This window comes from Budorcas taxicolor, chromosome 1, assembly GCF_023091745.1.
Source record: "Budorcas taxicolor isolate Tak-1 chromosome 1, Takin1.1, whole genome shotgun sequence".
NCBI lineage: Eukaryota > Metazoa > Chordata > Mammalia > Artiodactyla > Bovidae > Budorcas > Budorcas taxicolor.
The window spans coordinates 117,113,263-117,257,441 of NC_068910.1; the positions used below are offsets into that span (position 1 = coordinate 117,113,263).

General features: G+C 39.9%; 1 protein-coding gene across 1 annotated transcript; it reads left to right on the forward strand.

Annotated features, from left to right (window-relative positions):
* The first annotated feature begins 13,048 nt into the window (after positions 1-13,048).
* On the forward strand, positions 13,049-100,709 carry BBX (BBX high mobility group box domain containing). The gene is made up of 15 exons (XM_052646240.1): positions 13,049-13,210; positions 18,823-19,065; positions 27,706-27,904; positions 31,570-31,637; positions 45,264-45,344; positions 48,373-48,447; positions 55,800-55,880; positions 69,746-70,754; positions 71,427-71,565; positions 75,051-75,199; positions 83,468-83,557; positions 84,900-84,959; positions 93,419-93,616; positions 95,634-95,820; positions 100,383-100,709. Exons 1-15 carry the CDS (start codon positions 13,049-13,051, stop codon positions 100,468-100,470), a joined length of 2,829 nt encoding a protein of 942 aa, XP_052502200.1. The 3' UTR covers positions 100,471-100,709.
* The last annotated feature ends 43,470 nt before the right edge of the window (positions 100,710-144,179 follow it).

Genomic DNA, 144,179 nt, shown 5'->3' on the forward strand with positions numbered 1-144,179 from the left:
CTTTAGTTCTTGTTCACTTTCTGCCATAAGGGTGGTGTCATCTGCATATCTGAGGTTATTGATATTTCTCTCAGCAATCTTGATTCCAGCTTGTGCTTCTGCCAACCCAGCGTTTCTCATGATGTACTCTGCATAGAAGTTGAATAAGCAGGGTGACAAAATACAGCCTTGACATACTCCTTTTCCTATTTGGATCCAGTCTGTTGTTCTATGTTCAGTTCTGACTGTTGTTTCCTGACCTACATACCAGTTTCTCAAGAGGCAGGCCAGGTGGTCTGGTATTCCCATCTCTTTCAGAATTTTCCACAGTTTATTGTGATCCACACAGTCAAAGGCTTTGGCATAGTCAATAAAGCAGCAATAGATGTGTTTCTGGAACTCTTTGTGGGTGATAATCCATTTGCATACTGTGCATTGAAAGAAAAATGGAAGAAAGAATGGATTTCGGGTCCTAAAGTGTCTAGCTATTTATATTCTCTCTTTGGTAGTTTTCCAGAGAGGGGGAATAAACAGACAAATGGTATAGAAATAGAAACTTATGTTGTTAATTCTGTGAACTGAAGAACTTTTTAAAACAAATACCATGGATTTAATACATTTCATGAATAAAGGAAAAGAGCATTCAGTACTTGGCACTGAAGTTAAAGCAATCAGACCGAGCACTCAAAAGGAGTGTAACACCTAATAAGAATATAGATGGAATGTTTAATGTTTTGAATAGGGCACTATTATGGCTCTGAAGCTGCAAGTAAGCACTTTGGTATCATGTGTATTAAGTCAGAAAATATTTAAAGAAAAAAAAAATCTCACCAAGTGTGAAGCGGGTATAAAACAAATGGTTTTTCTGCTTAACTCTAGTTAAACAGAGACTATAAATGTATCATAACTCCCTGTGTATTCTAATTAATTTCCTTGGCAAATGCACAATCTGATACAAAATCATTTAGTTAATGCATTTTCAAGCACTTTTTATTAATTGCATAATATAGTCAAGGCAGTATTCCAAGCATTTGGGAATATAAAGATAAGCAACATCCTTCTTACAGTATGTAATCTGGAAAATGACAAATTAACTCAGTTCTAGTGTGCCAAAATGTAAAGCAGGTGGGCGTTGCAGAAGCTAGGATAAGCTGCTTCAGTAAACACTACAACTACTAAAATAAGAGCGATTTCTTTCTTTTTAATGTTACGGGAAAATAGTTTTGTTTTGTAACCATTAAGATGGAGAAGTTTTGCTTTATTAAGTGAACTAAATTTAAATGTAACTTAAAATTATTTGCCATCAATCACTTAAGAGTAAAGAATAGTAGCTTAGGAAAAAGAGATTTCCATCTAGAGGTATCGTAGATTGTTGATTGTTAACAGGAACCATTGTTTCTGGTTTTGTTTTTTAAGTTGTAAGTAGAGATCAGGGTGGTGAAAGACATCCAGACTAATAAAAAGGTCTGTTTAGAATTTTTTAAGTCAATATAAATGAAAAAAATTTTTTTTAACTTTGGTTATTGTGAAAGTCGCTCAGTCGTGTCGACTCTTTGAGACCCCATGGACTATACGGTCCATGCAATTCTCCATGCCAGAATACTGAAGTGGGTAGCCTTTCCCTTCTCCAGGGGATCTTCCCAACCCAGGGATGGAACCCAGGTCTCCTGCATTATAGGTGGATTCTTTACCATCTGAGCCACAAGGGAAGCCCAAAAATACTGGAGTGAGTAGACTATCCCTTCTCCTGCATTGCAGGCAGATTCTTTACCAACTGAGCTATCAGGGAAGTCCTGGTAAAGTTTTAATACAAATATTTTTAAATGTTTGTAAAAATATGCATGATCATTCTTACTATTTAAAGGGCTGTATTTAAACTGGTGCATGTAAGATTAGTGTTCAGTGATGGGTACAAGAGAAAAGAAAATAGTAATTATTTCTCTTATGAGGTCAAAATTGTTCATTGAGTCATTTTAACATTTGCTGCCTAGAAGCTAGTATTTCCAAACAAGTAAAATTGTCAGCATTTCTGGTTTGGGAGTTTGAGAATGCTGTTTGAACTTGGTGTAAGGAATCTCTTGAGATGGAGGGTCACAAGGCAGGAAGGAAGAGCCAGGGATGGTGGGGAAGGAGCAGAAAAGAAGCAGGGGCAGATGAGAAGCAATAAAGGTGACAGGAAGAGGCTTCAGGGAGCAAACCTGAGACTCTTCACTGAACGAGCGGGCTCGAGTTTATACCATAACTGTCAAAGCCAAGAGGGATGTAACAAGGGACATACACCGTTTCACTGGGGGATATTGAGTGTAGGGTGTTGTGGGGACACCTAAGAAGCACCTCTCTCTCAGACTAGTAAGGGCCAGTGGGAGCTGATGTGAGATCCAGGCTCCGGCCTGAAGCAGGCCTACTAGCCTCATGGCAGGGAGCAGTTGTGCAGATACTAAGAGGTGAGTTCCAGGTGATAGCATGTTGCTCAGTGTAGGTAGAACTTTAAGAGTGAGAATGGAGCAAAGAAACGTGAGCCTTAAAACTAAGTAGGGACGAAGTCAAGAAGGAATCTTATGTGCTGTTTGAAGGCAGAGGTCTGGACATCTTCCTGAGTACATAGAGGGACTGCTGAAGAGATTTCATATGCAGAAGGGCATGAGCACGTATTTGTAGTTTGGAGAATTGAGGTCAGTGCAGCCATAGAGAGGAAGCCAGCATGGGGAGTGGAGAGGAGCAGACATATATTAGGCTGTAGAAGGGACAGAACATGGTGAGAGGTTAGGTATCGGTGCTAGAAGCCAGTTGCAGTGATTGGAAGTAGTCAGGAAGTAGAAAAGATGTGCATATTTTCCAGATGTTTCTGTGAAAGGAAGGAATGTCCAGTTTTTGTGCACCATGTGGGCTCTGGCAAGTCCCCCATGGATATGGTGGAGACAATATGTTTTCTCTGAGAGTCTAGAAATTAAAGATGCAAGCGTGAATCATAGTGAGGTGGAGAAGGATCCCAGAGCCTGTGGCACAGTTGGAATGAGCCGTGAGCGCTTTCTAGGAAATTAATCCTGGATTTTAGAACCGAGAAGATTAGGAAACAAGTCAGTAAGTGAAGTGCAAGGTGGAGCCTGTGAACAACGTTAGTACCAAGCAGGCCAGTTCTTCTTGGCTGCTAGTTCCGTGGCTTGGGGTTAGGCAGTCTCCTGGCCTGTTGGCTGGAGGGCAGTTTGTACCAAAATAGAGGACTAGCTAAAGGAGGAGGATTCAGAGAGGGCTTTAGACTTGAAATTGTGTCCAGGCCAAAAGAGCAGGTTTTTACTGGGAGCAACTGGTGAGAGTTCATCAGTACTTCATCAAACTGAACATCTAATGGTCCAGGGGAGCAGGAAAGATGAGAAGCACAGGCTGGGAGGGAGAGAAGGGGCCGGCCTTGAAATTCTGTCTTTAAGAAAAAGCAGAAGAAAAGAAGTTTTGAAATTGGTAGGCAGGGCAGAACTTTGGGAGGGTCCACATATGTAGACCTTCCTGTTAACCAGGAGGCAAAGGCATTTCTTAGAATGGCTAGGATTTCACTGGGAAGGACCATATGGAGAAGCTTGGGCTCTGAGGACAGAAGCCCTAGGCTTGAATCCTGGCTCTGCCACATGCTGGCAGAATGGCCTTGCACATATTGTTTAAGCTTTGTCATTCCCAGTCGCTCCCTATATAAAACGTGACCGTTATAGTTCCTTTCTCCAAGAGGTGTATGGAATGTTACAGAAATTAATTCATATAAAGTGTTTAGCAGTTGTTTAGTTGCTCAGTCATGTCCAACTCCTTGCAGCCCCATGGACTGCAGCATGCCAGGCTTCCCTGTCCCTCACTAACTCCTAGAGCTTGCTCAAACTCCTGTCTATTGAGTCAGTGATGCCAGCCAACCATCTCATCCTCTGTCGTCCCCTTCTCCTCCTGCCTTCAACCTTTTTCAACATCAGGGTCTTTTCTAAGGAGTCAATTCTTCGCATCAGGTAGCCAGAGTATTGGAGTTTCAGCTTCAGCATCAGTCCTTCCAATGAATACTTAGGACTGATTTCCTTTAGGATTGACTGGTTAGATCTCCTTGCAGTCCAAGGGACTCTCAAGAGTCTTCTCCAACACTGTAGTTCAAAAACATCAATTCTTCGGCACTCAGCTTTCTTTATGGTCCAACTCTTACATCCATACATGACCACTGGAGAAACCAGTGCTTTGACTATGTGGACCTTTTTCAGCAAAGTGCTCTCTCTGCTTTTCAATACACTATCTAGGTTTGTCATAGCTTTCCTTCCAAGGAGCAGGCATCTTTAAATTTCATGGCTGTAGTCACCATCCAGTTATTTTGGAGCCCAAGAAAATGAAAGTCTGTCACTATTTCCACTTTTTCCCCTTCTATTTGCCATAAAGTGGTGGGACTGGATGCCATGATCTTAGTTTCTGAAGGCTGAGTTTTAAGCCAGTTTTTTCACTCTCCTCTTTCTCTGTTATCAAGAAGGTCTTTAGTTCCTCTTTACTTTATGCCATTAGAGTGGTATCATCTACGTATCTGAAGTTGTTGATATTTCTCCCAGCAATCTTGATTCCAACTTGTGGTTCATCCAGCCCGGCATTTCGCATGATGTTCTGGCGCATAGGAAGCAATATATATATATATTTATAAGCATTTTATATATATGTAAGGGTTTTATGCATATATATATATAACTATTACTATTCTCATTATCAATGAAGTTTGAGAAGGAACCAATAATTTATTAATATATGGGCACCGTGGGATTGGATAAGACTAAGACAAGTAAAGATTATGAATGAGCACTGAGGATCAACCTGAGGCTGGAAACTTTTTATAGTAGTGTCAGACACTGGGAATAGCCAGCAATCTGGGGATGGACTGGGAAAGAAAAATGGTTGGATGAGTTCAGAATTGAGGTTAATTGGCAGACCAGGTGGAGAAAGCAATGGCACCCCACTCCAGTACTCTTGCCTGGAAAATCCCATGGACAGAGGAGCCTGGTAGGCTGCAGTCCATGGGGTCGCCAAGAGTCAGACACGACTAAGTGACTTCACTTTCACTTCTCACTTTCATGCATTGGAGAAGGAAATGGCAACCCACTCCGGTGTTCTTGCCTGGAGAATCCCAGGGACGGGGGAGCCTAGTGGGCTGCTATCTATGGGGTCGCACAGAGTCGGACACAACTGAAGCAACTTAGCAGCAGCAGCAGACCAGGTATGAAGGGAAAAGAGTGCTAGTGAGGGGAAGGTACTATGATATTCTGTTTTGAGAGCATAATGACATCATTGACCAGAGAATGGAATAAAGCTACGAAAAAATGTCTTTAGTCTAGTACCGACAGCTGTCTGGAAGTGACTTCTCCTTCTCAAGTTTTCTGTTTCTCTTCTCTCTTCCCACTCCTCCTGAGCAACCCTATGTGTTCTTATTTTTCCTTCTCTGCATGTTTTCCTTTCAAGCCTTCTGTCTCTTATGCCTCCTAGCAAAACAGTGCAAAGAAAAAGCATAATGTGAAAGCAGAAAGCTGTTGTTTCTGCGTTGACTTCCTCAGGTACTCCCTGTCTAGCACAGGGACGTTTGCTCTGACAGATCCTGAAAAAAGGCATCTGGCATGTTCTTTACCCTCCAGGGTCTCTGGGAGGAATTCATATGGCATCATTATACATGTATTATACGGGAAAATGATAGTTGTTGTACAGTCAAGTTTCAAAAAATATGGCACAGACATTAAATGTGGGTGGTCAAAAATGGTGCTCAGGAAGGAGATAGGAGCTGGGGCAAATAACAATAGCTCCTTAGAAATGAGAGTTCAGAGGGACTTACATAGGAAGTGAGAATGGGTGTGTGGGGTACAGTGTGCAGGCCTGGGAGAGCTGAGGAAGCACAGGGCAGGTGTGGGAGACAGGACGACACCTGCCTGCCAGCAGAACGGAGGCGGCAGAGATGGTGACGAGATGAGAGGTTAAGGCTGGGCACCTAACTGCCACAGTGTGTAGCTCAGCATGTGATCAATAAATATACGTTTAGCTGTGTGGAGAATAAATGAGGAAGAGGCTCCCATCGGCTTTGTTTTGTACATCAGATTCTTGTCAGTGTGATAATTATGCCCTGACCAGGTAATAATAAATGGATTTAAAAAATAACAACAACACCCATGTTCACTTAGAAACTAAAAGGGGCAAATGTGTTATGCTAGACCTGTTGAAGACTAGGAATTTGGGATTTTATGGTGAAGAATGTAAATGCCACCCTAAAATTACAGGAAAGCAGAGAGTTGGGCTTTGGCAGGGAGGGCAGTGTGATGGGGAACACGTTCAAGCCTGTTACAGAATTCTCTGTGCAAATCGCTTTTCTTCCCTCAGCCACTTCTTTTGGTGCCTTATCTCTTGCAGGGTAGCTGTTGTCTCTGTCTGTAGCCTAGAGCAGCATGCATTTTGAGAACCATGTTAAGCTCTCCTCAGGCTAAATGTCATGAAGTGTTAAGTATTAAAGATCTTAGAACACATATTCCTTGATGAAGGGAGGGGTCAGGGACCAGGACTGCCAGTGTAGCTAAGCCATAATGTGAATAGTTGGTGTCTTATTAGTATTCATGAAGAACATATAGATAACATCTTGACAGAGTTAAAGTTTCAACTGGAAGAACTACTGCTTTTCAATAAGGAGTGCATTGAAAGACACTCTTGGCATGAATAGAGTGACTGAATTGCTTCTACAATGAGAGTATTACTGTACTGAATGAGTTAGTTTTCATTTAATCTGTCTACAGTTTAGAATTGCCATTAGAATTACAATAAATAATGATTAGCACTTGTAGAACTTTAATCTTCAAAGAGTTTTAAAGTTAGTCTAATGTAACTGTCACTTATAGTTATCAGAGATGTATGCTTGCTCTTCTGCTCTGAACCTTGAAAGTATGTACCTTCCAACCCCCAGAGTGCCCCTTAGGTAGTTCCATGGCTCTTAAGCTGTTTGTCCTGTAGAAAATGCCCAGTGAGTCAACAGATGCAAGGCTTTATGTTGGAGCTTTGTCCTAGGTAAGTGTTTGGGCTCTTGAGTTAGGCTTCCTGGTTCTCGGGCCAGCTCCTCTGCTGCCAACTGTGTGACCCTAGACAAATGGCTTAACCCTCAGCTTCTTCAACTGGGTTGCATAGTGGTTAGTACTTGCCTGAACGGTTCTTACAAAGACTAAATGAGATAATAAATATCAAGTATGAAGCAAATAGTATTAATAAATATTAGTTGTATATTAGTATTATTTTAAAAATTATCCTTAGGAACACTTCATTTTGGGAAATTGTTTTATGTGGTTAAGTGTCAGGTGAGGAAATTACAAGCCATAAATACCCTTTTCAGAAACTGTTATATACCAGCCTCAGTTTGAGGCCCAGAGACAAAAATGCAAGAAACCAAGACACCTTCCTATTAGAAATTCACAACCTACTGGGGAGAGGGTGGAGATAGATAAAGCTAACTGAAATACCATGGTAAGAGCTGGACTGAAAAGGTCAAGTATGATCAAAGCTCAAGAGCAAAGAGCAATGAATTTTTTTTTAATTAATTAATTAATTTATTTATTTTTAACTTTTTATTTTTACTTTATAATACTGTATTGGTTTTGCCATACATTGACATGAATCCACCACGGGTGTACATGCGATCCCAAACATGAACCCCCCTCCCACCTCCCTCCCCACAACATCCCTCTGAGTCATCCCCGTGCACCAGCCCCAAGCAAGCTGTATCCTGCATCGGACATAGACTGGTGATTCGATGAGAGCAATGAATTTTGACTTTAAGGTTTTCACAGAAAGCTTTAGAAGAGAAGTGAATGTGACCTGGGCCTTGATAGAAGCACAAGTCAAAAAATGGAAGAATTTTAGGACGTGAGCAAGGCTTCCAGGTTGGGGTGTCTGCCAGTGTCTGTGTTTAGCTGGATCCCTGAAAGAATGGCAGCAAGGAGCATTTTGAAAGCAGCAACACTCTCGCAAGAGTTGTTTAAGCAGGTCACCCTAACTCATGTGGAAGCTCTAGAGCTACTGCTTTATCACTATTTCTTGGGGCTGATTTTCTTCGCTGTAGGCCCGAGACGGCTCTGAAGCTTAGCAGTCTCAGGTAGACCCAGGAGAGTGTTTACTTATGAATAGAATGTGTGGCTGTCCAACAATGAGATTTCATAGGCCTCCCTCACCTTCCCCTATCTCATTTGGTCTGAATTTCCAGTAATATGATTTGAATGGAGTTTTATTGGACATTCAGGAAACAGTTTAAACTCTAAAATACCCCTGTGACACAGTTACATTTACACAGTGTATTAAAAGCCAGAATTTACTGATTACCCAAGTAGAGAGGCAAGAAGATAGAATAGAGGATCTTACAGAATTTATGACTGTGCGAAGGGTCCATTTCTGACTGTATATCACTCATACAAAAGAACAGAAACTTTGCATCTTTCTTTTTCAGTTTCTGAGGCTGGAGATGAAAGAACATGGACCACTGTTGAATGGGAGTCCTCTATGTTCTCCCTCCAACAGCATCTTAGGCTGCGTTAAAGCGAGCCCTTGCTGTCTGTTGAACCCATACTCCCTCTAAGAAGCCCGTGGGTGTCAGGACGGTTTACTACCATGGAGTGGGAACTGTCTTGGTGCCAGGCTGTGTGCTGGGTGTTACATGAAAAGTGTTCTCACAGTAGAGCTGTTAACATAGGGTTAATGTGAAGAGAGACCAGCAAGATAAACAGCTTTACACTGAGCAGTTAGTGGTATAGGCAGGATTCTGAATGAGGCCTTTAGGCATCAGTGTCCATGGTTTTCTTTTATTAAATGTGGTATTCACTCTATACTGTTTCTTTTATGATATTTCTTCCTTAAATTTATCATGAAGTTTGATCTCAGTGAAGGTCTTCATGAATGGGCTTGCTGCATTTGAAAAACATAGTTAAATGAAGTTTTTCCTAATGTATCACCAAGTTGATTTACATTTGGTTTAGTCTTATTAGTATCTAGGGCAACTCTTCCTGGCAAAGAAAAGGGTACACATGGGTTGGTGTATTTTTATAAGATAAATAAATATCATTCAGTACAGGCCACTTTTGAATGCTGGGGTTATGTAACTATACAGTCACCTACCTGTATCCATGGCTCTCTGATCAGTAGATTCAACCAGCAATTGATCATGTAGTAATATAGTCTGTTTTTACTGAAAAAGTTTCATGTATAAGTGGACGCTCACAGTTCAAACCTGAGTTGTTCAAAAGCCTACTGTAATTTGGATAGGGACCTTCAGCCTCCACCATTTGATCTCAGCAACCTAATTTTATGATATTAATTCTTTCAAGTACAGAGTCCACTGATAGTAAAAATAACCTGACTTCAGTTATTCTAGAATTGCCATGTAGAAAGGAAAAAGAACCCCTTTTGAATAAAGTCCCCCAGTTGCTTAATTCATTACCTGTAGATTGCTAGCTTAATTTGCTCTTTTACCAGAACAAGAAACCAAACTGTATAATGTGTGGGGTTTTTAGTGGCAAAATAGTTACGAACGTAGGTCTCTGTTACTGTCAAAAAGTAACAATTTTCCCTCCTCCTGTCTGTTGAAATAAGTACTATGCTTAAATCTCAAAATTATATGCCTTCTTTGCCCTTATTTTTTCTCAGAAGTTTTTCTTCACCTTTTCTTTCATTCTTCTCTTTCTCATTACTTCTGAATGATAATCAGGAGCACCTCCACCCCTACCCTCCATGGACGCTTGCCTTCTTTCAACAGTTTGAAAATAGATCCATGGTGATTTAAAAAGTAATCAGATAACTATAAGTTATTGAAGTGTCTAGTTTATAGTTGGGGTATTGCATGGTCGTTAGATCAGACACACTTTTCTTGACTATTTTGTCCCAAGTTTTCTGTCTTCAGTTCGCTTATTTTATTCATGCTAAAAATATTTATTTTCCTCCTGTTTTGTTCTAGACTCTGTGCTAGTTGTCACTCTTTTTTTCCCCACAGCCCAGGTAGTCGATGGTTCTCCCAACAGAACATTGCCACCTAGGCCTGCATTCACTGTTATATGTAGTTGTCAGACCTTTTTTTCACTCAAGAAAGAATATCTGAATTCACAGGAATGAAAGAGAAGGTGTTAATTTTGAAGCCATTCTAGTGTATAAATAGTGAATTATCACCATAATTTAGCATGGAGTTTCATATAGTTGCTTACAGCACCCCTCACAACTAACCGATCTTGATGTTCTGATAAGCCAGATGCTTCTGGGTGTATAAAGTTAACTAGTCTTGGATCATCAAGGAGAAGGCTTAGTGATGGAGGTAGGATGTACCCACATAATTGTAATTCAGGAGAAAACGTGATTGGTATCATTAGCAGTATAGGATCTTTCTGTTGTTTTCATGGGGGTGGAGAGATTTGGGGAGTATCAGAGAGGAGACACGGTATCATAGTGGCCTGGCAGCTTTGTGGAAAGAAGCGGAGCAGTGTGGTAGGAGGAGGTTAATGTGGTTGTTTTGAACCCCAAAGCCACGTATACCATCCATTCATTTGATTCTTGACATTTTGTATTCTGTTTGAAATTGAAATTACACATAAATATATACAAAGGCACATACTCTAAAACACATTCATGCATAATTAAATAGCATAATCAAAATCATTGAATCTAAATGATATATTTTTCTCTAGGCACTGGCAATCACTTTGACCTCTCCAGTTGATAACAGCTTGCCTGACTTAAAATTTCCTGCTGATTTCTTTTACTTATTTAAAAAATGTGTTATATCATAAAATATTGGGTATTAAAACCCAGTATGGGTTTAATTACCACTCAAGCATCTCATCCTGAAGTGATCAGTAAGCCACAAAAATAACTATTTCCTCTTCTCTCCATACAGCGTTGATATTTTTGGAAATTGGGTTGCCTATGCCAAGTTTTTTTTGTAGATAGACTGGGAATTGTTAACTGGTCTATCAATTCAAAGAAATTGTTGTTCCTTTATTAAAAACATACCAGATAACTAATTCCATTTAGAGTTCTCAATCACTTCTACTCTTGAGGCAGCCACATGAATCATGTAATTGCTTCAAATGCTCAACAGAAGTTTCTTGCTAAGGAAACCACAGGAACGTATTCTTCTCCCCTCCTCACCCTCCCGCTTATTTTTTATTTTATTTTTTTTTACTAGACACAGCTTTTAATAATAAGATTTTATCAGAATGAAGATTAAAAAATTATTAAAATGAAGATTTTATTAAGAAGTAATCTTAATGCCTATCAATCATGAAATAATTGAGAAAATTTCAATACATTCTTATTTTGAAATATTATATGGTTATTAAAAATGAGGATGATCAAACTGATTAACTTAAAGCATGAAATTTTCAGCTTAGACATTTTAAGTGGCTGTGTTTACTGATATATTTGTATATAGGAGAAGGTACAGAATGATATTATCCATTAAGATATTAGAATTGGTCAAAGGATGGGAAAACAGAGGGGAAGATTATTAACAGAAGACGGTCCAGAAATGGACTTTTATATACATGGATTGGGGGAAAGCAGGAGGATTTAATAAATGGTTTGAAATAGTTGGTTAGGTATTTTGGGGAGAAAAAAATAAGCTCAATCCCCACCTCATTCCTTTGTCAGAATGAATTCCAGATTGATTAGTTATTTACATTTTTTAAAATAATGAAGTCTTGTAAGTTCTAGAAGGAAACATTAGTGAATATTTTTTGATTTTGAAGTGAAGACCTAAATGTGACCCTCAAACCCAAAAACAAGGAAGGAAGATAAAAAATTGCCTATATCATATTGTTTTGAAGACTTGAGAACTAGATGAATCTTGAAACTGTATGTTCATGGATCCTAATGTTAGCAACTTAGCATTAAAAGTTTATTGATAACACTCTGCAAGCATTTGGATCAATGCAAATTTAAACTGACCAGAAAGGCCACCACTGTGTGATTTTTGGCAACTGCATTTGTGTTTGTAGTCATCAGCATGAACTGATGATATTAACTGTATTATGTGAATTTTCACATGAGTATGTATAAAGAGTAATTTATTTATCAATGTTACTTCAAATGAATGAATGAGAAATATTAAATAATTATGGGAAAGCATGTAAGAAACTGGTTGTGTGTGGTTTAACTTTGGGCTGGGCATAATGGACAAGGTACATCTTTTTTTTTTTTTTGGCTATTTTCACCTTTACAATATGAATATGTAGTTGTTTCATTGAGAAAAAAAATTTTTTTAAGTCATTGAAAAATATTTTAGAATTTAGGTTTCTGAAAGATTTTGTCAGATTCATAGTTATTTCAGACAATCATCTATTGGGGAAAAAAGTCTAGAGAGTGAAACTTATTGCAGATTTGCAGTGTGTATGTAATAGGGAGATGCACCGATATTGGTGACTTGTATCACAGGTGGGTGCTCATCCCACTGAGTGACTTCATACATGGACGGGATCCTTGGAGGCTGCATGCAGTTAGTTTTTGAAAAATGTATGTTATCTTATGAAATAGTTTTATTTTAAATCTAAAACATTTCATTCTTACAAAGCATTCATTTTACTTAATTCTTCCAAGATTTATCATAGTATAGAATGTGAAATTCATATAAATTATTAATGAAAAAATAGGAGCTATCAGAGAATGTAGAGAGACCTACATCTGGGAGGATCTCTGCTCTCCTGGGAGGCATCTTTCACATTACTCTAGTGGAAGACTTTGAGAAACACTATCCTGGGTAAATATGAACAGGTGACAATAACTTCTCATTATCTTAACACTTTATTTGGGTTTTGAGTTCTGAAATTATAAAGTGGAAGGAAGAAGATTTCAGAAAAGGCAGGTTTTATTAGCAATTTAGCCCACTAAAATGAATGTTTGATTATGTTAACTTAGAGTTCTTACTGAATCCAGTAAATGGCTGAGCTGGTAGATATTTTAATCATTAAAACTATAATCCAGTTAAAGTTAAGGAAGCTAAATAAACTAGTTTTAATCAAATTTACTTTGATATCTCTTTCTCTTTTTCTTTTCACTACCACAGGTCACAGTAATGAAAGGCAGTAATAGAAATAAAGATCATTCAGCAGAAGGAGAAGGGACCGGAAAACGACCAAAGCGCAAGTGTCTTCAGTGGCATCCATTGCTAGCAAAGAAACTCCTTGACTTTTCAGAAGAGGAAGAAGAGGAAGACGAAGAGGAGGATATTGATAAGGTAATTTCTCTGTTTATTGTAGAAGTTTTAAGTTTGAACTTTCATTCAGGAACTGCAATGAACACGTGCAGTACAGTGAATGTGTTTCTAGGAGTCTGTATAACTTGAATTCTATTTAACTACTTTATCTACAGTTTCATCCCAAATGTTGATGACTCTTGAAGTGTCTGTACTTCCTAATAATTTAGACTGAAGCAGATCCTTCTTAATTAGTATTTCTCTCAATTAGCTAGTGATTTTAGGCAATAGTCAAATGAAGTGAGTTCATAAAATTTGATATGTTTACCTTGCACCCACCTGTTGCTCCTCTGGCCTCTCTTTCCTCCTTCCCAGCCCAGCCGTGCCACTATAGGCAGGTTCAGAGCTGTTCAGGCCCTCATCCTTGAGGCCCTCAGAGCATCTGGGTGCAGCCACCCCCCCAGTCCCCCTCCTCTCGTCTCACACTGGAGCAGCCAGCTCTTGCTTAGAAAGTTACACAATGATGCAGGTGACTAGAAAGCCACACATTCCTGCAGATCTTGGCATGACTGTTCCTCAGCTTTTACCTCCCCAGAGATGTCCCTCACACCCAAGTCTTCCCCATCTGAGGAATTTGTCCCCTTGAACTTCTTTCTGTTTGCCATGTGTACTTATTTATGTCTGTCTTCCCAGACTAGAGTATAACCTCGGTAGAGCAGGGGTCTTCCCCTTCCTGTCGTCTTCTCCTTCCTTAAAGCCCAGAATGGTGACTGGTGCAGTGTAGATTTTGAACAGCTCAGTGGGCTTCCCTGGTGGTTCAGATGGTTAAGAATCTGCCTGCATGAAGGAGACCTGGGTTTGATCCCTGGGTTGGGAAGATCCCCTGGGGGAGGGCTTGGCAACCTACTCCAGTTTTCTTGCCTGGAGAATCCCCATGGACAGAGGAGCCTAGTGGGCTACAGTCCATGGGGTTGCAAAGATTTGGACATGATTGAGTGACCTTCACTTTTACCTTTCATGGTCAATGGAAGAATAAATGAGTACATATTTTGTGTCACTACAAATATTATAAAAATTCTTCAGTATCCACTCAGTCTTTTGTCCTAGGGTAAAACTTAGGTCAACTCCCTTTTTCACTCTGTTCATCAGGAATTATAAACATTTTTCCTGTTATGCAGACATCTTCTCTGGATACTGTTTATGGTCTCCTCTATGCTGTACTTTTCTTCTCTTTCACAGAGAAAATAGAGGCCGCCAAAAATGACTCCTTCAGCTTTCTCTACTCAGCTCACTCTTATCTCAGTCCTTATCCATCCTTTCCTTTCCTTTTTCAGAGAAATGGTGTCACTCTTCCTATTTGAGGAAATTGCCAAGTTTATGCTCATGTGGCTCAGAGGTTAAAGCATCTGCCTGCAATGCGGGAAACCTGGGTTCGATCCCTGGGTTGGGAAGATCCCCTGGAGAAGGCAATGGCACCCCACTCCAGTATTCTTGCCTGAAGAATCCCATGGACGGAGGAGCCTGGTGGGCTACAGTCCACGGGGTCGCTAAGAGTGGGACACCACTGAGCAACTTCTCACTTTTCATGCTCGTGCCTAAATTGATCTTTCTCACACATTTGCACCTATTGATGACTTGGTTCTTGAAGCTGTTTCCTATGTCCACGACAGCACTCACTGTTATTTCTGTTCCTACCTTCCCAACTCTACCTTTCTGGTTTCTTCCATTGTTATCCATCCATTATTTTACCCTCAAATATTGATGTTCTCTGAGCCTCTTAATTTCTGTCTCCATGCTGGAGCTTTCCCCTAAATTCTGGACTTGTATTTCTGACTATTTACTTGACATATCCACTTTAAATATGTCAGAATCTCAGACTGAATGTGTTCAAAATGAAGCTTTCTCTATTCTTCTCCAAACCCCGTCCTCCGGCGTCTTTCTTTCCTTTCTCAGTAAATGGCAACTCCAGCTGTCAGATTGGTCAGACCTGACACCTGGTTTGTTTTCTTTTGCTCAAGTCTCTGGTCTGTCCATCAGTAGGTTTTCAACTGTGCTTTCGAAAGTATTCACGAGTTGAGCCTTGTTTAGCAGCATCACTGCTACCACCAGCGCTGGTGCAGATTACTATATTCTGCCCCTCGCTCCCTTGCTCTTGCCCTTCTGCAGTCTGTTCTCAATAAAGCAGCCAGAGAGATCCTTCCAGGGTGACAGGGTGATTGTGCTACTTTTCAGCTTCATGAGGATGGGGATTCTGTATGGTCACTGCTCTGCCGGCATCACCTGGAACAGTGGCTGCTCCGTATCACATGCCCAGTAAACAGTTAGTTAGTAAAAGAATGAAGTCAGTGAGTCCTCTTCTCTTTTTAGTCTACAGTCAAGAGATCTCACCCACACTGTTGGTCTTACTTCTTTTTGTTGGTACATTAGTTCATCATCCCAACGCAGCCTTCTCTGCCAAGAGCCTCCTCACATTCTGTCTACCCAGTACTAATCTTCCTGCTCCCTACTGGATATAACTTCCCTTCATTTGAGAAAAAGTGTTCTCAGTTGTGTGTGAAGGAATCTGGCTGCCAAAGTTGGAAACATTCTTCCTTTTTCAACCTTTACATTCAGTTAAGACACCAGTCACTCTTGTTTCTTCCTCATTAGTGAGGGTTGTCTCTGTTCCCAATTCTCGATTGTCATGAATACTGCCTTGATTCAGCCCTGTCCTGGTTCTTGTGTGGACTGCTGGCATAAACTTTTAATTCATTCCTCTAGTCTTGTTTGCTGCTAGTTTTGCTACTGTGATTCATGCTCTACACTAATGATGGGAGTTATCCTGAAATACAGATCTGACAGTGCCTTTCCCCTGCTAAAACCACTCATGGCTCTCCATTGCTCCTAGTAGTGGTCTCCAGATTCTGGTCTGGTGCTAGTGTTGGCTTGTTGCAGAGTGTTACTTGGCCTCTGGGGAAAGGAAAAAAAAAAGGTCCAGATAATTTTTCATTTTGATTTAATTTATATACCATGCACTTGTTTGTTTACTTACTTTTCAGTTAGTTAATTTAATGAAATAATTATATCAGAAGTAAAAAAAAAAAAGTTTTTAGTGTTCATACTTGATAGAACAAAAAGTTCCAGTCTGTGTTGGTCCCCTTCAGGGGGTTTTTTTGAGTCATACAGTCTGAAACCACTCATTTACAGGATTAAATGCACTTATTTTTCTTTTGCATTTTTAAAAAAATGACAAAGCACATTATTCATGAAACGCCCCATACCTTCTTCTACAACAACTCTAGTTCTCCATTCTAATCTTTTGTATACTGGTTCTATTGAACTGCGTATGAGTGTCTGAATAAACCATTGAGCCTTAATCTTTGTTAGTTCCCCACAACCTCCCATCGACTAGCTTATATACTCTGATTTGTCTTTCAAAATTTAGCCCAGACGAAGCTTTTCTAGGGAGACTTTCTGTTGTTCTACCAATCCACTAGTGTTTCATTATCACACTGGTTTCTTGTTGCAGTCATCATCCTGCTTTCTAATTTATTTGCTTTTATGTCTTTCTCCTCTCCCCAGACAGTGAGCTCCTGGGGCCAGGATCTTGTCTTATTTATCTCTTTTTCCAACTCTTGTCTTGAGTTCTATAATTTAGTCACTGGATCAAAGTTATTTTTTCTGAAGGGAAAATAAAATTACTTCCTCAACCTACATAATACATATTTTTATGCCTCATTTTTCTGTAACTTCTTAGTCAGTTTCAGAATGATAGATAAATATTCCTTGAAAACGCAAGTCATTGTTAATGATTATACCCGTAACAAGGAAGATAAATCTGTAGCCTTCACTCCTGGTAATAATCCCTAATGTATTTCTAGATCAGGTAGCTCTGACTTTGAGATTGTTCTGTACTACTTGTGTCTGAAGACAATTGATGGCTAATTAAATGCATATACAATGCTTAATTTAAATTTAAAAGAGTTTTAAAAAACATTTAGTTGGATTAAATTAGTGAGTTGTCTTAGAGTGTCTGTAACAGTTGCCCAATAAACATGATGTAAAAGAAGCTGATTGCCTTATTATAGTAATGGTCTCCAAGTGTGATCCTTAGACCAGCAGCATCAGCATAACTGCACAACTTGTTAGAAATACAAATCCTCAAAGCCTACTCCAGACATACAGAATACGAAACTATGGCAATGGGACTTAACAATCTGTGTTTTAACAAGACCTCCAGGGATTCCTGTGCCCACTTACATTTGAGAACTACTGCCCTATTGTATCGGAGATGGCAGTGGCACCCCACTCTAGTACCCTTGCCTGGAAAATCCCATGGACGGAGGAACCTGATGGACTGCAGTCCATGGGATCGCTAAGAGTCGGACACGACTGAGCGACTTCAGTTTCACTTTTCACTTTCATGCATTGGAGAAGGAAATGGCAACCCACTCCAGTGTTCTTGCCTAGAGAATCCCAGGGACAGGGGAGCCTGGTGGGCTGCCGTCTGTGGGGTTGCACAGAGTCGGACACAGCTAAGTGACTTAGCAGCAGCAGCAGCAGCCCTGTTGTATGTATAATGCAGTCTAACAGCGTCTTTGATCCTTCTTGATTTTAGCTATGAAACAGCATTAAAGGAATGGTTTTAGTAAGCACTCTGGACTTCTGTTCTTGGTTGCAGTGTTTCCAAGAAATACGGTGGAATCATATTTTAGCCTTAGAAGATACTTAACAGTGCTATTATAGTCTAAGATTGTGTGGTCAGAGATGTGCTTTAAGAAATTAAACCTGCAGCCATGCATAGGAAGTATTATCATAAGGGATTAAAAGCAGGAAGGTGAAGCCATAGGTCAGAGTGCTACTAGGACAGCGGCAATGAGGATTACACAAATGGACAGGATCAGAGCTTTGCGGAAGTCCTTGAAGATCTTGAATGAGACGCTTAGGAAACTGGAGGATTCAAAAGCAGTTTTGAAAGTTTAAGCCCTGTCACCATAGAATTTCAGTAGACAAGAATGTGTGATTATCTATAGACTTGAAAATTTACTTTTGTAGTTCTTCCTTCAAATAATGTCAAATGTCTGTTTTGATTTTTATGGTAGGAGGCTTCACTTTGATGTACACAGAAACATTAGTCTGTATTAGATTTTTTTTCATTTTCACATTATTAGTTGTACAAAAGCACTTTCCAAAAAGGAGGAAGACAGAACCAATATTCATGTATCTTTATGAGGATATTGTTAGCTTTGAGACCCATATACTATGGAATGGGTTTAATTCTTTATATGGATTTAATCATTTATCCAGCAGTTAGTTAGGTACTAATATTGTACAAGACAGTAAACTAGGCACTGTGTATGAGGGAAATAAGAGAGGTTTTGTGCTCACTGTTAGTGAGAGGAAAAAATGCAGGCAATTATAACAACAATGTAATAATATATGCTGTAATAGAAACATGCACAGGTTGCTATAGAAACTCAGCAAAAGAAAACATTTTAAGTTGGTTACCAGCCACAAATAGTGGTTGATAATTTTTAAAAACCCTTCCTCCCCTCATTTGTAAATTGTTTAAATAGAACTAAGGAAAAATACAATTTAAAAACCGACACTAATTGTTAAAAAGAGAGTTATCCAGGATGTGTTAAACATTTTGGCTTTTGTTTTGTTGCTAATAGGTTCAACTTCTTGGGGCCGATGGCCTAGAGCAAGATGCTGGTGAAACTGAAGATGATGAATCACCAGAACAGCGAGCCCGGAGACCAATGAATGCATTTCTCTTATTTTGCAAACGTCATCGCTCTCTTGTACGTCAGGAACACCCCAGGCTTGATAACCGAGGTGCTACCAAGATACTAGCTGATTGGTGGGCTGTTCTCGATCCAAAGGAAAAGCAGAAATACACAGACATGGCCAAGGAGGTGGGTTACAGTGACGAGGCTTTGTGGTAACTGTGAACAACCAATCCTGCATCCCCCAGTTAGTAGAGTCCACGCTAAAGGTCTAGCAGCAGCACGAAGGTGAATCCCGAATCAAGTGTTAAATGAAGACATACAAGCTTTGTTCCTATTCCTGAGTTCCAAGTCCACCTTGCCAATACTGGTGAGGTGCCAAAAGAAACCTATGGCCAAGAAGTGTTTTCTCACTGTATGTATTGCACTGATGGACACAAGGGATGGATTTTTATGAACGGTGATTTATTTATTATGAATGATTTTTGTTTTTAGTTTTTCTAGGAACCCAGCTTCTGCTGTCAGAGAATGCCCATGGTGAAGATGACAGTCTTGATCTAGTTCTAAAGCTAAAAAGCTTTGTAACCAGATCTGAGTTAATTTCTGGGTCTCAGTTTTTTTGTGGGTTTTTTTTTTCCTTTTTTTAAAAACGATGTTGTGAGAAAGAGAAAGTTGGAACAAAATTTGCATCCCTTCCAGCACTAATTTTTTTAAACATTTTGTAATATACACAGTTATCAAAAGATATGCTTTGATTTGTTTCTGTAGGTAGTAAGTACAGCATGAGTATTCAAAGCCAGTAGAGGAACGAATGGCAGTGGACCAGGATGTACTATGATGTGTGCATGCATGTAAACACCGTGTAAGCAGTAGCTGGTGAGAAGTATTTCTAAACAGGAATGCTTTCCAGAGAAGTGGCATGTATGTTCCAAAATGTGACTTAATTTATTCAAAAATTGCTTACTGATCTGTTTCTAAAGTAATCTTAAATTAGTGTGAGTTCATTGTACATTTAAAATGTATTGTGTAATGGATTTAGCAAGTAAGGGGAAAGGAAAGCAATATCATTGTGGTTAAACTTGAAAAGAATAATTCTAACTATATTTCTTTAGAGTTACAGCTTGCAAATAATATTGATTCATGAAAAACCCCAGCCACCCAAACATTTGGTTAAGTTCTATGAAAAGATGGACCAGCAGGTGACAAATACAGAGTTGCAAGTGAGAAATTTTATTAGACATCTCAGTATGTAGAAAAATAATTCTTTCAATTGCTGTGGTTGTATTGAGTTGCTTAACAGGCTAACATGGAACAAAAATTTCTTACTCAGTGTTCAGGGAAACTTGAATCCAGAATAAATGATTAGCATAGTTATTGTGTAATTAATGATCACATAAGGTTTCAGGAATTAACTGTATTGTTAAAGACAGAATTTTAACTGTGTAAAGCATCTAGCAAATTTAAAGTCAATTCCACTAATCTACATGATTTTAAATGCTCCTGGAGATTTTCATAACAGTAAAAGTTGATTTTCATAACCGATTCTCATAACAGTAATTAACAGTAAAAGGTTCCCATTAAGTAGCTTTAGATCCTTTCATAATCATGCTTCTGTGATAAAACAATTAATCTGAAACCTCATAGGGAGTTGCATAAGCTTCCTATAATTAAACTCTTGAGTTTATTTTTGGATTACTGTTTTTGGGTAACATGCAGCCTGTCCAATAATTGTTTACTTTCTCAAATACTGCTAATTGATAAAACCCAACAGGTGGCCACTTTTAAGAGGAAGGAAGTCTTATTTTCATACAGGAATTCCTTTACTAGTCACTTAATTAACTTCACAATATTTGCCATTGTGGTGAGTAATGAAATCTAAATTTCATAAGGTGCGCCCCCCCCACCCCGCCCCTCAACAAGCTACTCCAATGGAGACGTAACTGGCTCTTCCACCCCACAACTTGTCTTGTTTATAGTTGCCCTTATGAAATGTTGTCTCACTTCTAGTGCCATGCGTGGAAGGTTCAGCTACTTTCAAAATCCTTATACAATTGGTTTCTAGTTGTAAGTGATACTTGTTTCTACCTACTTACCAAATGGTTTTGAAATTACAAAAGAGTGCAGGCAATTGTGCTGGTGTTTTTTTTGTGTGAATATTACAGCCTTAGTTGAAATGTCACTTTTTTTTACTTGTTAAAACTTTCTCTGACTCATTCTTTGCTGTTTGATTATTTTCTATTAGTGTATCTGGTGAGGGGAAGTACCTGTTTGGGAATTTTTCAGTTTTTTTAAATTGTTTCCCAGGGCTGGTTTGTATTGGAAAAAAAAAAAAAAAACAGTTGAATGAGGGTTTCATGTTTTCTGAGGGTTTTAAACTGTCCTAAGGATATAACCTGGATTCCTTTCTTAAATTCAGCAGCATGCCTTATGGTGCAATGTTGTGGGCATTCATAGCCTCTAGCTTCTGCAGCTGCCTGTTAGTAGACTCAAACCATATTATTGTTCCTTTTGACATCTTTATGTATACATTTGTACAAATGTACAAATATATGTCTGCATTTTTTACTAGGACATTTCTGGAAACTTCTACTTGTCACTTAAACTAATAATCATAATTAATTAATGGACAGTCAGTATAGAGGATCACACATGTTATTCAGATAGAGTCAGTGCCAAAGGGAGGGGAGGATCTGGGAAGTTAAGACAATTTTGAATGACTTTTATCATACCCCCTTTGGTCTTTGTAGCCTAGGCATGGGACAGAACACATGCATTTATTGACTAGTTAGCTCATTTCAGAGTGGATGTCTCATGCTTCCCTGGTGGCTCAGAGGTAAAGAATCTACCTGCCAGTGCAAGAGATCCTTTGGTCGGGATCCCTGGGTTCGATCCCTGGGCTGGGAAGATCACCCAGAGAAGGAAATGGCAACCCACTCCACTATTCTTGCCTGGGAAATCCCATGGACAGAGGAGCCTGGCAGGCTACAGTCCATGGGGTTGCAAAGAGTTAGACACAACTAAACAACAGCAATGAGTGTTCCTATTCTTCAGAGCAGGGACTTAAGGCTCTTTGGAGTTAGTACCTTGACCAGTCATACAGTTATGGACCCTGGGATAGTCTTTCCTATTTGCTTCTAGCATCCTTGTAGTATATGTTGCTCACTTTAGATGACTTTGAGACGAGAGATTTGAGTAAGAAGTGAAAAATGGTAACTATAAAATATCATGGTCTCATGGGAAGAGTCTGCTTGTGCTGGGATTGGGGGTATTTCAGAAAAGGCTTTATGAAGTTGTTAGTAGAATTTGGTATGTCCCTTGGCACAGGATTCAGAAGAAAGGCAAGGATACGAGCAGACAGGGAAAAATAAGAACAACTTCAGGAACGAGAAAGTTTTACCTGAAGCCTGAGCTGTTAGTAGGTGAGTAATAGGAAATGATGATATAAAGGTGAACATCTTGAGAAATTGGCCTGAAAAGTTGGAAGCTTGGTTGTACGTTAATAAAAGAGCAGTGGAATCAAATGCAGTAAAATACAGTTTAAAAGTAAACTGTAATAGCCTCTTGTAAATGTTGGGGTCTCTTGTGGTCTGGAGTCTAGGAAAAATTATCACTGTAAATCTCCATGGGGTTTCGTGACCAGTTCTTCCTCGATATTTCTTCAAGAGAAAATTAATGTATTCATGCCCTTTCTTTGGTTTCATCAGAAATGGATTCTTCTCCATAGAAGGTTTGATGTCATTTTCTTGTGTATTATTATTCTGTACACCTTTTGTTAACAGTCATGTGTCATGCTCGACAGAATTTGTCTTTGTACTAGCTTGATGTGGCATCCTGCATGCTTCTGAGCTAGAGCAGCACCTCATTGATCCCCACATTCTTGAGAAACAAGTGTTACATTTGTTATTTCCATACAAGAATTATTTTATAATCTGTAATTTGGTGAGAGTTTTGTGAACAGTTGAGTTATAGTCAACATTTTCATCTGTTTATTAAATGATTCTTAACCCTTCTGTTCTTTGGAACTCCCGCTTTGGTTTTCCAAGAATCTTTCTTTTGAGTGATGCCATAGCTGTCAATTGACATTTCTTTCTTCTATCAGACACTTTCTGTTACCTCTAATGAAGTCACTTACTCTGTGTGGGTTTTTCTGAGTATGACTTAACTGGGGCCCCAGCACTTTAAGGAGAGGTGGGTAGTAAAACCAAAGATTTGGGCTTCATGGTTCTCAAATTTCTTGTTTCTGCGGCCTTTCCCATTCCTGTGTTCTGGATGTCAGGACTTTCTTATTATTAAAAAAAATACTTGTGTTTATTTTTTGAAATAATACCAATTTTTGAATATTGCTGTATTCTCTCCACGGTTCTGACTCATTTAATCCTAAAAATAATCCCACGAAGTAGATACTATTTTCTGAAAGCTAAAGATGAGGACACTGCAGCCCAGAGGAGTTAAGTGACTTATCCAAGGCAACAAATTACTAGCAGTAGAGTTTGGGTAGCCTTCTCCCTTCTCAGACCTTCTGAGTTTCCACATTTGTAATTGGCAATGAAGATACCTGTCCTCACAGGGTTGAGGTTAAGATACAAGTAAGGCATTGTGTGCACAGGCATGAAGTTTAAAATGCTATGAAATATTAGCTGTTCCTGATAAGCTTATGTTTGTATTTCATACTTCCTTACCTAATAATTTTTTTACTGTTTTTATTAGAACCTATTAACACACTGAAGTGCTACTAAAATATACAATTAATCTTTGAAACCTAAGAATCAGCAAAACTAAAAGTATCATTTGCCTAGCTTGGCAGATTACTGTCTAATGTGATTAATGATTCCTAACAAAATAGATGTTCCACTAAGTGAGCTAACTACTTGATTTCAGAAATATCAGTCCATTTGCTAATTGTTAGTTGTTTTTCTAATTTGCTGATTGTTTTTCTGGGATTCTCTTGCTTTTTCTATGATCCAATGGATGTTGGCAGTTTGATCTCTGGTTCCTCTGCCTTTTCTAAATCCAACTTGTACATGAATTATCTGTTAATGCATTTCCAGAAATGCAGATAATGTTTGCTTACCCAGACCTCTACCATCCTTTTATAAAGTGCCAAAATTAAATCTTAAAAGAAATTCTGAAATTTTTATTTTTAATTAGTGCTAACTGATTAAATAGACTTTCTCCTCCTTAACCCAAATTGGGGAGGGAAATTGTCCTTTAAAAAAATTTATATGTGGAAATGAACTACTGTCTCCACGGTAATCCTTACAGGGAATTTAGGCAACCGTATCTGTAGCCAACTCAGTTTTTCCTTCATGACTTTTCTGCAAGAGAACCAAATAACTCCCTGGTCACTTATTCAAGTCACTTTTTGAAATATATGGTTTTTACTGGAGTGGCTTTATCATGAAAGTTTCATAGGTTAGTGTATACTTTAAAATACTTCTGTTCTGTCAGATACATAAATTTAATTCATCATCCTGTCATATAAAAGTCTGATTCCTTTTCTTCCTGTTAAAATGTCTAGTAAGAATAATTCAGACCTGTATGAAAAGGTTTAACATTTTATGAGGAAAGGTTCCTAGACCTAAGGAAGTACTAATTAGTGCCACTTCTCAAATAGCTTCCTCTCGTCTTCCACCCTGCATAATGTGATTTCTGCCTGCCAATGTGAGGAGGTGCAGTTGTCTCCAGATTCAGTAGCCATCTCAAAATTTATTATGCTGAAGATTCACTTAGCCCCTGCAAAGTTACAGAATTTAAATTGTATTATGCCTTTTTTAAAAAAACAAGGTAATTACTGAATAATCCCTTATAATTGTGGTAGATTTTCTTTTTATCATGGTGATATTTCACATATTTGCGCCAGTATCAGCTCTATTGTTTTACATTGAGTTTAAGAATATAAAAGATTAATATTGTGGTTTATTTACATAGTATTGATCCTCATAGTGAATTCTCAGTTTCTGTTTTCCATAAAACCCCACATACTCCAGGCCTGTCTTCTGCCATTTGTCCTACACATAGGTAGCTTCAGGAGTTGTTCAGTTGCTAAGTCGTGTCTGACTCTTTGCGACCCCATAAACTACAGCACAGCAGGCCTCCTTGTCCTTCACTATCTCCAGGAGTTTGCTCAAATTCATGTCCATTGAGTCTGCGATGCCATCCAACCATGTCACCCTCAGTCTTTCCCAGCATTAAGAAATTTTCCAGTGAGTTGGCTCTTCTCATCAGGTGGCCGAAGTACTGGAGCTTCAGCTTCACTATCAGTCCTTCCTATGAATATTCAGGGTTAATTTCCTTTAGGATTGACTGGTTTGATCTCCTTGCAGCCCAAGGTACTCTCAAGAGTCTTCTCTAACACCACAATTCAAATGCATCAATTCGTTGGCACTCAGCCTTCTTTATGGTCCACTTCTCACAGACCCACTGAAAAACAGTTATCGTGCTGGAGCCAGGGGAAGGTGTGTGGACCGTGTATTAAAAGAAGTAACATGTTTGAGTGACTAATTGTGGATTGAAATCAATTTGAAAACAGACTAATTCATGCGCTTTTCAGGCCCTGTGTTTAACCAGTGTCTGTCATCTAGTCAGTCCTTATAAAGTATTGGAGATGGAGGTGACTGAGTGGGTAGAATAAATGCAAGAGAAAGAGACGTTTATGGTCAGTGATTGTCACTGCTTTACGTTGTCTTCAGCACAGCTGCATATCATAAGTTATTTTAATCTAGCCCTTATTAATACCAACAGTGCTTTTAAGAATAGTCAATGCTGGTAATAATTCATTCAAAGAATGACAGTATTATTGTTTTCATCATACATGCAGATTTTCATCAAAGCAAATTGCTAAGTGATTCTTAGAAAAGGATGTAGTATTTACTGGAAAAGAACTGTATTATCTAGCAGATTGACAACATAGGAAGGGAAGAAAGTGACACCTAGAAACAGGAAATCTGAAATCTAGTCACATCCATCCATCTAGGATCTTTCACAGTTGGGACTTTTTCTAAAAAAAAAAAAAAAAAAAAACACCGAAAGTATCAAAAACTTTCTTCTAAATGTCTTGTGACAGATATGTTACTTTGATAGTCCTTTGTTACTTTATAGAGTGGTGGCTTTTATTCAAATAACTGTTCATCCTAATGTTGAAGCTCATGTGCCTTTTGCTGGGACAAAATGATGATGCATGGTGCCTGCTGCTTTGATTTTCATCTCACCCTTTCATTTGTTACTTTCCACCTCCAGACAGCAAGCAAAACTGTTTGTCTGCCTCATCTTAACAAACATGTAAATCGCCCTCATGCACGTGAATGTGCTTGTAATAGAATACCTCTTACTTTACATTGATACCCCCAAATTTACTCTGCTATGTGATGATAAGTTCTAGTTTGGGTCTGGCCTTAGTATCCCGTTATAATTATTTTTGTAAGAAGAGTAGAACTTATCTTACTGTGTCTTCCTTCTGCATGTACCTATATATCAGTATGCAGATGTACAGCTTTTAGTTTAACAGCAAAAAGATTATTCAGAAAATTTAAGGGTAATTCTGGGGGGTAATACTAAACCATTGACTACTAAGTTTACATTATATTGTCTACAGTACAATTCTCATTTATATGATTTAAAGTGAAGTGATGTTTATTAGTTTGGTCAGATATACCGTTTTTACACTAAGGGTAAAGGAACTTCTTTTTTAAATGGGTTAGTTTAAAAAGCTGTTCCAGTCTTATACTAAATTAATTTTACACACAGTATTCATTTTGAAAAGCAAGCTTTATAGGATTGAACAAATCATATTAATTAAATAAGATATCTAGCAGTAATAACAAAATCATTGAAGAATACATCAATATATTTTATCAAATGACATAATTTTGGTAATAGAACATGAATAGCATACATATATTTTATTTAATTTTATTGTCGGGAAGGAGAATGGCAGAGTTGGGAAAGAGGGAGAAAACCATAGAAAAATAAAGGAGAAAAGAAGATATTGATACCGAAGGCTTAAAACCTCCATGTTGTAATGGATTAATTATGACCTCACAGATCTCTGTATGTTCACTTTAGTGATCACATGTGTTCATTGCAAACCCCTAGGATGTGATCCTGTGCAGTTACACTTTGTAGTTTTGAGGAGGAACTGAGGCTGAGAAAGGTTGTACAACTTGCTTAATGTCCAGCACTGACTAACAGCAGAGGTGGGTTTTGAACCCAGATAATCAGACTCTGTATCCAGGGCTGTTTCTTCTACATGCCCCTGCAAATAACTGAAAAGTTCATCAGTTTGCCCTGCCCTGTCCTCTTGCCATTCTTGATCTTGGTTCGTTTTTCGTACAACTGATTACATTGCTCTAAAAGACTTGCCTGTATTCGCCTGTGCAGTAAACAATGTTTTAGTTTTTAACTTACCAACTTAAGCAGTGAGCAGAATGTAGTTCCTGACCCTGGTATCGGCTCACATTTGGACTGTGCATCTGATACCTACTTTGAGATGGATACACGTGACAAATAACATGACAGACAATGCCCTTTCTCCACCAAGATCAGGCGGAGATCTGAATTTGGATACTGGAAAGAAAAAAGAATAATGAGAGTTGAAAGATACAAAATGTGTTGCCTCTGAACCCTCATCCCACAAATGAACTTTCTAGTAGATAAATTCATGTCCTAGCTCTAAAGCCCCGTACCGAGGCTGTCGTTCTTCTACAAGGGAAGACACAGCAGTGTTGTTTTTTTTTTTTATTCAGTACCTTAATAGAGGAATAAGGTGAAGGCTGTTAGAACCTTTTCAATCTATGTGTTAATTAAAATATGTTGTCTATTCTTTACTTATAGTATAAAGATGCGTTTATGAAAGCAAATCCTGGCTACAAATGGTGTCCTACCACAAACAAGCCTGTGAAATCCCCAGCACCCACCACTGTCAATCCGCGAAAGAAACTATGGGCCTTCCCATCTGACTCTTCAAGAGACTTGCCAAGCCCCAAGAAAGCAAAGACTGAAGAAATGCCTCAGCTTAACTTTGGAATGGCCGGTGAGTTTAAACACTAATTTCCCCTGTTCTTTAAGACTGGGGCAGTTCATGTAGGCAGTATTTTTAACAGATAATAGGGAGAGAAAAGCAAAATTTATGACCAGAAGGAAGTAATGGCAAATATGTTCCTTAGCTTAAAGCTTTGGAGTATGACATGCTTTAGAATGTATATAGAATTAAAGAAAGGAGGGTTAGACCAAGTGGTGGAGCCATTGTAAATATCTGTGGATTCCTGACATTGATATGGAAAAGCAGACAACAATGTGGAGACTGTCAGGAGCTCAGGGACTTTGTAATGTAACAAAACAGCTTGCACGCTCGTGCCCACTATTAAGTTGTTCCCCTTAAGCACCTTCTCTGGAGAAGGGAATGGCAATCCACTCCAGTTTTCTTGCCTGGAGAATCCCATGGACAGAGTATCCTGGCGGGCTACAGTTCATGGGGTCGCAGAGAGTCGGACGCGACTGAGCAACTAACAGACACTGTAAGCACCTTAGTTGTGTTGCATACCTAACAAGCCTCAATTATGTAGATCATTTGAGGATACGAAACATCGAGGGCAGGAGGATGAACAACTCCATCACAAATCTAGGATGGATCTGACAGCTGGTTTTTAGAGGGAATTGCCATCCCAATCCTTTTACTGGCCCAGCAAATGGAACATTCCAGATGGTCCCATTTGTTCTGAGCCTTTAATATTCTTTGGGTGGTAAGGAATGTTACAGCATTTATTACCACGAAATAAAGTATTTATATTCACCCTGCAAATGGGTCTGTCTTCCTACCTATTATAATACCATAATCAAGAGAAGTTTCCAGGATGAATTAGGGAGACTGGGCAGAATGGAAGCACTGAAACTGGTGTGGAGCTAGAGGGTTCCCGTGTCATTAGTACAAACAAATTTTCTTCAAAATGGGAGCTCTGAACAGTTTGCAAAATAGAAAGCTTGGGAATGGAAGTTGAGCAGTATTGTGACGACACTTCACTAGTAGCCAGAAGGCCTAGTGAGATTTAACAGTTTAGTGTGTGACTTGTGGCATCTAACAAGGTGGTGGTGTCACGTGTAAATCTAAGAAATGCCATCTGACGCGACGATGGCCATTCTGGGGGAAAACAGTCTTCAGGTGATCGTTATGTAAATATCTGTGGTATAATTCTAGGTAAGCTTACAAAGTGATGCTTTGCATAACTCAGAGGAATCAGAATAGAGATCTTTGTTTCAGCTGTTACTTTGTACAATTTAAGCTTCAACCTGCTTGCTGCATCTAGAATCCCCAGATTGTGTCATTAGGAGTTTTTATAAAATACTTAATCATCTGAACTTATCATTAGAACCAAATCAGAATATATCTTTGACTGGCTTTTAAATTAATTCCTTTGATTAGCATGTATCTTCCATTGCTTTTTCTACCACTTCTAAGTCTAGATCAGTCTTTCTAGGTTGTGGTTTTTTGTTTTGTTTTTTGTTTTTTGCATACAGTGGCTATTCACAAACCAGAAATACTGCAGAAAGCTATAAAACATGTCTGTCTATAGCATTATTTCTGTTACTTTATTAGTCTACTTGTTATACCTACAAATTCAAATTGGGACCTAGGTTTCAACCAAGATATTTACAGCTCAGCTTTTTAAAAACAGCATTCTTTTTAAAAAATGCAGAAAAGAAGGAAAAGAACTTTCTCACATTTATCTCATTATATAAGGGCCTGTGATGGGTGTTGGGAATCCATGATCACAGCCCTTGTTAAGCTATATATAGCTGATAACATTGGTCTGGTGTTCCTTTTTAGCAAAACGATAGCAAACTAATTTGCTGTTAATTAAAACATGGTTCTTAGCTGTTTAAATCTAGAGGAAGAAGCTGTAGGGCTTTTAGAGGCCAGTTTAAGCTTACATGGAATTTCATTTTATTTTGTTTTCCCTGTAGTCCTTGTCACATGACATTGTGCATTTTTTAGTAACCCCAAAGCAGTCAAGTGTGTGATATCTAAGAAGGAAAAGCTGTGCAGAATTTAACTTAGTGCAGGTCCTCTGAGTGAATGGAATGCATGCTATTTATATAAGTATAGTTTTGGTATATCCAAATAACATTATATAAGTATAAATTAACGTAAAGGATGATGGTAATTTCTTGTCTGTGTTTTAGTGTCTATACAGCAAAGTCATATTCATGTATAACGTAAATAGATTATCATGGACATATGTTCATATTTTACTAAAAAATTTGAACTAACACATTTTTATCTTTATTAGAAAGCAATTATTCAATCCTTCTTATCTCTAGAATGACAGTTCCAAAAGTATTTGGCTGCTCCGAGAACTAAAGTTCGCTTTTACTTTCCACCCAGTTCATTTCTCTTAATTTTTATTTGCCAATAGATTTAAGTGTCAGTTTTAGCAGCCACAGTAGTTCATAAACTTAACATTTAATTAAGAATTGAATCTGAACAAGAAAGAGCCTTGTTTTAGCAGATCAGCCTGTGTTCCTACATGTCTTCCTACAAGGCTGTCTTCCAACATGGAGCTATTTTGTGACCACCTGATCATTTGGTGACATATTTTACCTCTACTAAGCTCTTTCTTTCTTTTTTTTAAAAAGCTCCCGCAGATTCTTTTCTTTTTTTTAAAGTTGGACCATTTGTAAGATGTGGTCAGAGTTGCTTCATGAGTTCTTGAGACAGATTTGTATTCAAAGATGGATTTAAGGACATATCTTTAAACAAAATAAAAAACGAAAGAGAAAAGAAGCACCTGAATGTCTTCAGGCAACACTATGTCTGATCCTCATTTTTAATTGTAGAGAGATTACTAAAATAAAAAATGTGTTTATTGAGGACCAGGAAGCACTAGGTTAAGCATTGACTTAGGCGTTTTCACATATTATTGAAGTTCTGAAATGTAACTCATTTCAGACAACCTTAAAGGATATAGGTTTCTTATTATCTGTATTTTCTTTGTTTAGATATAATCCTGGGTCATAGATCTACCAGTTTCTCTTTCTACTTCTGTTGATTATTGAAGGAATGAAAACACAGACCTTCAGTAGTATCAAAAGGGTTCATTTTAAATGCTAAAAGATATTTTGAGGAAGGGCCTAACCTTACCCCTAAGATTTAAGATGTCAGAAATACTTCACTGTTGAACTTAGATTTGTTTTTAAAAGTTTTAAATAAAGAATATTTGAACAAAGCCCACTAAATTTTTGGTGGCCCATTTGTAAAATGTCTTTCTGTTCTCAAGTTCCTCCAATCACCTGGTTCTTTTTATCAAGCCCTGATTTCATGTGGGAGAAATAATATGAGAATAACAATCTCAAATTTCTTAGAAAACAAGCATAAGCACTCTATTGTTTTTTTAATCCAAACTCCCTATGCAGTAAGGAAAGAAGCATTGCACTAGGAGATAATTCATGTTCTGAATAGCTGTGGTACTGAGTAAAGTATTTTGTTGGACTGGTGGACAACAGTGGTATTTTTAAAGCTCACAGAAGTATGAATACTAAGCATGTATATGCCAGGTTACTGCTTCATAAAGTTCAAAAGTTTTCTATGACAAGTTATGTGTGGTTCTGTTGGATTTCTGATTGTTAGTCTTCGTGAATATTTTGGATTATATGTTCTCCGTGGTTGTGAATTGATAATTTACTTACCTTTGGCTTATTTAGATCCTACTCAAATGGGAGGCCTGAGCATGCTGCTTCTAGCTGGAGAACATGCTCTTGGGACACCAGAGGTAAGCAGTCCCTATCCCTCTCTGTTCCACTTCTGCTAGAAGCTGATAACACAGAGACTTGTGTTCTGCTCACAGTGTTTATTCTGCAGTTTCACTGTTAACAGCTCATGAACAAACTATGCTTTTAATTTTCATTAAGGTTTCTATGTGCATGGTATTATGCCTTGAAAGTAACAGACTGGGTTACATGAACCCAAAAGGACACAAACGGAGATTGGGTGCAGATTTTGAGATTCTCTGAGCACAGGTGTAAGACTTAGGACATACAGATAATTAGCATTTGCCATGGCTTTGTAATGGAGTCCAGAGGGTGGATCCTATGAGTCATTCATTCTGTTCATAACAGTGTCTGCTTTTGTGATGTTCTCATTTAGACTTGTTAGTGAAAAGGTGAGAGTTAAAAAAAACAAGCATGAGACTGTTGGTCTCTCTGGTACCTGAATAAATCCAAACTCCTGCTTTTGAAAATCAGAAAACGTGGCATTTTAGGATTGCTTGTTCTTTAAAATGGAAAATGAAAAAGGACTCAGACCCTCCTAATGACCCTGGTCTTGTTTTATTCCCTTGTATAGTTGTTGGGCTGGGTTTGCTAAATAACTCTTAGATATAGTCTTGACAGGCAGGTAGTAGTCAATAGCCATGCAGAGTTTGCATTTATGGAATTTCTCTATTTTCCAAACCCGTTTAGCAGAGGACAGATGCATTGACCTGCTGCTGTTCACATTATTTTATACACTGAAGTCCCTGAGATGGAAATTTTTCAATCCCCAACCAGCATTACTACTTAGGACCCAAAATAGCAATTTTATTGCATATACATATATATATATATGTATGTATGTACATACATATACATATATGGGCCTCCCTGATGCCTCAGATGGTAAAGAATCTGCCTGCAACGCTTGAGACCAGGGTTCGATCCCTGGGTCGGGAAAAATCCCTTGGAGAAGGAAATGCCAACCCTCTCCAGTATTCTTGCCTGGAGAATCCCATGGACAGGGGAGCCTGGCAGCCTACAGTCCATGGGATCACAGAGAGTCGGACACGACTGAGCAACCTACACACACATACACATATGTATTTCTTCCTTCCTTTCTTAAGTTGTATGCATGCCTTATGAATTACAGTTAAAGCATATTCAAATAGTTGTTTTAGAAGATACCACACATTTACATCACAAAACTCTTTTATTATTTATAGTTTATGTTTGGGATCCATAGTAGTTGACCAGATATTCAATTTGATTTAACTTTTTAGTTCTGTTCAATTTAGAATCACAATAAATGTGTAAATTTGGTGGACCGGTACTTATTTACATTGTACTTAGCTGAAAAAAGAAACTTTGTACTTTTGCATACTCATCATTCAGCATGTTTGTATTTCCTCACATGACAGCCTTCTCTGGCATCATTTGACTTTATGACACATTAAAAGTAATCAGATTAACTCCGACTAGAGCATAGAGTATCCCAAGCATGTTCCCAAAGGTGAATGTTGGAATAATAATGTGCATTTGAACTTTCAGCACAGTCTGACTCATGATTTCCAAGAATGCACTGTATTGTGAAAGTCAGTATCATCTTTTCTAATAGATTAGATAATAATGAAATTTTCTTCCAAACATCTATTAGCATTCCTTCTAATTTTCAGGAACAAATGTAAACAAATAAACATGTATAGAACTTACAGATAGATGAAAATCCTCATCAGAGAAAGGAATACTTTTTTTTCTTTGAATTAAAATTTGTCTTTTGGGCTCTCTTTAGTGAATCGCTCTTCTCCCCACTTATAAGGACAGCAGAGTTTGACACAAGCAATTTAAATCATGCAGTGGTCAGCCTTCCATTTCTGATGAAGGGGAATCATTTTGAAAATCTCAAGCTAAAGAAACAAGAGAAAATTACATGGCCAAAAGCAGTGAACCATACAGAAGAAGGAATTTCATACTAGGGAAGTTGCCAGCACTTAGGTTTTTAAGGACCATTTCTAAGAATACAGCTCTTTCTTCATAATTCCTGCTTCTCATCTCAGATATATTTAGGCATTATTGAAAATAGTCTTGAGCTATTGAAACAATAAAGGGGCAAAGTTTGTATAACATAATGCTGTCTCTAAATATAATTAGTTTGAGAGTTCATTTCATAGCTGTCAGTAGATTTCATTTAATACCTGATTTCTATGCGAAGTCGTATTCCAAATATGTAGACATTGTCATAGAACTTTAGGGGCTTATGTACATTGGCAGATGAAAAATACAATGAATACATACTTATATTTTTAAAAGAAAATTATAAAGATAATGAGATAAGAAAAGAAGTACAGAAATTTGATACTTCTTAGATTTGGAACAATTACCATGAAGTCTGTTTAAACTGTTGGGTAGGACCAGTCAAATAAAGTGACATTTTACAAAAATTCTTCCACAGAGGAGGTCTAATTGTAATGAATTTTTTAAATGCCATGAGAAAATTCTTATTCTGAAATGGTTTACTGAAAAGGAGATTTTCCTTTATTCATCAGCCTGAAACCTAATCACATAGAAAAAGTCCTCAAAAGCCTATTTTTTTAATATGAAAAATTTAATATAGGTAATAGTTTTATTTTTTAAAACAATTCTATCAACAGAAGGTAGAGAGGCTGACTGTTACAGGAACAATAAAATTCTAGGTTAAAAAGTTTCTTTGGTTTATACATTTCGTAGATCTACATATAATGTACTCTTAGGGTTTTTAGAGAGAAATTATAGGTTCTTGATATAGCAATGAGCAAATAATAACAAGCAGGATGTCTGAGTTTTTGCTTTCTCCTTAGTCTTCTGATTAACTCTAAATCTGCCACAGTATTTTTGGCATTATTAGGGCAGCATTTTTATATGCTACTATTTGTGTCTCTGATGAATAAAATGGGATAAAAATTGCATTTACAGTTTGACTCTTTTTCACATAAATGGTTAGTCCTGTATTTTCTTTATACCCAGAATACACTGAAATATATTTCATATTTGAGATAAACTTTAAAAAGCAGTGTTTGTTGTTAAAGAGTATATGAATTAAAGAAGCAAAATAAATGTATAGGCATCCCTCATTTTACTGTGCTTTGCAGATACTGCAATTTTTACAAATTGAGGGCTTTTGGCAACCCTGCGTCCAGCAGGTCAGTTGGCACCATTTTTCCAACCGTATTAGTCGCTTTGTATCTCTTTGTCACATTTTGTCAATTCTTGCAGAATTTCAAACTTATCGTTGTTATTATATTTGTTATGGCAATCTATGATCAGTGACCTTTAATGTTACTATTGTAATTTGAGCTGGGGGTCGGGGGGTGCTACAAATCATATCCATATAAAGCAATGAATGTAATTGATAAATGTTGTATGTATTCTGACTGCTCCACCCGGGTGACAGCATGTCTGTTTATAACATAGTTAACTGAATATTTCAAACCCACTGTTGAGACCTACTACTCAGAAATGAAGATTCCATTTATAATACCACTGCTCATTGACGATGCACCTGGCCATCCAAGAGCTCTGACGTAGGTGCCCAGCAAGACTAATGTTTTCATACTATTCCACACATCTTTTCTGCAGCCCATGGATTAAGGGGTCATTTTGACTTTTAAGTCTTCTTATTTAAGAAATGCATTTTGTAAGGCTGTAGCTGCCCTAGATGGTGATTCCTCTGATGGATCTGGGCAAAGTCATTTACTGCCATAGATGGTGATTCCTCTGATGGATCTGGGCAAAGTCATTTAGTTGAAAACCTTCTGGAAAAGATCCACCATTCTCGATGCCACTAAGAATCTTTGCATTTCACAGGAAGAAATCAAAATATCAACATTAAGAAAATTCCCTGGCAGTTCAGTGGTTGGGACCCAAGGCTATCCTGCAAGCCATGCAGCATGACCAGAAAGAAAAAAATAATAATCAGGATTAATAGGAGATGGGGAAAAGTTGATTCCAACCCTCCTGGCTGACTTTGAGGGCTTTCAGACTTCAGTGGAGGAAGGAACTGCAGATGTGCTAGAAATAGCAAGAGAACTAGGATTAGGAACTAAGGATATAACTTGAATTGCTTCAGTCTCATGATAAAACTTGAATGGATGAGGAGTTGCTTCTAATGGAGCAAAGGAAGTGGCTTCTTGAGGTGGGATCTCCTCTTGGTGAAAATGCTATGAAGATTGTTGAAATGCCAAGAAAGGATTTACAGTGTAACATAAATTGAGTTGATAAAGCAGTGGCAGGGTTTGAAAGGATTGGCTGCAGTTTGGAAAGAACTTCTACTTTGGGTAAAATGCTATCAAAGAACATTGCAGGCTGCAGAGAAGTCATTCGTGAAAGGTAGAGTCCATCAACATGACAAACTTTATTGCTGTCTTATGTTAAGAAATTGCCACAGCCGCTCCGACCTTCAGCAGCCACCACACTGATCAGTCAGCCATCAATGTCAACACAAGCCCCTCCATCAAAAAAAAAAAAAAAAAAATTACAACCCACTGAAGGCTCATGATAGTTAGCATTTTTGAGCAATAAGACATTTAAATTAAGGTGTGTATATTTTTTAGGTATAAAGTTATTGTACACTTGCATAGGTGTGTGCACTAAGTCACTTCAGTCGTGTCCAACTGTGTGCAACCCTATGAACTGTAGCCCCCAGGCTCCTCTGTCCATGGGCTTCTCCAGGCAAGAATACTGGAGTGGGTTGCCATTCTCTCCTCCAGGGGATCTTCCCGACCCAGGGATTGAACCCGTGACTTTTACCTCTCCTACATTGGTAGCTGGGTTCTTTACTACTAGTGCCACCTGGGAAGCCCTTGTACACTTAATAGACTATTTATAGTATAAACGTAACTTTTATGTACTCTGGAAAACCAAAACTTTGCGTGACTAGCTTTATTGCAGTATTCACTTTTGATGGTAGTGGTCTGCAACTGTACCTGTGATATCTCTTAAGGTGTGTCTGTATACAAGACAGCCATTGGGGAGTGACCACCTACCCCCACCCCCGCACCACCACCACACACACACACTCAGAATGGCATGTTAAGCTTGTCTCTGTTGAGACCCAGTGAAATGTAAGCATAGAAGTCTTGTTAGGAAATAACCCCATAACAGTGAAGGAAATGGAGTGTTTCCAGAGAATATGAGATTTTAGTAAACTTACGTAAATCGAAAAGCAAATAAAGCATTTTAATTGAGAAAATATGACATATGCTTAAAATACACTAACCAGGGAACATCAGAGAGCTGGTCTGTTGAACAGTGTCCAGCAGCTTAAGTGAACATATCTTCTCTTTTTTACTTTTAAGGAACAAGAAAGAAAAAGTAGAAGAATTAAAAGTAATATTATTAAAAATTTAAGCAAAGTAATAATGTTCACAAACTCTGGGAAGAGCTAAGGAGAAGGAAGTTATTACATTGAGTTAAGCCTTTATGTTTCATATCAGTGAGTTATATTCTGAAGATGGAAATGCAATAAATAAAATATAAGTATTATGATCTAGAATTTCTGGAAGTAATCTCCAGGACTGAAAATCTGTTGTTTTATATTTTTAACTTAAAAAAAAATAAAAATAAAAATATAAAGCTAAATTAAAATTTAAAAATAAAGGCAGGAAGAAATACATTTCAGAGATGAAAGGGGAGATTATTCAACACATAATGTATAGAACAGCTTGGAATAATATTGGAAAGGTCAGTATTAGACCTAGGTGAGCACAGAAGTCATCTTGCCTGAAACGGAAGAGATGATTTGAGGAATAATAGAAAATAAGAAAAATTAGGCAGAGTAATCATAACTGATAAAAAGGTTTGATGGTATCAATATCTATTTAGTTGAATAAATGAAGACAAACCTTCAGATATTTGGAAAGTGTATTGGACCTGAATTTGTGATTTTCAGATGCCTAGTTCTTTTGTTGGCGTGAAGAAATATGACAGTAAAGTTAAGATCAAGTCACATTTTTATTTTCTTTCCATCCTGTAAAATGGAGCTAATAATACTCACTTGCCTCTAACTCCGAAGACTTCTATGAAGATTAATTTAAAAAAAGACGTTTTTACCTCTCCTGAAAAGCATTCTAGTATTGGTACGTAGTATTATTACCATAATTTATTCTAGGCATTTCGTACTTGAAATGTCAGGCTATTACTCCTGCAGGCTATAGTATACTTTACCAGCAGCATACTCAACATTGAGCAAATAACCTGCTCAAGATTGTGTGGCTATGAAATGACAGAACTAGGATTTGAACCCAGAGGGACTAACTTCAGTCTTCCAGTAGCCCACTTGTGATTCAGTCCCTGTCCACCTCACCTCAACCCCGGCCCCTTCTCTTAGCAGTGTTCTGAGCTGCACCTTTATGCACAGGCATTTCATGAGTACTTTCTGGGGACACAGGCATTTCATGAGTACTTTCTGGGGACCAAGCCCTATACTAAGCACTTACACTGGTTATCTCATTTCATCTTTCCATGAGCCTTAAGAGGTTGGTTTATTATTTCCCATTTCATAAATGAGGAAACTAGGCTAGAGAGGTTAAACAAATTCTCTAACATCATAGAGCAAGAAAGTCATTATACTAGATTTAAACTTGTGTATGTTCCGTTAAGTAATGAGACGGGTAAAATGAGATAAGAAAAGGTGGTAATACCAGTATTTGTTAAATTAATGAATATGTCCATGTTTTAAACACTGTGAGTTTTAAATTTAAAACAAATACAGATTTTGGTAAAATTGAAGAATTTCCCCTTTCTTATAATTTCTCATATCAGTGAAGTGGGACAGCTATTTTTACTACCTGTTGGTAACATTGAGCTACTGTGGCTTCTGCCTGTCTTAGGCTGCTATATTTGACCACTTCAGGACGCTAAAATCCACTGAATTCCAACCCCACCCCCAACTCTTGCCCTCTTCACAACTTTTATCCCCCACCAAATCTTTTAATATATGGGCTTCCCTGGTGGCTCAGACGGTAGAAGCATCTGCCTACAATGAGGGAGACCCAGGTTCGATCCCTGGGTCGGGAAGATCCCCTGGAGAAGGAAATGGCAACCCACTCTAGTACTCTTGCCTGGAAAATCCCATGGACGGAGGAGCCTGGTAGGCTACAGTCCATGGGATGCAAAGAGTCAGACATGACTGAGCGACTTCATTTTCACTTTTCAAAGCTTTTAATTCCCTTCTCACAGTTTTATAGCTTTTAAACATAGTGAGGAAATACTACATTTATATTTAAATTCACATTAAATGGGCTCTTTGAACTTTCTCAGTTCTGGGTAGAGACCCTTCCTTTTTATAATATGCCACTGCTCACTGCCCATCCAGCCTAGCATCTGCCATCTCTTAACTGTGGGGCTCAAAGCCAGAGAATGAAGTGCTTCTGCCCAACCTGATTGACAGGCACCTGTCCTCCGTGAGTCCCCGGGCCGCATTGCTCCAGAGGCTGACGAGCTCAGAGGAGCCCCTCAGTTTCCCAGAGGTGGTGGAAAGGGGGGATGGGCAGCAAGTGAGTGGGGAAAGAGGAGAATGAACAGTGGGTGAAGGAGAAGGGTGGGCCTGTGCTGCTGCGTCATTGTCAACAGTGTGTTTACATGCACAACTGCATTCTGTCCTCACTGGGTCCTGTGAAGAAGTCAGTAGCATTGGTACCTGTTTTGTCAAACGGGGAAACTGAGGCGGGAAGGTGCTCTGGTTTTTCTCAGTGTCTGTAGCACTGCATACAAGTGGCCTGGAGTCTGACTTGAACTTCATCCTGTACTCTCTGCCACATGGCTTAGAATGACAGGGAACTTGACTCTGGTGGCCCTGGTGCCCTAAGAAAAACCCGGCACTTATCCTTCCTCTCAGCCCAGGATGTCTTGACTTGATTTGCATTCCAGTTTCAAGGAATTCTCAATTCTACTTGGTACTATTTGGTGTGATCCCCAGGGTGGCCTGGTTCTCTTTCAGCTGCACCCCAGCCCTGGCATCTGTCAGTCAAGTGCGCTTCTTTAATCCTCAGGTACTCCTTAACCTCATTTAGGTTTAATTAAGAGTGGCTCCATTTTAGTCCTTAAGTAGATTTTGAAGGACTTACTTGGATATAATATACTTACATTGAGTTCACCTGTGTTTGAAAGCTCAAGTCCATTTAACATCTCATATTAAATGCAAATTAAGTGATCACCCAGATGCAGGTATGGAAGGATCCTTGGTAAAAACTGCCAACTGTGGGAAAGCCTGGGCCAGGTTGAGCGAGGGTTGAGCCAGGTTGAGTCAGTGCATGGGCCTCAGAGTCACCCAGATCTTTACACTTGAACTCTGAAAGGGACTCCTCTGCTCACAACCCCTCTCCTCCCGAAGAAGACAAACTTACCTTAGAAACACTGGCACTTACTGGCCCCTCTCCCTCAGCCTTAATACCCTTCCCGGTAGTTACTGAGGCCTGGCAAATGCCATCTCTGATTGAACTGGGGCCCCGCATCTTAGCTGGTTTAATTCCTTAACCTTCTAATTAGTCTCCCGCCTCCAGTCACTCCCCAGCCAGAGTCATCCTGCACTTCACTGAAAGCACTGACTGCACATCTCTCATCATGCCGCTCCTCTGACTATAGACCTTGGCTGACTCCCCATTGCCTTCAGCCTAATCATCAGACTTATTTAAGTAGCGTTCAGTTCATCTCCCACCACATTCCCAGACATCTCAGTCTTCAGCCACACTGGGAGTGTCACTGATGCTCACATACACAGGGCATGTCACCCATACTTTGCCCTCTGCTGTTACCACATCATTTCCGCAATTCTGATGTTCCTTCTAGGGCTATCTCAGATGCTACTTATCTTACTTCTTCCATCCACCCCCAGATAGAATGAAGGCTGCTTCTCTGTCCTCCCATAGACCTTATAATATTCCACCAGCAGGCACATCTGCTCTTAATGTGTAGCTGTCTCCTGCACTTGAACCACAAGCACCTTAAGGGCCAGACTCATCCCCTTAGGGTTATTTTATTCCCTGACGTGTAAGGCACACAGGTGGGATGTAGGGTTCTTAAAAGAGAGCAGCAATCTTTGTTCTGACACATATTAGGTGTTTATTGAATATTTGTTGAAGGAATGAGTAATCAATCAATAAATGTTTGAATTAGCAAGGGCAGGGATGTGGAGCTCAGATACGACCAGTGCACTTCATAGCTTTGCTTGACTGTGTGTTCATCACAGTCCAGCTCTGTGACTGGTTTTGTGCCTTGAAAAGCAGGAATGGGCTTAATAAAACCTCGCTTTCCAGACCACTTACAGTGCATCTAACTGGCTTGATTTTGTTTTATATAAAGGGACCGGGTCATGTTTCTATGTCTCTCATTATTACAATGTACATTTTACCTGTGCGAAAAATACTACCTCGTCATAATTCTTATACTAATCATTCCCCTTCCTTGGTTATTGAGAATTAGAGCTAATTTAAATGGAAGATTGGATTTAAGGGAAGTTGAACACCTATGTGGCTAACAAAACTGCATTTAAAAGCCCTTTAGCAGTTTTCTTTATTGGGCATATAGCAACACCTAGTGGCTTTATGGATTATTTCAGAAACTATTTCTAGAAACAGCTACTTGAGTTTTTTTCTCTCTTTACTGAATGTCTGCTCATTTGGGATTTTTCTTCCTTCTTAATTAATGGACAGATACCTTTAATCTCTATATTTTGTTACATTTAGCCATATCCCACTTAAAAAGTAATTAAGAATACTGTAAATACAAACAGCAAAGTGATACCCCTAGGTCTAGGCCCCTCTAATAACATTTCTTAAATAGGAGCCTTTTGTCGGAAATAACCTCTTCCTTCTGTGTGAGTATAATGCCAGATTTCTTTATCAAACATTCACATTGTGCACAGATACATACATTTGCACTGGATGCCTCATTTATCAGACGTGCAGGAATGAATTCTCCCTCAGTACATTTTCCATGTCGTTGAGCCGTTTTTACATTTTGAGTTTTTAGGTGGACGTAGGTCTAGCATGTATCACACACATTCATTTCTGGCTTTTAAAAATAAATAATACATTTTATAATTATCCTTATCTTGACAACTTAGAATCATAGTTATAAATATTAATATACTACACTCAGGAGAAACTTTAGGACCACTTGATCTACTTTGTTTTTTTTGTTTTTAATTTTTGTGATAGCCCACTTTTCTAAGTAACTGATATTTTAAAAATTGTAATGCAATTTTGGAAGGTTACTTTCCATTTACAGTTATTTCAAAATATTGGCTATATTCCCTATATTATACAGTACACCCTTAGGTATATCATAAACCCAGTATTTTGGTTAAGTAAACTAAGTCAATTATACTTCAATAAAATTTAAAACATACTGTGTCTACAGTTTTTCTGTCTTTTCCTTCTGTGTCTTGTTGCTGGCGGCATTGTTTCTTTTTCAACACTCTTCCTTTTTCTTATCCCAACTCTTGGTCCCTTCTGATTTGCTCCTTCTATTCTTCTGTGAACTAGAAAGTCCGGTAACCACATAGGTTAGTAGTAAGCCAGTTCTTCTGGCTCCTAACTTTGTGCTGTTTCCATTATACTACATGGAAGGTAAAGGCTGAATCTACAGTGCTGTAAAGTAAGAGTAACTAGATTTTAAAAGAAGATGTTATCCACTGCAGTAAAATGCATAGCCTCAGTGGCTGTTACAGCTGTTCTAACCATTGAACAGTCTTTGTTGTGTGATTCCTGGCCAGGTCATTCAGATTCTTCATATTTATAAACATGGAGAATCAAGTCAGCCAACAGATATTCCCTGTGCATTTACTGTGCATCTAGTCAAGTCAGCCAACAGATATTCCCTGTGCATTTACTGTGCATCTAGTCCATGGGGAGCACAAACTTGCTCACATAAACTTCTCTGGTTGCGTAGTACAACTGACATGTGTAGGGCTATAGGGGTTTCCTTCATTTAGATGGTAAAGAATCCAACTGCAATGCAGGAGCCCCAGTTTATCCCTGGGTCAGGAAGATCCTCTGAAGAAGATAATGGCTACCCATTCCAGTATTCTTCCCTGGAGAATTCCATCGACAGGAGCCTGAGGTCACAAAGAGTCAGACAAAACTGAGTGGAAAAAAAAAAACAGGGTTATAAACATCTTTATAATTACTCACATTTGAATTCTTCATATAAGCAGAAAGTTTTACTTAAGACCATCTATCATAATGATTTGCAGGGGGTCTTAATTTAACTTTAAACTTTTATGGCTGGATGTATAGGCATGGCCAAATTATCTACAATGGCACTTCAAAGAAAGTTGACTTTTCTTCTTACAGTTAATGTAAACGCTAATTGAGCCATGGGGAAACTAATCCCATAAATGATAACTGTCTTATGCATCATGGGATCAGAAATAAAAATGTGTGTGTATTGTGTAGACTTTATATAGGGTAGCTCCCATATATGATAATATACTTAATTCTAAATATTTCTATAGATTTGTCATGTGTGCCACCTACATATCAGGTCACCTTATTTTCATTTAGTCCTGTGCTCAATTTTTTAAAATTAATTTACTTTTTTGGTCATGCAACTTGTGGGATCATAGTTTCCTGGCCAGGGATTGAAAGCAGGCCACAACAGTGAAAGTGCCAAATCCTTAACCATTGGACTGCCTGGGAATTCCCAGGAAAATCAAAATAAAATAAAATTTTGATTATTTACCAAGGTATCTAGGGGCTAAACACATAGGATTCCTTATAAACCAGAACAGTATTGATTTTTTCATTGTTCAGAAACTATATGGAGTTTTATTTAAGTATTCCTTCCAAGAAAGGAATTTTTTGTGGCTAGTAATGTCAGGATTTGCTGGCCTTTTTAAAGTACATTTTGTGTCTCCTTGGATCAAATATTTAAAAAGCAAATAAAAACTACTGGACTTCTTGGCACACTGGTTGTCAAATAGTTAAGGGCAGCAAGGGAATCAGGCTTTGGCAGCCAAACCACAGGTGGCAAATTAATTAAAGCTTCTGCACCTTTTCTATGGAGCTTATCACTGGAAGAAGGTGGCCATTACTCTTTCAAATCCAAAGGTGACAATTAAAATTTTAAATACTCGCTTCTGTCCAGTGGTCTGTGACGTTGTTAGAAAACACATCTTCAGTGTGAAACTGTGGTTTTAGGAATATAACTTGGGTCACTGCCAGCTCTTCCCATAGATTCAACCATCTAATCACATGCAGTTATTAAAATTACATAGGGAAAGGTTTAATAACACAAGAAAATCAATGTACTGTTAAAAGCAAACATTTTGTAACTAGTACAACATCCCATTTCTGTTGAAAATATTATCTCTACACACAGCCTCAAGAATATACATGGAATTCTAACAGTGCTTATCTTTGGGAGATAACATTGTAGACGTAGAGTTTTCTTCTGTATTTTTTCTCTTCAGATTTTAAACAGTGATCTTGGATTATTTTGTTTTCAGAAACAGGTTTCTAAAAAGTATTTTTAACTTTCATTTTTCCCCTAGAGTAAAAGATAACTTGTTCCCTAAGATTCTCTAACTTTGCTATTCAGGGAAGAAAAGAGAGGGGACACACTGATATTGTATTTAAAAGACATGTTATCAATTTTAATTTAGTTAATTCAACAAGTACTTGAGTATCTACAGTGCACCCAGGCAATGTTGAGGATTCTGCGTTAAACAAAAGCCCTGGGAGGAGCTGGAGCATAAACACGTTCTTGTGGTGGTCAGCGATCGTTGATTGTTGGGGAGTAGAGGTGTTGTTTACCTCTCTCACCCTATGTCTTTTTATCTGTAAAAGGGGGCAGATCAGAGGGATGCTGAAATTCTTCCCCTCTAACGTGCTATGACTCCTATGACTTTTGAATTACAGGCTACCAAGGTGATTATTTCACCCAAATGTAGTCAATTTTAACATTCAATAAAAAAGGAAATATGTATCCTGAGAATAGTACTTGATTAACAGCAAGAATTTTTTTTTTTAAAGTCAGTAGTGTTTCTGTAACTATTGTTAATAATGAAAATCACAAGTAAAGATTTTAGAGTGTTAAATGTTTACCCAATATAGTAAATAATATACAAGTATATATTATAAAAGAAATTTCTCTTAGGAAAATAATACTAACTTTTCTAAGATTGAGACTTGTATATAAATTCAGGAAAACCCTGAAACACAAAAATTTGACCTTAGGTTTATTTTCCCAAAAGGTTTATAATGATCAAAACTCATTTTTGTGTTTTCATATAGTCAAGTGGTATGAAATATTGGGAAAATGCAGAATGTGGAAAAAGTCGATATTCGTTAGTTTTGGTTGTACAAAGCCAAGAGATCAAACGAGTGTCATTGTAGAAATTTCACTTTGGTTAATCATCATGAAATGCATTGCCTTGTCTATCTCCTACTATTTATGGCATTATATTTAGCAAATGAATGATTATATAAAACTTTATAAAACCATGTATAAGACTTTGCAGAATATAACTGTCTTTTTTTCACAGTACTGCCTTAAATTTGGGAATGAAAACCATTCCTTCCTTAAATAGGGATGTTTTAGGTGACATTTGTCCTCTGTTGTCATTCAGGAGCTATCTGTGTGATGCCTCATACCACCTTTTTTTGTTTCAGATCTCCTCTGGCACCTGCAGGCCTGATGTTTCAGAATCCTCTGAATTGCGTCAGAAGTCACCATTATTTCAGTTTGCTGAGGTAATATACATGTTGCAATCTATACTTAATGAAATGGTAAAGTGAGCTTCAATTTTGGCTGATGACAGTAACTTAAAGCAATGAAGAACTCTTCGTTCTTAGATCAGATAATCATAAATGGGAAAATAAATTTTGAAACTCTAGAGTCTCTTAATTAAGGAATAAAGGTATTTCTAGAAACGTGTTATTAACTCATACTAAGTGTTGTTTCCCTTAAACCTCATCACTAATTTTTATTCAGGGCTAGGGAAGTTAGGAATATAATTGAATTATTGTTAGAACTTATTTATCAGGTGTTAATTTGACAGGTATTGAGTCAGAAGATAGAATTGTCTCATGGTTATTGGCTGTGCATTCCTTTTTATTTATTTTCCATACACTTTGCTCTTAATTGAAACTTCAGCATACAGTTGGCAGTTTTCAAAGTCTTATGTCTTAATGTTAGACCTGTTTGGCTCAGTATGTCTCTAACATACAGATGATGTAGAAAGCACATTATCCTTGATATCAAGTCTAAAGGTTAAGACTGCTTCCCCAAATGTCTGCTTTTACCCTGGAACTCAATATGGAGCCATCATTGATTAATTTTTTCTGAGCGTTAAACCACATGGCCCTCCCTTGATCATTTGAATTGTCTTTCGCTAGACCTTCTCTCAAACTGTCATCCCTCCTAATGTTTGCCCCTGGTGGTACAGTTTTGTACAAGGAGGAAGTATGTTTAGTTTCAGACTTTTTTCCTCCTCTAGTGTCCTTTCCTGGTGGTTCTCAACATGTCATCGACAGAATTACTTTTCACGCTGGCATATTAGGTCATTCCTTTTATGACATTGTTGGTAATATGCCTAAATGTCCTGCTGATATCACCAGAATATTATGTTATATATTTGCTCACATAATGCTCCTTACCTATCACTTTCCTGTCTGCGCTCTGTGAGGTGTGCCATGAATTCTAATTGTCTTGTATATTGTTTCCTCAAGAATTTAATATAGTAGAGTGTTCCGTCTGCACTCCCTTTTAAACATAGTTTTATACACATTAAATAATGTTAGTGCCGGCTTTGAAAGCAGAGATTCTTAACTAGTGATCCCTGAGCCCCTGAAGATCTAGTGAAATCTCTCAGATTTCATATGAAATTTTTGGTATTTTGACACATGTGCACTTTTTTTGGTTAGTATAGCAAACTAAAGAGTCCAAAGATACCCTTGACCCTAGCCTGCCATCTTCAGGAGCTCGCTATTCATGTCAGAATCTCCTCTACTCAATATTAATTTGTAGAAACCTCCTTTTATTTAAAAACTTGTGAAGTGCTTTTCAGAAATCTAGATGGTTTATACCACTGGTTCTGTTTGGTTTACTCTCTGATTTAAACTTTGAAGGGCATATATTTCCCCTTACACAAACTATTTGTTTTCTTTAACTTTTATGGAGGGTTGGTAGAAGTGAGAAGTCATGTCTGAAATAAGACATGACTTTTATAAGTTTAAATAATAGACTGTAGGTCTGTAATTCCCAGGACATCTTTATGGATTCATATCTGCAATCTGTCACAGTTCTCACATGGAGGTCTTCTGAAATGATAGGTTTCATGATTTGACCAAGAAGAGTTCTACAAATTTATCGTCAAGTGTCTTCAGAGTACTTGGTTTTATCTTAGCCATTTATGACCATTTGTATATATCTAGTTTGTTAAATAGGATATGGGAGATCTTTTTTACTGAGATTTATTCTAAAAATGCTTGTTTGATTAAAAAATACAGTGAAATGAAAATTTTCCTAGTGCCTTCAGCTGTAAATAGAGTCAATAATTCAATCAGTTCTCTCTTCTAATTATTCCTTATCTCTAAAAGTGGCTTCAATGTTGTATCACGAACTGGCTCCATTCTCTTTCTAACCAACTTAATTTGATTAAAATGAAGACATGATTCCTATGAATTCTTATGAAGAGTTATGGTCCAGGTGCATGTATTGCTTAGTAAGTTGCCTTTGATGGAGTCAGTGGGCACAGTTAATTGAAGAAACTTTTGGGGGACTGGGAATGGGCTGAATTTATAGTGCCTATACTTTCTGCTTTTGTGACTCGTTTTCACCCAATTTTGTAGCTAGATAGAAGGTTTGTTCACTTTGAAACCAAATTAATAACTGGCTTGGCTTCAAAACATCCTTGAGAAGTATTTCCTTTAGAAATACTTGGCCCTCAGAGGAAACCTTTAATGAAGTTTGAATAAGCACTAGTAGGTAGGAGCGAAAGTTCTCCTAGTTGAATCAAGGATGGTGTAACAGAATCCCCTACCTACTGTCAGAGATCTGAGGGTTGTGTGTGGGTGGGTGCAGGGGGCGGTGGTGGGTGGGAGGATGCATGGTGTTATAAAGGAAAAAAACACTATTCATATTCAGTAAACAGTTTATTGAATTCTGGTTCCATACCAGGCAGTGTTTTCTGTGACTTATTTTCTTCTCACCATAATCCTACAAAATGGGGATTATCATCACCATCAACTTACAATTGGGTAAAATAAGTCTCAAGAGATTAGTTGAGCTGCCCAAGGTCTTGTAGCTGGTGAGTAGCAGAGCTAAGATTCAATCCCAGATACTCTGACCCGCATGGTTTGTGTCCCCAACACAGTCTCAGAGCTGCCTCTAAGCAGAGAACAGCTTAAAGGGAGTGCTGTAAGTAAGAGAGAGATTTTACTTGCAGCTTCCAACATTTAATATTATATTTTTTAAAAATCACTGAAATAAGTCTATCAGTATAGGTCTCCTCAACTGCTGTTTGGTACACATCTGATACCCGTTCAAGAGACATGGCAAATGAGCCAAACTCAGTCTTTTTTCTTCTTGCCACATCTGTTTTTAGAAACATGGCCTTTGTCTTCATTTATCATTGATACTGTTTTTCTAAAAGGGATTGAGGGTGATGACTCATGTCTTAGTCTTTATCAGTGTCTACAGGGGAAATATATGGCAGATCTGTTAGTCTGTTATGGAAAAAATGTCCTTGTGCTTTAAAAATTACATGTTCCCTTTCAGATATCTTCAAGTACATCCCACCCTGATGCTCCTTCAAAACAGTGTCAAGCATCAGCCTTGTTTCAGTTTGCAGAGGTATGGCTTTTTTTAATATATATTTTGGGTTCAGAAAATTTACTGAGTGCAGAAAGTATTGGAATAGAATTTTGTCACCTATAGAGACCTTCAGGCATGCCTCTTGCCATTACTAACAGAATATACATGGCAGACTGTTTATTGCTTTCTGCTGCTTTTCTGTAATCATAGATCATCTCCAGATTTTATAAACGTTGACTAAAGAGTTCATCCAGAATAACAGTTTTTCATTTATTTCATTTTGCCTTGTTTTTAACTTGCTTTAAAAGCTTAGGAAAATTGTCACCATGAAGGTCATAGTATTCCAATTTATATATTAAATTTTCCAGTAGCAAAATTAGATGCTGTTGTTGATGAATGCGTCTCACAGTGAATGCCGGGTGAATACGACCTGTTAGATTATACTGTGATGTAGCTTCAGCCAGTATTTATATTAGCGTTTAATCCCAGGCTTAGGTCAGGTCAGCTCTTGCAGGATCTCAGATTTCTCTGGATTGTCAGCCAGAGAGAAAGAGCACACCCTGGAGAGCATTTTCTTGGTTGGTATGATGAGAAGGCAATCTGATATTCTTTATTTTGCCACAAAAGCCCTGGCCTCAATCATATGCTCGTTTCTAATAAGCACTATATGACAAATAATAAAATATATCCCTTTTGCAAAAGTAAGATACCATCTCCTTTAGGTTTTTCCCCATTTTCCTTTTTATTAATTTCAACCAAAAATGCATATCATAAACTAAGCAATTTTTTATAGGGTTGAGAGAAAATGACAAGCAAGACTGTTCTGTTTAATATTGATGTATTGAATCACTTTTTATTCATTTGCATAAAGAGTGCTTCATAAATGAAATGTAAAATGATATCCTTTTGGCAGGAGAAAACCCAGCATCTTACTTTGAAAATGAGAAAAAATTACTTTTAGCTCTAACAGTGTTTTTTTAAATGCTGCTTCTTCTTGGGACACTTGCGTCAACCAGCACAACTAGATCCTACCAGTTGGCTTGCTTATCTGTAAGACTTCCCTGTCATAGTGCTGCTATAGTTGTTGAGGGCTATTCTATAAAAGTGGTAACCAGAATATCATATAATGGTATCATTTCACTAAGAACAATTTGCTTGATGAATCTGAATAAATTAAGATTTTATCATAATTTTTCATTATGATAAACAGGCTGGTATTTTCACTGTCGGGGGAATAGTTTCGTTTTATATTTCCTTGCTCTCCTCTAGTCGTTGATATCCATTTACTTGATACTAATAATTTTTTCAAAGATAAAAAAGAATTTTGACATGACTATAAATGTTTTTAGTGTTGGTACCTGATTGGCTCCATCAAACTTTTTAGAAACAGTTCCTTCCAAACACAATTTATTTGGCATATATTTAAATTCTGTACTCATGAATATAAGTTAGGTTGAGGCTTGTCTTTGACACATCTGATATTTACGTATGCATTATTTACCAAGAGTTTTCAATTTAATTAAAAATGTTTGTATAGCATATCTCAGCTGATGCATTTCTAACAGGTCTTGTCACTCAGAGTGTGGTTCTTATTTTTAAGTGATAGCACCATCAGATTTATTAGGTGTCCTGAATCCCTGGGCCACTCTAGGAAGCGACGTGAAGGTGAAGCAGCCACTGTCTTGTGACTTTGGAGAACGAGATCCCATGCTTCTTTTGAATTAATTTGTTCTGTACACTCACTCCTCAAAAAGAAAGTTTTTTTGTTTTTGTTTTTCCTAGTAAAGAACCTCTCTTTCCTTAGGAATTGTGCAGGAAGACATTTCCAGATATCAGTTCTCTATACTCAGTGGCATTTGTCTTCTGAGGATTTCTGACCATGCATGTATAAGATTTGAGGAAGCTTTAAAAAAGATTAATTTCAAAACTTCTTAGGACTTGTTTCAAGGCCTTAACAGAGGAAGGCATGCACGATGGAAAACCAAAATAAAATGTTCTGCTTTGGAATCAAATACAGTTCCCATCTAAACTCTGTGTATTATTTTTCCTGGTTTTATTTTGTATAGATTGATAATTAAGAGCCCTTATAATTCCTAAGCAGATTAAATTATTATGTACTTAGCTGTTTAATTGTAAATGCTATATATGATTATATAAGAGAAGTATACTAAAATACAGGGTTTTCTAAGGATATATATAACCTCCAGTCACTTTCCTCAGCTGACCCAAGAGAACTCTTAAGTTTCAATCTCTCTCATGTTATGATCTGACCATATTGTCAGCCGAGTATTGCACTGGTTTATTCAAATCTAAACTATACTAACTAGATGGACTGATTAAATTATCTACTAAGATCTGCTATGAGTGTATTTATTAGGGTAGAAATAGAATAGCCTATAATTACTGTGATCGTATCCCTAAAACTTCTATAATTATTTCATGAAACACCCGTCACCTTTGAGAAAACAAAAAGGCTTTTGAAATTCTTGGTCTAATTAGTCTTTACTAGAGGCTCTCCAACTTTGAAACACATCAGAGTTCTCTCAAAGACTTGTTCAAACACAGATTGCTGAACTCTACCCCCAAAGTTTCTATTTAATAAGTCTTCAGTGGGACTGACAATTTGCATTTTCAACAGGTTTCCTCTTAGGGAACTGCAGTTTGAGATCACTGCTCTATAGGTGGTAATTTTTACCACAAGTTATTAAATCAGCATTGTTAAGGCACTTCTGGTATCTCTGGGAACTTACAGGGAAAGGATTAAGTGAGGAGGAAATGGGCAGATAATAAAAATTTGCCCAATGGGCCACATTATAACCCTCATCCCTTTTCTGAGAGATTCTTGGTCCTATTACATACACTTAGAGAAAAATGTTTATATCATTTAGGCAACAGTTTTCTGTTGAAGAATGTTTTGCTTTGTAAATGCCCTTAAGATCAGGCTTGCAAAATTCTTAGAGACCCTTAGTGTTAATTTCATTTACAAGTCTTCATAACTCCAGGAAGAGGTTGGTCATTTATTGTGTAATACAATTATCCTAGAAACACACTTTTTAAAAAACAGTTAACCCAGGGCATTTCTTTAAATGAATATATTTTTTCTTGTATGTCAAGTCTTGGGTCTCTGTCTCACAAGCTGAGAAGGATATCTTTTCCTTCTGAACCAAATCTGATGATTTTAAAACCCATTAAAGTAACCTGCATGGAACCATGAAACTAAATAAAGAACATTTTGCTTGTAGGTTCTTTATAAATGTGTACATTTTAAGGGAGAAAAATATATCTGCTTTACAAGATGTAGAAAGAAATACAGAGTATAGAACCTGTTTTCCTCACATTTCAGCCTGTCTCCCCTTCCATATTGATGGGTGTAATTCGTCAAGATTCCACTTGGCCCATCTGAAGAGCCATCACTGTTTCCAGACTCTGATCCATTAAGTTGGTCAAAATGAGTTTCCTCTCTGCATTTTTTATTGTTTATGTGTAGATTGACACATCTGTCACTGTTTAGATCTCATTTACTGAAGACTAATGACCAAACGTAATGCCAGAAGGGAGTTGTTGTCATCCATTATTTAACAATTCTGAAAGCCATGACCAGTCCACATATTCTCTTCTCTGCTGAGTGGCTGATTCTTACACCTGGAGTATGCCTTTATGTTGAAAAATTGCATGTTTACTTTGAAGACAGGGAGCTAATCTGGACAATTTAAACAGATACATTTGAACACTAAGACTTCCCTTAGAAGATTTTTCATTTGCTAATGTAAATACAATCATAATCTCTCCAAGGTATTGTCACTCTTGGATAAAAGCAATTGGTGCAATTTTAAAGTATTCATTTTTATGATGGCGTGCCCAATATGTTACAGAATGTTATACTTGACACAGATTCCATATGCTCACACTGGAGCTCATCGGTGTGAAAGTTTTCCATGTTTTATTGGAAGAATTAGTATTTCTTTTAAGATAAGGAAGACCAATTACATCATATTGTTCGTTCGTTCTTTGATTCATTTATTCACTCAACAATTGTTGGTCATTTCCTCCCAGACTACGTTTTAAAGTATTCATTTTTATGATGGCGTGCCCAATATGTTACAGAATGTTATACTTGACACAGATTCCATATGCTCACACTGGAGCTCATCGGTGTGAAAGTTTTCCATGTTTTATTGGAAGAATTAATATTTCTTTTGATAAGGAAGACCAATTACGTCATATTGTTTTGTTCGTTCTTTGATTCATTTATTCACTCAACAATTGTTGGTCATTTCCTCCCAGACTACAGTGTTTATGATACCTGTTATAACTCCAGAAGGCTTCTGCCTAATTTGCTTTTGATCTTTGCCACCTCTTTCCTTGATGTGCTCCCCTACCTCAGGCAGCTATAAAAATAGCAGTTTAACGAGGGTGATCATTTTTCTTGCAGTTTTGCTGTACGTCACATACTTTTAATACCCACCCTGTTAATAGACAGAGGAGAGACTACAGTGGAATAAACAGATTAGCAAGCCCCATCCAATGTGAGGAAAATAAAAAAACATAGCCCCAAACTTACCATGCAGTATGGCCCACTACTGCCCCCTACCCAGGAGGGCGACATAACATGCACTTCCCTCCACTGGCAGACCTGTCACTGAAAGACATGTTTTAGCTATATTATTCTTACTTGAAAGGATGTAGATGTCCCTTAAATAGGAAAAAAAAGAATACAAGGAAATGAACAATGGTATAAAAAGTCAGCATTACATAAGCTATGTTTATATTAGAAGCAGATGAGATTACCGAGAGAAAAAGTATAAAGCAAAAGACAGAGGGCCCTAAGACAGAACCCTGAGGGAGAACATTTAAGGGCTCACTATAGAAAGGGAGAACCAAGAAAGAACAGCAAGGAGAGACCTTAGAGATAGTCTGCAGTATTGGAAATCCAGAGAAGACTCTCAAGACAAAGGTCAGCCATGCCCAGTGCTGCAGACAGTAACATAAGTTCCAACCCCTTCCCCCAGTTAAGAAGCCAAAAGGCATTTTTATAGAAAGTATATCTTACTGTTGAGTCATTCCATGAAATTTTTATTGTTAGGTGATTCTAGAAACGTTGGGTCGCTAAAATACATTGATACGCCCCCTACCAGCATGATCCTTTGGAAATCAGGCTTACAGCAACATTGAGCATTTAAAATACTGCCCTGTACCTACAGATAGGTAAAAATACTTTCAGATAATGAGGAAAAATAGTGCTTACTAAACATTAAGCAGTGGTTTCTTTTGCAAGGCAAGGAACCATTCTCCAGCCTCGATGAAGAACACTGCATGTTAACTCAGCTGACAAGTAATGGATCTGTGTGGTCAGAAGTTCTTCACTGAGCCTCTGGGTGTGCCATGCAGTCATTTGGCACAGGCTTTGTGGTAGTGAACCTACACAGCCACATAGGCTTTGTGGTATTGAACACACACACACAGACACACACACACACAGACACACACACACACACACACACACAGAGCGTCAGGGAGTCTAAACCTACAGCAATAAACGCGACAGCAGGGGGAGCCAGTGGAAGAGCTAGAAAACTGTCAAGCTGTGTGTTGCAGCGTCACCGAGCTTGTTGTGCTCTTGAGGGTATTATATGATTATGTGACAAATTTAATATTCTACAGATTATTAAATTTAATAATTAACCTCTGAGGTTGCAATTTTTCACTTTATTCTAGTTTCAATCTGTAGCTAATTTGGGGGGATTGTATTAAGAGTTTATTAGTGTTAATAATGATAAATCCTTATAACTAATAATTGTACTGTTGATTGAGGGCATAATATGGGCTGAGCACTGGGCCAGACTCTTTACTAACATAACATGTCATCTTCACAAAAGGAATACGGGGCAGATAGTGTTTCTGTTTTGAAGGTGAAGATGTGGTCTTAATTATTTCCTTCAGTCCACACAACAAAAAGTAATGAAGGCTTGTTTGTCTGACACAAAAGCCATGTCCTTTCTATTAATACAGTGTGGGTTCACGTGACTGGTCAAGTTACTCCCAAGTTAGTAATTGTATTAAATGTGTTTGTTTTCTTAGTCTAATGATAAGGTTAGTAATTGAATTCACCTTGTCTAGAAAAAGTAGAAGTGACATATATCAGAGAAAATTCAGCCAGAGGAAAATCTTTAGAAAGCTTCAGCCCCTAAGTTGATCTAAAGAAAAAGGAAGTGAGTGGGATGAATAGGGAAGGACTATCAAAAATGATAGCACCCAGGAGGAGAAATCCCCTAAAACTTAAACTAGCCCTTTCTAAATGATCCAGGTGGCTTATTAGATATTTGCCTCAACAAAAGCCTCTTATTCAGCAGGGAGAATTTTCTAGGGAGAATTTTCTCTAGCAGTAATGAAGCCCCCAGTCTCTCCTGGGGGGACAGCTCCATGATATTCCCTGTTGGGCCTGGGGTCACCTGTAAGGATATCATCACAAGGCAGGTTTGCCCCCTAAACTGAACTGAGAAATACCTGTCTTAAACTGAGAAAGAATTCCCAATCATGAGGAATATTAACAGCATAGACCATTGTTAGCTGCTGTAATGATGACAGAACTTCTCTAGGAGAAGACTTCTTTGTAAAGATCCTTAACAATATATGTCCTTCTCAACTCTTGACTGAGTTAAGCTTGAAATTAGAAATTAAGTCTTCCTATAAAAATGAGATAGGACAGTGCTGTTCGTTGTTGCAACTGTGCCCAGTTGCAGTTTTACAAAATTTGAAGAAGAGCATGCAGTCACCATGTAATGGTGTGTGTATGTTGATGTGCTTACTGAGATTTGTGGTCTTCGCAGTTCATCTTTGTACTTTAGAGCATACTCTTAAGTGCTACTGCTAGTATTTCATATAAGACTTCGCTTCACCAGGTCTTGTCATATTGCCTAACACATTTCTCTTCAATTCTCAGAAAAATATTTGTTGACTGCCTTGTTGCTATCTTTTCACAGGGATCCCAAATGTATTTCAACAAAAAATTAGCTAATTGCTTTTTGTTAAATGTGAAATGACACTAAATCTCTTTTCTATATGACCAGTTGCTGAGTTGGTGTTTATATGAAAGTAGAAATGTATAACTTGTTTTAAGGTTATAGAGTTAAATTTAAAGCCTGGAATACTCATACTTCTTATCGTCCAACAGCCATCCAAGTCACACCTGGTGTTTTTGTTGCTATTTTTGAGCTTATTTACTAACATTGGTTTCAAAATTACAATCCCAAACCTAACACATTTAAGTTATTTGACACTTGAAAGCAATGATATTCTTATAAACTAAGGGAAATTCCTGAATGGGTGTGAATGGAGAGCAAAAATTCTGATATCACAATTAATATTCTTTATATGAATTGTTTTTCATATAGATTTCTTCAAACACTTCACACTTGGGTGGTGCTGAACCTGTAAAACGCTGTGGAAAGTCTGCACTCTTTCAACTGGCTGAGGCAAGTTTCTAAGAATACATTGCGATAAATCTGCAGTGGTTGAAGTCACAAAAAAGTTAATCATAACAATGTTGCCTAAACTGGACTATCTCACCTGTGACCATAATGTGTGTTGTATATAATTTCAACAATGAGGGGGGTTCATCTTTAATTTAAGGAAAGTGGACTTTTGCTACTAAAAGTCATCAAGCATTGAAAAAGGTTATCCAGGGAAACAGCAAAATCCTTTCACAGACAGTATTTTAAAATAAGGTCAGTTTTTGTCTCTCTCGGATTGATAAAGTAAGTCCATCCTAAACCCAGAAAAATGGTCTAGGTAATTTTCCTCTTCTCTGATTCTCTTATATTAATAACATCTATAAATCTCTGGAAAGCACTACTTTTAAATCAGGTAGTTGATGTTTTAATTTGGGGGGCTTTTTTAGTGAAGAACTCAAATGACATGTTCTAAAGTCTGGTTTTATAGCTTCTCTCAGTTGTGCATTTGATGTGACATGGATATAAAATGCTACTATTCCTTTGGTTGAGTAAAAAAGATGTTTTTGTAAAGCCTGTGAAGGACAGAACTCTCACTTGTTGGGGACAGGGGGGGAGGAAAGACGCCGGAAGTGATTGTTACTGGGGTGGGCAAGAGGGGGACTTCCTTTGCCAAATTGTGACCACTCTGCCTTAAAGGGAACGTGTAGGACAAATGTCTTTAGCACCAGACACTGTTGTAGTGGTTTTCTCTTTCAGTGAAACAAATTAGGAGGTACAAAATGGGTAACCAAATATCTCTCATTAAACTTTCTCTCTTTTTTTTCTGTCTTCCTTCCAGTCCATTTCTTTCTTCTGAGTGTGTGTGTGTGTTTGTGATAAATTATTTTGAGTTTATTGAACTTAATGGGACAGCCTGTCATTTTCTAAATTTTATGGTAGCTTGTGTCATTAAAATTTAGGAATTTTAACTATCTAAGTCCAGCCAGATCCAAATTAGAAGCATAAACAGTAAAGTATGTAAACAGTGGGGCAAACTAACCCAGTTGTATCTGACATGAAGCTGACATGCTTCTTGTATAAGACAAATTCAGACTCAAAATAGAGGGCTAGGAATAACTAGAAAACTTAGGGAGACCACAGGGAGTAGTTTTTAAAAGAACTGGGTAAGTCAGTAGCAAGGTACTATTTCTGATAGAACTAAAGTGGTGAAGATCTGGCAATGAGTGTGCCTTTAGAGTTGTAACCATGTCTTCGTAAGCAGGGAGACGATGAGGTCATAAATTTGTCAAGTATCTAAGACTATATAGTTTGTCAAAATAATTTATATGAAATAATTATTTTTCTTAAATTATATGAGTGTATAGCCATTTTGGCTCCTCCTGTGGGGGAGGATTGTGTTTATATATATATACACAAACTTATACATACGATCTTTTAAATATTAAACAACACTAATCTGTCCTTGGTGGCTGAGATAGTAAAGAATCTGCCTGCAATGCCGGAGACTTGGGTTCCATCCCTGGGTTGGGAAGATTCCATGAAGAAAGGAATGACTTCCCATTCCCTAGAGAATTCCATGGACAGAGGAGCCTGGTGGGCTACAGTCCATGGGGTCACAAAGAGTCAGACACAACTGAATAACTAACACGTTCAACTTACAATCTATAAAACAAACTAACTTTCAATGTAAATATATATTTATTAGATAGTTTTGTATTGGAAATGTATGGGCCTTAGAGGTGCTTTGCTGTGGGGGGTGCTAGAGCAATGAAAATTTGTCTTCTCATTTTCTTTCTTTGGCACAACAGTCATTAAAAAAAAAAAGGATTCCCCATTAAATCAGAGCTCATTAAAAAGAACACTCTTCTAATTTGTAGGGATGCATCCCAAATATGAAACAGATGCTATGGTCTAACAGATGTTTCAGTGCTGGTGTCGTAATTTAAAGGGGTAAAATGACTGCAGTAAGCCTATTGCAATTATATAGCAAATCAGCTTATACTCAGACTTAGTTTCATATAAGATCTGAGTAAAAATATATGCTTTTGATAAAACAGGGTCGGTAAAAAATTATTTACTGAGAAAATCTCACATTATTATTTGCACCACATGAATATGATGCCATAATGCTAATAGAGTGTGTTTTAAAATAACATCCTAAAGCCTTCCCAGTTTGTAATTAAACATAAATATGTGCACAATGGATTAATCAGCATCTTCAAATAATCACCAGTGGAAATATGCTTCCTCAGTTATTTTTTTTCTCCCTTGTGTAGTTGATGTTCATCTTTTCTTGAAAAGAATATAATATTTAATTATTTCAGGTACCTCTTTAGATAAGCATGACAGGGTATTGAAAAGAATTTTTCCTGTGGCCCAAATTGTTGCTGTTGTCAGAAATCCTAAAGAATAGCTTTAAATTCACACATTCCAAAGGGAAAGCCACCAACAAGCCACCTTCAGTTTGGGCCAGATCTTCTCGAAGGATTTATAAAGAGACAGCCTAACCCAGCTGCCATCCGATCGACCACCCCAGGGGTTTTCCTTCTTGTCCCCACCCTAACCCCAGGGGTGGGGTGTCACAGGCTGGGCAGTCACTGGAGTATCATGGCTTTTCTCCTTGTCCTGTGGAGGAAAGCAGAGTACTTCCTCTTCTTCACCCCTGGCCTCTGTCAAACACAGTGAAGACAGCTTTGAGAGAAACCCCGTTACAGACTGCGTGAAGAAGTGTCTTCTCATGGTTTGGCAAGAAGCAAGCAATGTCTTGGATGTTGATTTATTGCTGCTGCCTTCTGCTCTCTGACCAAGCAAAAAGAGAACCAGAGGAAATCAACAGCAGGCAGAGACTTAGAACAGCTTGCTGCGCTCTCTCTCCTGGCACTGCAAGGATGCATTTGTTTTCCAGGGACAAATGAACAAGTAGAAGGTAGTTCGACTTGATCAGGCAAGAGGCCATGCGCCAGTCATGGGGAGAGGGCTGGCCTGGGACTGTCTGATCATTCATTTGACAGTCTGAGGAACTCCCGCTGCAGGAGTGTTGTTCAGCTAGTTTGCACCAGAACAGCTGTCCCAGTACTAAAATACCAAAACACCTCCTATTGTTGGTAAAAAGACTGGGATCCTAGCAACTAGAGGGCACAGCAGGGGGCCTGCAACACCCTGTTCTAGCCCTGACACCACGTCCCTTCTGGTTGCTTAGCACTCCTGCCTGTTAAATATTTTGTATATCATCTTTGTCCTTGACATCCCTACCAAGGTCATTCAGTCTTACATGGAGTTAGTAGGAACAAAAACGTAACCAAGGGTAGTTGTTTTTACCTCCACCATTCCTTCTTCTGTCCTTTCAACCAGTGGCTTTATGTCTTGTGAAGGAAGGGCCAGGAACCAACCCAAGATCTAACCACTTAACCCTTCCCAGCTTCATTCCTGCAGCTGGGCATGGGGGGAGTGGTTGAGGAGCCCTCCCAAAGACAGGCTGTTTCTTACAAGAAAACTCTTCTCTTGGAGAAAAGCAAGAAATATGGTAGGCATATATTTGTTGCTGTGCTTACACCCACTTTAACAGGCAAAAAGAAAACTGGAAGAGGCTGGCAGCAGACAGAGAGGGACTTAGATTGGCCTGCTTCTCATTGTGAGGACCCCTCCCCACTTCCCAGCACCTAAGCTGGGAGATCCTCCAGCAGAAGGCTCTGCTTCAGGCATTTGATTGACATTTTAAATTGGGTGGATTTTTAATAGCTGAAAGAGACCTGAAAATTCTGGGATCTATTCCAGTTATTTTTCAGGAATCTACTCCAGCTAGGAAGGGAGATTTGGCACTGTGCTGCTAAGGTCAGGGAATTGTGAAAAATGCAGTCTTTTATGTTTGAACCTCCATGAGGTTCATACTGTTCAGTTAATCAGTTAATTGGTGCAGGTACTATAATGTATTGTGTTTCCTTTCCTTTTGAAATTAATTAGGTCAGGTCACATAAAGAGCAGCAGAGCATCCTCCTAGAGATCATTGTGTGTAATAGTTGCTCTAGTTGGAGACTCACAGAGACGTCTTTATCTGTACATTTTCGCAAAGAAAATGCTACACTTAAAGATATCTGTTACTAAAATTGCTCAGTACAGCAAGTGGATTAGTTTTTTCATTTATTCTAGCAAACAGTTGTTTCTGAGAGCCTATTCCATGCTGTTAACAGTGAGGCAGCTGACGCTACCTGCATATGGATGTACAATGAGATAACCTGTGAGCTTTCTTTTGACATCAGTGGTATTGGAAGACCTTAACTCCAGATCCAGTTTTGGTGTTTGGAATGCTTAGTTAAGGGGCTGGAGCATAAGCCTAAAAGTATTACTATTTTACTTCTAATTTTTTTATCTGCAAGTAATTTTTATTATCTATCATAAGATGATAATGACCAATGTCTGTTATCTACAGTGTGTTAGGTACTCTTTTATGTACTTTATATTAAGTCATTGAATTCTCACACCTGTCCTTTGAGGTCAGTATTATCATCATTCCTCTTTTACGCAGTTAAGAAAAAGACAGAAGTTTTGTGATTCACCTAAGGTCACATGGACAGGAAGTGTTAGAGCATGGCTAGAAATCTAGGCAGTCTCTCCACAGCCTGGGATCTTCAACACTATGCTATTCTGTCACTTGTTTTAGATAAATATAAAAGACTGTGCAAGTTAGTTGTTACAGGAGTTTGCACGTTATAGAGGGCTCTATGGAAGACAGCTTACTCCTACACATGTGTATGGCTGAATAAGATGACAGATTGTTCAAGACTGCTGTCAAAAACATGGAGCTGATATTTCCTTTTTAAAAAGTGATTCTACTTTTGCAACTGTCGAGATACATCTTACACCCTTAAATAAGTGCCTGTTTGCGAATATACTTTGGGAGATACTGTGAGGACTATAGGAAATTATAGTATACACCTCCTGTCCTCTAGGAACCTGTTCTCCAGTTGTAAGGAGATAAAATATAAAAAGTTAAGGGATAAGAAATAAATTAATGGTGCAAGTGGTTTCACAGGAAATCATGCAATGAGATGAGGAAGCTCAATTGGAGTGATACCCAAAGTGAATGTGTAAAATCAGTAAACGGAGCAGTGAATTCAGCTGGAGTGCTCTGGGGACTCAGCACTGAGGAGGAAGCGAAGATAGATGGTTCTTTGAAGGAGTTCTTGGGGAACAGAGGTTGAAACTAGCAGCCTTTGGGCCACACCCAGCTTTAAGAGATACTCTGTTTGGCCCACAATTTGTTGACCTGTGTTATATCTTACATTCGAATTAGTGGCTAATACTTTAAAATTATAGATTTCAAGTAAATGCGTACGGAGGGCCTGGAGACACTGGACCAGCATCTGCATGAGAACCGGTGGTCAGAGCGGATAAGTGGCTGCCCCCTTAGAGAGCTGTTTGTGGTACAAATGTCACTGTCCTCTCCTTTCCCTACTGAGTCCAGACTCTGAGTCCAGTAGTCATGGCCAGTATCCATTTGCACTTGTTCATTCCTTCCCGCCCCTGGCCTTTTCTACCTAACCAGCCATACACACTGGAGATAGTGATTTATGCATAATTAAACGGAGAGATGGGGGAGATACAGTGAAGAGACAAAGGCAGGCAGACATGAAATAGGTAGATGACAACAAGTAAATCAGCCGAGCATGAGTGCAGGGCTGTGCTGGGAGATTTATGCAAGGTGAACGTAGAGTGTCGCTGCAAGTCAGAATTGGGAGGGTGTTTAGTGTGAAGCAGACATACTTGTACTTGAAAATAATGAAGGGTGATTGAAGATTTGGAGCAGGGGAGTGCAGTGGTGAGAGCAGCCCTTGAAGAGATTCGCTTGCTGGCTGTGGGGGTGGCAGGGTACAGGGGATCCAGCTGGATTTAACAACTGAGTCTATGTCAGAGGGAAGGGAAGGGAGTCAGCAACCACTCCAGCCCTGAACTTGAGTGTGCAGGAGAAGGGCTTCCAGAAGTTTGCCTTGAGTGATCCTGGAGCCTGACTTTGAGAAAGCTGGATGTTTGTTAACCTGGGGGGGAGCCCCCAAAGTAGAAAAGCATGCTGAGGGAGAAGAGATAACTGAGGACATCCAGTACTCAAAGAGTCCACATGAGGGGCTGGCCAGCTAGGTAGATGGCCGAGTTTAGAAAGCAGAGACCCATGTTCCTCTGAGCACAGGAGGAAAGGTGAAAATCAGTCGCCGCAGGATTGCTGGATCCATCTGCGTTGTGCGTTTCTTCTCTATCACAATTTGTGAAGCAAATCATCTGTTACGGTGCAGCTGAAGAAAGAGAATGCTGGACCTCTCCAGATACACTCTTCATCGATGTAATAGGCAAGATTTTGGGTATGGTGGGTCCCAGGGAATTGCAAAAGTTTTCATTAACCCTACTTATTAAAAAAAAGGAGATGTTTTCAGAGGCCTCAACACCCTAGTTTTTCTTACATTCTAACTTACAAAAACCACATATAATGAAAATCAAATGGATGGGTAACAATGAATTTATTACAGTAACTATAAAAATTAAATCTTATGGAAAATTATAGCTCACTGTAAGAAAAGCTGAATTATGTTAAAATTACAGAAATTATATAATGATAAAAGTAGGAAGTCTCATCCCTCCTGTTAGCACTCCGGCCCACCACCGGCATTATAGGTGGTATCTAATCAAGATGTGACTGCTTCTGTGTTCTGCTGTGTCTTCGTTCTCCCTTCATCCTGCTGTAGCCCCCTGAAGCCCAGAACCTCAACATGTAGTTCCCGGCTTCACCTACACACTTATCACAAAACTGAAGTCTGTGTATAATTACTGTGTATTTGAAGGGGCCTTTTATTTGAAAGTGGTGCGTTTCTTTCCTTTTTGTGCAGAGTTGCAAGCCATTTTTAGAAAACCCTTATGCTAAAACTTTTCATTTTATTTCTAATTACACCAGTTTACTTTCGTAGGGACTGAAATATAGCGACACACCTAATGACTTCCTTTAATACCATTGAAGGAGACTTCAGTAGATGGCCTCTTGAAACAAAGGCCATCCCGACCCCATCTAATGTCTTTAAAAATGGTATAGTTCCTGAAGAAATAGCAAATAAACATTTAAACCACCATTCCACCTGGCCCAGTTGTTACAGCAAAGCAAATAGTAAGCTATTTAAGATGCACAGATTTTAGTGTTGAGAGACACTTAGACCACTGTTGTGTGACCAGTTATCTTTTATAATAAAGAAAATTGAATTTTCTTAGCAGTGATGCTATTCTTTATTCTGTGAAACCATCAGCCAGTATATTTTTATGGCAAAAACATCCTGGTTCTATGTAATTATGGGAGAGGTGCACATCTTGGAAGAACACTGCTGAATGTCATCCTGGGGTTATGTCTACACTGTTTTGGCAAATAATAAGCCAGTACAAAATCACTGTAAACATACCTTGGCTGCAAAACATTTGTTTTGTACTAAAAAGCGGAAATTTTGAAATTGAAACTTCTTCATTGGTGTCAGTGGGTCTGTTTTCACACTGCCTTGCTTTTAATTGAGCTGGCTCCTTGATTACAGACAATGAAAGACAAAATATAATTAAGACTGAAATAATATGGTATATTTTGGAACTACATACGCATTTCTTTGTACTAGTTCAGGGAATCTTCTTCTATGGTATTACTTCTTATCTAGTGCACATGATTAATTATGTTTCACCGGTTATTTCACTCAGTCTTTTAAAGCAGGACACATTAATAAGTGAATCTATCTTAACATTTGTCGAAAGGAATACATTTTGAAACGTCCTTGATTTGAGGAGATAAATGTTTGTCGTAGCACAGATTTATTATGTCTTTAAAGCAACTCCCCAATAACAAACCCTGAGCCTAAGGTGTGGTCTTACATGAACTGAAAATGACATCCTCTCTGAACTCAGGAATTAGAAAAAAAAACCTCCATTTTATCTTTATAAAGATTTCAATATCTTTATTTTTTTCTCTGCAATCATTTTGAAGAGAATAGTTTTTTATGTGTCTGTCCAGCATGTACATTCAAAGGATCTGGGTTTCACCATGATGATTTTTGTTTGTTCGGGGGAGTGAGTTACATTTCTTCTAGCACATCACTATCAGGCCACTCTGACTACACGAAACAGTAATAAATCTCAGTGTGTTTCCAGTTGTCAGAGGTAAAATTAAAATATTGGTGAGTGATTTTCACGGGTGCTCCTGGGAACCATAACTAAGGACAGTTTGATCGTGGTCTGGGCCAAGCCACAGCATGGTCATAATTAGCATTGTTTTTTATAGACTCGTAACTCTTTCCTGGTATTAATCAGAATGCATTTTAGATTCATCATTTACCTCGGAACTAATGAACCATTCAATCCAACACAATTATCTTTTGAATGCCTTCATTTTGAAAGCTACTAGAATATTCTTGGAGAATACAAAGGTGAACAGGATATATTTTGTGCCCCCCACTCTGAGTTACAGTTATTAAAAATAGAATAATACCTGAGGGAATAGACAGTAGATATCAAATATTTATGCTCAGCATTTGATTTAAAACATTAACATTTTAAGTTCTTTGAGTACAGCTGTGGGAGTGCCATCCAGCAGGTGTCCTGCAGATGATTTTCCATTCTCACTTTTAAAGAAGGTTATTGTTCTATTTAAAATAATAATAGAATAATAAATTGTCATTTACTAAGGCATGTTCTGTTTCAAGTCCTGATTAACAACCAACCCTCTACTAAAGGCAGATGAGGTAATTAATAACAGACATTAATCCTGTGCAGTTTTATTCACTTGAGTTCACATTGATTTATGTTCTTCTGTGTCCACTATGTGCACATCCTCGCATACGTGTATATAATGTCATTGGTTTGCACTTTCCTGAGTCCCACTGAAGTGTTACATATACACCCAAAAGTAGATGTCACTAAATGATGCTTGTACCCAGGGAACTGAGCTTGATTATATCTTCAGTAAGAGATGCTTCTTGAAAGATAATTGATTTACGATCTCCCTGAATCTAATGTTGTTGGGTATGGTTTTCCCTATGGTATAGAGTCGTTCAACCCTAGAATGAATAATTGGAGCAGTTGGTCTGCCAGGGCCATGATGTGCTATTAATGATACCAGTATGAATATTACTACAAATAATAGCCAGCATTTAACGTACATGGCATTAGCCCCCAAAGGGGTGGTTGTCACAGTGCATTATTCTTGCTCAGTGCTGGATACCAACTTAAGTACTATTCATGTGCAATTTGCTGAACCCCTCAGTATTCATAAGGCAAGCACAGTATTAATATCCGCATTCTAGAGATTGAGGCACAGAAAGGTTTAGAAAAAAGGAACTAATTGGTGGCAGTGCCAGTCCTTGGTCATGGACAGTCTGGCTCTAGAATTCCTGCCTTTTGAAACTGCCTCTCAGTAACTAAATTTGCTCACATCTAGGAGTGATGGCATCTTCTTTGGTTTTTTATTTGTTATTGAGTCACTAAGGCATGTCCTACTCATTTCCATCTTCTAAGAGGTACTAAATCCATAGCTGTGCCCGGGCTCTGTTGATGTCATGTGAAAATATGGACCGCTATTTCCTAGAAACTATTGAAAATTACTTCTAATCATATTTGAACTCATAAAAAAGAAGATGAAAACTGGGGATTATTGGAAGTCTCCCCGCTCCCCTCCACAAAGTTACTGTCTAATGTGTGTCCCCAGGATCTCTGTGCCCTGTATGATGGCTTATATCCCAGGTGGCCGCAGACTCCCTTTCCTGGGTACCTGTGTCCCCTGATTTCCACCTGGATTCAGCCAGTGGGAGACCCTGGCAGAAAAATTGCGGGATGGGAGGAAGAAAGAATCTGGGATTGTGCAGGGAAGGGGGTGAGAAAGGGGTAGAGGTAAGCAAAGGCAACGTCTCTTTCGTGTATCCAGCTCCCAGGAGCGTGGCCCACCGTGGGTCCGTCTTCCACCAGGGACCTAGCTCCTGGGCTTCATAGCACTCCTTCCCCCATTTGTCCTGCCTGCTGTTGCTAATCCCTGGGTTACCTCACCACCTCCTGTTTGGGTGTTCCAGTTCTTCATAACCTGTGTAGTCAATTCATTCCAAGCCATAAATTCCCTCGGCCAGATCTGCCTTCCGTTGTTTCTGTTTGTGTACTTAGTCCCTGACTGCTGCACAAGCCACCCTCATTTTCTGTTTCCTAAGCTTAAAAATAGGCTGAGAGAATGCTGTTGGCATACTGTGTCCACATTTCGGCAAAACTTCTGACAGGTCATTTTACTATGTCCTTGTAAACAGAGTGGGAGGAATTTAGAGTGGATTATTAAACATTCTTAGGTTGCTATAGTTTATTAATGTTCAAAATCAACCTGATGAAAGGGCTCTAAAGGTTTGTCAGAAGGCTGTGTCTTTGGCCGTGTCCTACTCAACATTATTACCAAAGATTTGGACCAAAACACAAAAAGGAACTTTATCAAATATGTGTATAAGACCAAACTGGAAGGTAACTTAATTCAGACTTTGAAAAGGATGTACTTTGTAAGGAAAAGTGGAAAATCTTGCATCTAGGTACAAAAAATATAAACATATTGAATGGCAGAGACCAAGCTCCCCAGCATAGTTATGTGGGTAGTCCAGAATTTTAGTTGACTACAAACCTAATACAAGCCAGAAGTTTGACCTGTTTAAAAAAAAAAAAAAAAAACCAGTGAGGCAAGTTCATCTTTGGTTCCCATTAGAAGATTAGGGTTGATATCAACTGACAAATAGTTTCACTTTTCATCTGGAATATTACAGGATAGCTAGGAACTTAATCTAAGAAAGATGAGTGTTTTCCAGACTTAACGTTATTTGCGAGTTTTATTTGCACACATTCATTTATTTTTGCCCCCAATAACTCACTAGAGGATGTACTGTTACCATTTCTCAGCCTTTATATCCTCATATGTATTTAAGTATAAGCTCCGTAGCTCACTGTGTGGCCTTGGGCAAGTACGATGCTCACACAGGAACCCACTTTATTTCAATAAAATACATTCTCACTTCAGGATGACCATACTGCATCTAGATAAAAGGGACCTAACTTTTAAAAGGCCAGGAAGCCTTTACATATTATGAGCAGTTTGCCAGGGGGAGAGACTCATGGGAGCATAAAGTCTGTCTTCTAGGATTTGAAAGTCTGTCACAGGAGAGAATGAGTGAATTGATTTAAGTGGCTCAGGGAACAACCAGGACTAATAGGGTTACCTTAGATTTTTGCTTAATATTTAAAATTTTCAAACAGAATTGCCATTATTGCCCTCTAATATGGTCACTGTCTTTGTGCCGAACGATGGTTAACTCCTTTTCAGGTGTTTTAGTAAAATGAATTTCTATACTAGGAAGAATGTTAAATTAGATAACATTAGATAATTAGATAAGTCTAGAGCAACACTCAACTCTGAGAGTCTGATTTCTGTGTGTTTGGGTTTTGGTTAGTGAGATTTGTGATTTGTAGTTATTTGTTTGATTGTTATAATTTAATTTCTAGCCATATAATTGTTTTCCTTGTAATTTAGAATTAGCATGCTCTATTTTTGAAAAAACTTTTAAGAGGCTGAAACAAGGAAGTAAAGCTTGACTATGCTCAGTGTAATTACCTTCCCAAGAAATATTATGCTATTTCCTGGAATATGTCCCCAGAGTGAATGTCTGCATTTGTTCCATTTCATTCCTAGCTATAGAATTCTATCAGGGGTGATGAGGAGCATCATTCTGAAATATATTGAAGCTGAGAATAGAGTTTGCCAAGTGTTATTGGGTTTGCTAAGATGAACCTGTGCAAATGCAAACCATTGGTTCACCACTGTGAAAATCAAGGCCTGTGTGGCAAAGGTCCCTGAAATGACTTGTTAAAGGCCACCAGAGTGATAGTGCTTGAAAACGATAAAATTTACCTTGATGATGCCTTTCTAGCCTTCTTGCCAGAACTAGCATAGTGTCCCTCCCCATTTGGGGCAGTTAGATTCATGAAGGACTAGTATATTTGAGAAAGGAAAATAAAAATTATTTCAAAATTAAGACAAAAACAGCAGATCTCCCCTGAGAGTAAAGTACACAGGGAAGATGAAATGTATCAGTATTACAGAATTAATTTGACGTTTTGCTTTGATTTTTTTTTTTTTTTCCTGGTTGGGCCTAATAAAGGGAACTTCTCAGTCTTCATAACTGTTTGCTGAGGCCTAAAAGTTAACTGATCTCCTGAAAAAGACAGCTCTGTTGTGAATTTGTAGTATTTCAGATCTTTCCTATGAATGATCCCAAAGGACTGGGTACTCTCGTCACCTTCATTTCTTTAAAGAAACCTCACACTACCTGCGTTCCCCCAGCCTTTTCACCAGTTTCTTCCCATATTTATTAATCATACTATAATTCTTATGGAAGGGTTTGAGATGCCCTGAAATTACTAAGGGAAAAAATGAGGTGAAATGGTATCTGATGTTTAATTCAATGTATTATCCATTTTAAAATGGATACTTTAAAAAATGAAATCTTTATAGCTGTTAACAATCTCTGGCAACTTGCCATTCCATAAAATGGTGATTTTTCTTTTAAAACAGTTCAGTTTCCTACTCATGTACTTGATGTGGGGGGCTCAGCATGCCCTAATAGTCTTTTTCCTCTAAATTGACAGTCAGTGAAAAGTAGATAAAATGAGTAATGGCTAAGAATCCCTGTGCTGCCATTGGTCTCATCAGCCTTGTCACTGTGATGAATTCCTCCGAGGTGCTGGGGGGCTGGGGTGGAGGCTATCAGGACAACGTGGGATGGGCATTATTGATCCTTATACCTTTAGTGGCCTGGCACCTGGGCACCTTACAGGGAGTGTTTCTGAGTGAAAACCTAGGTATTGAAGATGAATTTGACAATGAACTATAATATCCTTTTTTGAAAATAGCTTCAGATTGCAGTTTCAAAGTACCTAGAGCTGCTGCAGAGTAAAATGGCAACATTCTCCTTTAATGTCCTATATGTGAAATTTGGGGAGTTTAAAAACTAACTGAATTACTGCCAGATCTGTTTTGATACTCAAAAATTTTCAAATTTTAGGGAAAGTGATATAGTATATGTATCTTACAGTATGCCATTCATTCCTCCAGTATATATTCAAATTCATGGAGATTTGATAGCCAAAACATGTATAGTCATGCTGAAATAAATTATCAATGCAAAGCATTTTCATTATAGTTCTGGTCAGAATTTACAGCCATGTAAGTTCAGATCAGATCAAGTTTGCTAACAAGTTTTTTAAAGAAAGCAACCTACTACTTACTTTTCAGAGCTTTCATCTTATAATTTCTAATTTCAAGTGATTACGTAGAAATTTTTGCTATTTTCCTCATATTTCCCTAAGGAAAAAAGAAAAGGTAAATATCTGAATAGAGTTTGGGGGTGATTTACTAAGCACTGCCATGCACGCATCATCTCACTTACACCTCACAGGGTCCTCTGAGATAACTGTCATCATCATTTTTATCTCACAAAGGCAGCAGAGGACTGAGGGCTGAAATGACTCATTCTAGATACAGAGTTAGCAGGAGCAAAATTGGGACTCAAGCTCAGGTCTTACAACTCTAGCTTCCCTGCTCCTTTTACCAAATCTCATTTTCATACTAAAAGCTTCATCAGAAACTGGAAGATGACAATTTGAGTGTATGTTCCTCCAGAGCTGAATGATTATATTATAAAACTTTTATTAATTTGAATAAGTTAATTTTTCAGAAGTGGACTTGTTATTGTAAAGTTTGAAGTTTGTTTTGATTATTTGTTTTTAAGGATGCTATTTAAAAGTTTAAGGTAATTTCAGGTATGCAGTAATGTGTTTTGTTCTCATTGTGTTTACCTGTTTAGATGTGCCTGGCATCAGAGGGGGTGAAAATGGAAGAATCAAAGCTAATAAGAGCGAAAGAATTAGATGGTGGAAGAATTAAAGAATTGGAAAAGGGAAAGGAAGAAAGAGACACAAAAATGGAGAAAACAGATGAAGCCAGGTTACAGAAAGAAGCAGAATTTGAAAAATCAGCTAAGGAAAATGTAAGAGATTCTAAGGAAATAAGAAATTTTGAGGAGCTCCGAATGGATGATATAATAGGTATAAAAATGGAAGCTCCCAAAGAAATTAAAAAGGAAGAATTAGAGGAAGATCAAAAATGTGGCCACTTCCCTGATTTTTCCTACTCTGCCAGTAGCAAGATAATAATAAGCGATGTTCCCAGTAGAAAGGACCACATATGCCATCCTCATGGAATCATGATCATCGAGGATCCCACAGCCCTAAGCAAACCAGAGAAGCTAAAAAAGAAAAAGAAGAAAAACAAAATGGATCGACACGGAAATGATAAATCCACACCCAAGAAGGCCTGCAAGAAGAGGCAGTCCTCGGAGTCAGATATCGAGAGCGTCATGTACACCATTGAGGCTGTGGCCAAGGGAGACTGGGGCATTGAGAAGCTTGGAGACACCCCTCGCAAGAAGGCCCGCCCATCCTCCAGTGGAAAGGGGAGTATTTTGGATGCCAAGCCACCAAAGAAAAAAGTGAGATCTAGAGAGAAGAAGATGTCGAAGGAGAAATCCTCAGACCCCACCAAAGAGTCAAGACCTCCAGATTTTATCAGCATTTCTGCCAGCAAGAACATTTCTGGTGAGGTGCCAGAGGGTATCAAAGCAGAACCGTTGACCCCCACGGAGGATGCGCTACCACCCACCCTGTCAGGACAGGCCAAGCCTGAGGACAGTGACTGTCACAGAAAGATAGAGACTTGTGGCTCCCGGAAATCGGAGAGGTCTTGCAAAGGTGCTCTTTATAAAACCCTGGTGTCTGAGGGCATGCTCACCTCTCTGCGAGCTAATGTTGACAGAGGTAAGCGACTTCTCAAAATCTGAAGAGAACATGGAAACCTAGCAGAATTCCTCCTGCAGAGGTATTGAAAAGCAGTTAAGACTACAGTAAAGAACATTAGTATCGAAATAGTATCTTAGATCTGTATGAGTCTTTGTGGCTTATAGAATATATACATTTGTCATTTTACCGTATGTTTTAGCACCATAGAGGAACGTTTCTATTCAACGTAATTCTCAGAATATAAGTGTTCTAAGTTACTCCAGTCTTTTTCCTTTTTACTGGTGTCAGCTGATTTTTTGTTTTGAAGGATCAGTATTGCATGTGTAGAGCTCTTAGTCTGGTTTTTAACTGATGGAAATAATTTTCAGAATCACGCAGGTATGGTTGACAGAATCTTGACCTGTAGACTCTAGAAACAAGTCTACACCTCAGGCTGATTCTGTAATGGAAAAGTAAATAGTACTTAGTCTTTCTCATGAGTCAAGTAGCACCTGTTGCGTTACGAGACTGTGGATCTCAGTCTGTAAGTTACTTTTTACACATTCTGTTATTGAAGGTGGTTCTCTGAAATAATTAACAAATAGCATCATGCAAATAGTACCTAAGGGGTCAAAAGGTCACTTATGAAGCAATTAAGATGATTTCCTTTCCATCCCAATATGCCAAGCACACTCTTTTGAATTTCCTTAGGGAAACGAAGCTCAGGAAAAGGAAACTCGTCTGATCATGAAGGGTGTTGGAATGAAGAAAGCTGGGCATTTAGCCAGAGTGGGACCAGTGGAAGCAAGAAGTTCAAAAAGACAAAGCCAAAGGAAGACTCTGTCCTTGGGTAAGTGCCTGTGGGCACAGTCAGCCATGCAGCACAGACCACACGTGCAGTAGTATTAAGTTTTCAAGGTAAACAAATCACTGACAGCTTATTCTTTGAGTATTCGGTCAGCACTTACTGTGGTCTTAGTAAACTCATGAGGAAATACAGATCATCATGTGATTCCTGCTGTTAGCATGGTGTGTGAATAATAGTGTCTTTCATGTTTTAATTATGGTACAGAATGTGTAGATTGTAGACTTAGGCCTGAGCTTCAGTTGAGGTCCACCTTGTACTAGTGGTGTGACATTGTAAATCCTTTCATATCGCCAACATGTAGTTCTGATCTGAAGTTTACAGTGAATATCACAGGCTTATACTTTGCTAATTTTATGTACTCTATGTACTTCATATAATATTTGTAAAGGTTATGTACACATTTATAAAATAATGGCAGCTGAGAATGTACATAAAATTATGTTCCTACCTCTAATCTTGTTTTGTTTAAACCAGGTTCTAATGCTCTAAGGTAAAAAATATTAGATTGAATATTCTCTCAATACAGAGAAATTTCAGCAATTAATTATGTATTAAAATGCAGTATCAAGAAGGAGCATACATTGAGGTAAAATAATTAAGAATTATTTAATTTTTTATTATATAAGACAGACTCCTAATACCAAGCTTAACATAAAGCATTTTGATAGGTGATACAATACTTTATATTGGTGAAAAAAGAAAGCATCTGTATATTCAGCATCTGTATATTCAGTCGTACTGTCCTTTAGCTTTCTCATTAGCCAAATTTGAAAAGAATACACTGAATAGAAATAAGTACACTTTAATATATTTTCCATATTTTTTCATAAGTATGTTAAAGGTATGCAAAATTTATGCATTAGGAGTATTATATTTGTTTTATACATAAATATTTGCATTTCTTTTTTGTGGGATAATGTACTTTGTCAACTGGACATTACAGTGCTTTGAGGTCTGGAATCTTAAGGCCCTCATTACACAGTGGGAGGGTGGACAGTGTTTCTCATGAGGATGATTCCTCAATATTATTTATATTGAGATGATATATTTATAACTTTATATATTTTGTTCTAATATTTTTAAAAGTCCAAAGTTCAGATTATTTTGCCAACATTATGCTTAAACAGTGACGTGAAAATCCTCACATTTGTTATTGTCAAGTACAGAAGTATTTGCAGGATTGTCTTAAAAATTGAGCATTTAAAAAAAAAAAAAATGAGCATTAGAGCCAGTGCTCTCCATCTTCTGGAATTGCCAGTGTCCTGTAGGTCTACACACTGAGAGAGGTATAGGTCTTATTGCAGAGAGTGTGAAAGCCCAAGGGAATAAATAAAGCAGGCCTGAAGGCTCCCCAGCAAAAAGTTCTCTGGTGCTTCTATTAGAAACTCCTGAATGTTTTTACCAGTCTTCTCTGAGGAACAAGAAAAGTGAAACAGTCTTTTGGAAATCTGTTCCTGAAAAGAGATTGGGGTGTTTTTGTTTTAATCGTTTCTTAGGAAGCCACATGTGTTTAACTGGGGGTGTGATTTTCTGCAGGCTAAATCAGTGGTACAACCCTGGTCTTTCCTCCTCTCCCTTCTTTAAATATTGGCCTGTCAGAATCAGATTGTCTGGGCTTGCTTTATTTGGAACATGCCAGCATAGTTCCTGAGCAGTGAAAAATGCCACATCTGTCAATCTTCTCTGAGATTTCTAAATGAGTAGTGTAAACCTTTTTATCACAGAAAATGTGCTGTTTAGTTACCTGTAGCCAAGGAAAATTCACTCTGTATTGGCAGTTCTACTTTTATAGACTTCTTTAAGAAAAACATAGGTAATTATTCTAGGTGAAAAAAGTGGGGGGTGGGGAAGTCCCAAGGGACCTAAGGAGTTACAGCTTACATTTTCATATTTCTCTTGGTTATTCAGAGTATCTAAAAAATTCACATCTTATAGATAGCTTTCTGACAGCAACTGATTAGTATCAGATGTTACCTAATTTTCCATTACTATAATTTATTAACTGAAATGACAAAAGAAAATTTTACTAAGGGAGGAACATCACCCACAAGCCATCACCTTTAACTGCTTTGTTAGAACTTAATAATGGCCTTTTTCAGGGGGGCCTTTCTCATGATCATCTGACTGTCCTATTTGTGCTCCCCATTCTTGTACATTCCTCCAAGACTGAGAAAAGAGTCTTAGGTGAACACACCTCAAGTACATTTCTCAGGTAGCAGCCTAACGTGTTAACTTCTGGTAAGTGAGTACTCAAAGCTGCCCTCTTCCCAGTACGCCTTCCATTTTCCATCTCCCAAGCACAACAGTTCCCCTGCAGCTTCTCCCATCTGTTTGGGTTGCATCTTAAGCTAATAAATCTCACTATAAATGAAAGCCAGCAACCAGCCTAGCTTCCAGCAGGCACACTGCCATTGCTGTGGGGCTACGTAGAGACAGTCAGCAGCAGTCCAAGGATTTCCCAACTTTGCTGGTGGCATTTCTGGAGTCATTTGTGGTTTGCGTTTAAGTCATGTTGCCTCTCTGCTGGTGTGTACTTGGAAAACTGGCTTTACTTTTCTCTTTGAATGTTTTGTCTTCATCCTGGTCAACTATCCAGAATTTTTTTCTAATCTTCAGAATATTTGTTTATATCTTCTTTGTGTGTTAGTTGCTCAATCTTATTCAACTCTTGTGACCCCATGGACTGTAGCGCACCAGGCTTCTCAGTCCACAGGACTCTCCAGATAAATGTGTGTTTTAATCAAGTACTAAACTAGTTAATGGGCTTGCTGCATGGCACTAGTAATAAAGTATTGTCTCCTTGCCAATGCAGGAGACAATAAGAGATGAGGATTCTATCCCTGCTTCAGAAAGATTCCCTGGAGGAGGGCACGGCAACCCACTCTAATATTCTGGCCTGGAGAATCCCATGGACAGAGGAGCCTAACAGGCTATGGTCTATAGGGTTAGACACAAATGAGCAACTTAGCATGCACACAAACGAGTCAGTAATTTTTTTAAATTAAGTTTATGAAGTTATCAATATAAATTACTAATTTCTATAAATAAACTTGCCTATATGTATGTGTGTGTGTATATACATATACATACATATACATGAGAATCTTCAGAATGAAAAACTTGGATGGAATATGCTTTGTATTGAACTTAATAAAAAATTCCTGTGCCAATGGAAAAAAAACAGCAAATTCTCCACTTCAATAATACCCTGCTATTTTATATAGTGTTTCTACTTTTCTAAGGTAATAACATAACCTGTCATGTGAGTTTATTAAGAAAACTGTCTTGGTAAATCTCAAGCATTTCTAAAAAGATATTTTATGTCCTTGCACAGAATTTAGCAATGTCCTAATTCTTAAGGAACCCCATTTTCAAATGGAATAACTTAAAATATATCTTAGATTGTTTCCTTTTTAAATATTTACATCATGTGCTGATTGAGTCTCTCCCCTCCCCTCTTTCATTAGCTCAACAAAGCTGGATGAAGAATTTGAAAAGAAATTCAACAGCCTCCCTCAGTATAGTCCTGTTATATTTGACCGGAAATGTGTACCTGTCCCAAGGAAAAAGAAAAAGACTGGAAATATGTCCGCAGAACCGACTAAAACCAGCAAAGGTTAGATGCGTGCTGTGCCTTCCTGCAGCATGGTCAGACTCTCACTGAAGCCTCTTCTGACCGTCTGCAGCTCCCTTTAGATATGTACTTGGGTTTGCAGTTGAAGCAGTGGCGAGTTGGAATTTCAGTTGTTTTCCAGGGTTATCTTGGTTCCTGCCTTACTCTTTTCTCTCTCGTCTTCTTCCTAAGTCTCTTCAGCCTTCGTCCTTGGGCATCTCAACCTATACATTTGCCCATATGCAGGTCTTAATTATACATGGTCTTCGACCTTCTTGTCTCCATAATTCAGGTTGGGAATGCTGCGCTTTTCTTGAGCAGGAACTGTTGGCTGAACCCAGTTCATCTGTTTCTCTGTGTGTCTGCAACAGGTTGGACTCTGGGGCAGTGAAATCCTTCCATTCACCTAGTCAGGAGATCACATTCTTAACTGGCAATTGAACCAAAACTCCCCGTAATACTTTGGCAATATAATTTTTATTGGTTTTATTAAATTTAGAGGAGTGCTATGTACATATTCTTTTTCAAGAATATCAGATTCTCTTCTGTGTATATCAAGGAAGTTTTTTAAATTGTCAGTGTGGCTTGGGGGGTTGGGGAGTCTCAGCACTCATGAGGGGCAACACTGCGGTTCGTTAGAGGGGTTTTAAAGAGTGGGGAGTGCATTCTCAGTGGTCACAACCCCTGGCACATTTGTATGGCAGAGGCTAGAGTTCTAAACATCCTAACCTGCGTAGGACATTAAAGTACAATGAAGAACTGTCCTACACAAAGCCACAATATTGCTCCCAGTGCAAAACTTCTCTTCTGAGTTTACTTTAGGTCTGAAAGTTGGTAGACAAGTGAGTGTACCTTTATTTTTCCACATAGAGGTGGAAAATGTCATTCGGTAGCTCTCCTCTAGAGGTAGTGATTGAGAGATGAAGAACTAGTGTGGGGGTTTGTTGTTTCCAGGATCAAATTCTGAGCAGGATTTGATGGCAGCATTCTCATAATTACCCTGTAAAAGAGGCAACCTGTTGCTTGCTCTATGGCAAATCAGAATACTTCCCTTTTTGTGTGTATTTAGCTGAATGCATAGATGAATGGATAGATAGAAAATGATATCTATCTTTGCACAAATCTTGTCAAAATCTAGCAATCATGGAGAATGATCAAAGATAAATAGTAACGAGTATATATAATTTCACGGATTTGGAGGAGTCCATAACGTATATATCTAGGGAAAAAGTATATCTATGAAGAAACCTAAACCTTTCTCCATCAAGATCTAAAACCCCCACTGTACACTGAAACTGAAACAAGGAGACCCGTATCTCAGGGTGGATCTGAAAAGGTGAGGAAAATGCCCTCTTTGTGATAAAAGGTGGGAAGGAATGTAAAAGTGATTTTAGAATTAGCTCAGTTTTCCGCTGTGGTTAATAAAAATAAGTCTGGTGAATAAAGAACTAAAAAAGAAATATTGCATCACTGAGTTTGCTCATCTGAGAAAATAAAATAAGGTTGTTCTGAGATCTTCCAAGATAGGTAGGAAAGAAATAAAGCAGCCTGTTGACAGGTAGGTAGCTGAGCACCATAATGGATTACCGAGTGAATTGACAGTCCTTGTGCCCTGGAGATATTTAGGAATAGGCAAAGCAGTCCATGAGCCCAAAGATGCCAGGTATCGTGAGCCCCCACAATTCTTGGATTTAAAGTTGCTGATAAATACATGACTTAGCAAACTAATAAAATGGAACTTAATTGACTGATGTGCAGGACATATGCTCTTCCTCCACTCCTTGCCGTTGGAGACATTCATTTTAGAGCTCTGAAGTTGGCTGAATTATCTATCAGGGACTGTAACAATAGATTTATTTTTGTAAAGCTATAAAACCCTGAAGTTAGGATCTATTTTCATGAGACCTTCTCTTGGGTCTTGGTTGTCTGTTATATGTTTTTCCTCTCCCAACTGAGATTAACAGTATTTCTTTTGATGTGAAATAGCTTTTTTGGAGCTTTGGATTATACTTCATACAATATCATCTTAACTCTTCTGTTATGCCTCTCAAGCCACAAAGTCCCTGGTTCTTAAAGTGTACCAGTAATTGCATAAATAGGAAGGCTGTCAAGACCTTAGATTTTGCTCATTCCAACTTGTGGAGCAAAATGCAATTAAAATAAAACAAATTAAATAATATATTCTCTATTTAGCAAACTAAAGAAGTAGTATTTGTAGTTGATTATAATTTGGTATTAGTGCCAGTGTACTATCCTACAAGTTATTAATGAAATTATCATACCAGCTGCGCTGTAATTGCCTGGTCTTTAGAGGATAGAGGAGATTGTTTTCTTAGAGTCTAGACCCTTTGCATTTTTGCATAATGAATTGTTCAAAGCAAACATTGTGAGTGAGATCAGTAATTCTTTAGTAAAGGAGCATGTTTTCATAGGAAACCTCATTTTTTCTCCAACAACATTTGTCTGTATTTTATTTTCTCCTGTATTTCTTACTCAACATTTATTATTGTATTTTTCCCTGCCTTATACTAGGTATTTCTTTTTTTTAGCTACTCCAGGTTATATAACATGTATAGAATTTTTATGAAATGTAATTTCTGGAAGAAATATTTATGCATGCGTTTATATAGTTACATACCTCAAGATCATAGGACCTAGTTGGGTTTATACTTGTATTTTTCCAGTGGTCGTCTTGTTTGTATCTGTATTTCCAAGTGGTCTTTCCCTTTTCCATCATGCCCTCTACTGTCTCCGTCCTGTTCCTTAAGTGTATGTAACGGGTCTACCTTCCTCTAACAAGGTCCAGGCCACATTATAGTAGGCTTAGTGTATCGATGATTTAGGCATAGAATTTCCCTTTGCTTCTAAGATTATCCAGGAAGTTATCTATCTCATTCGCAATGCAGGTGAGCTGCAGCAGCCCATTTCTACAGTGTTTTCTGGTTTATCTCACACAGTTACTTGTATATATTCAAATGAAAGCTTTGAATTATAAATCTGAATTTAATTATAACTTAAGAGATTTGTTTTGACACATTATTTTACGTATACTGTTAATGTGTGAAGCACTTTTTACAAAAGTATCAGAAGTCAGAGTGCTCTGTAAAATAGTAGTTTTCAAGCAAGTAGGGTCATGAAGAAGAAGTTAATTGAGTTCAATTTGGAGTGTTTAAATTATGCCCAATCTTGACCCTTGACTCAATTTCTCCTTCCTTATCTCTTTTATCTTTTCACATTGTTTTTTAGCCTGTTAACAAACATACTGTTCGTCTTTCTCATGTTTCTCCAATTTACGCTTACTCTGCAAGATTCAAATTCCCACTGTTAAAGAATTGAAATTTTTGAAAATCACAATGGAAATCAAAGAAGCGGGTTTGCAATGTTAAAGACTGAGGACAGAATCCCCTGTTTGGGATTGAGCTGACCTGACTATATTAATAGTGTTCAAGAGCTGAGATGTGATGAAAATCAGGCCATCCCTTCCCCGTCAGGAAGTGATAGCTTCCAGGTTGGGCAGAACTCTTGTTTCTTGCCCTGTAGCTATTTGAGAGTCTTCACTGTCCCTAGACATTTTCTTAAGCATGGTGACAGCACATTTACAGGTATAAAAGGTATGCCTAATATAATCCTGAGTTTTTTAACAAAGCATGCATTTCTAGCCCAATAAGGTGGCTCCTCCTCAATGAATCCTAACTTGATTGTGGCTCATTTACTTGAACTTATCACAGTCCACAGATTCATATGTTTAGTAGCCACTTTGCTATAAATTATTACAAAGGTATTTACTGTTTCATTGGCCCTTCATTACTTATGTGTTCATTAACAAAATGACAGCCTAGTCTTAGGATAAAACCTCTGCTCTTTTTATAGCTTAAAAACATGAAGCTGGACATTGTCACCACCATTCAAGATTCAAGTTATGCCTAACACTTCTTTCCTACTGCAGTTCTCCAAACCAAGCTTCTCTTAATTCACCTCACCTGCTGACCTTGAAAATTCTTCATACCATACTAATAATAAAAGGGCTCTGTGTCACTATACTTCTCAGCTAAAACATGTCCATTTTTCAGCAAACTATGAACAACATTAATGTTTTGAAAAAGTTATTATCAGTGTCTCTATGGCATGCCTCCTACTGTCTCAGGTTATAGTTTGTCTTTGCTATTTTTTACCAAGCTGTGAAGTTGGGATGCAAAAGAAGTTGATATCTTCAAAATACAGGCCACCCTGTCCAAAAATGTTAGTGAAGTCCTAAGCTAGTTTATATGCTAGCAACAGTGATTTTTGTCATAAGGAAGTGGAAACTGGTACCAACTGTCTTTCAAGAGGTTTGGTAGGAAGATGGGAGAGTGAGATGGCATGGAAACTTGAGATGGTGATTCATGGAAAGACAGTTGCCATCTGTTTGCTCTCTGGAAGGTTCCTTCTCAGCTTCTTTTCTCTGTTTTTGACTTCCTACCTTCTTTTCCCTCCTTGGACATTTCTGTGTTAATTATAATTAAGGAAAAATAGTAGTATATGTGCTCTTTATTACAAATTTTGACTTTATTTTCCTTAAACAAAATATCAGACATGTATACCATACTGGTGGACAGGAGTCAATATCCGTGTATCTTATCCTCATATCAAACTCCTTTGAGTTTATCACTTTCCTTTTTATTTGAACTTGTCGTTTGCTTAGATTTGTTTTATAGTTCAGGATGGCTAGCTGCAAGGCTGTTTAAAAATATAACTTTACGGAAACTCTTCTGGGTACTAAACCTCCCTGGATGTTCTCTTTTTATGTTAAAATTGACAAGCTCTATATTAAGTTTTGTCCTTAAATTATACTTTTTAGGTTTCTCCGAGTATGGTTGGGTCTGAAAATATGCATTCTTTTCTTCTTTCTTAACCCATTCCATACATCAAATCAGTTTGTTTCTGTGAACCATTTCCTGATCCCGTTGTCCTCATACACAGTGATGAACAAAAGTCGTTCTCCCTGTGAGCCTGTACCATATTATCATTAGATTATCTTCCTGTGGGTAAATCACTAGCATCCTTATGATCCAGAGAAGTCTCAGAATTATCTTTCTGCTTTCTTCTGCTTCCATTTTCCATGATTGCCCATGCCTGTGTCATTCATGTGCACCACCTACACTTTCCTGGATTGTATAAAATACATATGAATGATGGCAAATGGGCTGTAAAGAATACCTGTAATATTAGTGTATATCATCCACATGATATATTGTCTTTGTATCTGTTAAATTTGTTTTCTTTCCCTTTTCATTCACTTCCCCCCTACCCCAAAAAACAAATAAGAAGTGTTTTCTGTTTCCATTTCACACCACTACCACCCAATTCAGAGTATTTGTTATTGGTTATTTAGAAGGATGACTTGGTGTAGTCCTCAAAAATCATTTGTAAACCTTTATGTTATCAGTAATAATAGCAACAACTGTCATTTCTTAAACTCTTTATTTATGCCATCCAGTGTTTTAAGAGCTTTACTTATTCATGCAACAATATTGTTGAAAATCAGTCACGTGTTGAGCACCATTCTAGGCGTATAGAATATATCTCTGAATGAAAACAAAGAACCCTGCTGCCATGGAGGTTACATTATAGTGGGAGTACCAGACAGTAAATAAGCCTGAACAATAATGTTTCAGAAGGTGAGCAGTAATATGGAAAAAAGAATAGGTTTGATAGAACTAGGTCAAAGATTAACAAAGGAGAAGACTTGAACATCATACGACAGCTAGACCTAACAGACATATATAGAATGCTCCATACAACAATAGCATCATATACACTCTTCTCAGGTATACATGGGACAGTCTCCAGAACACACAGTATGCTGGAACATTTCACAGAAAGAATTGAAATGATTGAAATTATGTTTTCTGACCACAGTGGAATGAAAGTAAAAATTAACCGTGGGAGAAAATTCAGAAAACTCAAAAGTAAGTGGAAATTAAACAACACACTCTAAATAACCAGTGAGTCAAAGAAGAAATCAGTAGGGAAATATGAAAATACTTTGAGATGAGCAAAATGAAAATATAGCATGTTGAAATTTATAGGTACAGCTAAAGCATGACTTAGAGGGAAGTTTATAGGTATAAACTCTTATATTAAAAAAGAAGAAAGATACCAAATCAATAACCTAACCTGTCTTGAGACACTGTTAGCAGAACAAACGAAACCTAAAAAAGTAAAAGAAAGGAAATAATAAAGATTAGAGAGGGGATTAATGAAATGAAATTAATTAAATAAATAATAGGAAAATAATGGAGAAAAACCATTAAAGCCAAAAGCTAATTCTTTGAAAAGAAACAAACTTGAGAAACATTTAACTAGACCGACCAAGAAAGAAAGAAAACAAATTCAGAAGTGAAATAGGGATCATTACTACCAACCTCACAAAAATAGGAAGGATTAAAAAGGAATCCTATGAATAATTGTATGCTGATAAGTTAGACAGCCTACATGAAATGGGCAGTTACTGGAAAAACACAAACTACTGAACCTGACTTAAGAAATAGACAATGTAAATAGACCTATAACTAGTATACAGATTGAATTTAGTAAGCAAAAAAGTACTAGGCCCAGATGGCTTTACTACCGAATTCTTCCAACTGTCTAAATAATTAATACCAGTTTTTCGTAAGCTTGCTCATAACATTAGAAGAGGAGGGAACACTTCCCAACAAGAAAGCCAGTATTACCCTAAAGTCAAAACTAGACAAACATATCACACAGACAAGAAAATCCGAAACTGCAGACCACTCTCTCTATCAGGTGTAGGCACAGAAATCCTTAAGAAAATGCTAACAGACTGAATCCATGTAAGAATTATATACTGTAATCAACTGGTGTTTTGCCCCAGGAATGCAGGGTTGGTTTAACATCCAAAAATCCAGTTGATGGAATTAATATACCACAACAGTAGGACAAGGACAAAGAAAAATCCACAGGATCATCTCAGTAGATGTAGAAAGAACATTTGACAAAATTCAGGACCTTTTCATGATAACAGCCAACAAACTCAGAAGGGAACTTAAAAATTTGATAAAAGACATTTAAAAAAAACAACTTTGCAACCAGCATTACGCTTAATGATAAAAGACTGAGTGCTTTCCCCCTAAGTTAGGGAGTAAGACAAGGATGTCCACTCTCACCATTTCTATTCGACAATGTAGTGGAGGTTCTAGCCAGGGCAGTTTGGGATACAGAGACTATAGAGGTAGGGAGGAGTGTTGTAGCTAAAAGGATACGAGGTTTATTTTTGAGGTGGTGAAAATGTCCTCAAATTGATGACGGCTACAAATATTTGTGAACATAAAAACCATTTAATGGTATACTTTAGACAGGAGCACAGATAGTTGCCTCTGGCAGGAAGACAGGGCACGTGGGTGCAGATCCTGGTAGGTGGGTAGATGCAGCAGGAGCAGCTTAGAGAGCTTCTAATTTTTAAAATCCTCACTTCAACCCTGTGAGTTAGGCACTATTATTATCCCCATTTACACATGAGGAAACAGGAGTTATATAAGGTGATTGTCAGTTTCACATAGGACTATCATCGAAGTGTAGAAAGCAACCTGCTTTGGGGAGGTCAGTGCTGTTGTTGCCATTTCTGATGGTGACTGAAAAATCCCAAGTCTCTTTTCTTTATCTGAGCAAACTAAGATCCACTTTGAGACTTCTGCCCATTCCCTACTCCTCTCCCCCTGCCACCCTCCACAAAAAAAGTCTTGACAAGTATTTTTCTATTTTTAAATCAATCTTTTCCTCCTAGAATATCCTCAGAATAGGGTGTAAAGCTATCTAATGCTATCAGGCCCACCTGAAAGTCATCCTCAAAGTGCTGTCCTTGTGAAGATCAGTTTCTTAGGAGAAATAAAATGTCTATGTCATCCTTGCCTTCATGATATTTAGGAATCTAAAGTAAAATCTTCTGTTTATTACAGACTGCAATCTGTACTGCCATCACTGGCTGTGGTCTGCTCTAGTCACTACATCTGCAGTTTCTGCTGAGGGAGTCCCAGCCCTAATGGAGGCTTCTGTCAGATACATTTCTAAAGGAAAATCTCACTGGTTTTTCAGTAAATCTAGGGAAGGGAGCTAAGCACAAGTTGGATGAGAAAAGATGCAAGGTGACATTTCTTGTGAATCAGGTTGCTTATTTCACAAGTTGGGGGAGGGTATAGTTGTTTAGAAACACGGAGTATTTTTTTTATGAAGCATTGTAAATGTTAAATATATTTATATTAATATTGTCTGTAGGTCCTTTCCAGTCTCAGAAAAAGAACTTATTCCACAAAATTGTCAGCAAATATAAGCACAAAAAGGAGAAGCCTAATGTTCCGGAAAAAGGTATTGGTGCCTTCCATGCTCCATTAAGACTTCTCAGCCACCTCCATTGTGGATTCATCTTTGAGTGACGCTTCACCGCACCGTCTTCGCCTTTACCTCCCCTCTGCTTGCTTCAATGTCATCAGCTCTGACGCAGGCACATTCATTATTTCTAGACTCTGCAGCTAATTGCACAGAGGGATCTTTTTCCACTTCTGTACTCAAATCCCTTATTTGTCTCTAGTTTCAGAGTTCCATATGAATCCTAAAATGGCTTTTTTTATTTGTATTTGGTACATTTTTAAATTTAGTCTTCATGAGCTCTTCTCCACTTATTTTCTTTGACTGTTCTCGTTTTTTCTCATGTTTGGCAGCCGTCAAAGCAGGACCACGTTTCCTGCTTCCTGAAATCTTCCCAGTTTGATACTCATATGAAAGTCCCACGGTTTCTATACTTTCTCTGACACTTAAGGATCCTTGTCAAGGGGGATTCCACTCCTACATCGTATCCTGTCTCTCTCTCTTTTTTTCTATCTGTATACTGAGCTTGTCGGGCTCTTCCCACCTCCTTCAGTCACATAACTGTTATTTCCAGAGGGCATGAGAGACACAGGCACTCTACCCTCCCTTTGCTCTGAGCATCGGTGTCATTGTCATGGTCTGGATGGGCCCTTGAACCTCTTCAGGGCTCATCTAAAGATCTCCCTCTGTTCTCTCACACAGAAGATAAACTTCCCCATCTGGTTCAGTGCAACCACATGTCCTGGAAGTCAGTCTTTCTCTGGCATCTCCTGCATGTTAGTGTCGTGACTGCCATGAGCCTACCCATCCGATGCCCATTGCATCCTACTTGCATGGCCAGATGTGGAGTCCCTCGTGTTTATGGAATGAAGCTTTAAATGCAGCTGTCTTCCCTGTGTAGACATACATGCCTGAGTGTTCCTGTGTGTGACCTTTTACTTAATTTGGGTTTTATTTTCACCTGTATTCAGCCTCTTAGTTTTGTTTTGTATGTTGGTATTTATTCTCTGCTTTCAGTGGAGAAATATCTCTCTTTAGGTAAAATGTCAGCTTTTATCTTTATCTTTTAACCAATCTCTAGGTTAATCTCGATTAAAGTCATAGAAATTATCCAACAGTGTTTTTATAAAATGCAAATTTGTTTACTTTTAATGCATTTCTGATATGGCCTAATTAGTTGGCAAATGTGGTTTTGAGAATTAAATAGTTGAAGTAAAATTCTGTTTCATTTGTGTTATAACGCTTTTTTATTGAGGTGGTTTTGTGGATTGTCTTATTTTTATAGTTTATGTGTCTATACTAGGAGTAGAGATTCACTTTCCTTTTCTGTTACTGCTTTTAGGAAGTGGGGATAAATGGTCAAGCAAGCAACTCTTCTTGGACGCCATTCACCCTACAGAAGGTAAAAGAAGCAACATTCATTGTATCGTTTCAGGTAGACTATGCTGGAAATGTCATAATTTTTGTAGATTTAAAAAGATACCAATTTGTACAGAATTAAGCAACAGCATTAGACCTGTTATTTTTAAATTTTGAGTTATTTTTAATTTTCAAATCAAAATTGATTGTTTTTTTGCTTTTTTAAGTTTTTTAAATTGTTAAAATATGATAACACTTTTACCAGAGACTTGGAAAAAACAGAACAAAATTATATATTGTTCCACTAGGTATTACAATTATTTTTTAAGTAGATAAATTAAGACTTAGTTGGAGTTTCAATATCAAACTCTCAAAAATTAATTGAATAAATAGATAGAAAAGTAGGATATATTAGATCTGAAAAGCTATTCAAAAGTGACAAAATTTTTATCTTACTAATGGTCAGGCTGTGCGTCACGTGGAGTTTAATTTGTGATAGGGGGATTTTTAACCACAGTCACCAGAAATTAGAGGGGATTTTTGTTTTAATTTGGCTGCCTTGGGTTTTTAGTTGTGGCATGCGGTGGTGTGTGGGTTTAGTTGCTCCATGGCATGTGGGATCTTAGTTCCCTCACCAGGGATTGAACCTGTGTCCCTTGTATTGCAAGGCAGATTTTTAACCACTGGGCCACCAGGGAAGTCCCAAATTAGAGGTTTCAAAACTGGAAATATTCAGTATTGTAGCTCACGTTGCAAGAGGATGCGCTTGGGAAGTCAAATGGAGCGGCACAGGGCTCTCCTGGATGTGGGAGCCCTGCCGAAGTGATTCCTGACCTGGTCTTCCTCCCCAACCCACTGCCCAGTTCCTCCTGATTGTGATCAAAGGGAATGTCCCTGAGGCTTTTGGTAGCCAAAGAAAAGCCCCATATTGACTGGTAAATGTTAGAAGCGCAGATTTTATTTCAAATTTCCCACAGTCATATTTATTTGTGACTTTACATAATTCCTCTTAAGTATTGAACTATAGGTAAATGAAGATTTTGTGGTGGGTAAAGAGCCATACATCCATTCTTCCCACTGATGCTCTTTTCCATTTAGATATTTTTAAAAACCTGAACATTTTTCCAACGTGTCATGAGGAGTCACTTCATTTGAAAACTAGGAGAGAGTTTCGTGATCATCCTTTTGACTTACCCCTTTGGTTTATTTACTTATGGCTACAAAGGGGAACTTGATGAACAAGTCCATGTGTCTTGATTCCCAAAGGAATCAAGGAATATACTCTCATTCCTTTGTTGAAAGAGAAAAAATTAGGATACACATGTGACCTAAGTCGTTTCTAAAAAAGCACTCATATTTTAAAGATATTTGTCAAAAATATGCAAATTTGAGTTCATCATCAACGTGAACTTTTGTTGTTTGGTTGGCACAGTTCACATGAACTGCATGTCTGCTCTTATGTCATTTTGCTTTTAGAGAAAATGCCAGCAATATGTCTCCTTTCTGACTTATTACTTCACATTCACAGCCTCTATAGGGTATCATTTCTGCACTTTGCTGGCAAACAAAATATGAATTGTTGTGCCACTCTCAGTGTTAAATCCTAACATCCCTAAATTGATATACCTTCACACTTGTGTATTTTAAAAATATGTTCTGCACAGATTTGATAAATGTAAGGCACTGATGAACTATCAGAGGAATCTGAAAGAGGCATTTAAGACAATATTACTCTTTTCTTGAAATGATGCTATTCTAAATATTTTAATTTTAAAACAGTGAAAACCCTACCTCATCTATAAGGAGGTATCACAGCATGTGCAGGGTGGTAAAAGAGCGAGTAAGTAGGAATTAGGGGACCTGATTCCTAATCTCAGACCTGCCACTAATGCGTGGTCTCTGGTAGGACAGACCCTTTAACCTCATAGGATTCACTCTCCACATTTGTTCTCTATTGTAGAATATGTGTGTTTAGGGGTGGGATAAATGAGAAGGCACAGTAATACATGAACTGTACATTTCATTTCTCCTCTAACACTTTGATGATTTTGTTACTGTAAAACCTTTAGTGAATGGTATAATGCTGAAAATACCATATTCTGAAGCCCTAAATTTCCGCCATTTGGAGGGCAGAAATGTAAATTAATTTTGAATCTTCTAGGCAGTCAAAAGGGTGTAGCTGGAAATATTATCTTTGATATTTAATTATATTTATTATTAGTGTGTATGGAATGAAACTTTGGAGAATAGGCACTGAAAATTGCATATCTTTTAGCGTAGAGTACAAATTCATTTTATATAGCCAGACGAAAAGGAATCAGTTTGAGCCCTGGGAATTAACCAGTAATCTAAAGTGACTTTTTGTTATTTTCATACCATCTCCTCCATTTTATTGTTCAGGTGGTGACTATGTGATAGGTGTCCATGTCATTCCTTGTTAAAACTTTATCTTGGAGATTACTATGAGGTCAGAAAAAGGGAACCACATTCAGGACAGTGTAGCATGTGTAGGCTATCCTGGGCAAAGGCCAGGCAGACTTCAGAAGTTTGGAATATTGATTCCACTGAGGCTACATAGGCAGCTGTTAGCTGCTTCTGACTCTGTTAAAGTGGATGACTTCAAGTTCACTATCCTTTACCTACACCATCCTGAGTATAATTGACTGTGAGTTTTCTCCCCTAAAATATCAGAAGTTTTCAGGAGTTTAGTAGTCACATCTGAGGTTTAAGTGCTAAGCTTATAATTTATAAGCATTTTCCCCGTGCTTTTAAAATTCAAAATTGCTGAACCTCTGCTTAAACTTGCAAATCATTAAAAAAAAAAAAAATTGCCTGTAGGCTAGAATTCAAGGTAAAATTTTCAGAAAAACCAAGATGACTTCCCTCTGCCACTGTGTTTATCTTTCCACCAAGTTACAGTGTCATAAGTTCATGCTTAAGCTAGAGGTTTCTAATTGTAATAATATTGAGGGGGATGATTACTGCTTAATATTGTTTTATGTTTCCAGAGGGTTTTCACATTTACTTTTTGTATAAATGAATCTTAACAGCAGCTCCAGTCAATTTAAGGAGACCTTATCAGCTTCAAATACCTGATAAGGAATTGAAGCCTGGCCAGTGTAAATAGGAAGGGAAGAAACCAACACCAAAGCACAGTGACCACTACATTTTAGATTTTTCAGGCATATCTGGGTAGCCCTCATTTGCTGGAATTATAAATACTATGTTTTATAAGAAAAAAAAAAAATCTCAGACTAGGTATCTCCATAAAATTAGTTTCTTTACAATATATAAACGTAATTACAGGGAAGAAAAGTCTAGTTTACAGTTCGATTTTTGAAATATCCACAAGTCAGGCTAACTTGATCTCTCTTCGTAAGTTCAGAGTAGTCGCTTTCTAACTTTAGCAGAGTCCCCCAGGGTCTTAGATAAGGCTCATTCATTTGACTCCTGTGTTCCATTTAGCCTTTGACTGCATTTTCAGCTCATGGGAGAGTAACGCATGGCCGTGAGAGTCCAGACTTGGCTATAATAATTTCAGTGCGATTGTGACTCCTGTAACTGGCCTGTGAATTAGTGACTTTGGAGCTTTTAATGGCCTCCTGGGGTAACAGTACAAGTGCTATGCTCCTTCACCAAAAAACTCACTCTACATTTGGGAGCAGAGTTTGGAAAACAAGACAGTCTCTTATTGCCACATCCCTAATGTTACTCCAGGAATCAGCTCACATTATCACTCTCACATGATATGCTCAAAGTATATTATGATTATTGTGGAGTATAAAAAGCAGCTCTGTGCACTTGTTTTGCAGTGCTTGGGTAGGTTTGTGTGTTCAGTTACAAGCCAAAAGAGAAAATGACTAATTTGTTTTTAGGGGACAAAACCTTCCTTTTCTCACATTTCCAGTAGTTTAGCGCAGGGGTTGGGGGAGGGGCAGGGGAAAGGCGCAACCTTGCTGTCTCGGTACACATCTTTGGGCTGTTCCCCTAAGCTTTTTTCATTTCCTGTTTCTCACCACTGTTGACCTGAAACTAACAGACTGCCGGTTATTTCTCCAGCAAAGATGAGTATATTCTGGATCAGCAGAGAATTTAACTTTGGGGTGTGCCACCATAGTGTGCAAGCCCCCATATGTCAAAGGAAGGAGAGTTGTATAGAGGGGGAAAGAAACTGGGATTGGGAGGGCTATGGTAAATCAAGTGTGTGGCGTTTCATTGTGTGAGTCCCTGCCAGGAAAGAAGAGGTCTTTCTTCCTGTTGGGCTCTACTTATCATCGCAAGGCTTGAGAGCTCCCCCTTCTGGTCTCCTGACTGTTTAATTGAGGTTTCTGTTGATTACTTTTCTTGTACCACTAAGCCTTTGTTTTGATTCTTGCAGGTTGGTGGGGAGGACAGTGTATGTAAATCTAGATAAATTGTGTCCCGGGAGACCACAATCTCTACATGTGTTCAGGGTTCCTGCCTGAGATCCTTTAACCAGCTAGTTGGAGAGGATGATAGAAGAAGTTTCTCTTTGTTTATGTTGCTGGACTCTGATCTGCTGTTTCTGTCCCAGGCAGCTGTAGTTGACTCTTGAACAGAGTCATTTCAACCCCCACTTCACCCCCTCAGTCAAAAATTCATGTGTAACTTTACAGCTAGTCCTCCAGGCCCTCTGTATAAGCAGTTTTGCATCTGCAGATTAAACCAGCCGTGGACTACGTAGTACTGTAGTATGTATTTATATAAAAATATCCACTTATAAGAGGACCTGTGTCCTTATATTTCAAACTTGTGTTGTTCAAAGTTCAGCTGTACGTCTTTGACTTAGCCTTACCTGCTTTCCCCAATTCTTCTGTGTTAGGAGAGGGTTCTCCCTGAGCACTGACCCTGAAGACCATCATCGGTGTAGGCCACCAGATAAGACAAGATGTTCTAGGGGTCACCCATGGGTCAGAGCATGGGACAGACTCACTCTGCCCTTTTCCTCTTAACTATAGGAAGATCACATCACATGCCTTTTTTTTATATTGAAGGTTTTTCTTTAAAAAAAAAAAAAAACTTCTAATTTGCCTGTGTTGGGTCTTAACTGGCCTGTGAGCTCTTCATTGCGGCCCTTGGGCCTCTCAGGTTGCAGCACATGGACTTAGTTGCCCTGTGGCCTGTAGGATCTAGTTCCCCGACCAGGGATAGAACCCACATCCCTTGCATTAGAGGGCAGATTTGTAACCATTGGACCACCAGGGAAGTCCCAGATGCCTTTTTCCAATGTGGATGATCTATAGGCCCTGTGATTACTTTTCGATCTGACAGTGGTTTAGAGAAGACAGCATCTGGAGAGGTGGCATTGCCTCCTTTACAGTGACTTATGAGAACTTCTAGGGCGTTTTCCTTTTTTTCATCTTTCACTTGCCTACAGCCTGATTCATTCCTTCACTATTTCCCAATCTTTGTGACCCCATGATCTACTGGTATCTGTTGGCCACCTGCCTTTGACCCCGCAGCTTCTTGGCTGCTGGTGGTGTCTGAGCGTCCCCTGGTCCCATTGCCTTTAAGGCCTGATTCACCTCCCATTTGCAAACCCTTTGCACCCATACCCTTGGCTTCTTCTGAAAACATATAGGAAAATGAGTAACCACTGAAAAGAAGTGAAAATATCTGAAGTCTCACTGAAAACAAAAAGCTGACAGTCAAGGGAGCCCCACAGTCAGGGCTCTCCCACAGCCTTGAGACACTGGGGCTGACTGGAGAAAACACCACCAGGACCTTGATTCTAGACCTGAAATGAAAAGAATTTTCAGGCTGGATGGCTTCTTTAGAGGTAGTCTCATCCAGCTCCATCTTTACATGAGGAAACTGAGACCCTGGTCCCACAGTTAGTAAATTAAAAAGTCAAGAATAGAATCTTCTGTGACTGTGGTATTTCCATTAGCCCCGTATTGTTGCCATAGAAACCAGGTCATCTTTCCCAACCCTCTTAGCCCTTTTCTGGTGTCCATGCCTTTTCTCTGACCTTTTTGATTCTTTTCGTATACAAGCAGTAATTTGGATTTAATACACCCTTCATCTTTGGAGTCCTGCTACACCCTTATCTCCACAAGTTCTAGATTTTTCTGGGAAGAGGAAGAAAAAGAGAGCAGAGGTTAATGCTTTGTCTGGTAGGTCCAACTGTAATGCAGTGATCATACCAGAGAGAGATCACAAGTTTCCCCTTGTAGTCAGAAGGGACAATTGATCACAAACTTCCCCTTGTAGTCAGAAGGGACAACTGATCACAAGTTTCCCCTTGTAGTCAGAAGGGACAATTGATCACAAACTTCCCCTTGTAGTCAGAAGGGACAACTGATCACAAGTTTCCCCTTGTAGTCAGAAGGGACAACTGATCACAAGTTTCCCCTTGTAGTCAGAAGGGACAACTGATCACAAGTTTCCCTTGTAGTCAGAAGGGACAACTGATCACAAGTTTCCCCTTGTAGTCAGAAGGGACAACTGATCGCAAGTTTCCCTTTGTAGTCAGAAGGGACAACTGATCACAAATTTCCCCTTGTAGTCAGAAGGGACAACTGATCACAAGTTTCCCTTGTAGTCAGAAGGGACAACTGATCACAAGTTTCCCCTTGTAGTCAGAAGGGACAACTGATCGGCCTAGATAAGAAACTATACTTTTGAAGCTTATGAATATCCAATGAGGTTATTAGAACTCAGATTTTGGCTTCTTTGTATAGGAGGCTTGAATTTCAGGGCTAATGCAGAGTCAATGAAACATCTTTGGAGTGTTTCTAACCAAATTATCTTTTTATTTTGCTGGTAGCTTTCATTGAAGTTTAAACTTAAAAAAAAATTTTTTTTAAGGCATATATACCACCACTGGCCTATGTGAAGCAAACTGCAAAGTATCCATATTCCATGACTGACCTGGTCAGATCTATAATTTAAAAGGAGCCTTCTCCCTAATTTTAATTACTTGCTTGAAAAGATGTTTGGGAGCATTGCCAAATAGTTTTTGTTTGTTTGTTTGTTTTCAAGTAACTGTTACCTTAAGCCTGTCCACGCACAGCCTTCTATTATGCAATAATATAGTAAGACCAAGCCACAAACCATAATATGATTTCTGCTTTACATCCTTTCTCTTGATGTGATTGAAATGATATCCCACTTGTTTGGAATAGGAAGCCTGGTTTCAAATGCTTCAGAGCAAAATTGTTAGATTTGTAGCCTCCTTTCTCAAGGCGACACCTAAACCCATTAGGGAGTTACATTAAAATTTTTAAATGAAACCTGTATAAGTATTTATATCAATAAGTGCATTTTTCACACCCTGAGTTATTTCTTCTGCTGTGTTCCTTTTATTTCACCTTGTCTTCCTACATTACATATACTGTGTTATTTCCAATGTCTGCCTTCTTATCCACCTTTTGATAAGCACCTCCAGGTGCCCTCCAAGTTGATTCCTGACCCCTACTCCCCTTCTCTTTGTCAAAAACAGTTTCTAGACCAGTCTTAAGAGATTGGACAGTTAAAAATGGAAAGATGCCTCTTTCTCCTGTCCCATTCTTAGTTCACTGGGATAAAAACAGTCCCAATCAGGAAACCTGACTACAAAGAAATACTCCTAAATGCTTATTGTACTCATATCTGCATCTTCCTGTCTTAATTTAAATTAAGGGGGGAGGGAGAAGGACAGACTCCTAAGGAAATAAATAGGAAGAGACACAGCGTTCCTGACCCATTTGAACTGAGAGCAAGGTCTTTGGTGGCAAATGTGTTCCTTACTCTTGACACAGTGACTAATAAGATACAAGTGTGTGCTATTAAGTGATTTGCTGGTATTACAATTAGAATTAGAAAACCTGAAACTAACATTTCAGGGAGTTCCGCTGACATGTACTTTATTAAATTATCTCCCTAAAGCACATTATCTTGTCCTTGAATTCTGCCAATGGGAGAGTTCTGTTATGAGCCAGCTTCATCAGTGTTTGCCAGATCCTTCTATTATGCACTCAGTATGCATAAAAGAAGATCAGGTCTCACAGACAATTTCTTTTCTCATCAGTCCAACCTGGAGGTTGAAAACAAATGTAAGTGTAAATTTAAGAAGCACGTACTTAACCTCAGTATCCTCAGAAGGAAAGAAACTTCTTTTATCTACCTCTTGAGACTAGCTGGTCAAAAGGATCTCAAATAGGGATCCTGGTCATGTGTGCAACTTGTCTGTTGGGACACAGTTATTCATATTTACACACACTTATCCACCCTGCAACCTGCAAGATCCAAACACTTAGAACATGTTATTCCACTAGCCTCTTAATACAGTATTCTGTTGGGGTACAGAGGGTATTCTGTTCTGTACTTAATATTTAAAGAAATATTTGTTTAAAATTATGGTCAATATTTCTTTTTTCCCTCAGTACTTTGAAAACTTTTAAGTTCTCGTTCATATAGGTCAGACATTTAGAAATGTTTCCTTCTACAAGTAATGCTTGTGTTTTTGTGTGTAACTGTATATGGTTTGTCCTGTTGCAGCCATATTTTCAGAAGACAAAAACACCACAGAGCCTGCTTATAAGGTTAAAAATGCCCTATCCATTCCCAACACTCCAGAGCCAACAACAACTCAAGAACCCTTGGTGGGCAGCCAAAAGAGAAAAGCAAGGAAAACCAAGATCACACACCTTGTCAGGACAGCAGATGGCCGGGTGTCACCAGCAGGAGGTACTTTGGGTAAGAAAAGGAAGTGCTTAGACAGAAAGGACCAGAGCAAGCAAGGGACCATCGTGGCCTCAGTGGCCAGAAAATGACTCTAAGCCGACTGTGGGTCCTCTCCGAAAAGTAGGTCTGCTCGGTGGGTTCCCTCTCTGGGTCTCCTTGAGAGCTGGTTTCCTGCAGACTTCTAAACATACATGCTTTGGTCTCTGTGTTAAAATCATAGGTCTTTTCCCAAGAGCACATCCAGAGTTCCTAGGAAGAAAAGGTAGCTTTTAGTACTGTTAGCTGCCTTGTCTTTCTCAGCTTGCACAACCACAGATTCTTATGTAAATTCCCAAAGATCTGAGACTTTTAAAAGTACTGGATGAATCTTAGTCCCTGGTTCACTATTTAAGTCATTACAAGCCAGATCATCAGGTGTGTAAACCCCTGAATTAAGAAAGCAAGTATCCCGCACATCCTGTACAGCTGTTTCAGACCCTGAAAGGAGCCTGAGAATGCTTCTCGATTTCTTGGTTCTCTAGGCTACTCGGTAACCAGATATTAACTTACAGTGAATTTCTCCATTTTCATTTGTGGCCTGTGATCTGTTTGCTGTGTGGCGGCCTCTGTGGGAATTGCTTGGAGGGACCCAGGTTAAGGAATGTTGTCGAGAGTGACACTGCGCATCCTCTCACATCTTGGGGTGCTCCACCAGCAGAGCATTATTGGCGTTAGCCGTTGCCTTTCTGCCTTTCAGTGCCTCCAGCATCTCATTCTATCAGCCCTAAAGCATCTCATTCTATCAGCCCTCAAGAAGGTGTTCCCTCCCCTCCCCCAGTCCAGTTTCCAGAAAAAGTCAAAGGCCCATAAGGACTTCTATAAATAGGAAAAAAAATTTAAGTGAATGTTCTTTGAGGGTGATATTTATAAATATCTGATTTAGGTTAATCTAGTTGGTGGACTCATTGTATGGTAAGATAGACATTAGAAGTCACTTAGTGGATTTTATGCACTTGTGTTTTGCATATGTAGACTGTTAAACCTTAAAGCATGTTAAAGACCCCAATTCTACTGTTATATAGGAAGTGAAGCTCACAGAGGTTGAATTTTGTTTCAGAATATATTGAACTATTAAGTGTAGGGTAAGGACTAGAATCTAGTTTTCCTGATAATTAGCCTAGCAGGCTCTGCTCTCCTTCCTTATCTGGATTCTGTTCTGTCATTTTCATATTGTATAAATTGTTATAGCTTCTGTTTTGCTTGTAGGAAGAGTGAAAGGTTTTAGAAAACGTTCCCTTTTATGTGGAAAAACATATAGCACTGTCGTGTTCTAATATATGACATTTACAGCCTTTATCAGTTACTTTCTATAGGTAAGCCATTTTTGGAAAAATGAGGAAGATTCCTCCCCCTCCTCCTCATCTGTAAGGGCTGGATAATGAAGTGCAATCATTTCCAGCCCATGTATTAGTGTAGCATTTTGGCCACCTCTTCACAAATACCAGAAGGCCCTTTGTCTCCCTTGCAGAAGGTAACAAACATGACAGTGTAGGATCTCACTGGGCTTGATTAATCTCACTGGGATTAGTTTAGGCCATTCTAAGTATTGGTAACTCAGCGTAGGAGTGCCCAACATGCATAGTAGGCGTGCTGTGGCATCATCAGAGTATTTGGTCAGTTGAGTTTTGCAGGACCATTTTACAGCATCCCCTGGCCCCTCTGCGGAAGTCCCTTGGGTTTTACTCTGACCGAGGCCCATTTTTCGCCTCTCTCTCCAAGACTGACCTATTCTTTGACCTTGGATAAAACACAGCTCCTCTGCTCAGCTTCAGGGCATAGTGCTGCTCGTGGTTGTGGCTGAGCTCAATAAAAGAGTTTTATTCCCATGAAAGAAGAGATTCTGTAACAGCCTTAATATTCCGTGGATGACAGAAGTGAGCAGGAAAGCATATTAGCTCATTTCACATTGTCTGGCACTGAGTTTTCCGTGTCCCTTCTCCGGAGAAAACAGAGCAGTCCTCTCTCATGATGAATTTCCCTTCCTCTGCAGATGACAGACCAAGGGAACAGCTGCAGAGGAGTCTCCCTAAGGTGATTGAGACAGGCTGCAGTGACGAATGCTCGCACAACAGGGAGGCCGCGGAGACGCGGAGCAGCACCCCAGAGATGCCGGCCGTGTCCGCCTTCTTCAGCCTCGCCGCACTGGCCGAAGTGGCCGCCATGGAAAACGTGCACAGGTTAGCAGTGGGAAGCCTCGCTGCCCTGGGGCCTGGGGTCCCGTTCAGCTTCACCCCCTTTCACAGAACATGGGTGGAGACCGTAACATGCAAACCCAGCTCATCCCTTCTGATGTGATTGGTGATACTTTCCACGATGATTGGGGTTCAGGAGACTATTGTTTACCACGTGTTACTATTTAGCTGTGCAGGAAAATAGAAGGGAGTACACCGCCAAGAATTTTACTTTGAATATAGTTTATTCTGTGACTGAGCGTCATTTCTGAAGAGTCCTGAGAAAGCAGAGAGAAGCCGTATTATCTAATCATTGGAGTTTTAGAGGCAAGTCTCAGACCTGGGTTTGAGTGCAGCATCTGTCATCTGTAAACTGTAAGGAAGACCTTGAGCAAGAGCATTCACTTCTCTGTCCTCTGTTTTTCTTCTGTTCAATGGCTGTAAGTGGTTCTCCTTTCACAGAAATGTACTACAGAATAAATCTAGTGTCCCAGGCCTAGCATATGGCAACACCCCCACTGAGGATGGCGTCGGTGGTTCCAGCGGAAGAGAACTGTGTAGTTTGGGAAAAAGAGCATCTCACCATCTGACTCATGGGAGGCACAAGGCCTGGATTTATCTTAAGCAACCTGTGTTTATTAGTCATTTATTTTTCTGGGCCTCAGTTTTCTCATCTTCCATTTAGCATAATGATATCCCCAAAGAATCACACAGTTGTAAGGAATCAGACGAGATCAGATGTGAAAGCCTTTTGAACTCAGTAAAGCCCCATGGAAAGTTATTAAGTTCTAAGTATATAATTGAGTGTTCTGCTATTTAGTGGAACATTTGGGAAGGTAAGAAAGTCTTTTGTAAATTCAAGTATTTCATATTTTTATTCAAAATGGATTATCTGCAGATGAGTTCCTTTCTTAGGTTTTCAGTCTTCATCCCAAAAGTGCTTAAAATCCAGCCCAACTTCTTTACCCACCCACAATGGTCAGGCACCATTCTCTTTCATCTTTCACATCCAGGTTTAGGAAATGAAAGTCGCTCATTCGTGTCCAACTCTTTGCCACCGCTTACAGTCCATGGAATTCTCCAGGCCAGAATACTGGAGTGGGTAACCTTTCCCTTCTCCAGGAGATCTTCCCAAACCAGGGATCGAACTCAGGTCTACCGCATTGCAGGCGGATTCTTTACCAGCTGAGCCACCAGGGAAGCCCAAGAATACTGGAATGGGCAGCCTATCCCTTCTCCAGGGGATCTCCCCAACCCAGGAATCAAACTGGGGTCTCCTGCATTGCAGGTGGATTCTGCAGGTTTAGGAGGCCCTGATGAAAGTTTTCTTTGTGTCTTGCTCTTTACCTATCATATTAGTTCTAGTGCTTCCTCACAAATAGCCTCTAGACATTTCCAAGAAGTCGAATTCCTTTTCATGTGTACACTGCAAGTGCCTAATAGCAAGTGAATGGTGACAGGCATTGTTAAAATCTGCTCAGGTCTCTGAGGGGGATAACACACAGACACGTCTCTGCTTGTGGCGTTTCACAGTCGAGCACAGAGGACAAACTCATAATGCATGCACAAAGAATTAAATACGTGCCTGAGTGTTATTAAGTGCCCTCATAAATTGTGGAAATAAGAGGTCATATAAGAATTCAGTGGGCGGGGGGTCATAATTCAGAGCTCAGGAAGAGCTACCACACAGTCACCCTTGCTGGTGCCACAACAGGTCACACGTCTGCACTGTTAACCTACACACCCCCACCTCTGCCCCCGTGGCTTGCAGTGCAGCGGAAAGCGGCAGCCTGTCCACCCTAACCTCTGCCTCCCTCGCTGCTCTGCGTTCATGTGCAATTGCTTACTCCCATCCATGTAAGCCCACTTCTTGCCTTTGCACATCTTCCTCCCCAGTGAACTGCTGCTCCTCCTTCAGTGACTGTCTGTCCTTTGTCCTCTTGTCTCAGTCTTCCTTCTGAAGTCCTGCACAATCTCTGTACACACCCCTCTTAGACCATTTGCCCCTCGGGGCTGTAGTTACTGTTTGATGTCTGTTTCCTTTCCAGTGCACTTTGAAAGCAAAGCACCGGTTTTATTCTCCATGTACACAACTTCCTTAGTTCCTGTTAACATCAGGAATGAGGGGACGAGTAGGCAAATGAATGAGTGACTACCGAAGTTATCTGAGAGGCATAGGAAAAAATGATTTGAGTAGAAGTTCTTTTTTGTTTAACACATCCCATTGGAAAGAATAATATTGCTTATTAGAGTTTTCACTATCAACATAACAAATGGTTAGTGTTCTCAACATCCAGAAAGACAGCTCCTCATGGGGAATGTTAATTGTAACTCTAGCCCTTACCTGGTAAAGCAGTTACCAGCCTTCCCTCCATGGACAGGCTTAATGTAATTGTACCTGGGTTGCACATTAATTAATTATTGCTTCGGCATCACCTAGTTCATAATTTAGAAGGTGGTCCACAGAGTTAGGGGTAAATATATATTACTTGCATTCCTGTCACAAGAAATCTTAATATTGGGTTCAGAAATCCAACATAGAAAAACAGTTTTATAAACCACAGGAAGGAAGAAATTGAAATTAACCTTTGTTGAGAGCCTATTTATTTACTAAAAATTTTATAAGAACAGAAGCTCATTAAATTTATTCTTAAAATCAGGTCTGCCGGGTGCATCTTTTTTAGTTACATTTTAATGACGGTACAGGTAGTTAATTAAGTCGCCAAGAGCACACAGCTAAACCAAGTCAGGATCTGAATCCAAGTCTTTGGACCCCTGTGTCTTAGCGTTTGCTCGGGAGTGCTGCTTATGCAAGCGTCCGTCCTGTCCTAGAGAGCCCTGAGGACGGTCAGTTGACCTACCCCTGGGAGCTGGAGCCACCGCTTGGTGGCAGCCACATTATGCCGCTCCTTATGCTCAGTAGTAAAGAACCCGCCTGCCCATGCAGGAGATGGACGAGATGTGGGTTTGATCCCTGGCTCAGGAAGATCCCCTGGAGTAGGAAATGGCAACCCACTCCAGTATTCTTGCCTGGAATATTCCATGGACAGAGGAGCCTGGGAGTCTACAGTCCATGGGGTCACAAAGAATTGGACACGACTGAGCGTGCACGTGCACACACAAGCTGGGCTGTCAACCCTACTCCTCTCTCCCCCTTGGTGTCTCTTTTTTTTTTTACTGTACTCTTCATTTTTCACTTTTCTTTGTTTGTATGTTTCCTTTTCCAGTACTTATTAAAATATTTTTGGCTTTTGTAATATTGTTACATATTCCACCTTAAAAGTAAAAAATACCATTTTAATTTCATCTTTCTTGAACAAAGAGTTGAACATATTGAACAGTTGGTTCTTAAGCATCCCCACATGAATAAACCGATTAATCCAGAGGTTTGATTATAACACGTTTTGCTTTTCTAAAAAATTCCTATATCTTAAGCTAAGTGATCATTGGATTCTGAAATCCCAAAATGTTGCATTTATAGATATTTATATTAATTTTCTTTTTTGTGCGTCAAGAGAAAGAAACTTGGATATAGTTATGGAGAGACACAGTTTGAATTTTAAAATTGCTCCCCTTATTTCGCATAATCTAAAGATACTGTATTGAAGTGGTCGATCCAGTGAAGACATTGCTGCATGCCCCAGTATTTTCAGCAGCGCATGTGCCTGTTAGGAAATGTCACAGGTGTGCCCGATCCTGTCTTTTTAGAATGAGAGGCTCTGTAGGCTCTACCAAGAAATGTTCTTATAACCATGAAGCAAGTGGCATTTTTCTTCCTACTCATTTAAAAAAAAATGAAAAATAAACTATTTGATGTAGATCCAGTCCAAATGATAAAGAATTTCCATGAATTTTTAAAGTCTTGTCTAGAGTTCTTTCTCCATATGTGTAGATTTTGGCTCAAGATGACTGAATTTTCTCACACACTGAAATTCCGAGTTGGTCCTCCCCTTCTTCCCTGTACACTCTCCCTCCATATGCCTTTGAGACTTCTCTTTCATCAGGAGAGCTTCACTGTTTTGTTTTCATTCATTTTTTCGGTCACAGCTCACTTCTCTCTGCAGAGGCCGACCCTTTTATTGGCCTTAAATTTTGAAATTGGGCCTATTATTGTATATCAAGAAATGAGTCTGAAGGTTATCAGTATAGGATAGCCTCCCCCTTAGTCAAGTCAAGGAAAGGAATGTGTCCTTTTTTAATATAAGAAGATCCAAAGGAATATTGCCATCCTGAAACCATCACCCTTGACTGAAAGTTTTCTACTTCTTAGGTAATTTCCCCAAATTTGTTGGTACCTCAGGTTTTGTCTCTACATAGCAGAGGTGCTTGTTTGAGGGCAGAGAGTGTTGTTGAGTTGTGTGAGAGGAATTGAGATAAGAAACCCTTAAGAAAGAAAAATAAAGATGCTTTAAAGCAGTTTTAATTAAAAGGCATAAGTAATATGGCAGTAGCATCTGTTAAACAAGATATATTGGAAAGCTTTTGTTGGTCATTCATCATCCTCTCTTATTTCTAATAACATACTCTCAAGAAGTGATTTCTCTCTCTCTTTTCCTCTTGTTTTACAGAGGTCAGAGGTCAACTCCACTCACTCATGATGGACAGCCAAAAGAAATGCCGCAGGCTCCTGTACTGATTTCCTGCGCTGACCAGTGAAGCGCCCTTTAATTGTAAAACATTGTGCTTTACCTACTACCCTAGCCTTGTCTTTACCGAGGGATGCTAGTGAGTCCGTGTGGTGGAAAATACAGACTGCAAACAAGTGCTTGTTGCCCTCCATGGCCCAGATTCACTTGAAGCAGAAGTTGGCACCCTGGGCCAGTTTTGTTCTCTCCGAACCCAGAATCTTTGAGGGTGATGTGATCTGTCTGATACTGAGCGGAAACGGGATGATGTCGAGCTTTGCTTTCTATTGAAGGCTTTTGATGGTAACAGGTGGTAACTTGGTAAAAGGCTGCCTTTACTGTAGCTCATCCAGCATCTCTTTTACCAACCAGAGAGTGTGAAACTAGTTTCATATATTACCTAGTTATTCTTTCAAAACAAAAACAAAAAAACAACAAAAAAAGCAAAAACTGACGCACTGCACTAGTTATTATTAGATATTCCTAGTCTTTTTTGTACATGGAGATTTAAGTTCTAAGATGGTTTATATAATAGGTTATACCTACATTTATATTGTAGAATAATATTAAAATGCCTGTTCAAAGACTCCCAAGCAGCACGGGCAGGCAGATGTACCATTGTTAGCGGTGTATGCTCGGCCTCGTGGTCCCTATATTCTGCACTTTTATATTTGCCACCAGAGTGTTAGTTTGCTGGCAAAAAGAGAAAGAGAGGAAAAAAAAAATACAATTCTTGCAAGCTGAGTTTTTTGTTTTTCTTAGCCTTGAGTGACCAAGAAGAATTTGCTCGGGGCAAATTGTGGCAAATATTTTCCCAGACAGGGGAAAAGTCCTGCAGATTACAAATGTTTTCATGCCTTGAGGATTCTTTTTATTTTTTACACAGGGGTCTGAGTAACAAATGGATCATTCATACAGACAAACAAAAAAAAAAAAACCTATTATTCAGAAGTGACCTTAGTATTACTTCACTATTCTGAACACATTGAAGACACTCACCTCATGTGGACTTTGAGCTACAGACCTTTTACATCCATCCCAGACAGACTGGACGGGTAGCAATTGCTATGCACAGCCTAATTGGCACAGCAGGTTTTTAGAGCCATTTTGAGTTCTTGTGATTACGGAGATATTGAGTAAATGGTGAGGGAGATGTGCCTGACCACAGTGGGACTCGCAGTCATAGGTCCACCTGCAAGTTTCCTGTTTCTTTTTTGTGTTTTGTTGCTTTTGAACAGAAAACCAACCATACATATGCCAGTGCCAAGTGGATTAACTGGCTTAGAACATTCAACATATTGACTCCACCGCCTGACGTTCACAGTGTCTTGTTTCTTAGCAACAGATGCAAAGTGATAAATCAAAATTAGTCGGCGGCTACACATTTTACAGGGTATTTGTTCCATAGCACAAAGTATTTCCCCACACTTGCATCACAGCACAAACTACCAAATTTTAATTATTGGATTCCAGCAATAATTTTTATTGGTTTTCAAACTGGCGGAATTTTGATAGTGTTAGTTCGAGTTTGAAGCTTTTGAATTAGCTCTCTAAATGGTGACAGTTTACAAGGTTTTATCTAGCTTTCTTATTTATACTTGACTGAATTGTAATGAAGATTTTTTTTTTTCTAATCGTAATTTGACCTAATAGCCATACAAAAAAATGACTCTATTAGTACTGACTAGGTTTAGCTTTTCACGGTTGTAGATACTACTTCAGTTTCGGTGCTGGAAAATATGTACACCATACTAACAGAATTGAAAAAGGATAGAGAGAATGGGGGTTTTTCTTTAAAGCAGTTAAAGAGGGCAGCAGGACTTCGGAATGGTGTCCTCAAAAATGCATATTCCTTGTGAACATGGAGGAAGATGGAAGTAGTAAGTAAGGTTAATCAGAGATTAAAAACTTAACCCCATTCACATAGAAATAAATCAGGTGAACAGCCCCAGATTTTAGCATAATGTTTTTACTATGATGCTGTTTTATTAATATTTTCTAAATTTCAAAACACAGAGTAAATGTTTAAAAATTGCTGGGTCCTAGTGTTGGTGGCTGTTGGAGTCTTTGGACCACTTGCTAGCAGTGATTTAAAAATTATTAGCTAAAATCCAAAAAAAGTAAAAATCAACAAAAATTTTTTTGGTGCAGAACATGCACCTTGACAATGGTACTAACTTATTATTCTCTAGAACACGTTAGAATAGATCTATTTTTGCCGGAGCCCCCTCCTTCCTTCCAGCCCTCCGATTACATTTCACTAGAGTTCCTTAAGAGATTGCTGTATATTCATGGGACCTTTTTTTAAAAAGAAGCGAAACAAAAGATTACTTTTTTCTATGTGATTAATATATCTTACTTGATCTGCTTTTCCTAAACCTCAGTGGCTTTTCCCTTAGGCAGGGGTTGGGGTGGAGGGCAACCTACTGGATATGACTGTTTTCAGATACTTTAAAAAAAAAACTTTTTGTAGAAATGCTTAATTTTTAAGCGGTTAGGCACTGAGAGTAGCAGAAATCCTGCAAAGCTTTATAGTCCTCTAGACACTCGCCTTGTTGTTTCTCTGAGCAGTCTTGATTTCAATAATAGTGCTTTTCTCATGCCCTGAATCCACTGGAGAGGGGTGTTGGTGTTTTCAGGTAATAACATTTGTTAGCACAAGTATTTCAGACCAACATGTAGTAACCCCCCCCCCCCATTTATCATTTTCATTTCACTTCTTGCATTCTTTTTTATTTTGGAAAATCATATTGCTATGGTGTGTACCTTAATCTGCCAGCAAACACCATCTACACTAACATTTGTCCCACAAGCATCCTTGAGAAAAAGTTGTTGCACCTTATGTATGTCTCAAGCAAACCAAAATATGCTCTTCTGCTTTGTTTTATTCTAAATTGTTGTATCATATCTTTCTGAAACCATTCTGAATCTAGTTGAAATTATCAATATTTATGCTTTTAACCTTAATTTCTGGATTCAAACCTGTATATAAATCTTTTGAAAAACAAAAAAAAAAATTGTCCTAGCCCTTCTCTGTGATGCTGGAAGTGGATGCTCAGTCTCAGATGGAGACGCAGTACTGTTCCAGTTTTCTTTAGCCTCTTATTTATTTAGTTATTCTGGGTATTTTCCTATGTAATTTTGAAGTGTGTAGAGTATATAATAGTAACTGAAGCTACAGCTCTAAGAAGCTGGGTGAAAGAAAGAAAATACTGTAAGACATCCTTTTTAAGTTTTTATTTGTTTGGATACCTATACTGAGATAAGGAAAAAGAGAAATGTCCTACAGCCACATTGAAGATACAGGTTCTTAACCCCAAATTAGGTTAGTTCCCAGATTTTAGATCAAAACTGCTAATTAATTAAAGCCCCCCTTTTTATAAAGGATATGTCATACTCTCGTTATCCTGACAGTCTTTTCCCCTCAAGTATTGGGAATATATTTATTTAATTCCATCAGATGAGCTTTCCACCAATGCCCCCTCAAACCCATGTTGAACTCATCCCCATGTTATCACTGATGTTCTAGTTCCTGCCTTTAAAACTGCTGCAGAGGAAAAAAGTGATGGAACACTATGAACAAAAAGGAGCATTTGAACTAGTCTGGGTATTCAGAATCCAACTTGTTTGATCCCCGTCGTTCTCTTATCAAGTCAGATGCTACCCTGACCGAGTCCTAGAAAATTTTGTTTGCACTCTGTAGTCTTCGGCTCATCATATGGAAATGTTTGCACCTATGTAAAATCTCAAGCAAATTGTAAATCGATAACAGCGCTAGGAGTAAGCTGAAAACCGAATGACATGTTTTGTTTATACAGTGCGGGGTGAAGGCTAGGGGTATCAAGGAAGTCTGTTCCAAGTTTGGCGTCTGGCATTAATGTGAAGCAGTGGGACCATGCTGCCTGCTAACTACTGTATGAATCCTATGTGTTCTGAAGACCAGCAGCTGGAGGCTGGCATCCATACAGCAAAGGGGAAACAGCGCCACTTCACCGGGGAAAAGGAATTCATGCAAGGCCTGGAGTCATCATTTGTAAAGGGAGTCAGGGTGTGAGCAGTGCTGTGAGGAGGCTCCCCTTTGATTGCAGTGCTCCACAGAGCCCTCAGATAAGGCCAACCCTAATGGGCTACCTCGGCTTTAACAGTTAATTTCAGTAAGTCCTGTTTCCAAGGTTTGTCTTTTTTTTGCTTCTACCTTCAGTGCCACTATTTTCCACTGCAGTGTTTAGACTCACAAACCACCTTCTCCAGAGAGAACAATGTATTGCTGAAAATGGGCAGCAGAAGCCAATGCTTTTACGACATTTGACCTACAAAGTATTCAGAGTGACTGCTAGGTGGGAATTAAAATTTGGCCTTCCCCACATAGGACCTTGTTTTTGCACCTTGTAAAGAGTGTACTAATTGTTCATTAGGTGTTGCTTTTATTTATACAAGTATTCCCAAAGAATTAGATTTGGATTTTGTTTTTATTGGAGTTTGGGGATTTTTTTTTTTTAAAAGTATCTTATTTAGATTGACTAACATCATACTTACAATATAAAAAAAAGAAACAGTTTTCAGTTCATCTTACCAGATCTGTCTGGTGAATATTTGGGATTTGATGGACTGCTTTACTTTCATTTTGGAAACGACAGTGAAGTTTATTATACCCCATATTACATAATCCTGTCCTTTTCACTGGTGACGTCATCTTTCTCACGATAGAAAAAGAAGCAACGAAAGAGTAAACAGGGCAGACCCGTTTGGCCCCTCACACACCTCCATCCGCGCTTTCCTTAAAAGCACATAAATACACGCTTTCTTCGCACATACAGAAAAGCTTCCTCTCGTGGCCACATTTTATTTGTGGTGGTATGATTTATGCTGATAATTGAAAAGAAATCTTGTGCTTAGAACTTTGCTGGCCACTGTTTTCTTGTTGCAGCCAGTGGTCAAAATTGATCCTGCCCTTAAATTGATTTTTATGCACAGAACCTAGTTATTGTGAACATTCCTACTCTTTCCAAAGATTTTCTAATAACTTGGGCCAGAAGTGGTTACCGAGTAACACAGACCTAATTCAATGCCTCCATGCCCTCCCACCGCACAGCAAGTCTTACCTCACAAGCTCTAACCTAAATCACAGAGGCGCGTGTTTCACAGACTAGCAGTGACCTTCCTTTGCCGCCCCAGAGGGGTGGTCACGTCCCCTGACACCTCACATTAGTGCCTCGGCTCCGAGCAGCAGAACTGGGGGAGGGGAGGTTTGTGATCTGGAGCTCAGCATATGCTTGGCAACATTTTTCTCATTTCATTAGCACTAAACAAGTCTTGCTCTCAGGAATTTGTCAAAAAGGAATAAAAACCACCTGAGATTCCACATACCAGATTATGAACTTTTCTCACAGGTTTGAATTGCTTACTTACCTGTCAAAAATTAACCACAGCTTCATTTGACCACCGGATCTTAAGTCTGTTGACAGTTTTCAGCATGACCGAATCGCTCATTTTTTTGCTTTCAGAAATTGGCTTGGTTCTCTTTAGAGTTGGTGTAAACATGCCATGTAATAAATGATTTCCACTTAATGGTACAACAGAATTATTGCTTTCTTAGATGTATGTGTAGTAAGAGTCAATATACACATTTATATAATTTCTTTCTTCAAAATCTTATACTTAATTTGATATTTCTAAAAATTGCACATGTAAGTCATGTGTATAACATGCTAAAGTACTTTAACTGTGATCTTAAAACTGAATAAAAATATTTAATAAAAATTTGAAATATTTTAAAGATATTATTTAAACATATATATTTTTTTGGTTCAAACTACTGACCATCATGTATATACCTTCAGTATACCATTTCCACTAAAATCTAGTAAGGAAAATACTTCAATACAAGTAAGACCTCTCAGCTATTTTAGAATGTCATACGACAGTCTCCTCGAAACTCTACCTGAGATTCACCACTGTCTGAGCAGCCTTGGTTGCTTTCCCTAACATGTAGAGCAGAGGTCATCCCTACAGAAGGAAGAAGAATGCTTCAGTCCGCATGCAGAAGAGCCACCTTGGAAAGTGACCTAAGCACACTGTCCTTCTCCGAACCAGTAAAATGATTGGAATAGTATCATTAAGACAGTAGGATAAACACAGACCTCAGCTTTGCTGAATAGGATGTTCCTGAGACCTAAAACCTTGGATATCTTGGGGTTTTGGTTTTTTTTTTTTTTTTAACCCTTTGGAATGGCACATGAGTCCACATGTGCACACACGGTATAAATATTGGGTTGGCCAAATGGTTCATTTCTGTTTTTCTATAACATCTTATGGAAAAACCCAAGCAGAGACTCTTTGGCCAACCTAAACCCATATATAGTATGATTATGTCACAGCTGTTTGCATTCAGACAGATTTGGCTCCAAAGTGTGGGTCCACCCATTTACCACTAGGTTTCTTAACCTCTCTGAATCACACTTCACTTACCTAAATGATGGTAATAATACCTTCTTAACACCACTGCTGCTGCTAAGTTGCTTCAGTCGTGTCCAACTCTGCGACCCCATAGACGGCAGCCCACCAGGCTCCCCTGTCCCTGGGATTCTCCAGGCAAGAACACTGGAGTGGGTTGCCATTTCCTTCTCCATACGCGAAAGTGAAAGTGAAGTCGCTCAGTCGTATCCGACTCTTAGTGACCCTGTGGACTACAGAGCACCAGGCTCCTCCATCCATGGGATTTCGAGGCAAGAGTACTGGAGTGGGGTGCCATTGCCTTCTCCGCTTAACACCACTACTGGGATAAAAAGGCAATATATATGAATATGTTGGTGGTTATTCCAGCTTGAAGGTTGATATGTTAGTGTATTCAAAGGAGATGCTAAGTATAACTTAATCTCCGAAATGAACTTCTAAGGCCCTGATACCTTGGGGTAAGGTGTTTCAGGAGATTTGATGGTATGGAAAACCCGTGATAGGTTAATTTCACATAGCTAATTCATACTTATGTATGTAGTACTGTTAAGAGTTTCTGTAAGACCAGTCTGCCTAATGAATAATGTTTTCTAATACTCAGCACACTTCCTTTGCATTGTACAGAATAAAGTATATTAGGGGGAATACTATGCCAAAGAATGTAAGTTGAGTTAGAAAAAAGGATGACAATATGCACATGTGTGTGGTTTTATGATCCTATGTATATAATTACATCTGTCCTTTTGGGTAGAACATGAAGTCTGTTGAACAATGACATGGTTCTTACCAGTAAGTGAACTGAAACTAATACTGCATTTCATGCAAACTGAATGAAGGTGAAATTGTTGACCACAATATATCAGAAACCTCACCTTTTTGAAATACGGAAATTTTCAAATAGATGCAAAGGCAGAGAAGTTAGCATATTGAGTTCCATGTACCCATCATCCTGTATCAAGTACTGGTGTGTCTTCAGTTCCCATTTCATCTGTATTTCACCCATTTCCCACCATTTCATTCCCCAACTGAGATATGCATATCCCAGAAGTGTGATTTCATGTATAAATACTTCAGATACAGTCTTTAAAAGCAAATATTTTGATATACACAAATATTCTATGTATCACCTCACAATTCAAAAAGTATGTTTCTGTCCAAAGCAAAAGAAATCCATGACCCTCGCAGTGCTGGAGTGAAGGTCATTTGAAATTTTAAAAACGCTGGGTACCTCTGTACTTGACCTTTTTAAGTTTACACTCTCTAAGCAGATTTTAGTAATCAAAGATGGTTTTTCATAACATGTTATTTATTTAGGTCATGCTTTCTATGATTTTTTTTCTAGTTAATGTGCAAAAAGGCCCAAATGCTAAAACTTACAACCATATAAAACTTTTATTAACTTGCTATGTCCTTCACATTTCCCTGCAACCCTATCCCCACTACATTTTCTCTCCCAGACTTTTAAGAGTGAGATCTGTTCTTGTAGGGGAGAAGTAAAGACAAAATTTTCGATAAACTTTAGAAGGCAGGTTCCCAAAGACTTAAAAAATCTGCAATCCTGGGTCAACAGGCCAGAAATTAAAGCATAAAGTGAAATCCTCTGCTGGAAGAGATAAAATGATAATTCCTACTTCTAAGGCTCAGCTACTTGGAGATCCCTTACTCTAGAGAATTTCACAAAAGGTCATTTTGTCTCTGGATTGTGTATTGCAGAGTCAGGTGAAAAAATGGGGATTGAAAGTTTCTTGAGAACAATGGAGAATAAAAGGGAGAAAGGGAAAGCTCATACAAACATGTCTTTAAAAGTTCAATGTCTAAAAGTGGTTTTAAAGCCAAAATCAAAATGGTTTTAATACCAGCATGGAAATACTTCCAAGAAATATGCTCGAGTATGTCTTGATTTTTTTCTACTAGTGGACATCATATCTGTGGTGCTTATGAAAGACATTAAACATAGTTCATATCTTCCAGAAATAAAATATGAAGGCACTGAAAATACATTAAAAGCAATATACTTGGTAGATGCAAAAATAGCTAATAATTTGCTATCTAATTGAAGCATTTGTTTGAAATATATTGAATAGAAAAGCAATACTGATAAAATTTAAAATTTTTTTCCCTCCAAGATACAATCTTTGAGATGAATACTGGAGAAATTTAGATGAGCTTTTATAAAATAACTTAAAATTTTTACTTCTCCCATGCTGTATCTTGGCTTAGGTATTTATAGCAGTGTATGAAAAATAAAAGTGATAATTTTGACAAGTCCTCGAAAACTGAACCCTTCTTGTAAGTAGAATATGAACATATGGAAGCCTAGCCTCACCTGCATTAAACCTGTATTGTGTGTCAGTCAAGATCAAAACTGTGGTGTTAGAATAAATACGATAGAATTACAAACAGTATACAGTAGACATACAAAAACTACATACAATGTGCAATTTTTATTCATAAAAATAAGTACAATAAAAGCAGTGCTTCATCCCCTTCTCTGTTTCAAAGCCCATAAAAATTAGTTCACCTCACTTGTTTTAGCTCCAAAAAAGTTTTCTACCCATATGGTGTGTCCATTAAATTGCTGTCATCCTCTCCAACAATCTAGTCATTCCTCAATTCTGTGATGGATGCCTGCTATTGGACCTGCTAAGCACCAACAAGGCAGTCTTTTGAGGGTGTGTGGTCTACCAGGGTCAGAATTGATCCACAGAAATGCAATACAAATGAAGTTGGGCATGGACAACAAACAGCAAGAAGTTACATACAAATTCATGTGAAACTTGATAATCTGCAATTTTGAAGACCAGGAAAGAAAATGGGTGTGTGATGCTGTTCTACTCTTTTTTTTTAATGGCATGTGGGATCTTAGTTCCCCACCAGGGACTGGAACTGTGCCCCCTGCAGTGGAATCACAGTCTTAACCACTGGAGAGTGTTAGTCACTCAGTTGTGTCTGACTCTTTGCGAACCCATGACCATTGCCTCCCAGGCTTCTCTGTCCTTGGGATTCTCCAGGCAAGAATACTGGAGTGAGGAGCCATTCTCTTCTCCAGGGGATCTTCCCAACCCAGGGATTTTGCAAACCTGGGTCTCCTGTGTTGCACAGATTCTTTACCATCTGAGCCACCTGGGAACTTGACAATCTGCATTTTGAAGACTTAAGAAAATGGGTGTGTGATACTGTTCTTTTTTTTGTCTTAATGGCATGTGGGATCTTAGTTTCCCCACCAAGGTTTGAAATTGTGCCCCTGCAGTGGAAGCACAGATTCAACCACTGGACCACCAGGGGATTCTCTATTCTACTTTAAAAGAATAAAATTCTTTTATTTATCAGATCTCTGAGGAAAATTCGTGTTACAGCATATAATGTGTGTCCCAGAGTATGGATCCTCCCAGCTACACTGATTCCAGGACTGATGTGCAGTTAGCACGTCTACAGCCTTGGCACAATGGCCTAAGGATGTCAGAAATCGTAGGGTCAAGAAGCACAGTTTCAGCAGTCAGCCTTCAGTTCAGTCGCTCAGTTGTGTCCAACTCTTTCCTACCCCATGAATCGCAGCACGCCAGGCCTCCCTGTCCATCACCAACTCCCGGAGTTCACCCAAACTCATGTCCATGAAGTCGGTGATGCCATCCAGCCATCTCATCCTCTGTCCCCTTCTCTTCCTGCCCCCAAGCCCTCCCAGCATCAGGGTCTTTTGCAATGAGTCAACTCTTCGCATGAGGCGGCCAAAGTATTGGAGTTTCAGCCTCAGCATCAGTCCTTCCAATGAACACCCAGGACTGATCTTTAGGATGGACTGGTTGGATCTCCTTGCAGTGCTTAGGGTTGGAGAACTGGTCACTTTAGGGTTAGAGAAGTGATCCTGGAGCCAGATAGCAGGACTCCCTCACTTTCTTCTCCTTCTTGCTGGGCTGTGTATCTTTTTCCCACCTGAGTCCCAGCTCTTGCATCTTGCAGCATCTTCCCACTTCCACACTGTCCACTCACAAAAGCTGTTTTCTCTTTTCCCCTTCTTCTCCACTGAGAATATCTGTAAGGTTTTTATGGCTGGATGAATGACTTAACAAATGCCTTTCTCCACGGGTCTATTGGGAAAGATTCTCATTTTTAACGTGTTCTGCCACCATTTCAATTTGGATCTCAATTGGGCAAGGGAATTTTTTGCTAATCCTCAGCCTTTAAAGAGAACTTTACTACAGGAAGAACCTATTCTTATCTAGGATTCTTCAGGATTACTTCCCATGTACTGAAAGCTGTGCCTTTCCTTTTCAAACTAAACATTTACCTCAGCACACCCAAATCAATATTCCCATTTTAGGGATTAATAGTTGAAAGAATCCTTTAACTCCAAATCATCTGCTTTAGGAGTTAAATTGTCTCTTAGATATGGAAACTGCCCTGGAATTAGTGTCTGAATTCAGAAGTTTTAGAACTTTCAAAGAGTTTGATTAAAGTTCATCAGCTGTCTGTCTGTGACCCCCAAATACTCAAGTCAGTGGGATGTGTGTTGCTAAAAACCCTCATTGGTCTTCCTCTCCCCACATCCCAAAGTATCGTGTTTGTGTGTTAGTCGCTCGGTCATGTCCGACTCTTTGCAACCCTGTGGACTGTAGCCTGCCAGCCTCCTCTGTTCATGGAATTCTCCAGGCAAGATTGCTGGAGTGGGTAGCCATTCCCTTCTCCAGGGGATCTTCCCTACCCAGGGATCGAACCTGGGTCTCCTGCACCCCAGGCAGGTTCTTTACTATCTGAGCTACCAGGGAAGCCCTACGTCCCAGAGATCTGACTTCAAAGGAATGGGTCACATATGAAGCAACATTTCCTGAGCAGCACTTGTGTGCTGAGGACTGAGATTGAAGCAACAGCAGACAGGGTCTTCGAACACCTGCACCAACCCACCAGATGGGCACTGAAGTTTGAAAGGGAATGCAGAGGGGTTGTCTCTAAAGCATGCCACAATCCTCCCTAGGAACACCACTCAAACTGGAATCAGACCAAGATCTTTTTCTTCTGTGTTTGGGCATTTATCCATGTGAATTACTATTTTAGGGTTCCTCTTTCACTCCTACCCACACATCCAATATTCCATATGCCTTCTTTTAAAAAACAAATGGTTGTCTGGTCCGGGTGTGCACTTCTCCCTTCCGAGTTGCCTTTGTGTGACATGCTTGCCTGCCGTGACCACCACCACCTGCTCCTCAGCCAACTATCTATTTTAGACAGAGTCTGTCCCAGCTTTTGAGCCGACTGCAGAGAGCAACGTCAGTAATTGCTAGTGGCAAGATAAACGGAGTCATGAATTAGCTGATGAATAGTATTCCTGGGGAAGAGCAGGCCCTCGCCTGCAGTCACAGGGAAGGTAGAGCCCACCAAGTGGCAAGATGGCACAGCGGGCAGGGCCCTGGAAGATGCCCGCCTCACGGAGCAGGGAGCAGGTTTTCCCCAGGGCTCACCTTTCCCTGCCGAGGAGCAATGGCTACCACCGCAGTCCTCCGCATCTGGGAGCAGAGCCGAGGTTTCTGAAATGAAACTGGTACCGATGAGCAATGCAGTTTACATTCTTGGTCCCTTTTCTTTGCTTCCCAGCCAACTCTACAGTAAGGTTAAAACTTTTAAACTTGAATGTGAACCTCATATTAACTTAAACCATTACAGGCATACCTCAGAGATATGGTGGATTCAGTTCCAGACCACTGCAATGAAGTGAGTCCGCATGAGTTTTCCAGTTTCTCAGTGCATGTGAAAGTCACGTTTACACTATACTGTAGTTTATTAAATGTGCAATGGCATTATGTCTAAAAAAATGTACGTATCTTAATTTTAAAATACTTCATTGCTAAAAAATGCTAATTATCAACTGAGCTGTCAGGGAATTGTAGTAACATCAAAGGTCACTGATCACAGATCACTGTAACAAATGTAACAATAACGAAAATGCTTGAACTATTTCAAGAACTCTCAAAACTTGAGACAGGGACACAAAGTGAGCAAATGCTATCGGAAAAAAATACCTTGTTTGACCCAGGGTTGCCATAAACCTTCAATCTGTTTAAAAAAATTGCATTATATATGACGTGCAATAAAGCGAGGTATGCCTGTATCTTCAATATACGCATAGTTCTCAGACTGAAAATCAGGCAAAAGTGTGATCCATTTTCGTGTAAATTTTTACTTCTGTTATTTAAAATAAAGCTAATATAGCACTTATATCACAGTTACTACCCCATATATTTGAATAGAATTATGTATGTGCTTCAAATTTATTTCACAGCCTAATCCACCTTTTCCCCCCTATATTTAAAAGAAGATACTTTTCTCCCCCAACTGCCCCGTGAGCTGTCAGTTGAACTGAACAATCTCTGCTACAAGGTTGTATAAACCTAATTGTGTTCATTTCCACAGAGCCCTCTCTTCTTTGTCATCCATACCAAGTAAGTGTGACTCAGTTTGTAAATCACTTGCAGTGTCTCCTCTCCGTCCTTGCCCTTCTCACACCCGAGCTGGGGGCCTGTTTCTCACGTAACGTCAGAATTCTGCAAGTCGGGCTCCATCCCACATCAACAGGCTCGCCATCACCCTGCTGCAGGGCCTGCGGGGAACCAGAGAGAGAAAGGACCAGACAGCCCAAGTTCATCTGTACTTTCCACTTGGCTATGATGATCAGCCAGAGAATATTCTCCTGAGAGATGGCTGAGACTGAGTCTATTTCAAATGACTTCAAAAGGACAATGCTGTCATCGCGTACTTGAGGAAATTGCCGGCTATACAGAGGAAGAGAAGCCACTTTCTGAAATGTGATAGCAAAGCATAACTGTAAAATGAAAAGCAATTTAAATGTATTACTGGACAAAAACCATTAGCCCAATGAACATAAATAACCCTAGTGAGGAAGGGCACTATTTCCGGACAACTGCTCCCTTAGTTTGGAGGAAATTTCTCTCTTACTGGAAGGCCTCTGAGTGTCATTAAAGGGGTTGCAACTGAAACATGTTATCAAGGAGTCAGATTTTTTCCACTTGTGTAAACAACCCTATTGGTATTACTGTGACATTTTTGCAGGCAGGGAAGCCAATAACTACTGGTATAACCAGATCCAGGCAATTTTGCTTTCTGAAAGAAGGGTTGTCAACTCTTGATTATTTCTCTCAGATTATCCTCGCAGATGCTGCCAAACTCCTATTGACATCACCCACACCATTAACCACTTCATTAAATTCTTTGTGCTGCTAATGCTGTCTTTATTTAATCTGATTCAGCAAGAGCAAGAAGAAAGGGAACTTTTAATCTCTAGACTTGGGGAAGATGCAAGCCTGGAGACCCTGACACTGCCTTAGGCTGGACCTGAGCATCCTGGTGGGCAGAAGTTGGCATGGGGTCCCTGTACATGGGTGCTGTTCTTTGGGATTCTCTATAGTACACAGGTATCCTCATGGTTCCTTTACTACGCTAGTGATACACTGAGTTTGGGCAGCTTCCTAATGTGCCATGGAACTTCCCAGCTGGTGCAGGGGTAAAGAATTCGCCTGCCAGTGAAGGAGACACAAGAGACACTGGTTCGATCCCATTGTCAGAAAGATCCCCTGGAGAAGGGAATGGCAACCCGCTACAGTATCCTTGCCCGGGAAATTCCATGGACAGAGGAGCCTGGCGGGCTACAGTCAGCAAAGAGTTGGACAGGACTGCGCACACACACACCCCGCCCCCACGTGCCATGACTCTCAGAGCGTGGTTCCCGTCTCCGGAAGGACGGAGACTAGAGTGAGATGGAGATCGACACCCCCTAGAAGACGTGCTCACTCACGCATGAGCCAAATGCAGTAATGTCAGCTCACAGGAAGACGGTTTCACTGTCTTTGTTTTGGTGTTGTTTGCTGTGATTTGCTTGTTTGTTCATTTTGCCAGAGGAGGAGAGGGTATTTCAAGGGCAATCACCTTGGACTCTGGAAAAAAAAATTTGAACTCTTTTGTCTCAAAGTAGCTTCACACCAATGGGATCCAGACCACAGACACCCCAGGAAGGAGGCTGAGACCTGGTGGAGACAGTTACCCCATGGATGGGAGGAAAATTTTCCCTCCTTCCATCTATGTTCTTTGACTGACCTAATAATTAAATGGACATAGGACAGATTAACAGGGGAAAACCAAATTTAATTCACTACATATGAGAGCTCATTAAAAAATATGAAACTCAAAGAAGTGGCCAAAGCATGCAGCTTTTATACATTTTAGATAGGCAAAAATGTATAAATGATACACTTGAAGAACTGGCAAGATAAAAAGTGTGGACTTGGGGTAGTGAATTGAGGAAGAATTTACAAGTTTTGTTTACACAGCCTTCTGGGTCTCAAATTCCTGTCTTTGAGAATTTGAGAGGATGGTGGGAAGGACGTCTCTTCCTCCTGTGCAGGGAGGCTACCTGTCACATGGAAGACTTATTTCCTGCTTTCAGGGGAACAAAGGAGGGTCAGAGTGTCCTTCTTGTACTGGCTGTCCTAACTTTAATTTGAAACAATCAATATGCCAAAGTGGCATGATTTGGGCTGCCTTGTCCTGAATCCAATCACCCATTGAGAGATGTAGGATGAGGATGCTAGATGTGAGATCTCTGAAAACCAGAATCACCGCAAGCAGAGAGCTAACATCCCCAGGAGTCAGACAGCCAAGCTGGGAGTAGGGGAAGCTACTTTGTACAGCCCCGTAGCTCCTAGCGAGCACAGGGCCGGCACACCACAGGCAGCCTGCAAATCCCAATGACCGAAGCAAATCTTTCCCCTCTTCTCTACTCTCTACCCTGAACTCCTATGTGACCAGAATCAGATCACCTCACCTCTTTGTGTCTATATCTTTAATGAGGGCATTGTAACATCTTCATCCAAGAATAATTTTGTGGATGCAATGAGATACAACATTTGAACAAGTTTTGTAAATTCTAAAATTCTATTATACTTTAAAAATTAGAAAACTTTAAGTGTATTAAAAGACTAGCTATAGAATGTGAGAAAATATTTGTAAACATATCTGATAAAGAATTTGTATTCAAACTATACAAAAAGCTCAACAATAAGAAAACAGCCCAGTTAAAAAGTGGGTAAGTGATCTGAACAGATAACACATAGAGGTGGCAGAGAACATACACAAGGAAAATAAGCATAGGAAAAGATGCTTAATATCTTATGTCATTAGGGACTTGCAGATTAACACGAGATACCACTATATTCCTATCAGAATAACCAAAATCCAAAAGACTGACACCACCAATGCTAACAAGAGTGTGGAGCAACTAGAACTCTCTTTCATTGCTGGTGGGAATGCAAAATGGTACAGACACTTTGGAAGTTTGCAGTCACTTATGAAGTGAAACAGGCTTACTACACGATCCAACAATTGTTCCCCAAAGGAGTTGAAAACATATCGTCCTGCAAAAATCTGCACATGAATATTTATAGAAGCTAAACAAACAAACAAACAAATTATTGCCAAAAACTGGAAGCAATAAACAAATAAATTATTGCCCAAAACTGTCCTTTGATTGGAAATAGATAAATTGTGGTACACTCATATCAGTTCAGTCGCTCAGTCATGTCCGACTCTTTGCGACTCCATGAATCGCAGCACGCCAGGCCTCCCTGTCTATCACCAACTCCTGGAGTTCACTTAGACTCACGTCCAGGGAGTCAGTGATGCCATCCAGCCATCTCATCCTTGGTCGTCCCCTTCTCCTCCTGCCCCCAATCCCTCCCAGCATCAGACTCTTTTCCAATGAGTCAACTCTTCGCATGAGGTGGCCAAAGTACTGGAGTTTCAGCTTTAGCATCATTCCTTCCAAAGAAATGCCAGGGCTGATCTCCTTCAGAATGGACTGGTTGGATCTCCTTGCAGTCTAAGGGACTCTCAAGAGTCTTCTCCAACACCACAGTTCAAAAGCATCAATTCTTCAGTGCTCAGCCTTCTTCACAGTCCAACTCTCACATCCATACATGACCACAGGAAAAACCATAGCCTTGACTAGACGGACGTTAGTCAGCAAAGTAATGTCTCTGCTTTTGAATATGCCATCTAGGTTGCTCATAGCTTTTCTTCCAAGGAGTAAGCGTCTTTTAATTTCATAGCTGCAATCACCATCTGCAGTGATTTTGGAGCCCCCCATAATAAAGTCTGACACTGTTTCTACTGTTTCCCCATCTATTTCCCATGAAGTGATGGGACCGGATGCCATGATCTTCATTTTCTGAATGTTGAGCTTTAAGTCAACTTTTTCGCTCTCCTCTTTCACTTTCATCAAGAGGCTTTTTAGCTCCTCTTCACTTTCTGCCATAAGGGTGGTGTCATCTGCATATCTGAGGTTATTGATATTTCTCCTGGCAATCTTGATTCCAGCTTGTATTTCTTCCAGCCCAGTGTTTCTCATGATGTACTCTGCATAGAAGTTAAATAAGCAGGGTGATAATATATTATTCAAGAGTAAAAGACGAGTCATCAAGGCACGAAAAGATATGGATGAACTTAAATGTGTATTGTTAAGTGAAAGAAGCCAGTCTGAAAAGGTTACATCTACACTGTACGATTCCAACCATGTGACATTACAGAAAAGGCAAATCTATGGAGACGGTGAAAGACCGGTGGTTGAGGAAGGGTATATAGGTGAAGCACAGGGACCATTCAGGTAATGAAACTCTTCTGTAAGATCCTGTAACGATGGGTACATGACACTGTGAATTCGTTAGAACCCATGGAATGTGCATCACAAAAAGGGAACTCTAATGTAAACAATGAATTTTAGTGGATATGTCACAAATCATACGAAAGTCACCATACCAACGAGAGAAGTTAACGATAGGGGAACTGGGGCCGGGGATGCAGAAGGGCTGGAAGAGTGAGGGGATGCATGGGTTTCTCTGTACTTTCTGCTCTGTTTTTCTGTAAACCTAAAACCAGTACAGATAATAAAGTCTATTAATTAAATAAAAATTAGAACGTCCCCTTTGTGTATCTACTTCTCAAATGTCACCAAAATGGAACAAGTTAGTGGCTAAAAAGTCATGTTAATTTTTTCATTGTTTTTTTCTGTTTAATAAAGTAAGTAACTGTGTGGAAGAAAAACCCTACGATTTCCCTCCTTTGGGGACATTTTTTTTTTTCCTATTTTGAATGGAAAAAGTAAGCCTTTGGTACATTTTTCCTTTTCCTGAATGGGCCCATATACAAAAAACATTGGCAAACACTGCATGTAAAAATAAACAAGTTCTCCTCTGAGGGGGATACCTACCTCATTTTACATGCATTCTCCTGCTTGCTATCAAATATAAAAGAGTGCTTTAAAATGTATAATCACCAGAGAGTCCTGATGCTCCTCAAAGGAGAGGTGGTGGGGTTTTATCCTGTGTGACTAGAGCACTTCAGTATTTTTGATTTGGAAAAAATTACTTCCAAACTGCACCACGTTTGTATATCAGGTTTGGGGATGTGACATTTATTAGGATCTGGAAAAAAAAAATCAGAGGATGAATCTATCTTGCAAAGTGATAGACCTTCTCTCTCACACAAGTTCATTTATCCATCCTCTCAGCAAATAACTAAGGAGGGGGATTTGAGGTGTATGAGGGAGATAATAGGGGGATGGACCTCATTTTTGCTGTCAGCAAAATCGCATCCTGTGGGGAAGCCAGAAAGACAGAAATCTGAGAATTATGATATAAAATTACTAATCCTTTTAATGCCTGAGGAGCACAGTGGAAGGAGCCAGGATGGCTTCCCAGGGGAGATAACTAAACTAAGCCTGGAATCAGGATGAGTCATCTGATCTCTATCCCTGACCCAGGAAATCAAAGGTAATAAATAGCAGGCTGGCACATCCTGGACCGGGGAGCGAGGGCTTGCTTCTGTTTCATTTCTGTGGGAAGCAAACCGTGGCATCAGGAGAGAGAGAAGGCATGGAGGATTTCCTAGTGAGCACAAATGTTACAAAATTTGATAATTTACTCCTATTTTCTTTCCCAGGTTTTAGGCTCTTTACAGTGTTTCAGCTGACAATAACTGAAGTCCAAATCATTTTTATTTAAGTAGATGTTTGCAATTAAATCATTTACGATCTTTAGCAATACTAAATTAGAAATCATAATTACTCCGGATTTTTGTAAGAAAAGTACTGATTCTTTTGCCTTTGACTATTGCATCTTGTTCTTCAACCCTGGTTGCCCATGGCTGGCTGCACTTTAGTGCATCTGCCCTGGTGTAATGCTTCAGGGGTAGACCCAATACTGGGGCAAGTTGTATGCATCACAGACTGGCCCTCATTTGAGGTGCTGGATTACCCAAGAAAAAACTCAGGATATTCTTAAGGCATTAACAAAGATGGGGCACCAAAGGAAATGGTTTTGAAATAATTTGACATTTGCAAGAGATGCGGGTTCAATCCCTGGGTCAGGAAGATTCCCTGGAGCAGGAAATGGCAATCCGCTCCAGTATTCTTGCCTGGAAAATCCCAAGGACAGAAGAGCTGGCGTGCTATAGTCCATGAGGTTACAGAGTGTCCTGAGCGACTAAATACGCACACACGCACACACACACATGCACACACGCACACCCACCCACCAATTCATAAGCTGGAAATAAATGACACAATTGCCTCGGGCAAATTTGAGTTTTGTAAGAAAATTATTGAACAAGGAATAGGGAAACCACAAAAAATGTAGCATGGTCCTCAAGCTAGTAACAGTGGGCCCTGTAAGCCCCGTCTCTTCCAGACATGAAGGGTCTAGTCCTGTACCTGGAGATACACAGAGCTAGGTGGGGAGGGCAGGTGATGGAGCCACAGTCAGCTCACAGTGACACGACTTCCCTCTCCTCCCACCCTCTCATCTCCTGCTCTGTTCCCCAATGGTCAAACCCCACTGGGAGCCAAGAGCAAGAGAACCTTTTGGAACAGTCCATCTACTTAGCCTCCCAGGACACAGAGCCAGACAGAGAGAGGTGGACAGTGGAATGGGGCGGCAAAGCGAAGATACCTGGCAGAGGATATTTATGTGTTGTTGATGGCACCCAAAATGTCTCCACTTCTCTTGTATCTTAATATATTATTTTGAAATATATGGTAAAAAGAACAATCACAATTTTTTTCAAGCTCCAGGCCTCTCTAAAATTCTCAGTTGTCCCTTCCCCTTGGGAACATCTGACCTGGAAAGTCAGGGTGTTATGTCTTGGTAGTTTTCAGTGAGCTCCAGCCAAGAATATCAAAGACTCTGGAGGCAGGACCATATGGTTTGCTCAGCTGAGTTCCCTGGGCTCTGAACTTGAGAGGCGCTGGGCTGTCAGTCTGAAGGGCAGGGCAGAGCCTAACCTGCTCATGAGGCCAGCCCCAGGTGCGCAGTGCCAGCGGCTCTCTGTGTGTGTCTGGTGGGCACACTTCAGGCCTGGTAGGAGTGGACAGACATATCATTCAGGAGGCAAGTTGCCCCTCACAACCAATTTGGGGAAAAAAAAAAAAATCAGTGTCAGTACATGACAGCCCAGTGGATTTTTCCAGGCAAACGTTTATGGTTATTTAATAGCATTGACGTCTCTCACTGGATCGCCTCCGTTATATGCAGCAGAGCATTTTCATCTGTGCGCAGTACCAAAACAGAGCATTTGTATTTAAATATTTGAGTTAAACATATCTTGTGTTTGTTGAGCATTAATGCTGTTGACATTGTCCCGTAGCCACACTCTTTAGGGAGTTGGAATCTGTCTTCAATATTAGTCAACAAACCTTAGAAAACATTTGAATAGGAATCAGGACTGTGTCAGCTCATCAAAGGGGCCCTTTAATTGAAAAACGGGGAAGATGAACTCCAGTGCTAGAGGTGGGAAGGAAGGCCCCGATCTCAGGGATATTCAGGCTGCTGTTCTTGCTCATTTCATCGCAGAGGGCCATGTCCTTGGACAGAGGCTGCACCTCCAGAGAGAGACGTGGTTCTGCTTCAGAGGGAAGCGTTCTCCTTCCCGTCCAGTCAAGTGTCTCCCTTGAATTCCCAGAAAACATGTCTCCAGCCTGTTGACACTGGCCTCACGCACTTGACTCCATTTTTCTCTCTCCTGGCCTCTAAATTCAGAAACTATGTCCTTGTGCCCTGAAAGGGAATATAATTCACTGGTGGGGCTTCCCAGTTGGCTGCACAGTAAAGAATCCACCTGCCAATTCAGGAGACACAGGTTTGAACCCTGAGTTGGGAAGATCCCCTGGAGAAGAAAATGGCAACCCACTCCAGTATTCCTGACCAGAGAATTCCATGGACAGAGGAGCCTGGGAGCTGCAGTCTACGGGGCTGCAAAGAGATGGACACAACTGAGCGACTAAACAACAATTCACCAGGCGGAGCCGAGCCATTGAGCAGGTGCTGGAGATGATGGCGGTGCCTGAGTCATACCATCACCTTATCCATAATACATCCGTAAGATACTTACCATCTTATCTGTACTGTCCTCATGTCCTCCCCCTGTTTAAGCTGCAGGGACCCCACAGGCTAGCTGAGGTCTAGGTGAGAGAGCTCCAGCCCCCAGAAGCAGGGAGGGGGCTGGACAAACACCCAACCATCTTTTCTATGCTGACCATGCAGCCCTCCAAGCCATTTCTCTCTTAAGAGACTGGGTGTCACGAGTGGTTAATCTAACGGGCCTCACGCAGGTTAAGAGGAAATTAGAGCGCCAACCAACCAAGACTGTAGGTTTTCATCAGCAACGTGGGCCCGGCCTGGGGCAGCTGGCTTCAAGGAGGGGACAGGCGAGATGTGATGCGTGTTTTCCAGAGGCTGGGGGTGGCACAGAACGACTGAATGGAAGGTAGGGAGGGTCTGTGGTGGAGGCAGATCAAGCCAGGGACAGAGATGAGAGTAGAAACATTAACCCCTCTCCTGCCTTTTCCTGCCTTCCCCAAGATTCTCTCCTTTTGCCTTCCCCACTGTCCCTCCAGGCATCTTCCAGCAGCCGAGAGTGGACCGCACTCTTCTGTGCAAGGGAGGGGAGGGGAGAGAGGAAAGTCCACCTGTCCTTGCAGTCGGAGACCTGGGACCGGCAAGAAGGTCCCTGCAGGACCCTACGCGTGTGTTGCATAGAGAACAGACTTATAGACACAGCGGACTGAGGGGTAGGAAGGAGAGGGTGGGATATATGGAGAGAGTAACATGGAAACATACACACTGCCATATGTGAGATAGAGAGCCAGTGGGAATTTGCTGTATGACTCGGAACTCAAACCGGGGCTCTGTGACAACCTAGAGGGAGGGGTTGTCCTCAAAACGGAGGGGACATACGTATACCTATGGCTGATCCATACTGATGTATGACAGAAACCAACACACTATTGTAATTATCTTTGAATTAAAAGCAAATAAATTAAGGAAAAAGACTCTGTGCATGATAGCAGTAGCCCTCCTGCCCAGCGCAGACAGGAGCATGAATCCCATGGTGATGCTAGGCCTTGGGGGATTCTTGGGGAGGGCTCTATCACAGTCACTTCCTGGGTCCCAGAGACAAGATCTACAGAGAGACACAGGCTGGAGAATCAGCCTAGCCCCCAGCCCCCCTTTCCTTAACACTCTCTGAGGGTCCCTGGCCTCGCTCTCCAAACCTTGGAAGCTCTCAGGGGCTAAGCAGCCCGTCCTCCCCTCCCCTGAGAACACCACCTCCACAAACACAGCTGCTGTTCCCAAAGCTGTTGGCAACCTGGGTCTCCCCATCAGGGGGTGTGACCTCGAGGCTCATGGCCCTCAGCGTGGTTCTGTCAGCTGAGCCCTCTGCCTTCTCCCCTTCCACACAGATGCCTCCAGCCATGCATTCCTCCTACCTGGCTGGCAGAGCTGGCTCCATCACCTTCACCGGCTCCTCTAGGTTATTCGGGTCTTTTGGTCATGAGTGCCTACCGCCAAATCAGCACCCGAGGCTGCAGCATAACAATCTTCTTCCTTGATTAGAGCTTCTTAATTATGCTCCAGGAATTTGCTTAAACAGATTAATCATTCTTGAGGACAAATTTAGAAGCTGTGCCTGCTGTGGGATCTGCTCTGAATATCCCCCAAGAAATTCTGATTACACCTGCATGTTGGGCCCTCACCGGGACAGGGGTGCAGCAGGGACTCGGATGCTGCTGAGAGCTCTTGGCCAGCCCTGCATGCATCTCTTTCCTCCTCTGGGCCAGCAAAGTGGGCTCTGGTGTGGAGTTAACCCCCGGGTGTTAAATGTGCCTGGAGATTGAGAATGGTGGTCCTAGTGGCCTTGCTCCCTTCTGGAGGATTGTCTGCACTGGGAGGAGTGAAGCTGGGCTGCTCGTCAATAAAGTTGAAGTCTTAGTCCATTTATTTGTGACAACCTGGACCCGCATTGGTTCTCATTAGAATCTCCAGCCTTTAAAAACTATGGGCATGGCTGCCTCATTGCAGATTAACTTAGGATCTCTGGGAAGGGGATCTGGGGTCTGAAAGGGCCCATGAGGCGGTTCCCATGAACAGACAGGCAAAACCACAGCGACATCTGAGCACCTGCTTCACTTCTGTGCACATCAATGTGGCGGGTCATCCCAGAATCCTTGGGATCCAAGGGCAGATCGGATACTCACAGAAAATAAAGTATGATCCCACCTACCCAAAGTGGGTGCTCACAGACCCTTGAAGCTGGGAAGACAGTGCTTCATGGCGGCTACAAGCCAGAGCTCTGTATCAGGCTACGTGGATTTAGGTGCAGTTCTATCCCTCCTCACTCTGTGACCCTGGGTAAGCTACATCACCCAGGTCTGAGCCTGTCTTCTTGTAAAGCCGGCACCGACCTCACAGACCTCTAGAGAGCTGTGCATAAAATTATACAAGTAAGAGCTTAGACTCATGGCATATAGTAGCAAAGAGTAAGCCCTGAGTAAGAGTTAACTGTCACTATTTTCCTCATTCGGAGAAGGCAATGGCACCCCACTCCAGTACTCTTGCCTGGAAAGTCCCATGGATGGAGCAGCCTGGTGGCCTGCAGTCCATAGGGTCGCTAAGAACAGGACACAACTGAGTGACTTCACTTTCATGCATTGCAGAAGGAAATGGCAACCCACTCCAATGTTCTTGCCTGGAGAATCCCAGGGACGGGGCAGCCTGGTGGGCTGCCATCTGTGGGGTCGCACAGAGTCGGACACGACTGAAGCGACTTAGGAGCAGCAGCAGCAGCATTTTCCTCATTCTCCTCAATATCACCACTTGGTGGAAGGATAGAACAGAATATTCATAAGAAGCCACGTCAGTAGACTTTTCCTAGCACATTTTTAGAATTCTCCAGAAAATCAGAACCAATGTGTGTGTGTGTATGAAAAATGTTAGTTGCTCTCTCGAGTCCGACTCTTTGTGACCCCATGGACTGTAGCCCACCAGGCTGCTCTGTCCGTGGAATTCTCCAGGCAAGAATACTGGAGTGGGTAGCCATGCCCTTCTCCAGGGGATCTTCTGGATCCAGGGATTGAACTCAGGTCTCCTGAATTGCAGGCAGATTCTTTACTGTCTGAACCACCAGGGAAGCCCATATGTGTGTGTGTATATATATAGATAGAGATATAGCCTGGCATGCTGCTGTCCACAGGGTCCAAAGAGTCACGTACAACTTAGCAACTGAACAACCCCCCAAATTGGTTTATGTGATGATAGGGGCTGAGAGTTCCCCCGATCTGAAAGCTGGAGATCCAGGAAAGCTGCAGGTGTATTTCAGTCTGAGTCTGAAGGCCCAAGAACTAGAGCACAAATGTCCAAGGGCAAGAGAAGATAGATGACCCAGCTCAAGAGAAAATAGCAAGCTTTTCTCTTCCTCTGTCTTTTTGTTCTATTCAAGCTGTCAAGGCATTCCTGAGGGCTATCTACTTTCCTCAGTCTACTGAGTCAAATGCTAATCTCTCAAAGAATCACCCTCCTAGACATGTCTAGAAATAATGTTTTACCAGCTATCTGGGCATCCCTTTGCCAAGTCAGGTTGACACATAACATTAACCATCACACCCGACCAGTAAGGCTCAGCCTGAAACAATCGATGACAGTTCCATTGTCAGCACTCTCCCCATGGAAGGAATAACCAGGAATTGAAATATGTTCTTTTTAGTGTTCACAGCCGTATTAAGAACTGGATTAATCTATGGTTTGAAGGTTTTCTTTTTGAAATTTTTTAGTAGTTTGGAATAGAACAGAAAGTAAAGAAACTGCTGCTATTCCAGAGTTTTACAGGAAAGCAGAGTTTAACAGCTAGCTCAGGGCAGGAGAACTTGGCATGCACCTGGAGAAGGGCACATGGCTCTGTGTGGCGGGGAGCTCGGAGTCCTCACAAGAGGAGCAGAGAGAGATAAATGAGCAGGATCGTGCAGCCCTGAACTGTGCTGAGGAGTATGTAATTGACTCTGGAGGCCAGGACACTCGTGTTATTACAGAGAAAGTATGTGGAAGGAATTTATAGACAGATCTGGAGGAAAGAAAGACTGGAAGAGAGAAACATGCTTAAGATCAGCAGTGTGTTTAATCAAATAAATGAAAAACTGCAAAATATTTAGGCATTTGCTAGTGTTGTAGTTAAGCATTCGTTTCTTTAGGGGAAAAAATGTACCAAGCTTTTAACCAAGACATCTCTTTGGCATCAGTAACTACATGTAATGTAAGACAACACTTTAAAAAGAAGAAAGAAAAGAAAAAACGAATTTACATTTCTAGGTTGGGATAATTTCCTTTTTCCTTCTGTTGCTTCACAGAGAGTAAATTGTCAAAATAAAGATTTGATTTTTCACTGAATATCAATAAATAAATTTTGCACATGTCAGTGTGGGTGATTGCTGCTGCCGTTGCTTAGTCACTAAGTCGTATCCGACTCTTTTGCGACCCCTTGTGTTGCAGCCCACCAGACTCCTCTGTCCATGGGATTCTCCAGGCAAGAGTATTGGAGTGGGCTGCCATTTCCTTCTCCAGGGGATCTTTCTGACCGAGGGATCGAACCCGAGTCTCCTGCATTGTAGGCAGATTCTTTACCAACTGAGCCACCAGGGAAGCCTAATGCGGAAGAGACTGTGGGAATATTAGACTAAATTAAAGACATGATGTCTGTCATTAAAAACTATATCATACTCTAACAGGAGAGGCTTTGGGAAGCCAAGTAAACAGTTCACCATACCGAGAGTGCAGGTGTGGGAAGATAATTAACTGGATTAAACTGGAAATTCAAAAAGACTGTGAAAGAGTAGTGTGTGGCATCATGGAGAGGTGGAAAGAGGACAGAAGTTCACATAAGACTGTCTGGGCTCAAGTCTCAGTCCCACCACTGACTAGCACTTGAGCTGCAAACTCATTCACGGTTTTCAGCCTCAACTTCCTTCTCCGTACATTGGAGCTAAAATATGTGGGCTGTTGACTCATGCTATTCCGAGCTTGTATTTTTACAGCTTATTCCTTAGGTCTCTGTAGAAACCTTTACTTTTATCTCAGTCAAATTTGTCTTGGTAGCAACTTTCCAATATGTGAAGGTTTAGGATATTTGCGGAGGAATTAGACAGGGTTTATGAGACCAGAGACCGGAAGCAGGACAGATGAGGACAAGAGAAAGACAGATAAAGGGAGGGTCAGCGTGGAAAAGTAATTTTCTACCTTCAAAACAAAAGTAGGATGCTTCCTCTGTATCAGGAGGGGGTGGGTTTCATGTCACTAGAGGTGTTTATAGAGGGACATAGCAGAGATGATTCAGACATCAGATGGTATCTTTTCCAGACACAAAGTGGAATTTAAAGTGGCCCTAAATAAAATCTCATCAACATGCAACCGGAGTACGAAGGAGGAGGTGGCCTTCTGGTTGAAGACTAATGAGAAGGTTTCAATTTAGGTTTTTACCACAGTGAGCTGACTTTGAATCTAATACTGATTTTCTTTCTCTTTTCTAAGATAATTCTATTTTAAATAATTCTTAAAATGTATTTTACATTTTAAAATACAGGGTCTAAATACAAGGCTTCCTTTCTTTTTGAAAGAAGTGATTTCAATGAAAAATTACTTAACCCTAAAGTGCCTGACAAAGATAAGCTTAAAAATTCTGGCAATGATAAGCTTAAAAATTCTAAGTAAAAATAGAATTTATATTGACATCTAGGAAATATATATACACTATAGGGGAAATTAAATAGATATTTTATTTTTAATACATTTCATTACCAAGAATTTAGTAAGGGGAATTAATTGTAGACAACTTAAGGTATAAATTGATTCTGTCTGCATTTTTCCACATGCCTGTTATCAGTCTCTTAAAGAGCTGCTCCTAAGATAAGTTTCAAAAGAATTGTTGAAAATGATTTATTGTATTCAATCTGAATGCTTGATCAAGTGGAAGTATTTGTTGGCTTGTCATTATTATGTATTTATCTGAATGTTCTTTGAGACAATCACTTGGAATATTTACTTCAATCAAACTTACTAGGAATAAGTTCAAATAAAATATTATGCAGTTGAATTCCCAGATTTAACCATCTGGTTAAATCTCTCCAGGCGGTGCTATATGCTGTCTGATGCTGTAGGTGAGTCCTGAGTCCCTTGGCCAGTTGTGCTCATTGTTCTCTCAGTATCCTGACCGGAAGGAGCTGGTCTGGATGGGGGCCGCGGGGGTTGGGGGGGAGGCATGGGTAGTGTCCCATCCCAGGCCATGGACCCTCTCTTCCAGCCACTGAGCATGACCTCAGCAAGCTACACTGACTGCTTTTCTCCTCAGCACTGCATTTGGGGTGTAGGAGGCAGCTCCCCTATAAATAGAAGTTTGATGTGTTTTTCTGTTCCAGCAATTTCTTCCTTTTTTATGCCTCTGAAGTCCTACAGCACTACCATCCTGGTAATTCTCAACCCTGGATGTATATTCTAATCGCTGGAAGCTTTTTTAAAAAGATAACTTGGTACCTAAAGCAGTGGTTCTTGAACTTGAGCATCTGAGTAACCTGGGGAGCTTGCAAAGCACAAATGGCTGGACCCCAGGCCTGCCCTTAGCCCCTGCGTAATGATTCAGTAGGTCCTGGGTGGGCCTGAAAATCTGCATTCTTCACGAGTTCCCAGGTGATGCTGAAGTTCTTGTCTGGGAACCACACTTTGAGAATCAAGACCTAGAGATCTGGAATTAACTGGTCTTAGATGGGGCCTGGTCTTGTTGTTGTTTAGTCGCTCAGTTGTGTCCAACCCTTTAGTGACCCCATGAGCTGCCGCCCGCCAGGTTCCTCTGTCTGTGGAATTCCCCAGGCAAGAATAGCAGATTCTTTTACCATTGGGCCACTAGGGAAGCTCAATGATGAAGAACCTGCCTGCCAATCAGGAGATGCAAGAGACATGGGTTAGCTCCCTGAATTGGAAAGATCCCCTGGAGGAGGAAATGGCAATCCACTCTAGTATTCTTACCTGGAGAATCCATGGACAGAGGAGCCTGGCGGGCTATAGCCCTTGGGGTCACGAAGAGTTGGACACGACTGAGTGACTGAACACACAGACATACACACACACAGATGGGACCTGGGCATGCATAATTTCAAAAATTCCCCAGGGGATTCTAATGGGCAATTAGGCTTAAGAACTACTTATTAACTCTGATGGACTTCTTTCATGGAAACATATAATTTTAAAAATTTTATTAAGTTTATTAATTTTATCAAGTTAAATGTGATGTGAAAATGCAATGCAAAATACCAAGGTAGCATAATATCAACTGCTGAAAGTCGAGTGTGACCCAATTTAAAGGCCCTTATTGACTTAACTATTACACCACAAAAGCTCTAGCTGTTAGCACATACAGTACGTGTGACGCTATGAATATCTTCTTAAAATAAGTCTCACTGCATACTTTAAAAAAACGGCAACAGGCTCCCTAAATTACACTCCCCAACATGTTTCAGTGTGTTCTACTCAGACCTCAATAAGACCGTAGAGGGAGCCAACAGAGTACTGAACAAACATGGAGAATCTAAACAAACAAATGTGTTATCGACAATGACATGGGAGCAATAGAAAACATTTTAGATGAAATAGGCTCATTTCAATTAATGCCAACACTAAAGAGCTTATAAAACCTTGATTTAGAATTAAATCTTGTGCTGTTATCATGTATCATTCTGGATCAATAAAAACGGAATGAGCAAAAGTAATTTGGGAAAAATTTTTAATTGGTAAATCATTGAAACAGAGTACTGAGTGGTTATCTTAAAAGGTCCCTGGGTGTATTTCTTTACATACACTTCCTGGGAACCCTACATCAGAGGTTGCTTCAGGTATAACAGAGATTGCGGTGGAAATTATCCTAGGGAGGTTTTTACCAGAAGGCTGAGACACTCTATTCGGCCTGTAGCCTGCCTATCTGGGATCATGCAGACTCCGGTGTAACTAGTTTGTAATCTCATACAATAGGCATATGTGCTGAACGGAATTCCTTAAGATCAAGATGGCTAAAAATATGGATAAGGGGAACTTTCAAATATTAAATGGTGTTTGAAATCTGAAGAATGTTTTTAGAAAACTAAAACAAAAAGCTAAAGTGAGTAGGTATGTCTCTTGTGAGGGCTTTATTTCTACTTGCCATTACAGAGATATTCTTTCAGATGAAACATAATAGCTGATGTTTACACAGCACTTTATAGTTTTCAGAGCACTTGTGCATACATTACTCACAGGATCTGGGCTTAATAAAAAAAATATTACTTTTTGGAAAAACTATTCCAAGAAAGAGAAGTAGAAAATAGTTTGCCTGCTCTTGTTCAATGATGTTTATCCATGCACTATGTATACATGGTTCTTCCCTGGTCGCTTAGCGGTAAAGAATCCACATGCAATGAAGAGATGCAGTTCAATTCCCTGGGTCAGGAAGATCCCCTGGAGATAGAAATGGCAACCCACTCCAGTATTCTCGCCTGGGAAATGCCATGGACAGATGAGTCTAGCGGGCTACAGTCCATGGGGTCACAAAGAGTTGGACATGACTTCTGGACTAAACAGCAACAATACAGAAATATTGAGCACAAGCTGAGCTGGAGGTGAAGGGGAAAGCCGCAAGCTTGGCTCAGGGCCGGGAGAGAGGGTGCGGGGTAAAAGATGGCGCTGTTTGGAAGGCAAGGGATAGGTGGGAGTCCCCTGCCCTAGGTGCAGCATCCAAGAATGCTCAGCTCCACACCTGGGTGGGTCTGGAGGTTGCAGATGACCTGGGCCAAGAGCCTTTCCCCAGAAAGGAGTCTAAAGCCAGATGGACAAAAGTGGACACTTGAGAGGGTTTCAAGACCAAGGTGCTTAGCTCGGTGCTCTGTGATGACCTAGAGGGGTGGCATAGGCGAATGGGAGCAGAGGCTCAAGAGGGAGGGGATATATGTATATACATGATGTTGTACAGCGGAAACTAACACAACATTGTAAAGCAATTATACTCCAATAAAAAATAAACAAAATGAAAAGATCAAGGACAGAACAGCCAGAAATGGGTCAAGATAAAGAAAGCAAAACAGGAGGATTGAGAGAAGGGGAGAACATAGTGTAAAGGCATGGAGGGCATGTGGGCACAGGGAACTCTCAGGCACTGGGGGTGAGACCAGGTGTGGCCACGTCCCCGCTGGGCATTTCCTCCTCCTGCCTTCCTCCTGACATCATGCCCAGCATCTTCCTCAGCTTGGAGAGAGAGTCAAAGTCATAGTTTCAAGGTTGCACTTTTCCACAGGTCTTTGTCTCCATTTTAGGAATGAAATCATGCCTTGGATAAATTCCTTTGCAGCAGGAATCAATTGCAGGCTTTAATATATATATATTTTTTGCCAAAATAATAGGCCATTATCTCAGATTATCCAAATATGCTTAAATCATATCAACTCATAAAATTAAGACATCTTTTTTTTTTTCCCATAGGTATTCTGTGATGGGAAGATGGAACCAGGTTAATCTATATGCCTTCCTATTGCTATAGAATATAAAAAAGAGCTCACAGAGTTCTGAAAGCACATTTTTAATCCTCTTTATTACTAAACTAGAAAGGGTGTCAGTTCCCTTCTTCCTACATGTACAATAGTGAGTCCCTGGCAGGAACCCTTATCATCCTTCTTCCTATATACTAAAGAAGCTTACCCGGCCCGATCCTCCCCACGTGACCCAGCTGCAAGTTCCTTGCCAGTAAAAAAGGATGCTGCTACTTCCCGAAAGGTCTGTTCCTTTCACTTTCTGACTCACATTTGTTATCTCTCTTGTCACAGAAGCTGATTCAACAAACATACTCAGTTATACCCTCCCTTTCATCTCACTAGTAGCAGGAGCAGAGAAGGGATGAACATGGCATTGAAACCTCGGTGCTGAAATGCCTTTAAAGAGCCCAATGAATATTCCCACAGCAGCATCTTCAGGACAGTGTTTCTCGAGTGGACAGGCTGGCTGGTTCCTTACAGCCGTATTTTCAATGTGGGCGATCCTCTGAGCTTTCGCCTTCAGGGGCGCTGGGAGGATTATGCCCAGAGGTCTGAAAGCAAAGCCAAATACTAACATCAGTGGTGTCCACTGACCTAATCCTGTTGCCAGCTGCAGGACTGAGGAGCAGCAGGTGCGAATGGAGTGGAGAATGGGAAATGAGAAGAGCCTGGGGGAGGGAGGAACGATAATCCGAAATAACCTGGAAGTGGACCAGCTTCTATGGCACAGTTCATGCTGGGCGAGGTTCCCGGAGGCCGGGGTGGGGGCTGGTGGGCAGTGTGGGAGTATAGGATCTGGGCTCGAGAGGTCTGGCAACCCCCAGCCACATAGAGGCAAACAGGCGATGCCTCTCGTGGGGACAGAGGGACATTTTGATGGCTGAACTGAGCCCACCAGGAATGGGACGAGGTCCCTCCAAGGCGTGGAGGTGTGGTGGTTGGTGGCCTGTGTAGATGTGCAGGGCGCTGAGCTTGGTTTAATTCTCTGCTCTCATGATCTTGAAACTCCATACATTTTAAACAAGGGGCTGGCATTTTCATTTTCCCCTGAGCTGTGGCATGGGACCCTGTCAAGATAGGGGAGTGTGATGTTTCTTTCAGTTGACGGGGCCCCAGGCAGCAGATTGGGGCTTGGGGCAAAACTGCATTCCATTCCGCAGTCTCCATCACTCTTACCTCCTTACCCTGCTTGACCCTTCCGAGCAGTCTTCTTGTCCTGAAATTCCAACACTTAATGTTTGTTTACTGCTCATCTCCTTTTGCTCGTAAGAGGCCAGGGCTTAGTCTCTCTCGCTCTGCCACCATCCCCAGTTCCCGTAGCCTATCAGTCCGTGCTGCGAGCCTGGCGAGAACCAGGGCGTTGGAAGGTGAGGATCCAGAGCCTCAGAGGAATTGCTGGGCTCACAGGGATCCAGGCAGAGCAGGGGAGGAGCTCAGTCCTTTACATGAGGCTTGGGAGTCTGACTCAGAAAATAAGCAGTTCTGTGTCAGAGAATGAGGAAGCTGGTGTCGAGGAAGAGATTTGTGATGAGGCCAGATCAGTGTTTGTGCTCCTCACCTTCATCCGTTACCTGCCTCCAGCTGACTGGATACGGAGACTGGATGGAGCACGTTGGCGGGAGAATCCCTGGTGAATCTGAAGCCGGCGGAGGCAGCTTCAGTAAGACGCGCCATTGCCGCCTCTCAGGTATTTTTGATTGTCTAAGTCGTTCAGTCGCTAGGTCGTGTCCAGCTCTTTGTGACCCCGTGGACTGTAGCCCGCCAGGGTCCTCCATCCACGGGACTTCCCAGGCAAGAACACTGGAGTGGGGTGCCATTTCCACCTCTATGGGATCTTCCCTACCCAGGAATCAAACCTGTCTCCAGCACTGCAGGTGGATTCTTTACCAGCTGAGCCCCTAGCGATGTCCAAATGGGCAAGCGATATGCCAGTTTCTAGAGGCCTGAAGACGAAAAGGAAATGGAAACCAGTTTTTCCCAATTGTTCTCATCCAAGCAGACTGGTGGCAACCTCAAAAAAAGCAGCTATGGAAGGGAATTGCCTGTGAGGCCTGATTTAAGACCTTGCTGATGATATCCAAGGCTTTAAAATTGTCATAAAACTAGCTTCTATTAATGCACTTCTCATTATTGTAAATGCTTTGTGCTTATGAGACCCTGTACCCATGGCCACAAATGCTCATAGAGGCTACTTGACCCTGGGGTGTGCCTTGGACCCATGGTGACAATTCTGGCTTTTTGGAACTAGTGCAAAATATTCCAAAATGAAACAGCCTTCGCCTTTCTATCTGAGCACCTCCAAAATCTTTCTTCTCTCTGGATTCCCCACCCCACCTTCCCTGACTTGCACAAGGACAAACAAAGGTGCTGTAGCTGACATCACAATAAATGATGAGCTTGTGCCCCTGGAACAAACCATGATAAACGTGGAGGTGCTGGGCATAGAATAATTATATTGATTTCCGATTAGCCTGAGTGACAAGTTTGGAAAACTAGTTAAACCAAGAAAGGCTTTCGATACTGGCAAACTTGCTGCTATGCCTATTACTGTCACCCCTTCTGGGCTCAGGTTAGAAAGATAAAACTTTCCCCTCGCTGGTCACACCCTCCCCCCAGTAGTCAGAGGTGAAGATCCCTCAGACATGTGGCCGGTGGGTTTATCCTTTAGGCAGGACATGCGTTTCATTTAATCAGGAGAAAATTATCTTTGAACTGTTTGATCTCTGCTGTCACGAAGTATGGTAGTTACCTCTGGGGTCTCTGAGGGCAGCATGCCTGGGTTCAGATCCCAGCGCTGACACCTGCTAGCACTGTAACCTTCCACAAATCATTTTACTTCTCTGCGCCTCAGTTTTGTTATCTGAAAAAGTAGCTCCTGCCTTGTTGGTGCGGATTAAGTGAATTGGTTACCCGAGTCAGTTTGGACTGCTTTGACAAACTACCACAGATTGGGTGACTTGCCCAACATTTCTTTCTCACATTTCCCAAGACCGGGAAGTCCCAAGTCAAGCTGATGGAAGATTTGACATATGGTAAAGACCTGCAGCCTGCTTCATAGACATCCATCTTCTGTGACCTCACATGCAAGGGGCAAGGGAGCAAACGGGGGCATCTTTTATCAGGGCACTCACCCCAATCACCTCCCAGAGTCCCCACCTCCTGATACCGTCACATTGGGGATTAGGTTCCCACATTTGAATTTGGGAGGTTGGGGGGCACAAACACTGAGTCCATAGCACCGATACATATGAAATGCTTGGTGTGCCTTAAGAATTCAGTGCATGTTGACAATTATTCCATTTTGTTATTCTTATCACCACCTTTGTGAGCCCAGCTCTTCTGATGGGGAAATCAATTCCTGCCCTCACAGATTCCCTTCCTATTTGGACTGACTGCTCCCAAGGCAAAGGTGTGGGCTGAGTTATATGGCATTTCTCAATTATTAATCCATTATTTAATCAGTCAGTAAAGATCTCGCAGTTTACACAAAAAGATAGCATGAACGTCTTTCATGCAGGGAATGGACTGAGTTGACTGATCTCTAGAGGTTGAATGTCTTGCCTGTGGGGCACAAGCTGTCCAACACAGTGACCAAACAAAGCATGTGACAAGCACAGAGAGATGGAATACATTTGCAGTGTTCATGTAGGGTTCCCTAGAGTCACATCAAGTCTCGGTCTCCCTAAAAAGATTGGGAACCAAATCAAACCCGGTATCAGAGTGAAACATCTCTTTCCAAGGCACCTTGTAATCAGGCACGACTCCAAGTCACGTAATCTGCAAAACAGAGATAATTATGCCTGCCTGCTCTATGTCGCACAGAGACAGGGCAAGGATTAATTAAATAATGACTGCCAAGAACACCGAGCTCCTTGGAGATAAATATTCTACAAATGCAATCTTAGATTATTATTCAGAATTCCATTCTGTAAATATCAGGACAGAACTTCAGCTTATGAGACCAGACCACATGAGCATGGCTAGAAGTCACCCAGAGAATAGAAAGCCTGTCTGGAAAATTCCTGACCACCAGACTAACACATTATTAGGGAAACTTTGCTTTGTATGGTCACACACAACTCAACAGATACTTTCTTAACTGTTATCAGAGTCTCACACCAGGCACTCAGATTTGGAGTTACAGCTTCAGTGGTAATGTTGCTCCCTTCCAAAAGAAAATCTCTCCAATGGTTAGGACCTTCTTCAGCTGATACCTCTCCAGGCGACTTTCTCCTCATCACAGGGAGAATGACCAAATATCCAACTTTGCTCAGAACACAGGACTTTTAATGACAAAATCAAGATAGTCCTGGGAAAGGGGGGTGGGTGGCCACCCTAACATGCTAGTGATAGCAATGACACTAAGTTGCTTTGTGACCTCAGGGATTTATTTCTGAGTCCTGGCAACTTGTTCCATAAAATACTAGTTTTGGCAATAATTTAAGAATGAATTTTGTCGAAGGTGTAGTTTTGAATACTTAACGCTTAACACTCACTGTGACTCCTGAAGGAAGGCATTAGCATTATATCCACATAACAGATGAGGTAGGTACATGGAGACAAAGGAATTTGCTTCATGTTACACAGATAGTGAATCGGCCGGGCTGGGGTTCCAACCCAGGGGACTTGGTGCCAGGCCCAGGCTCTGAAGCACCACATTGTACTGCCCCTCTGGAACTTTCAGAGTCAGAATTGATGATTGTCCTAAAAAAAAAAAGCCATTTTTTCCTTTATTTCTATTATATCAAAATATTTTTATTATTTCTAAACATTTCCTTTATATTACAACAGCTCAATAAACAAAAGGTACCAATATAGATTGTGTGTGTGTGTTTGTGTGCATGCTAAGTTGCTTCAGTCGTGTCTGACTCTTCACAACCCTTTATACTGGAACCCTCCAGGCTCCTCTGTTCATGGAATTCTCCAGGCAAGAATACAGGAGTGGGTTGCCATGCCCTCCTCCAGGAGACCTTCCTGACCCAGGGATTGAACCTGTGCCTATTTATGTCTCCTGCATTGGCTAGTGTTCTTTACCACTAGCACCACCTGGGAAGCCTCAAATATAAATTAAATACATGTATATATACATGCACATACACAAATCTCTATTTCTCCCATTAAAAATACAAACAAGCTTAGGTTTCCCTGTGCCAGATGGTCAACAAATCTGTTATCTCCCTTTTGAGTGTTCCTCTTCCACTGAGCTGTCTCAGACTACAGGCTGCACATGACATATGAGGAGTTAGCTACATGGAATCATGGCTGCTGCTGCTGCTGCTGCTGCTGCTGCTGCTGCTGCTAAGTCGCTTCAGTCGTCTCCGACTCTGTGTGACCGCATAGACGCCAGCCCACCAGGCTCCGCCGTCCCTGGGATTCTCCAGGCAAGAGCACTGGAGTGGGTTGCCCTTTCCTTCTCCAATGCATGAACGTGAAAAGTGAAAGTGAAGTCGCTCAGTCGTGTCTGACTCTTCGCCACCCCGTGGACTGCAGCCCACCAGGCTCCTCCATCCATGGGGTTTTCTAGGCAAGAGCACCGGAGTGGGGTGCCATTGCCTTCTCTGTAGAATGGTGGAGGAGGTATTAAAGTTCTCTGCCACCATTCCTGCTACTGTATTCTGCTATTGCCCATTGGCTTTCCTGGAAACTGGCCCTCGGCTGAGCCATCACAGCATCACAATAGACTGAGCTAGCACTGGTGTGGTCTCTGCTCTCTGGGATGGCCCAGACACTCTCCGTGTCAGAGATGATCACAGACAACACTCCTTGCTTGCTTTCTGGCATCACAGCTCTCTAGGTCAGAACTGTGTCAGAATCAGGCCAGACATCTGGCATGCAGACCCTTCTTCCCTCTCTTCCCCAAAGACTCAGGTATCTTGGGATCAGGTTGCTTTTCCTTTTTCAAATCTCAGTCAAAATGTGCTGATCACTTCTTTCCACTGCAATTGAGTTATCTCCTCACAGTTCTAAGGACAGCACTTAGCTCTGCTGCCTACAAAATACCATAGGCTGGGTGACTTAAACAACAGAGATTTATTTTCTCATGGTTCTGGAGGTCTGAGATCAGGGCACCATGCTGGGTTGTGGTGAGACCTCTCTTCCTGGTTTGCAGAAAGTCATGTTCTTGCTGCATCCTCACATAGTGAAGAGAGTGCTTTTATGTTTCCTTCTTATAAGGGCACTAATCCCACCACATGGGCCCCACCCTCATGACCTCATCTAAATCTGACTACTTCCCAAAGTCTATACCTCCAAACACTATCACACTGGAGTTTAGAGCTCCAGTACATGATTTTCAGGCAAGAGAGACACAATACTAGCTTTCGATGGTAACAGCTACCTGATTATCTTCTAGGGGTCATAGACCCTACCTATGGCATCTCACTCTACATATGAAAAGTAGTGTGAAAATGATGACTCAACTCATCCAGTTTAGGGCTTTGTGACTTATGGATTGGGTGTATTAGCAGTTTCAAATGGCTTTGGCATATACCTGCCTTCCTGTTCTTGATCTTGAATTTGGAATTAATGTTAAAGTGGCTTGATCAAAAGAAAATTACTATTTTTCTATAACTGATCTTCACAATGAGCTAGATGCCAATTCCTGTTCATATCTTGTTTAGTGCTTCAGCATATGCAGAAGTGCTCACATGAATCTAGGGGATGAAAGCAGATGCCACATGAAGCTGAGACTGGAAGATCAGGCCTTCTGGATACATGGTCTCTGATTATTGAAAACTGACTGATTGAAAGGGTTCCCTACATCAAAGCATTCTACTAGTTTTTATAATATCCACCCTTTTCTTTTGTTTTTACCTACCTCACTGCTCGAGCTTTGGTTTCATAAAAAGCAATACGTTTAAAACTTTCAAGTATCTCTCTGGTAGCATGCTACCTTCTTGCTGCTGCTGCTGCTAAGTCGCTTCAGTTGTGTCCGACTCTGTGCGACCCCATGGACGGCAGCCCACCAGGCTCCCCTGTCCCTGGGATTCTCCAGGCAAGAACACTGGAGTGGGTTGCCATTTCCTTCTCCAGGAGACCTTCCCGACCCAGGTACCTTCTTGCAAGTACCATTAATAGTTTCTTTTCTTAGGAGGATAAGAACAAAAACAGGTCAGTTATGGGATCCTATGCCAGAGGTGACTGGCATAGCACTTGCACTACTTTTGTTTGAGTATCTTTGTCTGCAGAATATTGCAAAAATTAAATAAAATAATGTACCTAGGGCACTTATCATGGTGTTGTGTACAATGAGTGTTAGTTGATTTTATCATTTTCGTTCTCTTATGGGACAAAGTTATTATTTTTCCTTTGTATGACATAAGAACAGGCAGATGAAGGAACATTTGTTGAATGAAGATTATCTAGGCCAGTGGTTAGCAGAATTTTGGATTTCAAAGCCCATTAAAACATTTAAAAGGAAATTGGAATTGATATGGAGGTGATTACTTTTTTTTTTCTAAGCTAAGGCATGGGAAAATTAATTTCCAGCTACCAGCAACAATGAGATGTTACAAACAAAGGGAGTTCTATTACAGATTAAATGTATAATGAAAAAGGAACAAATTTAACTTATGGAAAAACATGATATATTATTCATTTTTCTCATTTTGCTGAGGAATGGTGTTCTCATAGTGGTCCAGCATGGGGACAGGGACCAACATTTAGAAATTACTAATCCAGCTCAAACCTTTGTCTTCATAAACCATCTGAGCCAAATGATTGTCACTCCTAATTTTAGGGATGAAGATTTCACAATCCTCTTGGCATCTTGTTCTAAAGTTTAATCATGCTTAAGTTGTATCTGAGCCACCAGAGGATTGAGTCAAACCAGTGTGGGGGGCCGGGGGGGGGGGGGGGGGTTGGAAACAGCCTGACCTGCCTACCTTCTGGGCAGGCTGTGCCTTCTGGGGTGTTTAAATTTGTAATCAAATCTCCTCGTGATCATTCGGATTTGAAGATGAGCCCTACACAGAGCAAGCACTCCTCAAATTGAAAAAAAAAAAAGTGAGCACCATGTGACTCTCAAGAAAGGCTCTTTTTCTTCCTGTTTTCTCTAGGGACATATAAATATTCTGGAAGCATTGGAATCAATATAATACATCCTTCTTTTAAGTCATGTGATCTTCACTCAGAGCAAATATGAAATAAAAACCAACTCATTGCCTTGGCCTGGGGGCCTAAGCAGCTGCTGGAGTCACTGGATATATTCTACTCTACTTTTCATCCAACTTTCTAAGCCTTATCAAGAGCCTTTTCATAGTTACAGTAGGTCTAAGAAAAATGCAAATCAGAATCTCTCTACCTGACATTTGTAGCAATTAATGCAAGAATTTGAAGTCTGTGGCTATTTAGAAAATGTTCAGTAATCTTGCCGGAGGGCCTCTATTCTACTTGGGGAACCGTCAAGAAAGGTAGGAGATTGATTTTATTTGTTAAGACGATAAATTTATGCTACAAATAAGCTAGGACTTATTTGTGAGCACTAAGCACAGTGTGATTGGCTTCCTTTCAAAATAGGATTACAGACTGAAAATCTACCACTTTTTGTTTAAGCTGGGTCTGCACATGACAGCTAGTTGTCAATATACTTCAGAATTTGCAACTATTTGGGGTCGACATATACCTGCTTAGAAGTTTAGGCAGGATATAAATTTAATTTGAAATAAACTTAGGAGACAAAAGATTTATTTGCTTCAAAATTCTTTCAAGTAGAATAAACACATATTTTGAAAGAAAGGTTGGGATAAGATAAATACAGTCCGTGTATTTTTTATCACGTTTTACAATTATCTTGTCTTCAGTTCTTACCTAAGGTGGCGTCTTTTCTGTACCGTCAGATCAGGACAAATGATCTAACAACAGAACCGAATATTTGGAATTTTTATTATCTTTGAAAACTTCTAGATATAAGGCCACTGAATCCAAATATGAGCAGAAAATGACCTCATAAAATATCAAACTGTAGCCTTGATTACCAGCATACTAATTTATATAGTTCTGTGTTTTTTAACTTGCCTTAAGATGAATCAAAGGAGTTTTTATATACACAGACTCATACACATTCATGCCATGAACTAGAGAATTTCCGAAAAGCATACTTCTTTGTTAATAAATGTTACTGCTGCATTATACATTTTTCTAGTTCTGAATCAATAAAGAAAGATTTATGTTTAAAAAAAAAGTGCCCTCAAGAACTAGGTAGACAGCTGAAAACAGGAAATTTGTCAGCTTTATTTGGTACACACCATTTTAAAGGAAAGCATCATTCCTCAGAGAAGAGTACGCTTCAGGGAAGGTGGAAACACATCATTCCACAGGGGAATTCTCTTCACCCAGGTGACCCTTTGCAAAGACTCTGAAAACTGAAATTGTATAGTAAATGCAGAGTCCCTCTGCAACACATGGGTATTGTGAGTAAAACTCTAATTGTACCCTTTGCCCTCCTCCCTCAAACAAAAACCAAATGAACCTCACAGCAGAGAAGGGTCTAATGCTACAAGAATTCACTCAATAAACCTCTTGCCAAAAGGAAGATACATCGCTGTTAAAACAGAAATAGAGCTGAGTCTAGAGTGCTTTCACAATCCACTGCCCTTGCTTTTAGCAAATGCAGGAAACCAAGACATTACTAGGCCCATATACTATCAAGGGATTATCTTTTGAATACAAAGCACAGCCCAGACTGCATGAAGGATGTTCGAGAAGGCCCGAGACACTGAGCAGGGAGCAGGGTAGTAATGTTGAAAGGAAGCGTTTATTGGAGCGATTGGAAAGAGAGGCCATGTGGGGATAACGCTTTCTGGGAAATGTTTCAATTATGATCCTCCAAGGTCCAACTATCCATGTGCGTATGGACCACGTCTCCATAATGCTGCCAGTCTTTGCTGATGTATTACAGCATTAGTGCTATTTATAATCAACAGAATTACTAGCGCTGTAATCATGGAAGTTTCGTGATAGTAATTATGACAGAATAAATAGCAGTCAGAATGCCTTGCCTCGGTTATTGATGTTGATGGCAAACACGGCCAAGGAAAGCTTTTTATTTTTTTCTTTTTCTTTTTAAGGAAACCATTCAAGAGGGCGGAACCTGCAAGTGTTTGCCAAGAGAAAGATTTTACATACCCTTTTAAAATAGACTTCATGAGGAGCTGAGATTTCACAATGCAGAAGGGGAAAAAAGAAGGCGGGGCGTGTACATTAGAATCCGGTATGCTGTGTACTACTTGCCTTCAAAAGTCAAATAGAACTTCTCTCTGTCCAAAAAATACAAAAGTAAAATAAAATAGACTTCCTGAGGGATGTCAGAAAGGTATATTGCCTCTTTAAATGATGTATGAATAGTTCATTTATTTTTAAAAATAATCACATATGTGTTTATATAAATTATACATGCAAACATATGCTCAGCAGTTCTCCTCATGGAAAGGCTGTTGCTTATCCAATTTGGTGCTGACACTGTCTTTCCATGGTCCTCTCTCTAGCAACAGGATTCTGCTGTCCGCCCCGCACCCCCACCCCCGTGTAAGTGCCTGCATATAGAGCTCCTTCTGCACGACGCCAAGCAGTCACTTTTATACTTTTCTTACCACTGATGCTGGGTAAGAAATAAAATCCAGAGACTTCACTATCTATAATTAAGACGTTTGCTGCTACCATGATATAAAGATTGGGAAACTGATATTTTATCTTGTGGTTGGTTTTATTTCCTTGTGGCTTAAATTATGAGTGAATGTTTTTCTTATTTCTTACTTTCCCCATAAGTAGTCTTTTCAGCAGCAAAATTACTACTCATTCTTAATAACTACCAAGCAATAAAGTGAGATGTCTATTTGGGAGACAGTGGGTGTGCATTCCAATTACTCCTTTCATCATGATTTTAGGGTAGCATAAGGCAGGGATTTGCAGGGCCTTCAGGGAGGGTGGCTTAAAAGACTTCAGGAAGTTAGTATCAATGCTTCACTTCTTGATGGAAGAGTCGGCTTCATGATAGCTCTGGGATTGAATAGGCACAGGCAAATAAAATAAAATCAATTCCCTCACACTTAGCAGCCCCGTTACACAGAGCACTAGTTTGAACTTGGTTTTAAAAGTTCTTGCCATTTGATTCAGTAGTGTACATTTCTAGGAATTTATCCTAAGGATAAGTCAATGGCCAAGATGTACGCTTAAGGACATTTTACGTGTCACTGTTTATCATAGTCCCTATTTTGATTCCAAGCCCGAGAGCAGGACTTACCTGGATACAGGTAGTTTATTTCCAAGATGATCCTGAAAGCAGGAGAGAGAGAGAGTAGGAAAGAAGGAAAAACAAATATAATAAGGTGGATCCTTTGGGTTCCCGGGGCTAGACTCCACCCTACCCTGTTGAAGCTGAAAATGTTAGTCTCTCAGTCGTGTCCAACTCTGCGCCCCCATGGACTGTATCCTGCCAGTCCCCTCTGTCCATGGAATTCTCCAGGCAAGAATCCTGGAGCGGGTTGCCATTTCCTTCTCCAGGGGCTCTTCTTGACTGAGGGATTGAATTCTGGTCTCCTGCATTGTACCCTCATGGGCCTCTGGAATTTTCCTCTTGAAGGACAGGCAATTGGAGCATTTATTCACCAGCTGAGTTCTCCACTAGCTGAAGGGTGTCTGGGGGCAGGGGCACAGTGCCCTCTCCTCTGCCTCTGGGCTCCTTCAGTACTGGAAAGCCCGTGCTGCCTTGGGCTTGGCTATCAGCTCCCAGTGAGTCTGCACTCCCCTGACACTTCACCACTGCAGTTGTGGCTGCAACCAGAGGTAGGTCCATCAAGGAGCATGACCCTGGGAACCAGAGACATCACTACAGCCCAAAATGAAAACACCCAAATGCCCATTTAATTAGAGGCTGTTGAAACAAATTATCATAGATTCATACAATGGAATATTTTTTTTAATGATGTCTGTGTTTATTTATCGGAGAAGTCAATGGCACCCCACTCCAGTACTCTTGCCTGGAAAATCCCATGGATGGAGGAGCCTGGTAGGCTGCAGTCCATGGGGTCGCTAGGAGTCTGACACAACTGAGCGACTTCACTTTCACTTTCACTTTCATGCACTGGAGAAGGAAATGGCAACCCACTCCAGTATTCTTGCCTGGAGAATCCCAGAGATGGGGGAGCCCGGTGGGCTGCCGTCTATGGGGTCGCACAGAGTCGGACACGACTGAAGCGACTTAGCAGCAGCAGCAGCAGTGCTTATTTATGGATGTAAAGACGTTTGCCAACAAAAAAGTGAGTTACCAAGTGGTATATATCCTATGCATTTATTCTTTTTTTTTTTTTTTTTAAAGAAAACTGTTAAGTATACACATGTTCACCAGGTTGTGGGACACAGAATGGATGCAAAATTGTTTCATGCAAATTACTCCATAAGGGACGAAATTTAATGTTAGAGACTGGACACTCTCACACCCAGGGTACAACACAAAGTAGCCCAGCGCGCAGACAAACTGGGGGGAGTGCCAGTCAGCCCACCGCAGCTGCCACGCCTGGTCCTGCCGCCCATGGGATCCTAGGAGTCGACCGCTTGGCCCCTGTTGTTTGTGCCATTTTCCTTTACTGCATTCTAATTGCAGCTGCACAGCAGTGATAAGGCAGAGGCTAGCAGTCTATTTAAAGGCATAAAAGAAAAAAAAAATACTTCGTCCTTCGTACAAAGTTTGTGGCTAGTCACAGGTGGTTCAATAGTTCTAAAGATCTTGTCTTTTTCTGTAAAAAAAAAAATCTTTTTAAAAGGGAATGGCAACACTGCTGGTGCTGATACAAAAGTAGTGGACGCAAATCTAAAGCATTTCAATGTTTACGAAATGTGATTTACTCCAGACCTTTGAAAACTAGATGATTGCATAAATTGAAAGCGGTCTATATTCCCTAGGAAAAGTGGTTTTCTCTGCACGGTGGAATTTCAAATTACATTCCTTTGTTGGCTTTCCCCCCGTAATATTATCTCCAAAAACTGTGTTAGTTGATAACAAAGCATGGTGATGAAGGGGACAGGGAGGAAAGACATAGCATCCTCTTCATCACTTGCAGTTTTTGTGGGAAATGGCCATTAAGAAACACACACAGGCAATTTCAGAACATCTTTATAGGTATCTGCTGGGAGGAGCAGGCTGAAGCTGTCAGAGTCTTCCAAATAAGACAGAGACGGTATCAATTCCAACTCTCTCTGGGTCAAAAACTGAGGAGGGTGATTATAGAGATTATGGCCAAAGTTTCCCCTCTCCCACAGCCCCCAATCTTTGCAGTGTGGCCACCTGAAAAGGTGATCCTCCTAAGGATGAGATCTCATCTACCTCCACAAGAGCACAAAACCAGCTTTCTGAATTCACAGAAGAGCAC

Bases quoted from the DNA above. Each gene is read 5' to 3' on its own strand.
- BBX (XM_052646240.1), top strand. From the start codon at position 13,049: ATGAAAGGCAGTAATAGAAATAAAGATCATTCAGCAGAAGGAGAAGGG. The intron at 71,566-75,050 runs GTAAGTGCCTGT...CTCTTTCATTAG, and splicing joins AAGGAAGACTCTGTCCTTGG to CTCAACAAAGCTGGATGAAG. The intron at 84,960-93,418 runs GTAAAAGAAGCA...GTCCTGTTGCAG, and splicing joins CGCCATTCACCCTACAGAAG to CCATATTTTCAGAAGACAAA.